Raw genomic sequence first — 144,179 nt, 5'->3', positions numbered from 1 at the left:
TAGCTGGTTTAGAAAAAAAGGACCAAAAAATCAACAAAAAAAAAAGAAAAGACTTGGGTTGCAAAACACCCAAAAATACTAGGTGAGCAGCCTTCACGGGCACTCACTGACACTTCTAGGGGATCCAAGTCATATGAACCTACGCTCTGGACAAGTGTTAGAGCACGAGCATATTGGTAGTGCCTCCATTTACGCGGGCACCCATTATTCCTCCACCCTAGGTTCTGGACCTTCGGCCGGGACTCAAGGTAGCGCGACCCAAGATCCTCATATCGCGTCTAGTGATTCTTCCTCTGACTACGAAGTCATGGAGGGGTATCCTACACCAAACCCTGATAGTTCAAGTCAAGATCCTCATATCGCGTCTAGTGATTCTTCCTCTGACTACGAAGTCATGGAGGGGTATCCTACACCAAACCCTGATAGTTCAAGTCAAGACATGCATGCCATGGGCCCACGGCTCGGGTCCAGCGTGTTTAGCCGCTTAAAAGAGACCCTTAGTAGAGCTACTCGCTCCGAACATGCGGTTAATGAAATAAATGAAGGGAGTGGGGAAGTAAATTCGTCATTCATGCCTAAAATAGACCCTATGCTTCTTGAGAGTGTGCATGTGAATGTTCCATCCACTGCACCTCCTGATCCTTTAGGACTATCTCCCTCTGAGGTTTTACTACCCGATGGTAGGAGTCTTGCCGAAGTACAAGAGATCGAACGCTATATGCAAGCAACAAGGGAGAGGGAAATTGAGAACCTACGAAGGCTAGAACAAAGTCGAGCCCTGAAAGCAAAGGCTCCTATGACAATAATCATGCCAGCCGAGCAACCGAGTGCTCCCAAGGTAGCAGTCACGGAGGGGCAAGCGATGGGGAGCAATAATGCTTCCACTTCGAGGGAAACCTCCAGCACGCCAGGCCTAGATGGGATATTCCTAAACAAAAATTGGGAGTATGACCTACAAGCAGAAGCTTTAATTGATCGGTACACAGGACACACCTATCATGTGGGTTGGTTAGATGTTCTACAATCCACATCGGGTGCTACTAGCATAGATGAGCAACAACAGAAAGTCTGTGATGTCCTCCATAGGATTGTCGAGTTAGAAAGACGGAACACAGGGATCAACATGCCTTCAATAGGCCTAATGAGATTCTTGGATACGGGAAAGGCCAACCAACCAACCCTATCACAAATGGAGACTCCCTCAGTGAGCCCCATTGATCCTCCATATGTTGTTTCGCCAGGAGCCTCAGTACAATCTGAGCCCACAAGTGGCAGCTTTACCTTCCCAGATCTAGCTCATCTTTTTCTTAATGACACTACGGCTACCATGCATATCCCAGCGGTGAGCATGACAAGAAGTACACCATGGAGTTCATTTGTTAACACTGCGCCGATGCCTAGTTGCACAGTGCCCCCAACTATACCTACATGTATGTATCAATCGTGTGCACGTGTCGTACCTCAGCCTCATGTAGCTCCTACACCTCCGATTATTCCAAGAGCTTACAATCCACAATGGCATTATCCAAGTCTTATACAAGTGGAGCCATGCCATTTAATAATAACATGCCATATCAGGCACCCCCTATGCCTAGGGCCACGCCTGTAAACTTTGGACCACCGTTTGGTACACCACCATACGAAATATGGGACCCAAGAGCCGCGCGTATGCCAAGGCCAAGGCCAACTCCCATCTCACATGTGGTTCCAGGAGCACATACACCCATTATACCTGCTCAAATAGGAGATTTGGCAGCATTTGCTCAAACTATCGGTCGCTCTATTGCAGAAAACATGCGTAGTGCACCTGATAGAGATCCTAGGAGCAAGGCAGTTCAAGTAGCTATGCTCACACAGAAATTCAGTGGAGACGGAGATGCTAGAAAGCATATGGAAGTCTTTGAACATGTGTGCGATTCCTTGGAAGAGCACAATGAGCTACATAAGTGTAAGGCTTTGAGTTTGACCCTAAGCGGAAAGGCTGGAGATCTACTCTTAGGAGACTGTTCTTAAAAGAATACATACGAAAGGGATTACTTTGGGGTGTAGCCTCTCAGCTCCAGAAAGCCCAACGAGAAGAAGGAGAATCCATGAGAGACTTCATTAGTCGCCTAAAGAATTTGAATTCTCGATGCAATCCAAACAAGCGATTCAGCAACAACCAATTGCTCGATAGATTCATTAGGGGACTACGACATGAAAGTATCTATAATGGCCTAGTCATCAGAGGTATCACTACTTGGGAAGCAGTCACCATGAATGCAATCCAATTGGAGGATAATTTAATGATTGCAGGAGAAAGAGTGTCCGCCGAGCTGAAGTCTAGTAGCTCGCAAGCGTCAGGGCATGAGCCAATGAAGATAAAGCCAATCGTGAAAGAGCAAACGATATCTGAGATGACTTTGGCAGATCTCACCAAGGCCATCCAAGAAAGCCTTAGGGGTAATCGTGCTCCACAAAACACTCATATGTATCCAAGAAGGGAGCAACAATGGTGCTCAATTTGCTTGGGCCCACATACTACGAGTGAATGCCCTACTTTCAGAGTAAAGTTTAACGGGACTTGTAACGCGTGTGGTAGGTATGGCCATCAAGCGAAGGATTGCCTAATGCTTAAACGCATCATGGAAAATAGACCGCCTATAGCTTGGGCAGACTCACCTCGAGTTCCTGCATTGATGCCTACCCCACCCATGGAGCAACAGTTGCCATTACAGCACATGGTCCCTAGAACCCAAAATGTGGTCCAAACCACACCGTTGCCACCTCCAGTGCTAGGACCGCAACCCCCTCATCCAAGAGTTACACCTATGAACCAAATAGGTTGCGAGTCATCTAGTACTTATGTAGATTGCGAAGAGGACATAGACTCTAGTATCACCTATGGAGTCGACATGCTTGAGGAGTGTCCCATGTACTATATGGAAGACCATTGGGGACAAATCAAACCGGTATATCAAGCTACTGCGCTAGCAGCAAGAGGCCAAAACATTAATAGTTTTGCCAGGAGACCACCTCTTCAGTGCTACGAATGTGGTGGACCACATCGAGTAGCTGAGTGCCCCATTAGAATGCAAAAGAATGCTGCACTAATGCAAACAAGTCAAGGGAGTGCATTGGCAATGCCAATACTCACTTGTAATCGTTGTGGCATAGATCATTTGATCGCACAGTGTCCTAACAATCTAAACGCACCGAAAATCACACCATTGAACTTAATAGAGATTGTTGATGGGACACCACCAACTATAAACATAGCACCAGTGAATGCACTCACACGGTTGATGCTCCAAAAGCAAAATTACATCCTCGAAGAGAGAGATGCTACATCCATAATTGGCCGAGCGAGAAAGAAGAAAACACGAAGAAAGAAATCCCTTAATGCTTCTAGCTCAAAACCTAGTTCAAAGACTAACATAGGGACAGGAGAGGATCCCGTGTATATGAATGACCCTGAGGATGACTTAGATTCGATAGAGACCACGGAGACCAAAACTGTTACTACAAAGGAAAAAGCCAGTGAGGAGGATCACGAGAGGGAATTACGACGAACACCAAAAGATTATTCAAAGTTAAACCACCCAGTTGCGAGCCCCCAAGATAAGCCACGAGAGACAAAAAATAGGATTGCAAGAGAAAGATTGGAACCTATCCAAACCCAACAGTGGAAATTGAATGAGTCCAACAACTGAGGGGTTTGGTGGAAGAAACTCAACGAACATTAGAACCTGAACCCAAACATATCCAGATGTCGGACACAATGTTTCCCACACAAGTTCAACCTCACAAGAACTACAGGCCGTTAGCTATACCCAGTATCATTCGGGAAGAGAGTGAGGGTAGGACATCTGAAAGTGGACACACACCTTTCCTACTAGAGAGAATGTTTGGTGAGGGAATGCCCGACCCCCTTGAGGAAGTGGAGATTCCATCTTCACCATTCTCTTGTCAGGGTCCTACGTCCCACAAGATGCCATTAAATGTTGCCAAATTGATGGATTTCATGTCTTCAGAAGTTAGAACCACCATCATGTCCAAACTATATAAAGACCCCGAGCTAGTCTCAGCTCTTCAAGCCTTCCTCAATGGAGAATTACAGGCCGGATTACCACAGTTTGCACATATGAACAAACCTGACTCGGTAATGAATGATGAGGAACATTTAGCACCACCATCTGACCTAGCGGGACATGAATCTGTAATTGAAATACCCGTTAACAAGTTGGGGCAATACTTTGAAGGTGATGAATCTAATGCTACTCTACCAATCACTACTAAAGGATTAACTGTAAAGGGGGTCCTTGACGGTGGTGCGAGAGTCAGCATGGTGACAAAGAGTTGTTGGGAGTCTATGGGGAGACCTCACCTTGAAGCCACAAGCGTAGTGGTAAAAATGGCTAATGGATCTATTGTTACGCCTATTGGAATGCTAAAGGATCTCAGGATCAAGGTCTTGGGACACAAGGTAAGGTAGACTTTCATTGTTATGGATTTTTCCAAGCATCCTATGTCATTTGAGATGATCTTAGGGCGTCCATTCATGAGGGAAGCAAAAATGGTGCATGACTGGTCCAAAAACCACGTCTACTTACAGTTCCAAGACTCTGTCATTCGAGTTGATCTTTTAAGTGGTCGAACACATCCTCTAGGAAATAAATTCATCATTGATAATCGATCAGACACAACAATTCACTCAGCTCTATTACAGTATTGTTACACGTGTAACAAAGACACGGATATTGGGGAGAACTCTCCTTATATGGATATCCTACCCGGAATGGCTGAGTCAGACAATGTCGATTGGGTGCACCTAGCGGAAACTATAGATACATGGGGAGCTAGAGGAACAACTTGGGTAACACCAGATGGGGAAGAGATACCACACATTGCACCAGTAAACATGTTAGGTGTAGCGCATGTAACATCCGATGATAAGAAAGAGGCACACCTACCTGAGAGTGAAACCGATGATTCCTCAAAGGCTTCAGGCCAATACACATCAGAAACGGAATCTCAAGGAGAAATGGATTCAGAACCTGAGGAAACATCGAGTGAACCAAGTATAGAAACTGAACACTCAAGGCCTAGTACGACCATCTATAGTAATTTATATGAGAGTGAAGAAGATACAAGCGAAGACCTATCAGGCAAGTCGAGTTCAAACATTTACCAAAATCAAAACCTTAACAAGAAACAAAGGTCATATAAGAGACGATGATATCGAGAAAATGTGAGAGCTAGGATAAAGAAGGAAAGATCTACTACAAAATGGCTTAGCTATCTAGGGGCATGTGATGCTCATCGAAAGCTAGTAGACAATTGGGGTGAACATCTCCAGAGTGTCATGTGGTGCAGCCCGCGACCCATTGACCTCGCTCAATTGGAGGTTACAGAGCCGAAATTGAGTCGAACTATAAGAAGACGTCAAAACCGAGAGTTAGCACAACAACAAAAGGAGGCAGAACTAAAAGAAAGGTCTTCGTCAGGACAAGAGCCTGCTGACTTACATACGGCTCCTGAACATTTTAAATCTTATACCACGGGGGAGCGAAAGGTTGTGTATGCCAAAGCCCAACGAATACCTACCAATGGAAGCAGTGGAGTCTATGATGGTCCAGCGGTAGTTAAAGAGATAGAATTAGTAGAACCAGGTGAGGAGTCTAAACCAGTCTTTATTCCTCAAGACCTTACCGAAACTGAAGAGGCTGTACTTAAGGAGCTCCTCAAGGAATACAAGGATATCTTTGCTTGGACATATCATGACATGAAGGGCGTTCCACCTTCTGTGGTGCAACATACAATTCCCATGATCAACATTGCTAAACCTGTCCAGCAACGACCCTATCCAATGAATCCTAAGTACGCCAAAATTGTACAAGAGGAGATTGAAAAACTTATCCAATGTGGATTCATATACCCTATTGAGCACTCAGAATGGGTTTCTCCAATAGTCATTGTGCCAAAAAAGAATGGGAAACTAAAAGTGTGCGTGGACCTCAAGAAAGTTAATGCAGCTACTAGGAGAGATCATTATCCCTTGCCATATTCAGAACATGTGCTTGAAAGAGTTGCGGGCAAGGAAGCTTATAGCTTTTTAGATGGGTACTCTGGTTACAATCAAATCACAATTGCATTAGAGGACCAAGCTAAAACTGCTTTTATCACAGAGTTTGGAGTGTTTGCATTTCGTGTTATGGCTTTTGGCTTAACAAATGCCCCTGCTACATTCCAACGATTAATAAACACTGCATTTAAAGAATTTCTAAGGGAGTTTTGTGAAGCTTTCCTAGACGACCTTTGTGTTTATTCTTCTTGGGAGAAGCATTTGTTATATCTATGAAAAATATTTGAAAGGTGCAGATTTTATCGCATCTCATTGAACCCTTTCAAATGCCAATTTTGGGTTAAGCATGGAGTCATTCTAGGGCATATAGTGTCCAAGAACAGGATATCCACAGATGAGAGTAAGATTAAAGCCATTGCCGATTTGCCACCACCTACTAACTATAAAGGAGTTCAAAGATTTATGGGCCATGTTAGTTATTATCGAAGGTTTATTTTAAACTTTGCCGAGATAGCGCGTCCATTGTACAAGCTTCTTATCGAGTTTCACTGGACGGAAGAATGTCATCAATCTTATGAGTTATTAAAGAAGGCCCTAACAAGTGCTCCAATCCTGCGAACACCTGATTGGAATGTACCTTTTCATGTGCATATTGATGCATCAAACTTTGCTATTGGGTGTGTTCTAACTCAACCAGGAGAACATAAATTGGACTACCCTATTAGCTTTGCAAGTCGCCAATTAAATGATGCCGAGATGAACTACACTACTACAGAGCGCGAAGGTCTAGCTATGATTTACGCAGTAAAGAAATTTTGCTATTACCTTCTTGCTACCAAGTTTGTGTTTTATGTGGATCATCAAGCATTGCTATATCTGGTAAACAAGCCGTGTTCCACAGGTCGAATTACACGATGGTTGTTAATTCTTCTTGAGTTTGACTTCACCGTTGTTGTGAGGCCTGGGAGAAAACATGTCATGGCGGATCATTTATCTCATATCCCTAATGGCGAAGCTCCTACGGGGGTTGATGATGAATTGCCTGATACTCCTTTGTTCATTGTTGAGACAATGCCTCAATGGAGTGAAAAGATTGTTAACTTCTTAGTTAATGGTTTTCCACCCAAAGAGCTACGAAAAGATATAGCTCGAAAATTAATCAAGGAATGCGAACCCTATTGCTTACTGGCGGGAACTCTCTATAAGACAGGAAAAGATGATGTTCTTAGACGCTGTGCCCGCGAGGATGAGTATTTATATATTCTACAAGAGGCACACATGGGCGTAGCTAGTGGTCACTTTTCAGGAAAGTTGAATGCCCGAAAGATCTTACAGTCGAGCTATTGGTGGCCCACTCTGTTTAAGGATGCATCACTTTTTGCAAAGGGATGTGATGAATGCCAACGCTTCAAGAAGCCACAAAGAAGTGATAGGATGCCTCTACATCTCATCAAGGTAACCCAACCATTTGAAAAGTGGGGCTTAGACTTTGTAGGACCGATTAGTCCGGCTGCACGTAACACGCAATCACGATATATCATTGTGGCTACCGACTATGTAACCAAATGGGCTGAAGCAAAAGCAACACGAAAGGCGGATGCAAAAACAACAGCTAAGTTCCTCTTTGAGAACATTATCACACGTTTTGGATGCCCCTTTGAACTTGTGAGTGACAATGGAACTCATTTTATAAATGAAGTAATAAAAGAACTCACATCAAACTTCATGATATCTCACCACAAGTCTACACCCTATTATCCCCAAGCAAATGGCCAAGCTGAGAGTACCAACAAAACTCTCATCTCCATTTTGACAAAGACAGTTGAGGCTCATCGCACTGATTGGGACCTAAAGCCTACATCAGCTTTATGGGCTTATCGTATCGCATATAAAGTTGCTATTAATTGTACACCGTTTAAGATGGTGTATGGCCAAGAAGCAGTTATGCCATGGGAGTTTGTCATTCCTAGTCCTCGAGTAGCTTCTCAAGAAGGTTGGGATGGTAACCCCTTAGTGGAGCGATTATATATCCTGGAAAGGCTAGATGAAGAGAGGCAATTAGCTGTGCGAAATGCTCTAGTGGAGAAGGATAGGAGAAAGAAGTGGTTTGATAGCCATTTAAAGGATAAAGACATCAAGGTTGGTGATAAAGTTCTTATGTACGGGGTACGTAATGAAAAGAAGAAATTGAAATACGCTGGTAAGGGACCATATCGAGTGTGTGAAATTACCCCGCAAGGTACCATTCGTGTGGAGACTCTAGATGGAGTTGAAACCATTGGATTCCTTAATGGGAGTAAATTCAAAAGATATTATGATCCTCTAAGCCAAGAAGAGTTGCAAGCCATCCATCAAAAGAAGGCTGCCAAGGAACAAGCAAAGCTTTAAAAAATCTAAGCAAGAGTTGAGGCTCGAGAACGACAACAACGTCTTAGACGCCAACGAGAGGCTAATCTGGGAATCACGCAAGCATTTTTCGAGGACACAGATGACGACTCATTAGAATCTGAGCCACCCCTACGATACCCAATTGAGCTAAATAGCCCCTATGGGAAAGTACTATACAATGCCTTATTAGATACGGGAGCTAAACACAATTTGTTATCCTATGGAGTTTGGTGTCAATTAGGGAAACCGACCCTATCCCCGAGTACGATGCAAGTCAAGGGCATTAATAAAAAGAAAACTGCTATTCTTGGAGTCCTTCAGACCCCTGTTGTCTATGACAATGGAAGCATAGTGTAGAGGTTTCTAGTCATGCCCGCGGGAGCTATGGAAGGCAATGTAAACCTGGGACGCACGTGGATGTTGGCAACCAAATGCACTATTGATTGGGATACTGGTAGTGTCACGACGCGACCACCGACTCTTACCCCTATCATTCAAGCAAAGTCACCTATGTTGCAAACTCTAGCAAAGTTGAAGGATAGCCAACATTCACAAGCCAAGGTGGTTAACTCGTCTTTGCCAGCTACCCATGAACCTAGCACTTCAACACTTGTAGTTGCAGCAAGCAGTAATATTGCAAGTACTCAACCTGCACGACCTAAGAGTACATATCAATGGGTCCCCAAGGCCTTACTTCCAACTACCTCAACCCTCCCATCCATTCCAAGAAAAAATTTCCCCGGAAAACCAAGAGCACGCCCTAGGAGAGTCAAGACCAAATCACGATGGATTCCAAAACAACTATTAGAAGCCCAAGGCTACTATGATGGAAATGAGCAAATTTGGGTACCTAAACGTAAAATGTGTCTTTCTCTATCGACAACAAACCCATATGAGTCAAACAGTGTAACGCTAAAGCCAATGGCAGACCGTGCGAAGGGAAAGATCACAGAATGCTACACACCTAGTCTAGAGCTAGTTTGGGCTCCAAGGCAAAACCAATTTATTCCACCTAGCTCAGGAAGGGGGGAGTTCCATGAAGCTTCTAGCTCCTCATGTAATACATCCATAGAGGTAAAAGCTTCTACACAGCCTCCACCTACAATAGTGGACCTCCATGAAGCTACAAAGGAATCCACACCTTCCAGTGTTCAAGAATCACCTAATAAACCACTTCAAGTTCGATCCTGGGAGAGTACCTTACCACCCTTGCAACTCGATGAGGCACCTAAGGTAATAGAAAACTACTGGCAAAAATCTTCACCTATAACAACTTGGAACAACTGGTTTCAAAGGGTGACGACATCATTTCAAACGATATGATCTACCCAAGGAAGGGGGGAGTGTTCGTGGACATCCATTATTCACTTGCTTCCCTCTCAACCTTTCTCCCTGACCTCTTAATCTCCAATCTTAGGGAATGTATATATAAAGCCTTATACTCACAAAAACAAGATAAAAAAGTAAAAGAGCAAGAGCCATAACACAAATCATAAAAACAAATTATGCACAAGAACACGACCCTTGTAATATTTGCACTCTAACCATTATCTATTTGCGTGTACAGATATGGCTAGTACACTAGAGTCATCCACTCCTACCTTGGGTGAGAGGTACCCTCGTTACTTTCCACAAATATTTCACATGGTCTTTCCAGTGCTTGCATGTGAATGGGATTTAATAGGTACGCTAGCATGTGAGAGGAATTTTGAGGAGTTAGAGTGGCTGATACGTCTCTTGACCACGTCTGATCCATACTTAGTAGAGAGCATTTCTCCCATTGCACAAGCCTACCCTTTTGACCAAGATGACTATAGGCATCTAGTGACCTTCTTAGTAAACATGGGCACCTATGATGAAGAAGAAAATTTACAGGACTACACAGATGGCACATATGGTCTCATGGATGATGACTTTGTTTATCTCGACGACGAGGATAGGGGTTTAGCCTTAGGGTTTCCCCCCAACCTCTACAATATCCTATTCCCTTGACTCTCTAGGGGAGTGCAAATAATTAGGTTAGGGTTCCTTATGTTTTTTGTTGTGTTCAATAAGTGTTGGTACCTTTTCCCACTAATGTGCCTCCTGGAGGTATTCCTTTTGTTTCCTAGTGTGTACAGGAGTGTGTTGCTATTGATAGGATTTGGAGCTTCATGAAATCTTTATCTCGACTCACTCTTCAAATCAAGCGCGACCATCGACACAAACAGGTGTTTCTTGTCCATTAGCATTGCCCCTTATCTTTTTTGCATCTATGATTGTCTGCTTTGATTGTGATTGGTAGGATAATATCCAGCACATTTGCTTAGTAACAAACATTTAATTCAATGTAATTTTTTGTCATAATCACTTGTCTAGGTTTAAAAATCAACCAGTCCGACTAAGCTAGTTTGACCAAGTTAGGTGTTAGAGATCTTCTCTTAATACCATGGGGAATGCCTTCCTAATAATCAATGGTTACTTAGGTTCTTAATCCGATTTAGGCAGCATTGTGTGAAATGTACTAGGGATTTCTAGTGGACTTGACCCTATTGACCTTTCACTTAAGTATTATAAAGGAAGTTTACTAGTGTGATGAGCCTGGGGAGGTGTATCACTGTTATATGACCCCCCAAATTTACAAAATTAAAATGCTGAAAATGAACAAACAAAAAATCAAAGTGCCACAATGTAAAATCTTAAGCTGGAAGAGAAATCTCAGCTTGATTTGGTACTTCACTCACATGTATTGCCTATGGTACTAGAGCCCTAGAGGTTCCCAGTGTGGGCGCTTTTCCTTGAAAAGCAAAAAACCCAAGGCATACAAAATAAGCACACACATCAAATTGAATCACTTGGAAAACACTTTGGGGGGTCAAAGAAAAGGTAATCAGTCAGGCGATGATTTCATGAGAAATTCCTTTTATCGTAGCTTAACTACAAGGTCCTCTAGGTATAGCCTCTAGTCAGCCCTCGAACATGAAATACTTGGCTCTCGCGATTAAACAACTTAATTAACCAGAGAAAATTAAGAAGCTTACCCATGGTATTAATAGTCGATCTCTAGTGCCTTTCGACCGTTAAATTAGCGACCCCAGACTTGTTTAATTTTTTACCTTTATATCTGTTTATGCATTTGATTACATTGCACTTTAATGCTTATTGCTGACAAATTGTTTAAAATTCTGTTACCAATCAATTGTCTGCCTAAAATTGCATATGCTTTTTAATCGCTTATGAAAATGCAATTACTGTGCAATGTTGTTTGATTTTGCAATGACTAATGAAGGCTAAGGACATTCATCTCAAATGCTCTTCCACCTCGACCAACGAGCTTCAACTCAATAGCTTCCGAGGACGGAATCTACATCAGGAAGGGGGGCATGTTAACCCTCACGGATCACGGACACCCTATCACCTACGAGACGGACGTTGTAACCTACGGTGGACATTGTATTATTTATTTGATAGAGTCAGGTACCGGGCTTGTCGGTCCAATAGGAAAAGGGTAAGAGTGATCGCTGATGAGAGGCGCACTCTAACTGGGACATTCAAGGGATTAGTTGGCTAAGCATGGGCGCCCAAGTGTGAATGGGGTGAGCTCATATAAAAGCCAACTAAACCTAAAATTCACTCATTCTCTCATTTGTGCAATAGAAGAGTGCTCTTGCTCCATCTCCATCTCCATCTTCTTCTTCTTCACCTCTTTGTGTATGTGTGTGTGTGTGTGTGTGTGTGTGTGTGTGTGTGTGTGTGTGTGTGTGTGTGAGAGAGAGAGAGAGAGAGAGAGAGAGAGAGAGAGAGAGAGAGAGCGATCGAGCATTGCGGCGGCACGATGGCGGTGAAGCGGTTGAGCGCGACGTAGCGGCGTCTCCTTCTTCTTCGTGGCGAGGAATCCTCCACGGCAGGAGCATAGAGCGGTGAGTGACACACCATTGCCCTCTTTTGAGCTTACTAGTTAAGCTAGTTGTGTGCTTGGAGCCGTCTATGGCTCGCACACAGTGTTAGGCAAGGCCCTTGCTTCGACAGTGCGGCAAGGAGCGCACAACAACATTGGATGGGTTACCTTCTATTGGCACTGGAAACACATTACTTGTAAGGAAATGCTGATCAATTCAATGAAGCTTCTACTTATCTAATGGAATGATTGAGGGATTATTTATGTGCCTCGATTCCGCATAGCTTATTAATGGCTATAACCCCTTCAATATGAACAACTTATTTGTGTGGGCATGGATGTTTATTTTTTGGCATCTCGTGTGGGCTATTAAGTTTATGTTTTTTATTTTATAGTGCAATTACTGGCAAGAACTCATTGAAACTCTAGTTTGGGCTCACAAAAGAACGCCTCTTGTAAACATGATATGATGGAAGGATAAACCGGTCGCCCTTTCTATTGTTTAAGCATGACTGGTTGAATTAGCACACTTCTTCATGGGTTATATATGTACCTAGGCAGCTTTCTTAATAGCAACTACGTTAGGTGAATTCGGCTAGTCCTCTTCGTTCAACTACCAAATTCCTCTTCGTTGAATTAGCACACTTCTTCATGGGTTATATATGTATCTAGGCAGCTTTCTCAATAGCAACTACATTAGGTGAATTCGGCTAGTCCTCTTCGTTCAACTACCAAATTGCTTGATGTAGTCAAATTTACCTACTTGTTTCAAAGTAATAATACAACTCTGCTCACGTAGCTATTGATTATGGAAAAACAAAGTCTTATTGAAAAGGAGAATAGTAAGAAAATTTTGGTGAAAAGATATAATCTTCTTCATGAGTTTTTGAAACGAGAGATTAATATAGTTTGTGGATCCAGCATAAACTAACTATTTTCAAAATTTTACAATCTCTAACATGCAATAGTGCACGTGTTCATCTCCGTAATTGATGCTCCCTAACAACCAAATGACCCAAATCCAATCTCTACCACGCAATAGTGCACGTGTTTGTCTCTGTAATGGATGCTCCCTAGTCGAATGACCTAGATCCAATTATTGAGATTTTGGTTTTTCCAAACACGTACACCTACGTCTTGCCTAAAGTGTTGAAATCGAGTTGGTAGAAAACCTACTTACCCCTCATCTTATCTACCACTTGATTTGGGAATTGAAATATTATCTATATATCTATAGTGTCATGCCAAGGGTAGGACTGGGCAGGGCCAAGGGCCAGGACAGACATGCAATCAAGGGGGTCCTTATGTTTAGAGGGCCAAGGGCCTATATAGGGCATGGTTGGGTGCTAATGAGCATGCTCCAGTCCCATGTGTCTTACACTAGTATTAGAGCCTCAAGCTATTTTGGGAAAGGAGGAGGGCGTGGTCTTCCTTGGCATGCTCATGCTATTCATGCACGATCGTGGAGAGGAAGAGAGCCATGCAGTCATATGAGGAAGGTCCCTTGGCTATGGAGATGAAGCATGGCGGCGTGAGAATGTCCCCTTGGTCGTGGAGGGGAAGCACGGTGACTTGCACAGAAATTGGAGGAGTTTCTCTCTACGCACTTGTGCAAGTCTCAACGACATTTCTTGTTTCTGCAACGGACTCTCCCGAGCCCTATGGTGGTAGCCATCTTCCTTCCTTGCTTTGGCACTGCTTGCCTTCGCCATGGACAACCTCAAGAAAAGGTTATTTTTTTGTTTTGTTTCACATACAGTGCCTGTTAGGGTTGGTACCCCTCCCCAAATTGTTTTAGGAGAGCATGCCCACCCCGAGCAAATACCCTCTCGTGTCATGCGGGTGGAGAGGGCCGGTGGTGTAAGTGTAGTTGACCCCGTCGGTACCATCGGGCTATGGAAACTACAAGAATTTTTTGTGGCACAAAAAAAATTTGCCATCATGTTTTTCCTCCGCATCCATACTAATCGCACAAGCATGCAGACCACACAACGGGTATCCACGAATGTCGAACCGTGAAGACAAGTTGTCTAATCGACGGCATGGTCAAAGTTAAGGTAAACCTATCTTAAGCAATGCATGGTGTCAAGGCTAGGAGCCATCTCATGAACTACAAGTCTCTACGAATCCATCTGATATACGAAAGTCGGATGAGAGTTCTGGCAACATAAGTCGTTACTTGTACTTATGACCATACGCAATAGTTTTTAATTTTGTTTGACATTATTCATGAATTTGTTGAGTACCTATGGTATCCACTAGGTATATGTGATACCATGCATTTTTTACATCCTTGTGCAATTTATGCCATCATGGTACAAGCACGGCTTGTGACAGTTATTGTAAACAACAAATTTACGATAAAAAAGCATTGTCTGCAAAGAGCATAGACATGGTTAAAGATCGCAATCATGCAAGTACTCGCAAGGCTTGTGACTTGGAAAACCAAGGTAATCGGCAAGGGTGATCATTAATTCAAGTCTAAGAGTTTTGGGGCATGGCTCCCAAGCAGGTTTATAGTACCTGAGGTAGTACAAAATAGTCATACTCAACTAGTTGTCGGCAAGACAAATCTGACAAGATTTCAAGGATAAAGGCCCATAGTATTGAGCAATCCAGGTATGCTTTGTTTTTTGTCATTATTGTAGATGCTTTTAGATCGGATATATTGGTCGACATGGTTGACAATCGATGAGGTTAATCTATTTTTAACCACGATACATCAGCTTAAACTAGGGAGCAAGGCTTCGTACCAAGCTTCTTAACAACCTGCTTCTGTATTACGTCGGTTATTATATTTTTTATATCTCCTCCTTGTGCTCCCTAGAGGAGAGGGAAATCAAGGCTTTTAGGAGCACGGCTCCATGCATTGGATGCATAATCACTTCAAAGGTGTTGTAGCTTGCCAGGGAGAAGGTGACATAAGTACACAAAGTAGAGTAGAAAACACGTAAGACGCACAATGGCTATGAGCCGCAATCGAGATGGGAAAGTCCTTGGACCACTTGTTACAACTTGAGAAACTGACAAGGGTTTCTCTATGTCCTATTTCGGATTTTTAATTTTGCTAGGGCATGGCTTCTTGGAAAACTACTTTTACACATCCATCAATCTATATGGTCAAGGAAAACAATAATCAAGCCAAGCAGGCACGAGGTCAAATTTCTTTTGCTATGAAATTGTAAATTGGCAAGAGTATCTGTTAGCTAGAAGCACCAGAACTCCATGAGTACTAAGGTGAAGCAAGGTTTCCCTCTCTGCATTTGGCATCACGATTTTCAAATTTGGAAATATGCTATTAGCATACGAACTTAGAGAAACTTGCCAAGATGTCTGTAGGTTTTGAAATCACACGAGGGCATAGCAACCTCAATCGAGCAGCAAATATGGTTATGAGCCACATTTAAGCGAGTTTTTATTCTGAAAACTCAAGACAACTCGCCACAGCATGGCACCCAAGTTAGACAATTTTAAGTTTTCTTGTTTTTCTAGATTTTAACTTTTAAGTTGGCAAAGATTGCTTATTGTACAAAGCAAAGTTCTTTGATAGCATTTATGTGAGAATCAAGGCTTATAACCCGTGCCAAGATCCTGTCGTTGACTTCAAATCAACGACATTGGCACGCAGTTCTGGGCATTCGACAACGTGCGGATATAAGCTCACAATTTACGTAAGACAATGGCAAATTGTGATGTATCCATGCCCGATTGTGCAAGGCACTTTTGGTATCGGCTCAATCTGTAAGACCATCAATGTCACCAAGGGCTTACACCTTTGCGTGCATGGTATGCCAGTGACATTGACATAATTCCATCTCATTACTATTTACACTTCCGCTATAGCACTAGCTACTCTGTCAAGGACGAGCTCAATTATGGATGTTTTAAAAAAAAAATTTAATGTTCATTCACAGGCAAAGTTCCATACTTAAGTCACTCTCGTACAATCATGACCACATATATGCTAGGTGGGTCCATATATGAATTATGGTACCTCTCTCTACGAGAGTGTGGTACAAGTACAATGTTGTACACTTATAGGATAAGCTACCACACAACCATTGTTTGCATAGAGGCATACGCAAGGGGCATTCAATATAGTAGAATATGGGACTTTCCTCACTCCAACATTCTCTCTCTCTCTCCTTCCTAATTTTCTACGGGAAAGGTGAATTTAGGCATGATTTTACTAAAATTGTTCTATGTTGATATGGTAACACGAAGGGTTAAGAGCCATCCATTTTTGAAGGGCTAAGAGTCCCCTATCTTGGAATGGCTAAGAGCCATCTGTTTGTAATACATTGGTGATTGCTTTCAAGATCGATCAATTCTATCCAGTTGAGTATCCATCGATTTTAATGGACAAGCAAGAGTCTTGCCGTTACTAATTTTTGGGGTGTTATTTTAGCACTACACACTTTGAGTGTGAAGATCAAGTTGAGTTTTTGAACGTCTTTAACTCGTAAGGGCTTATCTCTACCAAGGTGTATAGATGAAGCCAACATTTCAAACAACAAGGCTGTTCACAAAAACCCAAGATTATGGATTTTTGGGTAAAGAAAATATCGAATTGTGAATACGATTCCAACTTAAGTAATACGTTCCAACTTCAGTGGATCTCCTGTCTCATCTACAACACTAAGAGTGTCTATACGAGTATAATTTTGGAGTAAAACCCAGCTCATGATTACTAAATCACTTATTAAGAGGTGATGGTCAATTCTTGGAACCTTCACACTTGCATTTTCAAGGAAAGAAGTCCACAAGCTGCCAAGGGGTAGTGGACAATTTCAACTTCCAAAGTTGACTTCAATTACTATTAGCTGCTAGTTGAGCAGTTTCCTTGCAAATTCTAACCAAGGGGTTTGATAATGTAGATATTAACCAAGGGGTTTGGATTGCAAAGACAACACCCACGGTTACATGTGTAATACTACTTGAATTTCATTGATTTTCAATTAGTGTTCCTAGGCCTTTGCAAACGAGAAATTTGGACAGGTGCCTTTGGCTACAGGTAAGTGAACACTATATTCAACCTCCACGTATGCATATGATTTGGTTTATTTCCATTTTTGCATATGCTTTGCTTGACTTTTTCAAGTTGGATGAATAAACTTCTATGTTTTCATCCATTTTTGCTCTTCAATTAGATGACAAGGTCATGTAAGAGCCAAGAAATTTGGGGTATAGTGTCCAAAATAAATTTTTGTATTACGCAGTATGGACCCACTTGTAGGGTTTGATTTGGCACTTGTTGTCACATGGTATACAACATGGTCTAGGAACTCAGGGAGTTCAGTTTAGCCAGTGTGGAGCATGGATAATGAGGGTCTCTCTCACGCACGTCGCATGCGTGTTTATAGTTACCTCCACACCCAAGTACGTCTTGTACTTGAAGGATGTTCTTTTTTCAGACATCCTTACCTGAGACATATTCTACTAGTGGAGAATATGAGTCTCTGGGACTGACACTAGCGTCGCTACTGCAATTATGTGTCGTGACCATGTTCCTAGGTGTAGGTCAAATCCGTTTTCTAGACCATTTTCAGCACGTCGTATTAAGAACAATTTCAATGGCCAAAAATTGTCGGATACGCAGAACGACTTGTTAAGGTTACAAGTGCAGGTAAATAACATTAATGAATGTTGTTTATGCATATACCATAGCTATGAGTTGTTAATGAAACCTAGAAGTGATTAATGTTTCACCTTCTATTATGGTTCAAACGTTTCAGCAAGTCTTGCAAATGATTGTAGCAGAAAGTATTTAGTTTCGTTTCACAACTATTTACACTATTCTTTAATTTGTGCTAGGAGCATCACATTCGCCATAAGTATTGGCAAGTATGGTCATGGATATGCAGGTTCGGATTTGTTTTTGCTAAATACATTCACTCTAGGTGTTATGGGTCCTAGTATTTAGCAAGGCTCATTTGGAGGGGCATGCATGTTCATAACAGTAGCTGCTTATGAAGAATTTTGCACTCTATGTGCAGTATCTCTATGAGATTCCTTTTGGATCTACCAATCACCAATAGAGGTCATGGCTCGGTTTGGATGCTTGTGGATCTTTCAAGTTCACCAAGATAGTTATTCATAACATTGTTGATTTCTCAGCAACGTTGCAAGGAACCATGGTCTCTATTGTTGGGATTTAGGCCAACTAGCTGGACATCCCACTTACTACCAACCCATCTTACTAGCTTAACCTACCTACACTTATTCTTTAATACAACAGAATAAGGAGCTGCAAAAGGATAACGTTGATGTGTGCTCCACCTTCAATTGGTATCAGAGCAGGGTTTGTGGTTGCCGTTTTTCGCGTCTGTGCGCGCACGTACTTTCAAAAGTGCAAATAGGTTTTCGATTTTGTCATCGGCAAATTCAGCGTTTCGAGAGCGTTTCCACCAGGTGTTCTACCGTTTTTACCCCCTTTCAAACTTGTTCGTGCAGTCGAAAGCTTCATCCGAGCTACGCTTCAGGAGTTGTATTTCTCAACTCCACTTTTGCTACAGATACAGATACAGGTACGGGACACAGGTGCAAGTTGTTCATAGACTATTTTGGGATTGTATATAGCCGTTTTATGGCTATTATGTGCTATTGAGACGGTGTTTATGAGCTGATTAGGAGCACTTTTCGGCATCGACATTGTCTCGAGTTTTTCAAGCATCCATCTCCTCACAAGTTCTTGCATACATACAGGACATCCAGGTTTCTTACAGGTTGTAGTGTTTAGCATCAACACAGATTTCAGTGGGAATATACTGTACCTTGCAGTATTGTTGACAGTGGATGTACGTTGAGTTGTGGAAACTGCCATATGTACCTTTTGTGGAGCTGTTTTGGCTTGTTTCTGGCAGTCCCGACCATTTCTGAGACTCGGTTCGCAGGTCCTTTCTGAGACTGGGCTGGTTTCTTGTCTGCATAACCTTTTGTGAGGGTGGATAGCGTGAGGTTTTCTTGAGCTGGGGGATTCTCAAATGTTGAGACCTTTTCGGTGATACAGGTTGCTAGAGTACCCCTTTTTTAGTGGCCTCGCCATAGGACATGCATAGAGAGAGCTAGGTGCATTTCATGCCGTGTTGGCAGTCTTGGGTCAGCTTTTGGCTTTTTTATGCACATTTAGTGGTTGATGTGCCTGTCTTATGCTTTGAGAGCATTACCTTTGATGTGTTACTGATCTCTTGTGACAGTTTTGGATTGAGATTCTGTTAGTTTTTCTGGGGACTCTGCCAAATTTTTTCTAGAATTACCAGTGTTTATCGCCATATTATCTTTAGCTGTAGCCATGTCATGTAGCGGTGAAAAGGATATTTACAATATCCAAAAATTTGATGGGACGAATTTTGCTATCTGGAAAGGGCAGATTCAAGATGTTCTTATACAAAAGGGCCAGTTGGATCCTATCATGTAGCACCCAAAGGGCGAGTATACAGATGTTGAGTGGGAGAAACTTGGTGCTAAGGCCAAATCTACCCTCCGTTTGCATTTGGCCGAATCTATGTACTTTACTATATTTGGAGAAAGGACTGCTAGAGATGTATGGGATAAGTTCTGTTCCAGTTATGAGAACAAAAGTGCCACTAATAAGGTTTTCTTGATGAAGAAGCTGTTTGACCTTTGTATGAAGGAAGAGGGCACTATTTCTACTCACAATAATGAGTTCAATATCATTTTCACTCAGTTGACCACTCAGGGTTTGGTCTTCGATGAGCAAATCAAATGTAGCTTTTTGCTATGCCGTTTACCCTTGTCTTGGGATACGTTCTATAGTGCGATTATCAACTCAGCACCTAGTACCGGTCTAGTGTACTATGACGTCCTTGGGAGTTTGTTTACTGAGGAGATTCGCAAGAAATCTCTCGAAGGCAAGAAGGATGGTGATGCATATGTTGCTAGTGATAGACAGAGGGGTCGCCAAAAGCAAGGAACGTGGGGGCTCACATAGCAAGTCTCGGGGTTCTATGTGTAACGTCGAGTGCTATCACTGCCATAAAAAAGGGCATGTGAAGAAGGATAATGGAAGCAAAGCAAGAAGGATAAACAATCCGGTAAAACTTCTAAGTCTGATGATTCAAACAAGAGCAAAGCAAAGTTAGAGGAGATCAATGTGCTAGAGTCTTCGAATGCTCCTATTTTAGAGACTCTTCCAATGGTTGTTATGCCACTTACCTCTGACATATTGGTCTTCACAGCAGATCTACTGTTGAGGCTCTTGTTACAGAAGATGCACAGTATGCACAGAATTGGATAGTAGATTATGGTGCGAGTTTCCATGTGACACCACATAGAGAGTGGTTCTATACTTATTCTCACTCTTGTGGCAAAGTGAGACTTGGTGATGCTTATGAACTAGACATCGAGGGTGTCAAAAATGTCAAATTGCATCTAAGGAATGGCATGCACTTTACTTTATGTAATGTTAGACATGTGCCCAAGTTGACTAAAAGCTTGATTTTCTGTTGGCCAGCTTGATGATTTGGGCTAGAACACCACATTTGGCAATGGTTCGTGGATAGTACGCAAAGGTAATCTTGTTGTACTCAGAGGTCAGAAGCATGGTACCTTGTATTCCATGCATGTGTCAGATGTTGGTCATGCCGTCTACTGAGTTGTGGCATTGCCAGCTAGGTCATATTAGACAAAAAGGAATGAGAACTCTGACTCGTTTTGGCTACTTACCTGTCTTGTCTTATGTTGACTTTCCTGTTTGTGAGCACTGTATCTATGGCCAACATACTAGGTCTGTTCACTTACCATTGGGTCAAAAGCGAGTTGAACCTCTAGATTTAGTACATAGTGATGTTTGTGGTCCTATGTCAACCAAATCTCTAGGGGGGGCCAGCTATTTTGTGACATTCATAGATGACTATACTCGAAAGGTGTGGGCATATCCTTTGAAACATAAGGATCAAGTTCTTCCTTGTGTTCCAAAAATTCTTAGCACTTGTTGAGAATCAGTGTGGCAAGAAAATCAAGAGGTTGCAGACTGACAACGGTGGAGAGTATGTCTCCAAGGAGTTTGACAATTTCTGTGCTAAAAGGGGGATTAGAAGGCAGTTTACTGCACCATAGACACCAGCTCAGAATTGAGTTGCTGAGTGCATGAATCGTACGATTCAGGAAAGAGTCACATCCATGCTTTCTAGGGAAAATCTCACACAAGGCTTTTGGGCAAAAGCCGTCTTGACCGCAGTGCATATTATAATCGTTTGCCTAGTACGCCATTGAATTATGAGATTCCAAAAGAGTTATGGTCCAAACGTAAGCCCCACTATGACCATCTACGTGTGTTTGGTTGTGAAACTTATGCTCACGTGCCTAAACAACTTTGACAAAAGTTAGAGCCAAAGTCACACAAATGTATTTTCATTGGATATGGTGCAGATGGAGAGATGGGATATCATCTCTGGCACCCGAAATCTCGTCGAGTCATCCGTAGTTCAGATGTGATCTTCAATGAGTCAAAGATGCATAAACAACCTATCAAGGAAATAGAGATTCGGAGAGTCACTTTTGAGGATGTTGCCTCAGAGACCGTGAAATCAACTCAACGGGCTAGTGATGTACCTTCCACTAGCAATGCTCCAGAGGGAGCGGATAGCAATGGTCAAGTAGTGAGACGGTCTACTAGAGTCTCTCGTCCACTTGCACGTTTTGAGCCAAGTCTTGATTACATCATGTTGACCCGATTGCGGTGAGCCAAGCTGCTACCAAGAAGCCATGATGACGGATGATGTGCTGAAGTGGGAGCAGGCTATGGAATCTGAGTATAACTCGATACTGGCTAATGACCCTTGGGACTTGGTAGAACTGCCAAATGATGCAAAAGCTTTACCTTGAAAATGGGTTTACAAGAAGAAATTTACCTCAGGTAATCCAAATCCAAAGTACAAGGCTAGACTTGTAGCCAAAGGGTTCAAACAGCAAAAGGGAATCGATTTTGATGAAATCTTCTTGCATGTGGTCAAGATGATAACGCTTAGAACCGTACTTGGTCTTGTAGCGATTGAGGACATGGAACTTGTCCAAATGGATGTGAAGATATCATTTCTTCACGGGAATCTCAATGAGAATGTTTATATGCAGCAGCCTGAAGGGTTTGTTCAGGAGAACGCATCTTGTGTGGAGCTAGTATGTAAGCTCAAAAGGGCACTTTCTGGCTTAAAGCAAGGTTCAAGGTAGTGGTATCATAAATTTGATGCATGTATGAGGTCTCAAGGATATAAAGGAGTGAAGAGGATCATTGCTTGTACACAAGAAAGCTAGATGATGGCTCGATGATCATTCTAGTTTTGTATGTTGATGACATGCTTATAGCTGGGAAATCCGTTGCGAAAATTGCCAACTTGAAGAAAACACTTAACAATAATTTTGCAATGAAAGATTTGGGGGATGCTACACACTCTCTTGGCATGCAAATCAAAAGAGATCGCAAACGTTGTATTCTTGAGTTATCTCAGGAAACATACATTGAAAAAGTTTTGTAGCATTTCAATATGCAGGGGGGGAAAGCATTGAGTACCCCAATGCAGGCATTCTTGAAACTCAGCAAGGAAGATGCACCCAATTTTGATGCTGAGCGAGCTGAAATGGCTAAGGTACCATATTCTTCGGCAGTGGGCAGTCTCATGTATGCTATGGTGGCCACAAGACCAGACATTGCTTTTGCAGTGGGAGTGGTGAGCCGATATATGGAAAATCCTGGCAGCAAGCATTGGAGAGCTGTAAAGCACATTCTTAGGTACCTCAAAGGTACAGTCGACAGGTGTTTACGGTTCGAGAACAATGATGCATCCATCGTGGGTTATGCGGATGCAAACTATCGGGGTTGTGTTGACAATTGGAGATCGACATCTGGGTGTGTTTTCATATTTGCTGGAGAGTAGTATCTTGGAGGTCATGTCTTCAAGATTGTACGTCGTCTTCCACTACGGAAGCAGAGTACGTTGCATTGTCAGATGCAAGTAAAGAGGCTGTATGGTTATCTCGCTTGGTCAAAAATCTTGGCATTGATGAGACTCCAATGATATATTGTGATAGTCAGAGTGCTCTTGCATTGGCAAGGAATCCCGTGTTTCACTACATATCCAAACACATTGAAATCAGGTATCATCTCGTGAGAGATTTCTTGGCCAAAAAGCTCATTGATTTGGCCAAGGTACATATTGATGACAACCCAACAGATGCTTTGAAGAAAGGCTTAGCTTTGGAGCAGTTTAGACATTGCAGTGAGTTGATGGGTATAGGTCGAAGCCACTAGATTGCTTCACGGTTGTACATACCAGGTCACTTGGGCTGCGTTGGCCTTCAAGTGGGAGTTTGTTGGGATTTAGGAAAACTGGCCGGATATCCCACTTACTACTAACCCATCCTACTAACTTAACCTACATACACTTATTCTTTAATACAATAGAATAAGGAGTTGCAACAGGATAACGTTGTTGTGCGCTCCACCTTCATCTATTTACCAGTCATTTTGGAAGACTATCTATAAACAGTGGGGAAACACACCTCAGTATTGTCGGCATCCAAGGGGATAGACAGATCAGGCAGATTACAAAGTGTAATCTTGTGCTAAAGGATATGCGAAGTGCATATGTTAGCACCAAGCATTCAAATTTGTAAGCATTTATTGCTCTAGTTGGAGCTTCATGTATAATTTAGGTTCTCAACCTTGAACACTACTTATGGTGGGGTTGTTTACTGATATGAGAAGATAAAAAGTCAAGGACTTAAACTTGGCTGATGAGTTATGTCAGCAAGTTACTTTCATGGAAAGTGAAAAGAGGTACTCTTTCGGGTACATCTTTGTTGTGATAACTTATTTAGCATGCTTGCGTGCGTTGTAAATGGAGTCTACACACTATGTTGGATAGGAGCCAAAACACAAGACGGTTGCAAATGGACAACAATGTGGAAAATCAAGATGTTACTCTTGGTTTCATTGAACCTCCTATTGAATCGTGTTCTGGTCAAGCGAACAGCTAGATCCATGAAGGATGCCACTGTGGAAAACATTAGTGTATCACCACTCTTGTTTTCGAGGACGAAAACGCTTCTCCAAGGGGGGAGTAATGTCATGCCAAGGGTAGGACCGGGCAGGGCTAAAGGCTAGAACAGACATGCAGTCAAGGGGGTCCCTATGTTTAGAGGGCCAAGGGCCTATATAGGGCATGGTTGGGTGGTGATGATTACCCTATGTGGGTTTATATGATGCAACATGTCCTTGTGTCAAAGGGTGTCTACAATATTGTGCAAGGCATTGATGTACGTCCTGGTTCTGAGGATGTATGTGATATTGAGGATGTTGTAGGTTTTGGTGGTAGGGTTGCTGCTGCCAGAGCTATTTTGCCTACGGCTGAGCAAGCTCGTTCGGATGTAAAAGATGCATAGGCTCATGCATTGATCACATTCCCTACGAAGTGCACTATTACTCCTCACATTTGTTCAACAAAACCTGCAAAACAAGCTTGGGATATTCTGGCTGGTCTTTATGCATGTCGCAATGAGGTAAAAATTGCATTTCTGTGTAAAGAGTTGGAGTCAAAGATTATGCATGAGGAAGATGATATGGACACTCTTCTTGCTGGTGTCAAGGATATCAATGAGCAACTTACTTCTGCAGGAGAAGTCATTTCTGATAGTTCCCTTGTGCATACTTTTCTTGATGCTTTGTCAGATTCTTACCAGACTTTTGCTAGTACTTGGAGACTTATGACCCAAGGAAATCCATAAGTTGTCAAGTTTGATGCATTATGCACATTGTTGTTGCAAGAGTCACTTTCCAAAAAAAATAGGACTAGACAGTGTGCAATTGAACAGGCCTTTATTGTTGCTCAAAGAAAGGGTGGTAAACAGCAATGTAGCCACTTCTCATGGTTCTTCTACGAGTAATAAATCACCTATTCCTAATGTTTCCGTTGTGGCAACAAATCGTCTGGAAATTTTGGTGAAAAGGGCAAAAATAAGATGCGTTGCCATTATTGTAAAGCTAACGATCACTTGATCAAGCAGTGTCCTAAGTGGAAGGCCAAAGATGCTAAGAAGAAAAAGGCTAGTTCCACTACAAATGCATCTATTGTAGAGTCTTCTGTGAAAGGAGATTGTGATGATGATGTAGATGCAGAGTGGGCTTTTAGTGCAAAGTGTACTTATGATCCTGCTGTCCATGATGCATGCATGTCAGTTGCTGCAGATTCACATGTATGGTATTTTGACAGTGGTGTTACAAAGCACATTACCTCACATTGTGACTTGTTTACCTCTCTCAAGGATCCTCATGGAAATTCAATCACTTGTGCCAACAATGCCGCTTATTCGATCAAAAAACTCGGAAAGATTGTGCTTATTGCTACAAATGGTAGTTCTTTCATACTTGTGGATGCATTGTATGTACCTGGGATCAAGAAGAATCTTTTGTATGTATCTGCACTTGCTAGACTTGGTCTTGTAGTCAAATTTGTGGATGAGAGATGTACAGTACACGATCTCAGTTATGGTGATGAAATTGTTGCATCTGACGTTTTATGATGTGGACTCTATAAGCTCACTTTGTATGACAAGTGTGGGTAGAATTTTGCAAATGTAGTTGTAGATTCTAAGGCTATTTCAGATGCAAAACTTTGGCATGCACATTTTGGTGGGCACCTGAATTTTTCCAGTTTGCTGCGTTTGCAGAAATCTGATATGGTTGCTTCTTTCCCGCCTCTTGAAGCACCTGTCAAACATGTCTGTGAAGGCTATATATTGGGTAAGATGCAGTGTTTGAAGTTTCCAAAGGATGGTTTAGTTAGGGCCATAGGCAGATTGCAATTTGTGCACAGTGATGTTTGTGGGGCCATGCAAACTCCATCCTTGGGCAATTACCTTTACTTCGTGACTTTCATTGATGATTACTCTAGATCCAAACAATCTTTAATAAGCTTTCCAAAATGATCAGGTTGTGGATATGCATCCATATCCATCAGCCAATTTATGGTTCCATATTTGACAGATAGTGGATCTAAAATGTTTTTTTTCTTGTTAGAATCTTGTGTATCGGACAATCCATGAATCTAGCATGGCAAGGATCATTAAGAAGTATCTAAAATAAGCATTGATAGGCCTAAAGTGGACGAGTGGTTGACCTTGGATGGAAAATTGGTGGATCTAGAATGGCATAAAATCTAACATTAGAAGAAGATCGCATGGAAGCAATGTTGGATATCTCAACATGAACCAACTGTTGGGATTAAAGCCCAAGTGGCCTCTTATACGGATATGGTTGGCTGCCCGCCTAACTCGCTTATCACTAACTCTTTGTATATACTCATTTATACTTGTGTGAATAATTAGATTTGGGTGATAACTCTTCAACGAATTCTCTGCGTACTGTGTAAGCTTTCTGTCTTTGTATCTCTGTGTGTATGTGTGAGTTGATCTAAGCTCCGCTCCGCGACTTCAATTGGTATCAGAGCAAGGTTTAGTGCGTTTTCGCGTAATCGCACTTTTCAGGCAGATTCTAGATCCGGAGCTTGGAAATTCACACTCAGTGTTTCAGGAGTATTTCCAATAGGTGACCTGGGGTTTTACCCCCCTTTCAAAGTTGTTTATGCCCTCAGAATTTCATTCTGAGCACTACATCAAAAGATAGGTTTCAACCGCAAAGAAACCCGTCTTGTGTAGATTGGCAAGCAGGAGGTGGTCGGCATCAATATCAGCATCGACATACATCACTCATTAGTCTTCAAAGTATCATCTATAGACCAGGTACACATATATATCATCAGATATATATATTGCAGTCTGCATTGCTACTTCTTGTGCTTGCCAGGTTCTAGGGGAGGTGTGGCCATACGACGGCTTGACACCACTGGCATGTATTGCAGATTGATGTACTCTGATTGTGGGTCTGCTAGTTGTGAGTCACGTTAGCAGATAGACCGCCGCATCGGTCATAGGATAGTGATTGGTCTATTGTAGGATGTATGCTAGTTCTAGGCAGTTTACTAAGCCATCTGAGAGGGTCGTGTGTGAGGTTTCTGAAGCCAAGCACTGGGGGCTGGGTTACCCAGTGTGAGGTGGATCAGGTTGCTGGAGTTCCCCTCTACACGCATCCTCTTCAGTGACTTTTATCCCATAGGATGTATGACTTTTTGTAGACACTGGATTGCATCTTATACATCAGGCCGTTGAGGCATTGTTCAGGGTTCAGTCTTGAGACAGATACAGGTTCTGTGATCGCCCAGATAAGAGACAGTGTATACTTATAGGATAACATATTACAGAGATTTTTAGATTTGTCACTGGTCAGCTATTTATGGTTGTTTTTGAGCTATCTTTTGGTTTCCAGAGCTCAGTTTACAGGGGAGACTCTGTCAAATTTTGTCAAAATACTGACAGTTCTTGAGGAGAGGTGTTCAGCTTGTTGTTTACAACTTGTTTATTGTGTACAGAAGCCAGTTTATAGGGGGAAATCTGCCGGATTTTTCCCAGGAGTAAACAGTTTGGTAGACATGGATCTTCTCAAAGTGAGACTCTTTACAACATAAAGAAGCTCGATGGCACAAAATTTCCATTCTGGAAGAAGCAGATTTGACAGGTTTTGGTGCAGAAAAAACAAGTGAAGCCACTGAAGCTCAAAGGGAAGAGACCGAAGTTATGGCTGAAGATGAGTGGGAAGAGCTTGACGAGTTAGCTTGTTTCACAATCATGTTGACACTCGTAGAAAATGTTTACTTCAACGTAGCAGAAGAGACTACAACGTATGGCATATGGCAAAAGCTATGTGGTATGTACGAGAAACAAAGTGATGCTTCTCAAATTTATTGGCTCAAGAAATTGGTGGATTTGAAGATGAAGGAAGGGACAACCATGTCAAATCATCTCAATGAATTTCACACAATTTTCAACCAGTTGACAGCACAGGAGATAGTCTTTCCAGATTCAGTGAAGGCTATGTTTCTCTTAATCACTTTGCCAGAAAGTTGGGATACTTTTCGCACGGCATTAAGTAATTTTGTCGCGCCAGAAGTTCTTACAAGTGCCAATGTAGAAGGCAGCTTGCTTACAGAGGAAGTGAACAGGAAGAACATTGACAAAGGCAAAGGCAATAGTGCTTTGCTTGTTCGAGGGAGACATCAGTTCAAAGAGAAGAAGGGTAAGAAGGCACAAAACAGAAGTAAGTCTCGTGACTCTAAGTCAAATGATGACATAGAGTGCTATCATTGTGGCAAGAAGGGTCACATGAGAAAAGACTGTACAAAATGGAAACAAGAAAAAGGCAAAACAAAGAGTTTTGAGCAAGATGAAAAGAAGAGTTCAGTGAAGATTGAAGAGGTGAATGTCACAGGATCTGGTTCAGACAGTGATTCTGGTATAGCAGCTGGTGACATCTTCCTCACAAGCAATTTTGATTCTGTTTTCTTGACTGCAGAGGATCATGACATGCTATGAGTGATTGGATTATCGACTCAGGGGCATCTTTACATGTTTCTCCACACAAAGAGTGGTTTACATCATATGTGACTACTAAAGATTATGTCAGACTTGGCAATGAGCAGGTTTGCGACATACTTGGAGTGGGAGATGTGCAATTAAAACTTCAGAATGGTTCTTCTTTATTGCTCAAGAATGTCAGACATGTTCCAACAATTCGAAAGAGCTTGATCAGTACAGGGACGTTGGATGATGCGGGTTATGTGATAGTCTTTGGAAATAGTGCTTGGTAGATCTCCAAAGGTTCAACGATTGTAGCACATGGCAGCAAGTCAGGAACTCTGTACACTTTACATGTTTCAGAGGTCAAAAACCATGTGATTAATGTGATTGAGCAGCCAAGTGTATCACTCTGGCATCGTAGGCTAGGACATATGTCAAAGAAGGGAATGGACATATTGTCTCATTCCGGTTATTTGCCTGGTTTCTCATTTCATAATTTTGATTTTTGTGAGCATTGTGTTCATGGTAAGCAAATACAGGAATCGCATAGATCAAAGGGAAATCGTAAGGATGAATGGTTAGCTCTTGTACACGGTGATCTATGCGGACCAATGACTAGTTTGCCGCTAGGGAGAGCAACGTAGTTTTGTACCTTTATAGAGGACTATTCTCGCAGAGTATGGGTTTACTTCTTGAAGCACAAGGATGAGGTGCTCAAGGTCTTTCAGACATTCTTGCAACTTGTGGAGAATCAGAGTGGTCAGAAGCTAGATGCTTAAGGACATACAATGGTGGAGAGTACGTTTCCAAGGCTTTCCAAGACTTTTGTGAAGCAAAAGGGATAAAGTGGGAACTTACTACACCATACAATCCTTCACAAAAATGGCCTTGGAGAATGTATGAATAGAACCATACAAGAGAAGGTCAGAAGCATGTTGTCAAATGCTGAGTTGCCTGATGGATTTTGGGCGGAAGTAGTGGCTACAGTAGTCCATTTGATCAAAAGGTCTCCTAGTAGGGTTCTGGATAAGAGTGAAGTGGCCGAGATGCTATGGACAGGCAAGGCACCTTAGTATAAGCATCTTAGAGTCTTTGGTTGTGAAGCTTATAACCATATTTCTAAGGATTTGAGGAATAAGTTAGAACCAAAGAGCAGGAAGTGTATATTTCTTGGCTACGGAGAATCGGGCGAGATGGGTTACCGGCTTTGGGATCCTAAGTCCAGAAAAGTTAATCGTAGCAATGATGTGCATTCCAATGAAGCCAAGTTTCACGCTAAGCCAGAGAAGACAAAGGAGATCAGAAGAGTTGTCTTCAGGGAAGATGGACCTAGTGCTAGCACATCAAGACAACATGGTCAGGCTCATGAACAACTTATAGTGGCTATAGAGACAGAATCAGTTGTGGTGAGATGTTCTGAGCGTGTCTCCAAACCACCTGATCATTATGTGCCACCTCTAAATTATGTCATGCTCACGGATTGCGGAGAACCATCTTGTTACAAGGAAGCATTACAAGTGGTTGACTTGAAAAAATGGCAGTTGGCCATGCAATCAGAGATGACGGCTTTGCATAAGAATCAAACGTGGAATTTGGTTCAATTGCCAGAGGGCAAGAAAGCTCTACCTTGTAAGTGGGTTTACAGGTATAAGCTTACTCCTCATGATGGACAACCAAAATACAAAGCACGGTTGGTTGCTAAGGGTTTTAAGCAAGAACACGGAATAGATTTTGATGAAGTCTTTTCACCAGTTGTCAAGATGACAACATTGAGAAGTGTACTTGCTTTGGTTGCCAAACATGATTTGCATTTACATCAGATGGATGTGAAAACGGCATTTCTTCATGGAGATTTTCATGAGGAGGTTTATATGCAGCAGCCAGAAGGGTATGTTGAGAAAGGCAAAGAGAAATTGGTATGTCGTTTGAGAAAGAGTCTCTATGGCTTGAAACAGGCACCAAGAGAATGGTACAAGAAGTTTCACCAATTTATGCTTTCTCACGGATACAAGAGAAGTGAGACAGATCACTGCCTGTATACCCGACAAACTAAGGATGGTAGCTTGATAATCCTCATCTTGTATGTGGATGACATGTTACTTGCTGGTAGAAAAATGGCAGAATTTCAGCTCTTAAGTAAAAAATGGCAAAGGTTTTTGACATGAAAGACATGGGTGAGGCAAGTCATATACTCGGTATGCGTATCCAGCGAGATAGGTCAAAGAAGATGCTTTACTTATCTCAGGAAGAGTATATTGACAAGGTGTTGCAATGTGTCCATATGGATAGGGGAAAGGCATTGATAACACCATTTCCGTCATATGTGAAACTAAGCAACCAAGATTGCCCACAATCTGAGGTGGAAAAGGTTGAAATGGATACGGTGTCGTATGCATCTACATGTGGGAGTTTGATGTATGCAATGATTGCTACACGTCCGGATATTGCATTTGCAGTGGGAGTGGTTAGTAGATATATGTCAAATCCCGGCAAGAAACATTGGGAGGCAGTGAAAGGTATCATGAGATACTTAAAACATACAAAGAGTATGCGCATATGCTATGGTAGTCAGGATTTGAGTGTCAGAGGATACACTGACTCAGATTATGCAGGAGACTTGGATAAGAGGAGATCTACATCAGGCTATGTCTTTACATTGGCTGGAGGTGCCATATCATGGCGATCTCGATTACAAGATTGTATTACGCAGTCTACTACAAAAGCTGAGTATGTTGCAGCAAATGAGGCATGAAAAGAAGCTATTTGGCTTGGTAGATTGGTAGCAGACTTGGGAATCAAAGTAGATATGCCAGAGTTATATTATGATAGTCAAAGTGCTATACAATTGGCAAAAAATCCAGTGTTCCATTCGAATACTAAGCATATTGATGTGAAATATCACTTCATTAGGGAAGTACTTGAAGACAAGCAAATACAACTGATGAAGATCCACACCAAGGACAATCCTACTGATCTACTCACAAAGGGACTTCCAGGAGAGGGTTTTGTGCATTGTCGTGAGTTATTGGGCATTGGATAGATGGCAGCCATGTAAATCTTTGTACATTTATGTTCATAGATTTACAGTTACTTAAAGTGCCACATTGGACTTTAAGTGGGAGGTTGTTGGGATTAAAGCCCAAGTGGCCTCTTATACGGATATGGCCGCCCGCCTAAGTGGCTTATCACTAACTCTTTGTATATACTCACTTATACTTGTGTGAATAATTAGATTTGGGTGATAACCCTTCAACAAATTCTCTGCGTATTGTGTAAGCTCTCTGTCTCTGTGTATCTGTGTGTGTGTGTGTGTGTGTGTGTGTGTGTGTGTGTGTGTGTGTGTGTGTGTGTGTGTGTGAGAGTCGATCTAAGATCCACTCAGCGACTTCACCAACTATTGGCAACCAAGAAGAGGAGAGGACCCTAAACCCTGTAACATTCAACCACCATAGGATGGCAACGACGGTGATATGATTAAACTTGCTAGTGTTACACTCTATAATGGCTCGAAAATATTTATATTGCAAGCATCCCTAACGATGTTGAGCATACGATTTATATTTTGTTGGCATGTTGCAAGAAATCTTGCTTTAGTGGTTTTGGAGTGAGTAGTTTGCTAGGATTTGCTGCTCTTGTCTAGTTGAATAATAACGTTGACATGGTTTTAAAGCAATAGAATTTGCTAGAGGGAAATGAGATGTGCTCAAGTTGATCATCTAGAAAGAAGTTTTTGAGCACCATGGAGGATCACCATAAAATACAAGCATGTGCCAATGATTGTATTCTCTTTTGCACGAGCAAGTATGATCACTTGGATGCATGTCCTAATTAAGGTGTAGAAGAAAGTAGAGAGGATTTAATTGGAGAATTTTCTCATTAACTTCCTTATCAGTCCAAGAACAAAGAGCATGCATCCATCGAAGGCTTGATGACGTGCATTCACTAGATTTATAGATGGTGCACGAGAGGTCTTGGCACCTTGAGAACTTACCTGGAGACCCATATGAGGGAAGCGTTACTTTTTGAGGAAGAGCCACGTTGTCTTTGACTTGGCCTAGTGTAAACTTTGGTCTTTTGACATCTTCATGGAGCACATGCCTCACTTGTTGTTTGTGGACTACAAACTTCTACTATGGTTAGGGACAAACAAGGGTCATTTTCTATTCTTGATATATCCAAAAAAATACAAGGCAAAGAAAATGGGTGCAAATTTGGCACCACTTGTGGACTAGCTTTGCACCCTATGGGAAGGGATAGACGTGGTTGACATGCCACACCTTATTTAACCAAGGGAGTTATGTGCAAGATACTCATACATAACAATGCACAACTAGCTTGGCTATAGTGAATGCTTGGATAGTTTTTTTGTTTGGCACATCTATCTCCATAACCCCTTGTCCATTGTTGATTATAGCTTTTGCTTGTTTGACACCAATATCTTCATCTTTTGGTATCTTGAAGGTTTGTTTGTACCAGGTTGTACAATGAATTGGGCTGTTTGTCACCATTATGTTCATCCTTTTGGTATCTAAATGTTTTTCTGTATCTGAAACTTTAAATTGTGTCCAAAACCATGTAAATGTTTGTCTATATCTCGAAATTTAAGTTGTTCCAAAACTATGGCCGCTAACTTACGGTCAGGTGCTCCAATGCGCTAAACAAAACTATATATGTGACATGGTTAGTTTTTAGAAAGCACTTCATGAAGGTAATATATTAAGGCAACGTTTAAGTACATGAAAGGCTGATTGGAAGATGAATTGGGAAGAATGAGGCAACTCAGAATGTTAAGCATAGAGAGGATCTCAATCCTTCACAAACTCCCACATTAGAGTGATGTTATTTTCATGCTCATAAGGTGACCTCCTTTAGAAGACTATAACTAGAAAATTCTAGTGCAAGGGTAAAAGACGTGAGATGCAAGATTGACATTGAATTGCAAAGATGTATATATGCACTAAAACCAAGGAAGGTAGAAATTATAAGGATGATCTAAGTAACTCTAATCTCATTTGCTATTTATTGTAATAAATTGGTGTCCCATCAACTACATAAGGGCTTCTATGTATAAATTTGGATCTTCAATGTGAAAGATTCTCAAAAGAGTTCAAGAGAGACATCATAGAGGCAACACACTTAATCACCAAACACATAGCTTTCTTGATGGATTGGGGGTTTTTTTTGCCAAACAAGTGTATCTAATTATTCCTATAGCAAGATGATAAGGTTGCAGTTGTTGGAATTGTCTACAATAGCCACATGTTCTTTTGTGAGAGAACATATTCTTTTGTCATAGATTCATGATTAATTTCATAAAGAGCTTGATCAGAGAGAAATATGCCTTCGTGTGTCTCATACAAGAGTAACTTGTTTTCATCGATGAGTTTCTTGGGCAAGCCCCAACCTAGAGATCTTGTGATGTGGTCTCAAGTGGCCAACACATGAGTCGTTGGGAAAAATCCTAGTGGCAGTTGTCATTTAGAACATGAGTGCAAGGATGTGAGACTAGACTATGAAAATACTCATCCTAAGCCCAAAGGCAATGCAAAAAAAAAATGAGATACATGAAGAGGAAAAGAAAAAACAATCATAACATTATACGTATTTTCCGATGGACACTTTTGATCACACTCTGATAGTTTGTTTCATCTAAGAAAGCCACAGAAGTGCTAAAGAGTAAATCACACAAATGGATAGTTTTACTAATTTGAAACAATGCAAGACATCATAAGGATTTTTTTTGGGAAGCTTAAACATGTTCATCTTTTGTTGAAATTAGGGTTGCAGGAAAACACACACAGCTTGGAGAAGATGGAGGAAGCTCAAGGCACACAACAGAGAGTATATTACTTAGTGTGCAACAGAAAGATAAGATGGCCCTAGAGTGATGGGAGCATATATAATGCACGGGGGAAAAAACCTCCTAGTGAGGGAAAAAATACCCAGGCGGTCCTAAGTGTGTTTACACACATCACTACCACATGTATATGGTAACAAATCCCCCCTGGGAGTGATGCGGTGAACGAGAGCTGGCACATAGAGTATAGGGAAGTGCCATGCCCTGAGGACATGATCAATCCAAAAAGGGGAGTAAGCCCAAAGCTTTGCGAAAAGCTTCAAAATTCTCATGAGAAAATGCCTTTGTGAAAAGATCTGCAAGGTTTCCTGTGTTAGCACATAAGCCAAACTGATCTCTCATGCTGAGAGCCTCTCCCTGACATAATGGTAATGCACCTCAATGTGCTTTGTGCGAGCATGAAAAACTGGGTTTCTCACAACTGCCAATGCGCTCTGACTGTGAGTGTAGATAGTGTTGGCAGTGTCATGTCCAACACCCAAATCAGCCATAAGACGTCTGAGCCATACACACTCAATTGTAGATGTGAAGACCGCCCTGTACTCAGCCTCACAACTGGAAGTGGCCACATTAGTTTTCTTCTTGCTCAACAATGATATGCATGAACTGCCGAGTATGAAACAAAAACCACTTGTGGACACTTGCATGTCAAAACAACCAGCCCAATATGAGTCCAAAAAAGCATGTAAATCTGGCGGCAATGGTCCCCCCTTGGGATAAAACAAGCCAAGATGTAAAGTGCCACTTAAGTAGCAAAAAATCCTCTTGACAGCCTGCCAATGCTTAGACCCTTGGCTATGCATAAATCTAATGATCCTATGAGACTGCAAATTGAATATCGGGCCTCGTGTTGCATACATAAATAAGGCATCCAACAATATTTTGGTAAAGAGTGAGATCGATAGGATCACCAGCATCATGAAGACTCAATTTCAAACTTGTTTCCATGGGAGTGGCAATAGGTTTGCAATCCTCAAGTCCAAGCTTACATAGCAATGTCTTTATGTAACTTGTCTGACACAAGACAATACCATCATCACATTGTTTAAACTGTATACCCAAGTAATGATGCAACATCCCCAAAGATTGCATCTTGAAAGTAGCATTCAACTCAACCTTAAATTCAGCAATATGTCTCTCATTTGGTCTAGTGATCAACAAATCATCCACAAAGAGAACCACAATGAGAAGTACATCACCCTCACGCTTTACCTACAATGTGCTTTCTGTTGGACTGTTACGAAAGCCTCGTTTGACCAAATGAGTGTCAGTCTTCTCATACCAAGCACGAGAAGATTGCTTCAACCCATACAAAGCTTTCTTACATTTTCACATTTTATCTCCCTGCCCTTTAATGACAAAACCGTGAGGCTGTGCTACATAAACTTCCTATGTCACCATTTAAGAAAGCAGTTAATAACGTCTGACTGATGTACATCCCAACCAAAATGAGCTGCCAATGCACATAGAAAACGCACAGTAGTCATATGACAATTGGGAGCAAAAGTCTCTTCATAATCTATGCCTTTTTAATGTGCATAACCCTTTGCAACAAGTCGAGCCTTATAGCGATCAATCTCACCATCCGGCTTGCGATTCAACTTGTAAACCCACTTTGTACCAATGGCATTTTTTCCAAGAGGCAAATCACATAAAGTCCATGTGTCATTTTCTATAAGTGCATCATATTGTAATTGCATGGCAGTCATCCAATTTTTTGAAAGTTTTGCTTCATCAAAAGATAGAGGTTCCTCAACATCACATAAGCTAGACACAACCAAAGCATAACAATCTAATGCATAAGATGCATGGCGAGAAGCTGAACAAGTACAACTAGACAAAGGTGCATCCAATTTATTATCACACAAAGTATACACCATCCATACCTCTAGCATGTTCATTCTTAGCCCTTTCCTCATCAAGTACATCATGTACATCTGCATCAATAATAGGATGATCTGTAACATTTTCAAAAACCCCCATAGGTTGAACATTTGCCTCATTGGAATTTACATTTGAACTTCCACCACTGAAAAGAGGCAACAAAGTGTCATAAATGCTATACATTATTGTCTCTTGTACATGACAGCAAGGGCTGAACAGAATCTTCCATAAACACAACATCCCGTGAGACCAAGAGACGCTTTGTTGTTGCGGATGATACAACTGTTGGGGTATAAAGCCCAATGTGGTCACCCAGGTAAGTGGGCGGGCTGCCAGGTATGTACACATATTCTATTGTAAAAACCTAATAAGAACTCACTATGCTCTACACATTACACTAGAGCGAGTTCACCATATCGTCGTGCTCTTCTTCTCGCACTCTCTCACATCACACTTCCACTCGTACTCCTTCAACTGGTATCAGAGCTCAGATCGAGGCTCGGGGCAGCATTTGCAGGTAGCCAGAGTCACCTGCTCAGATTGGAGTGAGATTCGACAGGCAAAGACACGGCCCCAAATCTTGTGGGAGAATTCGAAGGGCTTGGTGTTCTCAGAATTTGATTCTGAGGTCATCTCGGCCACCGTTCAGCTTCGACAAAGTTCTGCGCAGGCCATTTTCGACTACGTGGTCTTGGCGGGTGCAGATCTGACTCTGCAAATTTGGGGTTTTAGCCTACGACTGCAGGTGCTGAGGATATTGGCACTCCCAGAGTGTTGATTTGTGGTTGTCTACACATTGAAGGACGACTCACAGTTCTTGGAGGCGTGTCACATACGACACGGGCACATCTACACACAGACTGTAGGCGACATCCACTAGTTCATCAGGTAGCTTGTGTTTGCTGCTTGATATTCCAGATTTCATCCTGACATTGCACGTACTTCGACATGGGATGTATTGTCAGAGATGATGTATGTCTCTTGAGGGTTTGCTGGCTGTGAGTCACGCAGCAAACAACCACCGCAGCGGTTACACCATATAGTGGGAAATTTGTGGATGTATGAATTTGTGGGAAGTCTATGTACTGTCAGATTTACTGCAGCCTTTGTTGAGGGTCGAGTGAGGTTTTATTGAGCTGGGGGATTCTCGAATGTTGAGATCCTTTCAGTGATACAGGTCTTGGAGCGATCCCTCGAGCACCCTTAGATAGGCAGCTAGGATGTATTGATTGTGAGTTAGACAGTTGGGATTGCATCTTTGCTTTACTGCCATTGAGGCATTGTCGCAGTCTATGCTTACAGGACAGTGACAGGACAGTGAGAGATAGTACAGGTGCAGGACAGGTTTACCTGCAGCTTACAGTGTCAGAGAGACAGTGTTTTTTGAGCTGTTTTTGGTCTGTTTTAGAGTACACCAGAACCATTTTACAAAGGAGACTCTACCGAAATTTCTGCAGAATCTGAAGCTTTCTTGGTTCATTTGACAGGTTGATATTGGTTCAGAGGTCAGTTTACAGGGGAAACTCTGCCGAATTTTTCCCAGGAAAGTAAACTACTGTGAAGCGTAGCTATGGCTAGATCACAGGACACTGCTCTTTACAATATCAAGAAGCTGGATGGAACCAATTTCCCATTGTGGAAGAAGTAGATTTGGCACGTGTTGGTACAAAAGAAGCAGATAAAACCTATAAAGCTCAAGGGGATAAAACCACAAGATATGGACGAAGATGAATGGAGCGAAATGGATGAATTGGCACTTTCTACCATTATGCTGACTTTGGCAGAAAGCGTTTACTTCAATGTAGCAGACGAGATGTCGGCTTATCAAGCATGGACAAAGCTGAGTGATCTTTATGAGAAGCAGAGTGCAGCTTCACAGGTATACTGGCTTAAGAAGCTTGTTGACTTGAAGATGAAAGAAGGGACACCTATGTCCAATCATCTGAATGAATTCAACACCATCTACAATTGTCAGCTCAAGGTGTCAAGTTTGATGAACCTGTTAGAGCTATGTTCCTGTTGATCACATTGCCGGAAAGTTGGGACACTTTTCGCACAGCTTTGAGTAATTCTGCACCTCCAGATGGTTTGAACATAGCAGGTGTAGAAGGAAGTCTACTTACTGAAGAAACCAATAGAAAGACAATGGACAAAGGCAAAGGAACAATCTTAGTTGTCAGGGGAAGGACCAAAGAAAAGTACAAAGGTGGAAAGAGGAATCAGTCTCGTAGCAAGTCCCGCAGTGCTAAAGGCAAGAGTGACATAGAATGCTACCATTGTGGCAAGAAGGGTCACATCAAAAGAGACTGTAGAGAATGGAAAGCAGAAAAAGGCAAAGAGAAAGTAGAAGACCATGGTGAGAAGAACAAGTCCTCAGTGAAGATTCAAGAAATAAATGTGACAAACACTGTTGCAGAGGATGACAGTCTAGTGTCAGGAGACATCTAATTCTTGAAGAATACAATGGACTCAGCTCTTCTTACAACATCTGATGGAAATGCACTAAGTGACTGGATTATAGACTCAGGGGCATCACTTCATGTGTCTCCAAACAAGGAGTGGTTTACCTCTTATGTGACCACTAAAGATCATGTTCGGCTAGGCAATGGGCAGACATGTGAGATCTTAGGTGTTGGAGATGTTCAATTGAAGTTTCAGAATGGCTCTTCTTTCACGCTGAAGAATGTGAGACATGTTCCCGCAATTACAAAGAGCTTGATCAGCACATGTTTACTTGATGATGCTGGCTACGTCAACACTTTTGGACAGAACATGTGGAAGATATCCAAGGGTTCTATGACAGTAGCACATGGAGTAAAGTCTGGAGGACTTTACATGATTTATGTATCAAATGTCTCTAAAAATGTAATCAATGTAACGAGCAGCCGAATGTTTCTTTGTGGCATAGACGATTAGGACATATGTCCAAGAAGGGAATGGAAATCTTGTCTTGTTCTGGTTATTTGCCTGGCTTTTCATTTAATGATTATGAATTCTGTGAACATTGCCTGTATGGTAAGCAAACACAGCAGCCACATAAGCATAGAAGCAGTAGAAGAGATACACAGTTGGCACTTGTTCATAGTGATTTGTGTGGACCTATGCGTAACCTATCTCTAGGGGGAGCTTCTTACTTTATGACATTTATAGATGATTACTCGAGGAAAGTATGGGTTTACTTTCTCAAGCACAAGGATGAAGCGTTTAGTGTTTTCAAAACGTTTGTGACACTTGTGGAGAATCAGAGTGGCAAGAAGCTTAAATGCTTACGCACTAACAATGGTGGAGAGTATGTTTCAAAGGCATTTTAGGACTTTTGTGAGTCAAAAGGTATAAAACGTGAACTTACTGCTCCTTACAATCCTCCTCAAAATGGTGTTGTTGAGAGGGTGAATAGGACCATACAAGAGAAGGTCAGAAGTATGTTGTCTAATGCACAGCTGCCAAATGGGTTTTGGGCTGAAGCTGTATCAACAGCTGTTCATCTTATAAATAGATCTCCTAGCAAGGTTTTGCAGAAGGATTCGGTGCCAGAGATGGTATGGTCAGGCAAAATGCCCTCATACAAGCATCTCAGAGTCTTTGGTTGTAAGGCATATACTCATGTTCCAAAGGAATTTAGGAACAAACTTGAGCCAAAGAGTAGAAAGTGCATCTTTCTAGGCTATGGTAATTCTGGTGAGATGGGGTACAGACTTTGGGATCCCGAATCCAGAAAGGTTATCCGCAGCAATGATGTTCACTTTAATGAAGCCAAATATCATTCTAAACCAGAGAGGGTTGAGGAGATTAGAAGAGTTGTCTTCCAAGAAGATGGACCTACACGTGCAAGACAAAATGTCAGGGCTCAAGAGGAGCAAGGACAGGATAGAGTGGAACCACAGGTTGTGGCTGAGCCTGAGCCACCTATTGTGCATAGATCTAGACGTATCACGCGACCTCCTGATAGGTTTGTTCCATCTATGAACTATGTCATGTTGACTGATTGCAATGAGCCTTCATGTTACAAGGAAGAAGTGCAAATGAAGGACTCCGGGAATTGGCAATTGGCCATGCAGTCAGAGATGACAGCTCTGCATAAAAACCAGACATGGAAGCTAGTTAAATTACCACAGGGCAAAAAGGCTCTACCTTGTAAATGGAATTACAGGTATAAGATCACCGCTCATGATGGTCAGCCAAAGTACAGAGCAAGGCTTTTTGCCAAGGGCTTTAAGCAAGAACAAGGCATTGACTTTGATGAAGTCTTCTCTCCGATGGTCAAGATGACTACATTGGTATGCTTTCTTGCATTGGTTGCCATATTAGATTTGGTGTTGCACCAAATGGATGTCAAGACAGCGTTCTTACATAGTGATTTAGATGTGGAAATTTACATGCAGCAGCCAGAAGGGTTTGTTGAGAAAGGCAAGGAAGATTTGGTATGCCATTTGTTAAAGAGTCTTTATGGCTTAAAACAATCACCGAGGGCATGGTACCATAAATTCCACAAGTTTATGCTTTCTCAAGGCTACAAACGTAGTGAGTTCGATCACTATCTATATACAAAGAAGGCTAAGGATGGTAGTTGGCTGATCCTTAGTTTGTATGTGGATGACATGTTGATTGTTGGCAAGCACTTGGAAGAAATTTCAGCTTTGAAGTCAAAGATGGAAAAATCGTTTGACATGAAAGACATGGGTAAGGCAAGTCATATACTTGGTATGCGCATTGAGAGAGACAGATCAAAGAATTTGATTTGGTTATCTCAAACAGAGTATATTGACAAGGTTTTGCAACGTTTCAATATGGAGAAGGGAAAGGCATTGAGTGTTCCATTGCCACCATATGTGAAACTTAGCAAACAAGATTGTCCTGTGTCTGAGGAAGAACAGGCTGAAATGGATAAGATTCCATATGCTTCTGCAGTGGGTAGTTTGATGTATGCAATGATTGCTACTCGCCCAGACATTGCATTTGCAGTGGGAGTAGTAAGTTGGTACATGTCAAACCCAGGCAAGAAACATTGGGAGGCAGTGAAAGGAATATTGAGATACCTGAAAGCTACAAAGAGTATGCGTATATGCTATGGGAGTCAGGAGCTAAGTGTAAAGAGTTTTACAGACTCAAATTATGCAAGTGACTTAGACAACCGAAGGTCTACGTCAGGGTATGTCTTTACACTGGCTGGTGGAGCAGTATCATGGCGTTCTAGATTACAAGATTGTGTTACTCAGTCTACTACAGAGGCTGAATATGTTGCAGCATCAGAGGCATGCAAAGAATCAATTTGGCTTAATCGACTAGTAACAGATTTGGGAATCAAAGAAGAGATGCCTGTGTTATATTGTGATAGTCAAAGTGCCATACAATTGGCTCGCAATCCAGTTTATCACTCAAAGACAAAGCATGTGGATGTGAAGTATCATTTCATCAGGGAAATGCTCGAGGATAAGCAACTTCAGCTTGTCAAAGTTCACACCACAGAAAATCCAGTTGATCTACTTACAAAAGAACTTCCCTCAGAGAGCTTTGCGCATTTTCGCAAGTAGTTAGGTGTAGGGTAGTACATCACTTCTCTACATCTCTTGTATAATTAGCTTGTATAGTAGCTTCTCTCACACTTAAAGGACCACATTGGACTTTAAGTGGGAGGTTGTTGGGGTATAAAGCCCAATGTGGTCGCCAAGGTAAGTGGGCGGGCCGCCAGGTATGTACACATATTCTTTTGTAAAAACCTAATAAGAACTCACTATGCTCTACACATTACAGTAGAGCGAGTTCACCATATCGTCGTGCTCTTCTTCTCGCACTCTCTCTCGCGTCGCACTTCCGCTCGTACTCCTTCATGAATATGTTGCAGCATCACAGGCATGCAAAGAATCAATTTAGCTTAATCGACTAGTAACAGATTTGGGAATCAAAGAAGAGATGCCTGTGTTATATTGTGATAGTCAAAGTGCCATACAATTGGCTCGTAATCCAGTTTATTACTCAAAGACAAAGCATGTGGATGTGAAGTATCATTTCATCAGGGAAATGCTCGAGGATAAGCAACTTCAGCTTGTCAAAGTTCACACCACAGAAAATCCTACTGATCTACTTACAAAAGGACTTCCCTCAGAGAGCTTTGCGCATTTTCGCAAGCAGTTAGGTGTAGGGTAGTACATCACTTCTCTACATCTCTTGTATATTAGCTTCTCTCACACTTAAAGTACCACATTGGACTTTAAGTGGGAGGTTGTTGGGGTATAAAGCCCAATGTGGTCACCCAGGTAAGTGGGCGGGCCGCCAAGTATGTACACATATTCTATTGTAAAAACCTAATAAGAACTCACTATGCTCTACACATTACAGTAGAGCGAGTTCACCATATCATCGTGCTCTACTTCTCGCACTCTCTCTCGCGTCACACTTCCGCTCATACTCCTTCAACAACATGTAACCTTTGCTTTCAACACTATAACCAACAAAAATGCACTTGACAACCTTATCATCTAATTTTTTGCGTTGCGCTTGTGGCACCAAAGCATATGCCAAACATCCAAGAGAAACCAGCATGTGCTCAATAAAAGGCTTTCTATCATGCCATGCTTCATACGGATTCATAGACTGCAAAGCTTTCTTTGGACACCTGTGAAGTACATAAGTAGCACACATAATAGCCTCAAGCCAAAACAAACGTGGTAAAACTTGACTTTTGACCATACATCGTGCCATTTCCATAAGAGACCTGTTTTTTCTCTCATCAACACCATTTTTCTGAGGTGTATACCTCACTATACATTGGTGTTTTATCCCACAACTAGCCAAAAATGCATTAAATTCATGAGACATATATTCGCTCCCTCGATCTAAATGGAGGGTGCCCATAGTACATTTCAAGACATTTTCAACCATAGCCAAAAATTGTTTCAAGCAGATAAACACTTCAGACTTCGCTTTAAGCAGATACACACATGCATGCCTTAGATCCACCATGTGTCAATTTTAGACTGATCATCCATCAAATTTAGACAAGGGAACATGGAAGAACACACCCTAATTCCACTCGTAAGCCATTGTAGATCTTGCACTTGTATAGTTTTGGCAAGTTTTATAGGGTGGGGCGTCCTAGTTTTGGCAATTTTTATAGGGTGGGGCTTACAATGTGGCTCTAAGACAATGGGTATCCCAAAGATTAGGGATATCTATCTTAATCTCCTCTTTCTAAAACATAATCAGCAAGAGATACTTTGCCTTTTCCTATGCAATATTTTCTTTTTTCAAGTCCACCTTCATGGCATATGTGACCTATCAATCTAGACAATATTCCCCATGTTTGTTTGAGAGAGTCAAAATGGGCCAAAATTTTGTGTCTAGCTACTTGGTAAGTTTAAACACCAACCTTGGCAAAGATCACTCATTCAATTTAAAAGCTTACAAAATGTGATGATTCATGCTGAAAATTCATTTTTAACTCTAGGCCTACTTATCTTATAGTCCTAATGCTTTAAAAATGGCAATTTTACACGATAATTTGTAAACAAATGATTTAAAAAGGTGATGTCAATATCATATGTAGGTTGCAAGACTATACTCAACTTATGAACACACCTAAAATTTTTAACGTGGTTATTTTGCGGGGTCCATTTTGATCCTTTATTTCCCCTAATGATCTAGTTACCACTTGAAGAGGCATAAGCAATAGGGCACCCTATCTAGTGGAGGAATGACAAGAGTGTTAGACAATAAAAGGAGAGACAAGAGAAGCTACTATGTCAAAAAAAACCACACATAGATAGCATTACTAAGTTTCAAATGTGCATAAATCCTTACATATGAGGGTTGGAGCATGCACACCTGCATGAATTCTCGGTACACAATCCTTGCATTGGGCTAGGAATGACATCCTCTCCCTTCTAGGTCAACCTTTAACATGCGCCATCCTGATGGTCCTAGTCACCTCCGAGTACAGCCCTCTGAGTCCTACATAATCTCCTACCTATTGTAAATGACTTGTAAACTACTACTCTTCTAAAGTGTGTTGATGCATGAATGTTTAATTGTACAATTAGACTTGTAAAGTGTTCCCTCTATATGCTCAACCTGTGCATTAGCCTTGTATGTTTGTGTGCACATGTGTGTCCCCTATACCATGAGGAATAACTATGCTTGAGGCTTGTGTTCTTGATACACATGTCACATACACACACAAAAATAAGAGTGCACGCCAACACGAAAAGTAAAAGATTGGGAGGTAGTTTCATGGAACACTTGGGAGTTCAATTGTCATGTAACAAAGGTTAGTGACCACTGACATGTATTCTGAGAGAGAGAGAGAGAGAGAGATGCTTGGGCTACAACAGAAGGCAAATAGAACCTTTGAGCTTGACACTTCAACTATCAACTCAGACAAGACTTTTCTTTTTGGCCTACATAACGCCGAAGCAAAGCACGAAACTCTTGGGAGCAATTGTGAGGCATTGGATAAAGGTTATCGATTAGTGCCACATGGCAAGTGATGCAGAACTTTCTTTGTTTCTATTTCTTGTTAAGGGGCCTTAACTAGGCATCATCTTGTGTGATACTCGACATTTGTTCAGAGAAATTTTTGGATTCTATCCGTATTTTAAAAAGATGTTCGCAATAACATGTCCGAGCATTTTCTTAATGCAAGCACATATTCATATTTACATATATTTACATGCACTCATGTAGGTGCATAGGATTGTACACACACACACATACTTACAATGGGATTGCCAATGGAGCTAACAGCTCCTTACATACGTAGCTCACGCCCATAGCTGAGAACTAGACCATGACCATTATGGTGATAAAGACTGTAGTAAGAGTGGATTAGTTTGTAACTTGATCAATGGAGGACTTGCAAGGAATTTTTTGAACCATAAGGCCGAATCCTTGGGGTAACGTTTTGTATTATCATTGTAGTCAACAAATACTATCCCAAACCGCTTTGTGTATCCCACTGACCATTCAAAATTGTCCAACAAGGACCAGACAAAATAGCCACGAATGTCGGCGCCCGCCCTACCAGCCCCAAACATACCACGCAACATATACACATTTGGTTAGCAAAAAGGGTAAAAACAGAATTTGCAAGACTTTTACATTCACACCTCACCTTATTGCTTGAGATACAAAGAAGAGGAACTCTTGAAGAATTCTCACTCTTCTAGTGTCATGCAAGCTCTCTGTTAAGGATTTTGATGGGTCATTTTCCTCATCAGTACCTACCAATATTGAGCCAAAAGATAGTCAGCCTTCCGACGCCACATACAGGTGAAGATGTTTAAGACAGAAATCTGACATAGATGCATGCATTTGAAGTCGTTTTTGGAGCAAGCTCTCGTTTCTTGACTTCTATGGCTTTGACAAGAATTATTGATTGCAATTGAGAGCTTTCACAAGCTGGTGGTAGCCCATTTCCACTAGATCCTAAATGTTCTGTGCATTTAGGATTGGTATCTTCCTCCAGTTCAAAGTCCACCACTACAACCGTGCGTTCGTGGGTGAGCAGGTGGGTGCATGTGCGTGGGGAGAGGGGGAGAGGGAGAGGGAGAGAGGGGTTGAGGTTTGTTAATCTGTTATATCCCAGGGGGGTTTTTCACTATCAGCTCATCTGTAATGCCTATGGGCTTTTTAATGCCTTCGAGCTTTGGTGCATTTTGATTATCTAATATAACAAGCCCTCCTTTTTTGCCAGAGAGAGAGAGAGAGAGAGAGAGAGAGAGAGAGAGAGATGGTACCATTCTCTGTTATGAACATTACTGGCCGATTGTATCTATCAGTCAACCATTTCAAAAGCTTTCCAAATCCCCATGGAACGTTGTACATCCAGAACGAAGCACCCTGTAAACAACATGCAACAACAATTGTCAATCACACGTGACTAGCTAGTAATGAATGGTAGAAGGCTCCCTCTATCTGTTTTTCTTCTCTCTCTAAAAACATCAACAGGCTCACTTAGTAGAATTGAACGTGATTATGGATAGCCTTCCTAGCAGACATTTTTACTTTGTGGGATGTAGTAGCAATGCCATCGCAGCCTCATCCCATACCGCTGATGCTTTGCTCAGAATCATGGCCCTTCGACACAATGATAGGTCTTGCACCCTCGTTTGCACTCTATTTTGACTAGGAAAGCACTCGCACACACATACACACTGAGCTAGTCGCTCGCTCTCCTCTTGCAAATGGGGACATATTGACTTTTTTGCACCCGTGGTATAAAGATTTTACTTTGGCTGCTTTTGAGAGATGTGAGGTCCCCAAGTTAGAGGTAGATAACTTTGACAATGCGGAAGAATACAATGAGGGAGAGAATGCAGGTTACCACATCAGGATCGAGAGGAGGTTTCAAAGCAGCTGGACAAATGCTCAGCCATCTGAGGCACTTCAAGATCACCCTGAGGCACGCCAAAATATGCCACTTCAGCAGCCTTTTAGACTCTTTGGAGATTCAAACACAGGTGCCTCTTACAGCAGGCACTTTTGGAGGAGAGTCAGATTTTCATGGTCCAGGGAGATCACCTATAATCAGCTTCAGAGCGCAGACTCTACATGATATCTCTTGGATGAGGGACCCTACAGGATCAGACGATTGTGGAGGTCAACTATTACATGGATATTAGACAGTTTGCAGATTTGTATGAGAGATAGATTAATGATGCCTTGGGGATGTTGGTTTGGTCAAAGAAATGTTCATCTTGGTACCTTCCCTTGGCTTTTGTGATGGAGGAAAAATGGGTTCCTCCTTCCTCTCTTACAGTTTGGTTGTGCTGAAGATTTGCATCTTACTTTGGGGTACCACTTCCAAAGATGATGGAATGGATGCGGATGATTTTGCAGACAAGGTTTTCCAGTCCCTTGGCTTCATGAGCTGCTACAGGAGGTTTTTTACAGCGGATTCTTTATATCATTTTGGTAGCTAGCGATGGTCTTTACAGTTTTGCTACACCGACAGAGGCGGAGAGAGCTTTTGGCAGATTTGTGTACAGCTAAATAGAGATTCTTCACTATTTCATGATTTGAGTATCATATCCTTTGATGTATCCTGTGGTCGTTTGGGTGTTTTTCCCCATGATCTCATTGTATATCTTTCAGGCGTTTCCCCATTTCTTGTATATGGACCTTTGGTCGATTTCAATGCGAAGGGGCCACAAGCCCCACTTTTTGCTCAAAAAACAGAAACAGAGAGAGAGAGAGAGAGAGAGAGAGAGAGAGAGAGAGAGAGAGAGAGAGAGAGAGAGAGAGAGAGAGAGAGAGAGAGAGATGCTACCTTCTCTCCAATGGGCTCTCCATTCCTTTCAACTGCAGCAAACAAAGATTCCACAAAACATCAACAAATGGAACAAATGCATAATCTCAAGTTTAGATTGAGAAGAAAACCCATTTCTCAATAGGAAATTTCATTCTGACTGCCACTTCTTTGCTAGAGGGAGCAGGAGGTTAAGCCTATGGCTGTCATGGTGCCAACTTGATCCCAAATTACCTCAACTAGCCTAGAGCCAGATGTGATCAGAGTTCTCCATGGTCCTATAAGTACCAGCTTCAACTAGAAATTATTAGGTTTTCTAGTTTCTTTACATGTAGAAAAAATTACAGCTCCCATGGGTATGGCCCCCAATCAGCCCACCCACGTTTTCACTAAAAGTTGGCTGGGGTTGGCAAATGCGTTTCACCTCAGCCAAGCCCTCACTCCCGCGTGCTCCTCTATTTTGAAAAGAAAAAATGCAAAACTATGTGAGATGAAGATACCTACATTGTAAGAAAGTGTTGACATCCTCATACCATCCTGCACTCCAAGGACTATTTTTCTTGACTGCATGTCGAGTAGTTACATATGCTGAGAAGTAATGATTAATTCCAATGAAATCAACTGATCCATGGATAAATGCCATTTGTTCGGCTGTGAAACGTGGAAGGCGCTCCCCAAGGCTCTCAGACATTGATGTTGGATACTTGCCAAAATAAATGGGGTCCAAAAACCTGCATAGAAATAATATGGGAGGCTATTCAGGCTCATTACTCTTTTTTCCCTTGCCAATTACAAACCCAAGATCATTGAATCTCCTCAAACTTACCAGCCTAACATAAACTCCAAATGCCTTTGTGAAGCCTGTCTGTCTTCCAAAGAGCTAGTCAGTGGTTCGGGCCATTCTGAGTCTACTGCTAAGCCAATGAGGCCACCTTGTTTCTCCTGTATTTATGTTTCTCAACAACATTAGAATTGATCATGTCTGTTCATAATATCCCTATGAGATGCAATTATCCACAGCGAGAGAACTCTACTATTATGAATATCTCGACAAAATATATGCATGCTGTGTAGACTTGGCCACATCTGTCTATGTGCTACACAAAAATGTTGCACCCATGACTGACTATTATTTCTACAAATTTCTTTGGTATACCTTGTACTTTTCCCTGTAGACCTTTACAGCTGCAGCATGGGCCAGCAAAGCATGATGGCCCACAACATATGGCTCAACAGAGGAGTCACCATAAAGGCTTCTGCTTCTATTTGAAGATCTTCCAGGTGCATGAATTCCAAGGCAATGTCCTAGGATTGCAAATCGGGCTGGTTCATTCAGTGTAATCCAATGTTTCACACGATCCCCAAAAGCTTTGAAACATGCCTCCGCATAAGCTACAAAATATTTCCTGTAAAGAGAAGGTCTCTTTCATGACAAATTAAAGAAAAAGCAGGAAAGAGACCTGAGAATATAAGATACTTACGGTATCTCTGGACTCAGCCAGCCTCCCAACTTGTCCTCAAGAGGTTGGGGTAGGTCCCAATGATATAAAGTTACGAAGGGTTTGATACCTGAGAACCATAAAAGAACCTCTCATAAAGAGTGCTACACGAACTGCCAAGTCACATCACTATTGCAAACATTCAATGCTGTTTTTCAAGAATCATGTGCTCATTCCCGTTGTTTGAACTGGAACCATGTTCTTTGATGACCTTAAGAGTCCTCTTCCTTTAACCATGAAAACTTTGAGTTGTGACACATGGCTAAAAACTACAGGAAACAGAGCCTGTGACCCAATAAAGTCCTAGGTACAGGGATCTTGCCTCAAGCAAGCCTACCGGGTGGCCACATACATGGCCCATACCGCCAAAAAAGGTGCACCTACCTCACATTCGGCTAGACACAGCCATAAAACAGCCCTCACTCATTAATCTTCTCATTGATGATATATGAGCAAGGTGGAAAGATACTTAGTGCTCAGTACGTGTTTGGTATGTAAGGTACATAATATTGAATGATTTGAGTTATTAGGTACGTAAAATTTGTAGTTTCTTTAAAAAGCCTACAATCTACAGCTACTCAACCCAATGCTTTGAGATCTAGCTCTACATCATTCACTTAACAACTTCCTCCATATAAACCAAATTCAAGATCGAGATACCTAATATGTTAGGAGATTTGTGGTAGATTCATAAGCATTCTCCACAAATGTTAAGACTCCAAACCAAGACTGCCATACAATATAAACTTTATAGTACAACAAGTACCACTTAGACATCCAACTAAACAATTAGAATTGTACAACAGATACAAAGACCCTAAACTATTCTATACAACAACAACAAACACCAAAAACTTTAGACTACACAATGGATGTTAAACAAGATTCTATACCTCATTATGAAACTTCGGAAAACAGTGAACACTAAATCAATCATGCACTGTGAAAGCATCTCATATGATATGAGACATAAATCATAGTCTCATCAAAATGACAAAACCCATAAAAAGATGATACATCCAATGATCACAAATAACACCTTAACAGATCACAAATAACAAAACAATCCTTAATGTGAAGTCGTTACTCAAGAGTCAAATGATTGTCTATTCTATAGCACAAGTCACTCATACATACAAGTCTATTAGGTCTCTTCTAAAAGCCCTTCCTTGATTGGTCATTTTCTAAGCTTTCGAGAGTGACTAGTGATCAAATTCATATATGATCAGTTAACATAAGTTTTTCAACGTACCCACGTAGTACGATCCATACGTACGGATCCATGTCCCGTACGTACTGTATGATATGAATGATCCATACGTTGTACATATACTACCTTGTATTAGAGCCACCACCGAACAAGAGGCGAAAACAATGTAGTGAACATTTGCAATTTGCAGAAATTGCTTCGTCGTTGCATACCCTAACTTAGAAAGGGGTACCACTCACTTGGGGACCTTTACAGAATACGGCTTTTGAGAGATTCAAACAGAAGTTAACTACAAGGCCAGTGTTGAAGTTACAGATTTGCAGAAGTCTTTTGATGCTTGTGGAAGCATGTCACAAATTAGTGACATGGCATTCACTGAAGTTAGGACTTTAAAATCCTAACCCTGACGGACTTTAAAGATTATGGCCAATGGGGCCTAAAACCTCAACTTGCATGGTCGAGGGGCCTAAAATCTAAAGCAAAGTAACCCTGAAAATTGCGTAACATGTCACAAGACGGGCACCACGTGCCAATAGAAAAGAGCCGAATGAACAGACTTTTAGCACTTCAATAAATACAGAACTGAGAGAGAGAGAGAGAGAGAGAGAGAGAGAGACGACATGCGACACGGAGTGGCGGAATTCCACCCTAGAGAGTATTGGCCCCAAACCTTGGCGCCCCTTTCGGTATTTCTTCATATTGCATCAACACAGTACAAGCCGGTACTCGAGACTATGCACCTTCGCCAGGAAGCATGCCAGAGAATGAGCCCTAACCTCCTATTTAAAGGCCCTAGGCCCCAAAAGCAGTTTACAGTAAAAAGCCTTCAAACTCAAAAGCATCTGGTCCAAAAGCAAAGCCAAAAAGCTGCCAACGTAATTTACGAAAATCTGTACAGCTTGCCAAGTCATCAGCCAGCACAAAACGCGGAATTCCGTACAGCTAGCCATGTCATCATGCCAGCGCAATTTTCGAAAATCTGCCACAAGTCTCTTTTGTGTGTGTGTGAGAGTCCTGCTTTATTTTAATCCTTTATGTCACTTGGGGCCCCATCGAACGGGGTCCCCATAAGTTGGTAGGACTTCTTCTTCTGTTACATGTTCTTCTTAGGGTTTAGGCCCCTCGGCCGGCATCTGCAAGTTGGCTCCCTTCTTCAGGGCTTTGACACGTCAGCAGTTAGTGACATCTCCCCTTCTTGAAAGAGAGTAATCGTCCGCAAATACAGCATATCTGCAAAACAACTCAAGTTAGCTCAAAAATTTCCGAGGGTCGTTCCGAGGGACAATCAATTTGCTCTTTTTGTTAAGGAGTTAGCTTCTCCTTTCAGCTCTTTTGATCAAGGTGTTAGCTTCTCCTTTCGTCGAGATCGGAACTCTCGATATTCCGGAGTAGTAAAATTAGCCATCACACCCAGACCGTACTGATCTTCCACGGGTGTCTTGATGCACTAAAATTACATACCCAGGCAATCTCATCCAATTAGGAATATTCACTAGTTGGCACATCACAATGCAACACAAATGATCACATATGCATGTTACAAGACATAGAAACATAAAGCCGCCGATGAACACTCTTCCCGCATAACCTAACAAGGTCCGCGCCGGGAGATATTCAACGACTCCCTCATCAGTTTGTAGCCGACCGCGGCATGGTCCATAAGTTCTTGCATGGTGGAGACCTGCTTAGATAGACAATATTCCTGCAATGGTGATGGTAGTCCAATGGTGTATCGCTCGCGTTGGGCCTCCAAGGGAACAAATCTAAAGAAGGACACCGGAAGGTACACGTCGAGAAACCTTTGGTTATATTCGTCGAAGGACACCGGAAGGTACACGTCGAGAAACCTTTGGTTATATTCGTCCATGGTTTCAGTGGCAAGCATTTTCAAGTTGCCCCATTCTGCCAAAATCCAGACTTCAAACATAGAAGTCATGTAACTACGTGCAAAAACTGTCTTGAAAGCTTGCCAGGTCCTTGGAGCATGCGGTTGTGTCGTGATTGAACTCCACCATTGCATAGCATTATCTTTAAGAAATCCCGCTATCTTGGATTCTTTTGTATAGTTCCCTAAAGCATAGATGTTGTCAAATTGCTGTAGGAACTACAATGCTTTCTTGCGATCTTTCACCCCAGAAAAAGTGAAAAATTTAATTGTCGTGCCGCCATCTTTGAAATCTTTGGGTTGGTTAGGCCATATCCCGGGTATGGATAATAAGGGTATCCATATGGGCTCCAACCATTGTAGGCTGGTGGCGGTGGTGGAGGTGGGGGCAATGGGGGTGGCAAAGGCACTTGCACTAGATCAGGGTCAGATGGCTGCACCATATTCCTAAAAACTCCCCCGATCGGAAAAGACGGCTGAGAAGGCTGCCAATTGGAGCTCTCGTACTTTCTGATGCCGGAGGAGGAGGTACCACCTGGGGCATCAGAGGGGGTAACATGTAGTTCAAAAATTGTTAAAAACTTTGCAGCATCGAAAGATTCTTTTGAGGATGCCGCGAAAGAATGTAGTGGAGTTCGTTGAGCAAAAATTGCAAATATTCTGTTGAATCCATGAATTCCAAGTGTTGGGTTCTTTATGGCTTATGCCCTGTAAGACACAGAGATGAAGACGGGAGCGCGCCCGATGCGCAATGAAGTAAGGGTGGGAGTGGCTAATAAGTCCGGGGTCAGAGGCCGAAGATACCTTGAATAAAATTCCAATAGCTCTATTTGCTCTTTTGTAGGACCAATATGCTTTCAGAAAAGCACACGCCTGATGCTCTGATACCACTATCACAAGACGGGCACCACGTGCCAATAGAAAAGAACAGACTGAACAGACTTTTAGCACTTCAATAAATACAGAACTGAGAGAGAGAGAGAGAGAGAGAGAGAGACGACATGCGACACAGAGTGGCGGAATTCCACCCCAGAGAGTATTGGCCCCAAACCTTGGCGCCCCTTTCGGTATTTCTTTATATTGCATCAACACAGTACAAGCCGGTACTCGAGACTCTGCACCTTCGTCAAGAAGCATGCCAGAGAATAAGCCCTAACCTCATATTAAAGGCCCTAGGCCCCAAAAGCAGTTTACAGTAAAAAGCCTTCAAACTCAAAAGCATCTGGTCCAAAAGCAAAGCCAAAAAGCTACCAACGTAATTTACGGAAATCCGTACAGCTTGCCACGTCATCAGCCAACGCAAAATGCGGAATTCTATACATCTTGCCACGTCATCATGCCAGTGCAATTTTCGAAAATCTGTTGCAAGTCTCTTTTGTGTGTGTGTGTGTGTGTGTGTGTGTGTGTGTGTGTGTGTGTGTGTGTGTGAGTCCTGCTTTATTTTAATCCTTTGTCACTTGGGGCCCCATCGGACGGGGTCCCCATAAGTGGGCCTAGGCCGGTATCTGCAAGTTGGCTCCCTTCTTCAGGGCTTTGACAAGTCATCAATTTGTGACATAACATGATAACATGGCACTGCTGCACGAAAATCCCATAAAACGCGGAAGGGTGATGACATGACAGGACTGTAAGGATAGGCCCGCAAATTGCGGAACAGTCTTTTGGGCGTGTGCTTTTGGACCATGTGCTTTTAGGAGCCATAGCTTTTCATGTGAGATGCTTTGGGCCTAGGGCTTTTAAATATGTACCGCAAGAGGGGGGCACTCTCTGGCATTCCAGGTTGAGGAAGTAGGGCAAAGTCCCCCGACTTGTACCTTGTTCAAGCAATCTAAAAGAAATATCGAAAGGAGTGCCAAGGTTTAGGGGCCATTGCATCTGGGAGTGGAACTTCGCCATGGAGTCTCTCTCGTGTGGATTCTCTCTCTCTCCAAGTTGTTTGAAGTGCAAAAAGTCTGTTCCAGTCTATCCTTTTCAATTGGCGCGTGGTGCCCTCCCGTTACGGTGGTATCAAAGCTTTAAGCGTCTAACTTTTTGAAAGCACACCGATCCTTCTCGAACAAGGACAAGATCAATTCTACAGAGTATCTGAGTACCTCCTTGACAAACTCCGTAACATACTCTGGAGGAACCCTCCGCAAAATTTCCCAATACTGCAAAGCTTTCAACAATTTTTGAACCACATGTTGCCTCAGGTTTTTCCTCGTCCAGCACCAGAAAGCACAAGGGCCTCCTCTCGACAACCTACACATTCTTTTATTCTCATTGGGCGAGTTTTCAAGAACATCGTGCAACCATCTTACCTTCTACCCAGTACAGCCGCCTTTGCCACCACCTCCCCCACCGCCATTTCGGTAAAACGGTTGAAGCCCGTATGCCTAGCCCTATTATCCACATTCTGGATTTGCATCGCATCAACCCAAAGACTTCAAGGATGGTGCATCTATTGTTAGATAGAAAGAAAGCTTAAAAGTTCCTATAGCAAACAATATCTATACCCTAGGGAAGTGCACTGAAGAGGAGTTCTCCAGCTACCAAGCCGCATGCTCCAAGGACCGGGCAAGCTTTCAAGAATATTTTTGTCCAAAGTTACATGACATCCCTATTTAAAGAGCACCTTCTGGCATAATGGGGTAACTTGAAAATGCTTGCCACAAAAACCATGGAAAACTACCACCAGAAGTTCCTAGATATATATATTCCGTGGACCGTTATCTTTCTTCAAGCTGATAATCTTGAAGAATCAATGTGAACACTATACCATTGCACTGCCATCACCTCTACTGTTTGGCCAAGCAAGTTTCTACTATCCAAGAGCCTATGGACCATGATGCGGTCGGCTACACGCTTATGAAAAGATTGGAATTTGTGTCGGAAGATCAACCGACAAACACCCAAAATTCCTCAACAACAATGTACAAATTCTCGCAATAACTCAACTCGACCCGCAAGACCTCAATTGACACTTCGCCAACGAGAAACTCAACAGCACGAAGGCCACTGCTTCAAATGTTTCCAGATAGGAAACACCTCCTATGTAGTCCTAATAAGGGGAAAAGACTCCGAGAAACCTCCTCCTAAGAAAGCCAAAACTACAGTAGGACTTATTCCAAATATTTACGGCGGCTCTATACCAGAAGCTTCCAAAGAATTGTGCAAAGCATACAGAGAGATCAGTGGCTTCAAGGCACTTCTCTTCTTCGACCCAAGAACCATCGAGAATTTCATCCATCCAGAGTTCCTCACGCAGATGGACTTTGAATATGATCACTTTGCTTGAGAGCTAGAGGACAAGTTAGCCACAAGCCAACGAGTCAAGTTGTACCCCTTATTGGTGCTCTTCCGATCACCATCCAAGGGTACCATGGCAAGGCAGACTTCCACATCATGAAGTTAGGGCATTGCGACGCTCTTTTGGGCATGTCTTGGCACAACAAGAACGATGCTACCGTTCACATCCAGAACCGAACCATCACTTTGTCGCATAAATGGATAAGCCAGTTGTCCTTCAAGTTCAACTAACTCAGACTAAGTCAGAATAATTTTAATATTAATTTGTATTTAGATACTTTTGAACTTTGTTCAAGAATATTGTTTGTAATTTGTTTGAAATAGAATTTATCTATTTTGAACTTGTCTTGGTGCCGATTGAGTTTGCTTGATTCTGATCTTTATGCCAATGCAGTTTGGAAACCTTTGGATGACACAGACTGTGGTATGAGGAGCATCTAGTAGTATATGGCCTCTAAACGACGCAAGTTGTGGTCTGGGGAGCGTTCAGTTGTAATGGAAACTTCCGAGCGACACAGACTGCGATCTAGGGAGCGTTTGGTTGTATTTATGGCCTTTGAATATAACATGGCTCGGACTTCGGTTCTAGGGGGGAGTATTTGTCACAAAGTGATTACGTGGATGACAGCAGAAACCCTAATTTCTGCCAGAAACCCTAAAATTCTTGCAAACCCTAATTTCTACCAAAAACCCTAATTTCCGGAAATCGCGGAGGCTTAAAAAAATAATTTTTATTTTTATTTTTTGAAATGATGAGCGACGCGAATTTTGCTTTTTTTAATTTAAAAAAAAAAAGAGAGAAGATTCTCTAAGAGAGAGAGAGAACTAATGCTTTTTATTTTAAAAGCTTTTGGGGCTCTACTTTTGGGCATCCCTTGTATCTTTAAATAAGTGGTGAGGGCTTCACTTCTCAGAGCATCTGGACGCAGATTCTGAAAGTGAAACCCTAGCCACTCTCTTGTACTTTGAACTGATTAATATAAAAATACCGAAAGGGGCGCCAGTCTTTGGGGCCAATGTCTCTAGGCACGGAACTCCGCCGGGCCAGTGCAAATCTATTGTGATCTGTGAATTGTTTTGAAGTGGTTATTTGGTGTTGTCGCGATTGATTTTTGACTTGGAGTGTCCAAGTCTGTTACAGTGGTATCAGAGCACGGCCGATTTCTCTTCTACGGGAAATCCGATCCCCGAAATTTTTTTCCGCGGCACCTATGGCTTTAGGCAATGATCAGTCGACTCCCTCTGCATCTAGAGATGCGGGCAGGGATCACAACGAAGATTCCGGCAGAGAGTATGGCCCGCCTTGGCCTACTTAGGCGGAGTGGCGAGAGATGGAGCGTCGCCAGTTGATCGGCGATGCAACAAAGATGATGCTCAATTTTGCCAAGGACCCGAAGATGGCAAAACATATGAACCAGACCTCTTTGGAAGAGGTACAGATGGAGTGGCAGAGAACCACAACACCACTCCCGAAACCCGCTTTCAAGAAACCTTCTGGCTCCAAGAAAATATACGGAGAAGGAACTGGAGAACGTGGTTGATACACAGATTGCTCAGCTTTTTGACGCGCAAAAGAAAGCCAAAAAGCACGGCAAAAAGCAGAAGAAAAGCACTGACTTTCCAGGTTATTTGGGTCGTCAGTCGACTTTTGACAAGGCAAAGAAACAGAAGAAGCGTTATCCATTTGAAGGAGTACCCAGTTCTTCTTCTTCTTCTTCTTCTGATAGTTCTTCTAGCTCCTCGGATTCGAGCAAAGAAGACAGAAAAGGTAAAAAGCGAAGCAAGAAACAAAGCTTCGGAAAGGGCAAGAAAAAGGCAAAGAAGGCTACATCTCGCCCAGAGACTGACAGTCCTACTGAGGACTCGTCTACAGACAGCTCAGATTCTGATGACGGAAAGTTTTATGCGAACAAGAAGAATTTTTACAAAGCCAACCATTATGACTTTCTCGAAGATAAAAGCAAGAAAGTCCGAGAGTTTAAGGAAGGTGGCCACTCGATCAAGTTTGATACTTTTTCAGGATACTCAGATGCTTCCAATTCTTTGTCTTTTATACAGCAGTTTGACATCGCTTTCGCGGGAGGACGCTATTCAAAGCACTCCAAGATTCGGAGAGCTACCTCTTACCTTAAGGGGAATGCTCGTACTTGGTGGTCCACGCTTCTTTTAACAAGAGTGCGCCAGTTAAATGGCTGAAGTTTAAGAAGCTTTTTATTTCTTCTTGGTTGACGCAAGAATATGAACGAGATGTACGAGCTGCTTGGAACCATCTTCGGATGACCAAGAAAGATACAATCAATGCTTATTGTGAAAGATTCTGGAGCTCTTTTCTACCCGCCTCTTCATTCAAGAAGATCTCGTTCAGAGAACAGATTGAGCAGTTTACCTTGGGTCTACCTACAGAGATCCGAGATCACAGCTTGGAACAGAAGTCAACTTCTATTCAGGAGTTGATGAGTCATGCAAAGCGGGGCTTTGCCATTCACTCTGGCAGTCTAACCTACCCCACAAATGAGGCCATGACACAACGAGCTGAACACACTTCTGGAAATGAAAGTAGAAAGAAAAAAGAGCAACCCAGAGAAAAATGATGCACGACCCAAGCTTACTCCTGAGGAGAGAGCTCGCTTCATCAGAGAGGGGAAGTGCTTTGGATGCGGGGAACAGGGACATATCTCCGCGAAGTGCCCTAACAAGGCACAAAAAGAACAGAATGATAAAGACGACGATAGACTTGAGAGTTCGAGAGCAGCTGAGGAATGTAGCAAAAAAGGCAGATAGAAAAGCAGAACTGGTACCACATGGCGTGGGACATGCACCGAATCTAATGAATGAAAGTACAAACTTTGCCGCTTTTGGGGCAAAGTGAAGGATTAGGAAGCTCTTTTGAAGGAGCCAAGGCCAACTTCTTTTCACTTGGAATTGGCGGCTCGATTTGGAATTACGCCCGACAGACTGACGCCACAGGCGGAGGTAGTTCGACTGGCACCCGGATAGGATGTTTCCATTACACCGAGCATTGGCAAACTTTGTTTGCAATGACAAGGGTGTTCAGGGCACGCGAGTGACGTTCTACTCAGGATCCCTTGGTACCACAAGAACTACGCCATGGTTGACTACCGGGCCGGGAAAGCGACTTTGATAAATGAAGGGCTTAGAGATTGTACTTGATGAACTTCAGTTTCTTACTCATTCTTTTGGGAGAGAACTGAACGATAGATAAAGGTTGAATATGTTTTGACCTGATCAAAAGAACGCCAAGATTTTTCTCCACACTCATGCCGATTGCTTTTCAGAGGGCCTGAAGATCAAACCATTCATCTAATACCTGGAAGCACGCCACTGAATCGGCCACCTTACCGTGAGAGCCGAGTACAGAATGAAAAGATTATGAACCAGTGAAAGACCTCTTGGAAAAGGGTCTTGTCCAGCCTAGTACTTCACCGTATTGCTCTCCAGTGTTGTTGGTTTTGAAGAAAGAGGGATCTTGGAGAATGTGCATTGATTATAGAGCTCTCAACAAAATCACCATCAAGAACAGATTTCCGATCCTAGGATCGATGATATACTCGACATGTTACAGGGATCCTCGTGCTTTAGCAGGATTGACTTGAAGAGTGGATATCATCAGATCCGAATCGCGCCGAAGGATGTCTACAAGACGGCTTTTCGGACGACTTTTGGGTTATTTGAGTTTTTGGTGATGCCTTTTGGCTTAACCAACGCTCCTGCGACATTTAACCGGATGATGGTGGACAGGATTTTTCGAGAGTACATGCTATTTGTTGGCACTTTCTAAGGCAGAACACAGAGATCATCTGCTTCAAGTCTTTCAAGCATTACGAGAACACACTTAGTGATTAATGCAAAGAAAAGTGAATTTTTCCTACTAGAGATACACTTTTTGGGACACATTGTGTCAGCAGCAGCAGGAGTGCAAATGGACCCGGCCAAGATAGAGACTATCCGTGATTGGCCCGATTTGAGGAATGTCCATGAAGTTAGAAGCTTCTTGGGACTGTGTTCGTACTACAGGCGGTTCATACGAAAGTTTGCAGAGGTTGCTTCCCCTTTGCATACCTTGACACAGAAAGGAGTACCTTTTTCGTGGGGACCCAAAGAGGTGACTGCCTTTGAGACATTGAAAGAGAAATTGACTACGGGACCTATTTTGACTTTGCCGGACTTGCAAAAGTCATTTGAAGTATATTGTGATGCTTGTGGTCGTAGTCTGGGTACGGTCTTGATGCAAGAAGGCCATGTCATAGCTTACGAGAGCCATTTGTTCTCTAGGCCGGAGAAGACAGCACAGATTTATCAGAAAGAGCTTTTGGCGGTTATCCATGCTCTTACTCAGTGGCGGTATTACCTAGTTGGAGCGGATTTTACTGTCTTTACAAACCATCAGAGTTTGCGCTACTTCTTGTCACAGAAGCAGCTTTCAGAAAAGCAGATGCGGTGGGCGAACATCTTGTCACAGTTCCACTTCCAGATTGTCCATGTGCAGGGACAAAAGAATGTGGTGGCAGATGCTTTGTCTCGGAAACCGTTGGTTCTGGCTGTTTCCGCGATACATCATAGGAGCTTCGAGGATATGGTCAATCAGTATGCCAGAGATACAGATTTTGCAGATATTTTCGCACGGATACGGGATGGGGAGACGGTAGCGGGATACTCCCTTCGGGGAGGCTACTTGATGAGAAAGACTATGTTGTGCGTTACACAGCCGTTGAGGGATAAGGTTATGACTGAAGGCCACTGTCCACCTTTTACGGGTCACCGCGGCATTGCTAAACCATGAAGGGGGTAGAGAGATACTTCTTTGGGCCGAGACTCAAAAAGGATGTGGAAGAGTTTGTGCGCAGTTGCTTGGTATGCCAGAAGGTCAAGTTTGACGGGCATAAGGCACAGGGATTGTTATAGCCTTTACCCATACCCACCCACCACTGGGAAAGTATTGCAATGGATTTCATTTTTGATCTCCCAAGAACACAGAATGATCACGATGATTTTCAGAGTACATGGCATGCCTGAGACGATTGTCTCCGACAGAGACCCCAGATTTATGAGTTTGTTTTGGAAGGCAATTTGGGAGAACATTGGCACGCAGTTGCAGTTCTCGTCATCGTTCCACTTGCAGACTGACGGGCAATTTGAGATTGCCAATTCAGTGATTTTAGATTTATTGAAGTCTTGTATCTCGGATCACAAGACTCAATGGGAAAAGAACTTACCTTTGGTGGAATTTGCCTACAATAACCCGATACACTCTTCGACGGGGAAGACGCCATGTGAGATTATTGAAAGTGCTACGAAGGTTCCATCCTTCCTGAGCACGAAAGATTAGATATTTGAAGCGGATGAATATTCGCGAGATTTGGATACGGCTTTTGCCAAGGTTCGCGAGACTTTGCAGGAGTCTCAAGAACGACAGAAAAAGGCAGCGGATCGCCATCGTTGCGACTTAAAATTGAAGGAGGATGATTGGGTGCTCTTACGTTTTGAGAAGGCATGCCTACGAAAGAAAAAGGGAGAGGAGAGGCTTCTTCCAAAGCTTAGTATGCGATACTACGGACCTTTCCAGATCACTGAGAAGATAAATGATGTCTCCTTCCGATTGAAACTGCCAGATACTTGGAGGATTCATAATGCATTGCATGTGAGTCTCTTGAACCCTGTTAAGGGTGATGTGCCTGATGATGGGGAGCTTGATGAGCAACCCAAAGTGGAAGAAAACGAGGAGATCCTTGTTCCTGAATAGATTTTGGCACATAATGATACGAAGAAAGGTAAAGTCCGAAGGCGGTTCTTGGTTAAGTTCAAGAACTTTCCTGCATTTGATGCGAAGTGGATGGAGGAGGAGGACCTAGCAAATACTCCTCGGATTGTGAAACTTTACCTCGATGTTTTGGTTTAGCATAGTCTACTCCAAACGGAACCCAGAATTCAGCTTGGCCGGAGATCTGGTGCAGTGGGATGCACAAGAGGGGAGTCACTCCACTCCTTTGTCAACAGATGGCTTGATTTTGATACTAAAGTCACTGATGTCTCTTTGAGCTTCAGAGATACTGAGAGCTGACAGTATTCTGCTGGATGACTTTATGAAATGGAATTCCTGATAATGATACTGATTTGTTCTTGACTTCTTGTGAGTGCAAGAACTGATAGCCGAAATGACTGCAGCATTTTGGTCTGATTGATCTCGAATGGACATGGTTGCAATAGGGGTTAGTCAATCGGACATCGATGAGGTCCCGATTGGACCTAGATGTGATTGCTAGCTACATTCGTGGGGACCCCAGACATATTAGCGACTCCCACCCTTACTTCATCGCGCATCGTGTGCGCTCTCGTCTTCATTGCTCTCTCTTACAGGGCATAAGCCATAAAGAATTCCAGATTACTCATAGGTTCTCTCAGAGAATCTGAGAGAGATAACACCTCTAGGTGGGCAGGCAAAAGAAAAGTTGAAATCCGGTTCGGGAACTGAAGAAAAGAATGAAGATGTGTGCAAATAACAAGTGAAATCGATGATAAAGGATGATGAATTGGGAGCAATGACCGTTCCAGAATTAACCCGATAAGTATCATGAATTTTGAATGAAACTAATGGAAGAACATACTATTTGTGAACAGATAACAGGATTGAGAATGAGATGATGATAATTTTGGAGCAATGACAACTCTCGAATGTACCTGATATCGAATCATGAATTTTGAATCACGATCGATTCAATGGAATTGTTGTGAGCGCATCAAGAGTTCCTGCAGGATGAGATGGCCACACAGTTAGAATTGAATGATTGGACCACTCTGTTCAGTATGAACTTAAGGATGGATAGGGATCCCCGGAAATGATTACTCGCACACAACAGTGCTTGAGTACAGATGGAATGATCACTCGCACATGACAGTGCTTGAGTGCAAAAATCTATTGACATGATCGATATATGGGATTAGACAATCCGACATCAATGAGGTCTGGGATAGATCTAGATGCGATCGCTGAATACGTTGCGAGGAATCATGGTCCTAGATCAAAACCGAATTCATGGACGTGATCGCGATATGGGATTAGTTAATCGGCATCAGTGAGGCCCGGTGAGGATCTAGATGCAATACGTCGCCAGGAATCACGGTCCTAGGTTCTATGTGATTGTGAGAGTGCGCGTGTGCGAGAGAGAGAGAGAGAGAGAGAGAGAGAGAGAGAGAGAGAGAGAGAGATCACGGTCCTAGGTTCTATGTGATTGTGAGAGTGCGCGTGTGCGAGAGAGAGAGAGAGAGAGAGAGAGAGAGAGAGAGAGAGAGAGAGAGAGAGAGAGAGAGAGAGAGAGAGCACAAACGCTGGATGTGGTGGAAGAGGGGGCGATCAGCCTCCCATGACTACCAGAACAAGAAACCAATACAATGATCAGATGATAATAAAATGGGTACCCCCTTAACTCCATATATAGGAGTGCCCGAGTCTATACTGGGGAGCGGCCGGCCCAAACCTAGGTGGCCGGACAAAAGTGCAGCCTATATGCATATGCTATGGGTGGCCAGCCCGGAGGCACACTAGCCGTACATGCATGCCCTAGACCTGTGAAGCAACAGAGTGATGTAACTCTAACACCCCCTTCTCAACACCCGATGCTGAACAAACCGCGTGAAGTTGAAGATGTGAGGCAAATGATGAAGATGTCTGCTGCAATGTCCACTGAAGGGCAATATTGAGGCAAACTCCGTGAGTGTAGCAGCAATCTGGGGGGTCCTAACCTCCGAGAGATCTCCATAGTAAAGTGCGCTCTCAACAAGCAATGTAGCAAACTGCAGTACTACAGGGTGAAGATACTACATGAAGGTCCCAAACTGAGTGTGAAAACAACTCCTTGTCGTGAAAGAAGTGCCAATAAACCTGCAAGTGTCCTGTCCAATAGGATTTGCGGTGTCTGTAGTCAAGCCGTCCGGAGAAAATGGGGAAGCCCAGGAACCATCATGAGAATGACCGGAAGGCAGCCAATGCATGAACCGGCAACCCAGTATGCTAGGTGGCAAAGCTGTGTAAAACTCCAGGAAGGCCAGATGTAGCAATCTGCGCCATAAACGTCCTCCGAAACAAGGAAAACCAGACTAAACAATCTGCACTATAGAAGCTACCGTAAGCTGCAGCAGTCAAAGAGAGACCGCATGGACCACCACTGAATGGTGTCCTGTCAGTAGGTAAGGTAATCAAGATGACGGGCAAGCTAGACTCAACAGTCTGCGTTATGCAGGGCCTCTAGAAGAGGTGTGGTCACACCAAGCTGTCTGCACCGTAATCATCTTGTATGAAGAAGAAAAGGCAGACTGAGCAGTCTCCACTGTGAATAATCTCTGGGAAGAGGAAAGGCCAGACCAATCTGTCTGCACCGTCTTGCCTGTATCTCCTGCATCCAATCCTCCAGAGTCAACCAAACAGAATCCACACCAACGCCACCAAACCGCACCTCGCTGTGACTCTCAATGTGAATGAACTGGGAGTGGCCTACTGCCCAGATCGGGGATAAGTCTGTTGTAAGGTTACCGAGGGTGAGTGTAAGCAAATCTAAAGGTAGCAATCCAAATGATCAGGAGTGTAGAAGAGCAACTGCACTACCATCCAAGCCAAGCTCCGGGTGACTCCAAATGTAGTCGCTTAATGATGCTTGATCTCCCGCATCTCGCGGGTAAACTCTCCAAGAGAGTCCAAAGCACTGAAGTCCCACTCCAATTTGTAGATCCAAGCAATGAACTTGTCCAAGAAGAGATCCAGGATCCTCTCCCCAAGTCCATATAAATGCTCCAGTGTAAGCAAGTGATCTGATGTGTGGAGGTCAAGTGGTAAGTGTCTGTCCACCCAAGATGGTGGTGTCTTCTCTGGGAATGTCAGAATCCCATACGCCATGGGCCATATCTCGTGTGAACTCCTCTGATAAGTGCATAGGTGTGTCCAAAACAAACCACAAGTCACCACCCTCTCTGGAGTGTGCAACCGCCGAATGATGGCTGGAATGAATGGATCTCCCAAGGATCGTACGCCCGTAGATGATCAAGCCGATGTCGAAGATACCGTGTACTGTAGCAGTCACTGAGAGACCGCATGGACTACCATCGGATTGTGTCCTGTCAAGAGGTAACTTCATCCTCTGTGAAAAACACAAACCATGTGGCTGTTGTCCACCCAAAAACGCAACTATGAGGTGATGAAAACGCTGCTGTCCAGCGATTTTCAGTGTGCTCATACGCTCCCGGCATGGTCCGGAGCGGTGCAAAGGGTGTAGGAAGGGCGGGGAATCAACGTCACAACCCCTGTTGGGCTGAAAACAGAGAAAACAGCAAGTGTTTATGGCTGAAATCTGAAGCAGATAGATGTAGAGGAATCTAAGCCGGTCCAGGCACTGGACCGGCATTGATGCCGGAATTGGATGCCTAACTGGGTAGATAGGGTAATATCCGGTAAGATCTGGGGTTGGAAAGCTGAGCGCTGTCCTCCTGCTGCAAATACGCAGCAGCTGTCCAAAAGCGCAGATTTGGATCAAAAATGCAAACAGGGAAGGGGCATTTCACGTGAGGAAAAGGGGTCCAAGCCCTAGCGCTAGCAGAAGAAACAGCAAATCTGAAGGTTTCCTACAAAAACGCAAATGGCAAAGCATTCCGTCGCGATGCAGGTCACGTCCTCTCGGGCTTAGTCGCCAGCGTCGCCAGAACACCCTTGCTCGTTTTCTCAGATTTCAACGAGCTTTGGCGAGCGTCAGTAGGTCGACAAAAGAATTGGAATACATCGTAGAGCTTGGTGTTCTTAGAATTTCATTTCGGGCTCATTTCAACCTCCGCTTCCACTACAGCCAGGTCTGCACGGGCAGTTTTGTCATTTTGTGCAGAATTTTTGTCAGTGTCAATTACTGCATAACAGGTCTACTGCGGCTTGTGTTATATAGCACGTGTTGGTCTCACTCAGTTTCTCCTCATTTCGGGCAGTTTTCACATTAGGTGCAAGCATTTTCCATGGCTGACAACAACACAGATGTGTTCAAGATGTTTGTTGTTGAGGACAGATTGGATGGGAACAATTACCCTATGTGGCCTTACATGATGCAGCATGTTCTTGTGTCAAAGGGCATCTGGAATATTGTGCAGGGCATTGATGTACGTCCTGGTTCTGAGGATGTAGGGGATGTTGAGGATGTTGTAGGTCTTGCTGCAAGGATTGTTGTTGTTAGAGTTGTTTTGCCTACGGCAGAACAAGCTCGTTGGGATGTAAGAGATGCGCTGGCTCATGCATTGATTGCATTGTCTGTGAAGTGCACTATCACTCCTCACATCCGTTCATCAAAATCTGCAAAATAGGCTTGGGATATTTTGGTTGGTCTTTATGCAAGCCGCAATGAGGCTAAAATTGCTTTGTTGCGTAAAGAGCTGGAATCGAAGATTATGCATGAGGAAGATGAAATGGACACTTTCCTTGCTAGTGTCAAGGATGTTAATGAGCAACTAATTTCTGCAGGAGAAGTCATTTCTGACAATTCACTTGTGCAAACTGTTCTTGATGAAATGAGGCAAATGTGCAGTCTATGGGGGTTTCTAAAAATGTTAAAGATCAGCCTATTACTGATGCAGATGTACATGACGTACTTGATAAGGAAAGGGCTGAAAAGGAGCAAGCTAGAGATATGCCAAAATGGCTGGTGCACACTTTGCGTGACAGTAAATTGAATGCACCTTTGTCTAGTCGTACTCGTTCAAGCTCTCACCATGCATCTTATGCATCAGATTGTTATGCTTTGATGTGTCTAGCTTACATGACGTTGAGGAACCTCTGTCTTTTGATGAAGCACAAAATTCAGAAAATTGGATGGCTGCCATGCAACCAGAATATGATGCACTTATAGAAAATGACACATGGACTTTATGTGATTTGCCTCCTGGCAGAAAGGCCATTGGTACAAAGTGGGTTTACAAGTTGAAACACAAGCCGGATGGTGAGGTTGATCGCCATAAGGCTCAACTTGTTTGCAAAAGGCTATGCGCAGCAGAAAGGCATAGATTATGAAGAAACTTTTGCTCCCACTTGTCATATGACTACTGTTCGTCTTCTATATGCATTGGCAGCTCATTTTGGTTGGGATGTACATCAATCACACATTGTTTATATATACATATATCTTCATACATAGACATTGTTACTGCTTTCTTGAATGGTGACATATTTGAGGAAGTTTATGTAATGCAGCCTCGCGGTTTTGTTAACGAAGGACAAGAGGATAAGGTGTGCAAATGTAACAAAGCTTTGTATGGGTTGAAGCAATCTCCTCGTGCCTGGTATGAGAAGGCTGACACTCATTTGGTCAAACGAGGCTTTGGTAACAGTCCAACAAAAAGCACATTGTATGTCAAGCGTGAGGGCCATGTACTTCTCATTGTTGTTCTTTATGTGGATGATTTGTTGATCACTAATCCCAAGGAGGCACATATTGCTGAATTTAAGGCTGACTAGAATGCTACTTTCAAGATGAAAGATTTGGGGCTGTTGCATCATTACTTGGGCATACACTTTAAGCAGAGTGATGGTGGTATTGCCTTGTGTCATGAAAGTTACATAGAGACATTGCTATGTAAGTTTGGACTTGAGGATTGCAACCCTATTGCCACTCCCATGGAAACAGGTTTGAAGTTGAGTCTACATGATGCTGGTGATCCTACTGATGTCACTCTTTACCAAACTGTTGTTGGCTGCCTCATTTATGTATGCAACACGAGGTCGGATATTCAGTTTGCAGTCTCACAAGTCAGCAGATTTATGCATAGCCTAGGATCTAAGCATTGGAAGGCGGTCAAGAGGATTTTTCGCTACTTGAGTGGCACTTTGCATCTTGGCTTGTTTTATCCCAAGGAGGATCATTGTCGCCAAATTTACATGCTTTTTCGGACTCAGATTGGGCTGGTTGTTATGACACGCGAGTGTCCACAAGCGGTTTTACCGTTTCTGTTTCATGCTTGGCAGTTCATGTATGAGCAAGAAGAAACCTACTGTGGCCACTTCCAATTGTGAGGTTGAGTACAAGGCAGTCTTCACAACTACAATTGAGTGTGTATGGCTCAGACGCCTTATGGCTGATTTAAGTGTTGGACAAGACATTGCCAACATCATCTACACTGACAGTCAAAGCGCGGAAACCCAGTTTTTCATGCCTTTGTTCACCGCATCACTCCCACGGGAAATTTGTTACAATATACATGTGGTAGTGATGTGTGTCAACACACTAGGACCGTCAGGACCGTCGGGGCATTTTTCCCTCTTTAGGAGGTTTTTTCCCCCGTGCATTGTATATACGCCCATCACTCTAGGGCTATCTATCTTTCCATTGCACACTAAGTAATATACTCTCTGTTGTGTGCCTTGAGCTCATAGTTACAAGGAATGGCCATTTTCAAGTCGCCGTTCCACGTTTCCAATCTAGCTTCCCCTTCCGAATCCCCGTTTCGTGTTTCAGACGTGAGTGTCCGAAACAAGAAATGGCATTTCATACCGGTTGCCATTCCCCGTTTCAATTTCCCGTTCCGGGTAACTATGCTTGAGCTTCCTTCGTCTTCTCCAAGCTGTGCGCGTTTCCCAGCAACCCTAATTCCAGCAATTCCCTCCAATTTTACTACCGCCCCCGTCGATCCTTGCTTATGGCGTTCAAAAACGTTAGGTTGTCAAGAAGGGCGGGGGGGGGGGGGGGGGGGGGGGATCCATTGGGGTCTGGAGTGGGCGTTCTAACACGTTGGCTGGCTGAGGAGGTATGGTATTACTATCGAGGGCTGCAAGAGCAAAGCGTCACAAGATGCTACCACGCGTTTCAAAACGCACGGAGCGCGAGGCACTTTGGCATGGGGTGGTAAACGCCTGGGGCATCTCAAAACGTGAACGAGAGGGGGCGCTGCCAGAGGAACTTGGGAAAGCTCACTGCCTCTGCTACCAACGTTTTAAAATGCTGCGACAGCAAGCAATGCCGGGAAAACACCCGAAACGTCAAACGTTGGTGAAGGAGCCAAAAACGCCCAGCGTTTTACAAAGCTAAACGCTCTAGGTTTTAAAAGGATGTCGACGACCAACACGTGATGCAGTTCTCTTCTCAAGCTCTGCACGGCGGCTCCTCCACTCCAAGGGCTTCAAGCACTAAGCTCTAATACCATGTCAAAGTCGACGATGCGGAAGCGTAGAGACCAAGGGGAGTGAGCGCGCACGCACGCGCGCGCGCGAGAGAGAGAGAGAGAGTCTCCTGAACCAATCAACCTTGGCAATGAATAACTGAATGTATACAATGGAGGCAAGGGGTGTCACTAGGAGGTGTATTTTTCCTATTGCCTTTCGTAAATAAGTACTAGATATTTTCATTTATTTTATTTTTACTTGTTTTCCCCGAAACCCTTGAAAAGGTGCAAGTGGACATTGCATGGCCAATGTGAAACAGTTGCGGCCGAATAGGTTTCTCACAACGGGAGTCTGGGTCGGTCAGGTCTGGGACTGGTCGGGCCAGTTAGCACTGAATTCTGATGAGTATGGAAGCCTGTGTGCGCCAAATGAAATCTGGGCCACTCGGAAAGTCACTTACAACTTTATAAGTCAGTGGGAACTAGAGAATTAACTCAAAAGGGGCAAACTGGACACATGGCGGCTCCTGGTGCAGTTTTCCACTTCCATCAGCAAGAGGGGGCGCCCAATTTGAGAGAGGAGGCTGATTTGACTCATAAGTGAGCTACAGTGTGTGTGTGAGTAGTGGGTGCAGGTCTACAGCTTTAATGGAAAGCTTGCCTTCTCCTCTGTCTCATGTAGCGCGATGATTTGCTCTCGTGCATCTCTCTCTCCCCTTTGGCACATATGGTAATGCCCCACTAGTTGGGCTACTCAGTTGAACATGTACAGTTCTGGGGGTTTTATGCGCGTTTGCCAAGGCAAGAGCCTTCTGAACAGGACCCGGATTAGCTAATTGCTAATCCCCCACAGGTACGCACAGTTCCATCGCGAGAAATTGCGAGTTCGGAGAGTTTTCTCGTGTGAAAACTCGTCCAATTCATAGGGGAACTGTCCCATTGCGTGCGGGAGCCCTTGGGACACGCGTAGGCGTGTTCGCTCCGCTAAAAACGATCCAAAACAGCGAATTACAGCCTGCTGTGTTTTTCTGCAGGTTTAGGGTTTCGCACCTAAACTGCAAGGGAACACCGGGGGAGCCTCGTGAGAGCCTTGGGATGAGTGTACAGGCTTTTGGGCACCCGGCAGTGATAAACAGGGAATTACAGCCCGCTGAATTTCTGTGACAGCTCACCAGAAAGCTTCCAGATAGCGAGGGAATCCGTCCTAGACAGGTGTTTTTGACCTACAGGGGTTTTTGCGCCATTATGCTACCAAAATCAGGTCGAAAACCTACGTTTTCAGCCCTCGCCAGGTTTGGACAGCTTTGTGAAAGCTTGTGCGAAGTGGTCGGATCGTCTACCTTAATTTGAATAAAGAAATACCGAAAGGGGCGCCAATCTTTGGGGCCTACAGGGTGTCGGTCTCGTGTGCGCAGTGACATTCTAGTCGCTGGACGCAACTGTGTTCTCTTCCCTTCGCAGTGCTCTGTGTAAAGTTAACAGGTAATTGAAATAGTACCGCCCTCTACGTTGTACAGGCCGGTTATATGGTTCCATCGACGGGATAGTCACTTTTTCTTCAAAAAGTGCAGCGTGGATTGTTGTGGGTGAAAGCAACACAGAGCTTGTCGTTACGGCAGAGAAGAGAGACCAAGTACCTGAAGAGGGATCTTCCTCACATGGCACGGAGAAAGTTCCTTCAACTCTTCAAGAAGAGGACAGGTTGTTTAGAACTCAACTGCGTTGCTGCATGGACATGTTTCAAGAGTTGGCTAACAACCCAAGGATGCAGGAGTTCTTACAGGCTCCGACACATGGTTTTCAGCCTCCTACACAGGGCATGACTGAGCCGTTGCAGGAAAAGGAGATTTCCAATGCGCAGAAGACTCATGATGCTCGAGGGAAAGCCCATGTGGTTGAGCAACTAGCGGTGTCCAATGCTTTAGCTGGACAAGAACCGTTTGTGAATGGTCAAGGGAGTAATGAACATGCTATGCGTCAGACACTTCCATTACCTAATACTTATCCTGGTTATTCTGGAGGTGGTTCAGTGTTTCAAGCTATGGCTGGACCTTCCACAGGTTATATGTTGGGAATGTGTTCGGGACAATGCAAACAGGCATGGGTAACCCTATGTACGCGAACATGGGTGTCCAACCAGGTTTTCAGGGTGCCTATGGCCAGTTTCGAGTGCCTGGAACACAATTTGGTATGGCTGGTTTTTCGCAGCCATACGTACAAAATGCAGATATGACAGGGAAAACAGTTGATGCGAGTGCTGGAATGAACACTCATGGAGCACCATTGTTACAGGCACCTGTTTATGATAATGTGGCTCCTTTGAGTCAGCTTAAGGATTACAAGGAAGGTGGGCAGGGAGTGAAGTTTGAAACTTTCAGAGGAACTGAGGATCAATTGAAGGCTTTGACCTTCATACAGCAGTTCGATGCAGCTTATGCTGGAGGAAACTTCACGGAATCTTCAAAGATACGCAAGGCTGCCACTTTCTTGAAAGGGAATGCGCTTCAATGGTGGACCGCATTGTTGAACCAGGGTCAAGCCCCAACAACGTGGGTCCAATTCAAACAGCTTTTTGCGCCTGCATGGTTGACGAACACTTTTGAAGTGGATGTGATGACAGAATGGCACGAGTTGAATGCTAAACAGTGTGCGAACTTGGAAGAGTACAATAAAAAGTTTTGGGCCGCGCTGTTGCCAATCACCTCTTACAGGTTTGTGCCATTGTCAAAACAAATTGAGAAGTATTGTTGCGGATTGCCCAAGAAAATCAGGGACTATTGCACAAAGACTACTGTCATGAATATGTTTCAGTTGATAGAGAATGCAAGAGTGGCCAGCAATCTGTCAAAGGGAGATTCCGATGGATTTAATAGCCACAAGAAAGGGTCCCAGGGCAAACAGTTTTCAGTCAAGGGCAATGTTGCAACAAAGCCTTCTGAGCCTCCCACAAAGAAGCCCTCCACTGAAGAAGGTGATATGTCCAAGAAGCAGTCTAAGTCTTCTTCGGGACGAGGACAAGGACAAAAGAGACATTTTTCTGGCAAAACTTTTGAAGAACGGAAAGCTCTTAGGGAGGCCAAGAAATGCTACATTTGTGAACAGGAAGGACATTTTGCAAATGAATGCCCACAGAAGAAGTCACAGGATAAGGATGACAAGTCAGACCATAAAGGGAAGAAGCCAAAGCCAAGTGCAGGACTTGTTCCAGATTTGGTTGGAGACCAGCCAAACACAGATGCCACGGAGCTGTGCAGAGCTTGGGGCAAAGTTAGAGACCAGACAGTGCTGGTTTTCTTTGATCCAGGAGCCCGTGCAAATTTCATATCACCAGAATTGGCATCAAAATTGGGCATTCGTGCAGAGGAGATGGGTATGACAGGCGAAGCAGGTTTGGCATGCCCAGGTCATTCAGAGCCCGTTACTTCCATTTTGGGGAAGCTTCGTCTGCACATTCAGAGTTATGTGGATGCGGAAGAGTTTCATATTATGCCACTTGAGGGCTGTGATGTGTTACTGGGTATCCCATGGTGTTACAGGTTGCATGCTATGGTGGATACTTACAACAAAAAGATTACCCTTGTACATAGAGGAAACACTCATGTCCTTGATGTAAAGCTTAAAGGCGAGTCTGTTCCAGTTGTTTCTGCTTCTGCTATTTCATCTGTAATAAAGAATCATCTTTCTGCGTACTTGATCTTTGTAAAAGAAGTACCTCAAGTTGTATCTAATTTGTCTACCTTAGATAAAGACAAGTCAATTTTTTTGAGTGGTTTCAATGATTGTTTTTCGGACTCTTTGCCAGGGGAGTTACCTCCTGAGAGACCTGAGGATCATACCATAGATCTTGTGTCAGGTTCTAGTCCACCGAATAGACCACCATACAGGGTTAGTGCAGCCCAACAGAAAGAGATTATGAGTCAGGTCAACGAGCTTTTAGAGAAGGGGCTGATTCAGCCAAGTTCATCCCCTTTTTGTTCGCATGTACTCTTAATGCAGAAGAAGGATGGTTCATGGCGCATGTGCATTGACTATCGCGCCTTGAATAAGAATACTATCAAGAACAGGTTCCCCATACCGAGGATAGATGACATTCTTGATCGGCTTGAGGGAGCGTCATTGTTTACAAGAATAGACCTAAAGAGTGGGTACCATCAGATACGCATTAGGCCAGAAGATGTTCATAAGACTGCATTCAGGACAACATTTGGTCTCTATGAGTTTCTTGTTATGCCATTTGGACTCACAAATGCTCGGCCACGTTTAATAGAATGATGGACAGAATTCTTAGACCACATAGAAACTTCGTGGGTACCTTCTTTGACGACATGATTGTCTATTCGAAGTCTGAAGAGGAGCATAGGGATCACTTGACTGCAGTTTTCAATGAGTTACGTAAGAACAAGCTACTCATTAATGCGAAGAAGAGTGAATTCTTTTTGCAAGAGATTCACTTCCCTGGGCACATTGTTTCAAAGGATGGGGTACGCATGGATCCTGCTAAAGTGGAAGCAATTAGGTCATGGCCAGACTTGAAGTCCATACATGACATTCGAAGCTTTCTAGGCTTATGTTCCTACTCTAGGAGGTTCATCCTAAATTTTGCTGAGATTGCTTCTCCACTCCATGCACTACAAGGAAAAGGAGTTACTTTCAAGTGGACAGCCAAGGAAATTTTAGCGTTCAAACACTTGAAAGAGAAGTTGTCTACAGATCCGGTAATCATTTTGCCAGATCTTTCAAAACCTTTTGTGGTTCAGTGTGATGTGTGTGGCCATAGTCTTGGTGCAGTTCTAATGCAGAATGGCCGAGTAGTCACATATGAGAGCAAAATTCTTTTGAAGACTGAAAGAAACTTGCAAGTCTATGAGAAAGAATTGCTGGCAGTAATTCATGCTCTCACTAGTTGGAAACACTATCTGCTAGGGGCTGATTTTGTTGTCCAAACGGATCATCAAACCTTGCGATATTTTCTCACACAGACGAAGTTGTCTGAGAAGCACATGCAATGGGCAAACATCTTGTCAATGTTCCATTTTCAGATTGTGCATGTGCAAGGGAAAAAGAACGTGGTGGCTGATGCGTTGTCACGAAAGCCCCAAATTTCAGCAGTGTCAATTCCGTACCATTGTGAACTAGACGAATGAAGACACAATATGCTGAAGATTCAGATTTTGCAAGGATCTATGACCAGCTTGTTGATGGGCAACATCATGAGCACTATATGCTTAAGAATGACTTTCTCATGATGCATGGAAAGTTATGCGTTACTAAACAGTTACGGCCAAAGATTTTGATGGAAAGTCATGCTCCACCTTATGCTGGGCATCGTGGAATTGATGCGACAGTGAAAGGGGTTGAGGCATTCTTCTATTGGCCAGCTTTGCGTCAAGATGTTGACACATTTGTAAGATCATGCTTAGTATGCCAAAAAGTCAAATTTGACAGAAAAAAGCAACCGGGATTGTTGCAGCCATTTCCGATCCCAGATAGGCCATGGGAAAGCATAGCAATGGACTTTATCTTTGATCTTCCAAGGACGCAAACAGGCAATGATGGGATTTGGACTATTATTTGTAGGTTCAGTAAGCAGGCCCATTTCATTCCTGTGAGGAAGAAGATAAAGCCAGAACACATGGTCAAGATATTTATGAGCAATATCTTTAAATATCACGGGATGCCTCAGTCAATTGTCACTGACAGGGATCCACGTATGACGAGTCTTTTCTGGAAGGCATTGTTTGAGAACATGGGCACTACGCTAAAGTTCTCTTCTTCCTTTCATCCGCAAACTGATGGACAGTCAGAAGAGGCAAATTCTACTGTCATGGACCTGCTCAAATGTTATGTGTCAGAGCACAAGGCAACTTGGGAACACCATCTTCCATTGGTTGAATATGCTTACAATAACACTGTGCATACATCAACAGGTAAGGCACCATTTGAGATAGTGGAAGGAGGGAAGAAAGTCCCGCCCATTTTGCAAACTAAGGACAAGATTTTTGAGGCAGACAAGTATGTGCAAGATATGGATGAAACATACAGGAAGATAAAGATTGCTCTTGAGAAGACTCGGGCTAAGCAAAAGAAAGCTGCTGATCGTCACCGTCGTGAACTTCTATTTTCACTTTTGCGCTTTGAAAAGGCCAAGTTAAGGAAAAGGAAAGGCAAGGAACGCTTGTTTCCTAAGCTCAGTATGCGATATTATGGTCCTTTTCAGATTTCAGAAAAGATCAGCGATGTAGCTTACAGGTTAAAGCTACCAGAAGGCTGGAAAATACATAATGCTTTTCATGTCAGCCTTCTAAGACCCTTTGTTGGTGATGTGCCAGAGAATATGCTTGATGAGGAACAACCCGAAGTGGAAGAATTGGATGAAATCCTTGTTCCTGAACAGATATTGGCACATAAAGAAAGAAAGCTTAGAGGAAAGGTTGCAAGACGCTATTTGGTGAAGTTCAAGAACTATCCATCGTTGGATGCCAAATGGATGGAAGAGTTTGAATTGGTTGATTCACCTCAGCTATTGCAATTGTATCTTGAAGCCTTTCAGATGGAACCCACAGTGACTTGATGTAGCCTTTTTTGGAGCAAGGCAAGAGCATGGTTCATGATGCTCAAGAGAGTAGTTAAGCAATTGTATCTACTCTTTCCATACAGAATTTAGCTAGAGAAGTTTGTGCTTCAGAGTACACTAGAAGGCTTCTATGCTTGATATATGTGTCGTAGCCAGGTTGGTGGGATTGTTTAATCGTCCAACGCTACATTTCCGGAAGCATGTATATCTTGGATTCCCATCATAGAATATATGTGATATCAGGAGATACTGCATGTATTATTGGCATGCAAGCGAGGTCGCTTGCAGTATTTCAAGGGTGGGGTGTGTCACCAGGAGGTGTATTTTTCCTGTTGCCTTTCGTAAATAAGTACTAGATATTTTTATTTATTTTATTTTTACTTGTTTTCCCCGAAACCCTTGAAAAGGTGCATGTGGACATTGCATGGCCAGTGTGAAACGGTTGCGGCCGAATAGGTTTCTCACAATGGGAGTCTAGGTCGGTCAGGTCTGGGACTGGTCGGGCCAGTTAGCGCTGAATTCTGATGAGTATGGAAGCCTGTGTGCGCCAAATGAAATCTGGGCCACTCGGAAAGTCACTTACAACTTTATAAGTCAGTGGGAACTAGAGAATTAACTCAAAAGGGGCAAACTGGACACATGGCGGCTCCTGGTGCAGTTTTCCACTTCCATCAGCAAGAGGGGGCGCCCAATTTGAGAGAGGAGGCTGATTTGACTCATAAGTGAGCTACAGTGTGTGTGTGAGTAGTGGGTGCAGGTCTACAGCTTTAATGGAAAGCTTGCCTTCTCCTCTGTCTCATGTAGCGTGATGATTTGCTCTCGTGCATCTCTCTCTCCCCTTTGGCACATATGGTAATGCCCCACTAGTTGGGCTACTCAGTTGAACATGTACAGTTCTGGGGGTTTTATGCGCGTTTGCCAAGGCAAGAGCCTTCTGAACAGGAACCGGATTAGCTAATTGCTAATCCCCCACAGATACGCACAGTTCCATCGCGAGAAATTGCAAGTTCGGAGAGTTTTCTCGTGTGAAAATTCGTCCAATTCATAGGGGAACTGTCCCATTGCATGCGGGAGCCCTTGGGACACGCGTAGGCGTGTTCGCTCCGCTAAAAACGATCCAAAACAGCAAATTACAGCCTGCTGTGTTTTCCTGCAGGTTTAGGGTTTCGCACCTAAACTGCAAGGGAACACCGAGGGAGCCTCGTGAGAGCCTTGGGATGCGTGTACAGGCTTTTGGGCACCCGACAGTGATAAACAGGGAATTACAGCCCGCTGAATTTCTGTGACAGCTCACTAGAAAGCTTCCAGATAGCGAGGGAATCCGTCCTAGACAGGTGTTTTTGACCTACAGGGGTTTTTGCGCCGTTATGCTACCAAAATCAGGTCGAAAACCTACGTTTTCAGCCCTCGCCAGGTCTGGACAGCTTTGTGAAAGCTTGTGCGAAGTGGTCGGATCGTCTACCTTAATTTGAATAAAGAAATACCGAAAGGGGCGCCAGTCTCTGGGGCCTACAGGGTGTCGGTCTCGTGTGCGCAATGACATTCTAGTCGCTGGACGCAACTGTGTTCTCTTCCCTTCTCAGTGCTCTGTGTAAAGTTAACATGTAATTGAAATAGTACCGCCCTTTACGTTGTACAGGCCGGTTATAAGGGGTTGCTTATATAGCAAGCCTAGTAAATTGCCCTACCCAAGGCTTTGACAAATAAGTAAAATAAATACCTAAAAGCCAAACTAAATAATGGGATCACATTGGGAAGTTCACTTGAGATGCCTCAACTTTTAACAGTTCGGTGGTGTGCTTCCAGGTATTAGATCAATGGTATGATCCTCAAGACGAGATGGAGGCAACTCGCCTGACAGGCCCTTAGAGAAGCAATCGGCATGAGTGTGGAGAAAATCTTGGCGTTCTTTATCAAGTTCGGACATGTTCGTTCTATGTTCATCATTTAACTCTTTCAAGTAGATCGAGTAAACAAAGAGACTGGATTTCATTAATTTGGAAATGGCCGAAGCCGATACAATAGGAACAGCCTCGCCCTTCAGTTTTACATCAAGTACAATTTTTTTGGCCCTTTTCATTCGTCAACATTGCTTTCTTTGCCCGATAATTGACCACGGGTTGTTCTTATGGTACCAAGGGACTCCTAGGAGGACGTCAACCTTCCAAGGGCATTATGTAAAAGTCCTCGTGCCGCAAATACACCTGACAATGCAACCGAAGTTTGCCAATGACAGGTGTAATGGCTATGTCCCGTCCAGGTGCCGCTAGAACTGCCTCTGTTGGTGGTCCCATCCTATCGGGTGTAATCTCGAGCCGCGCCGCCAATTCGCGGGTGAAATGAAGTTGGCCTTAGCTCCTCCATCGAAGAAAATCAGGGCTTCTTGATCTTTAACTTTGCCCCAAGCTCGGCAAAGTTCTGTACTTTCATCAATCAGGCTTGGGTCAGTACCCATGCAATCTCGTACCAATCCTACTTTCATTTTCCCTTTTCTGCCACGTTCCTCTGCTGTTCTCGAACTCTCTGGCCTGTCTTTAGGTTGTTCTTGTTGTGCCTTTTTGGGGCACTTTGCGGAGACGTGTGTAACAGACTTGGACACTCCAAGTCAAGAATCAACCGCGACAGCACCAAATAACTACTTCAAAACAATTCACAGATCACAATAGATTTGCACCGGCCCGGCGGAGTTCCGTGCCTAGAGATATTGGCCCCAAAGACTGGCGCCCCTTTCGGTATTTCTTTTTGTATTAATCAATTCAAAGTACAAGAGAGTGGGTCGGGATTCACTCTCAGACTCTGTGTCCAGATGCTCTGAGAAGTGAAGCCCTCACCACGTATTTAAAGGTACAAGGGATGCCCAAAAGCAGAGCCCCAAAAGCTTTTAAAATAAAATGCATCAGTTCTCTCTCTCTCTTAGAGAGTCTTTTCTCTTTTTTTAATAAAAAAAGCAAAATTCGCGTCGCTTATCATTTTCAAAAAAAAAATAAAAATTTATAGCCCCCGCGATTTCCGGAAATTAGGGTTTCTATTGTCCGCCACGTCATCACTTTGTGACATACCCCCCTCTTGAAAGCATTGTAATCGACCGCGATTACGCCTGCAAAATCGACAAAAGCCATAAACCGTCTTAGCAGACACTGACTGTTAGTACCTACGTACTAGGAACACACATCTAGCACATGTACAAAATCGAGTCACATCACACGACATCACACGACATCACATGACATTCAACATTCATTCGGATCGTAGACCATGATTTATCGGCAGTGTAGCTAGCAATCACATCTAGGTCCAATCGGGACCTCATCGATGTCTGATTGACTAACCCCTATTGCAACCATGTCTATTTGAGATCAATCAGACCAAAATGCTGCAGTCATTTCGGCTATCAGTTCCTGCACTCACAAGAAGTCAAGAACAAATCAGTATCATTATCAGGAATTCCATGTCATAAAGTCATCCAGCAGAATACTGTCAACTCTCAGTATCCCTAAGCTCAAAGAGACATCAGTGACTTTAGTATCAAAATTGAGGCATCTGTTGACAAGGGAGCGGAGTGACTCCCATCTTGGGCATCCCACTGCACAAGATCTCCAGCCAAGCTGAATTCTGGGTTCCGTTTGGAATAGACTATGCTAAACCAAAACATCGAGGTAAAGTTTCACAATCCGAGGAGTATCTGCTAGGTCCTCCTCCTCCATCCACTTCGCATCAAATGCAGGACAGTTCTTGAACTTAACCAAGAACCGCCTTCGGACTTTACCTATCTTCGTATCATTATGTGCCAAAATCTGTTCACGAACAAGGATCTCCTCGTTTTCTTCCACTTTGGGTTGCTCATCAGGCTCCCCATCATCAGGCACATCACCCTTAACAGGGTTCAAGAGACTCACATGCAATGCATTATGAATCCTCCAAGTATCTGGCAGTTTCAATCGGAAGGAGACATCATTTATCTTCTCAGTGATCTGGAAAGGTCCGTAGTATCGCATACTAAGCTTTGGAAAAAGCCTCTCCTTTCCCTTTTTCTTTCGTAGGCGTGCCTTCACAAAAGTAAGAGCACCCAATCATCCTCCTTCAATTTCAAGTCGCGACGATGGCGATCCGCTGCCTTTTTCTGTCGTTCGTGAGACTCTTGCAAAGTCTCGCGAACCTTGGCAAAAGCCGTATCCAAATCTCGCGAATATTCAACCGCTTCAAATATCTAATCTTTCGTGCTCAGGAAGGATGGAACCTTCGCAGCACTTTCAACAATCGCACATGGCGTCTTCCCCGTCGAAGAGTGTATCGTGTTATTGTAGGCAAATTCCACCAAAGGTAAGTTCCTTTCCCATTGAGTCTTCTGATCCGAGATACAAGACTTCAATAAATCTAAAACCACTGAATTGGCAATCTCAAATTGCCCGTCAGTCTACAAGTGGAACGATGACGAGAACTGCAACCGCGTGCCAATGCTCTCCCAAATTGCCTTCCAAAACAAACTCATAAATCTGGGGACTATGTCGGAGACAATCGTCTCAGACGTGCCATGTAATCGGAAAATCATCGTGATCATTCGTGTTCTCGGGAGTTCAAAAAAATGAAATCCATTTCAATATTTTCCCAGGGGCGGGTGGGTATGGGTAAAAGGGTGTAATAATCCTTGTGCCTTATGCCTGTCAAACTTGACCTTCTGGCATACCAAGCAACTGCGCACAAACTCTTCCACATCCTTTTTGAGTCTCGGCCCAAAGAAGTATCTCTCTACCCCCTTCATGGTGATAGCAATGCCGCGGTGACCGGTAAAAGGTGGATAGTGGCATTCAGGCATAACCTTATCCCTCAACGGCTGTGTAACGCACAACATAGTCTTTTTCATCAAGTAGCCTTCCCGAAGGGAGTATCCAGCTACTATCTCCCCATCCCATATCCGTGTGAAAATATCTGCAAAATCTGTATCTGTGGCATACTGATCGACCATATCCTCGAAGCTCCTATGATGTATCGCGGAAATAGCCAGAACCAACGGTGTCCGAGACAAAGCATTTGCCACCACATTCTTCTGTCCTTGCACATGGACAATCTGGAAGTGAAACTGTGACAAGATGTTCGCCCACCGCATCTGCTTTTCCGAAAGCTGCTTCTGTGACAAGAAGTAGCGCACACTCTGATGGTCTATAAAGACAGTAAAATCCGCTCCAAGTAGGTAATGTCGCCACTGAGTAAGAGCATGGATAACCGCCAAAAGCTCTTTCTCATAGATCTGTGTTGTCATCTCCGGCTTAGAGAACAAACGGCTCTCGTAAGCTATGACATGGCCTTCTTGCATCAAGACCGCACCCAAACTACGACCACAAGCATCACAATATACTTCAAATGACTTCTGCAAGTCCGACAAAGTCAAAATAGGTCCCGTAGTCAATTTCTCTTTCAATGTCCCAAAGGCAGTCACCTCTGTGGGTCCCCACGAAAAAGGTACTCCTTTCTGTGTCAAGGTATGAAAAGGGGAAGCAACCTCTGCAAACTTTCGTATGAACCGCCTGTAATACAAACACAGTCCCAAGAAGCTTCTAACTTCATGGACATTCCTCAAATCGGGGCAATCACGGATAGTCTCTATCTTGGCCGGGTCCATTTGCACTAATGCTGCTGCTGACACAATGTGTCCCAAAAAAGTGTATCTCTCGTAGGAAAATTCACTTTTCTTTGCATTAATCACTAACGTGTGATCTCGTAATGCCTGAAAGACTTGAAGCAGATGATCTCTGTGTTCTGCCTCATTCTTGGAGAAAACAATGATGTCGTCAAAGAAAGTGCCAACAAATAGCCTGTACTCTCGAAAAATCCTGTCTATCATCCGGTTAAATGTCGCAGGAGCATTGGTTAAGACAAAAGGCATCACCAAAAACTCAAATAACCCAAAAGTCGTCCGAAAGGCTGTCTTGTAGACATCTCCTGGCGCTATCCTGATCTGATGATATCCACTCTTCAAGTCAATCCTGCTAAAGCAAGAGGATCCCTGTAACTTGTCGAGTATATCATCGATACTAGGAATCGGAAATCTGTTCTTGATGGTGATTTCGTTGAGAGTGCTATAATCGTGCACATTCTCCAAGATCCGTCTTTCTTCAAAAACCAACAACACTGGAGAGCAATACGGTGAAGTACTAGGCTGGACAAGACCCTTTTCCAAGAGGTCTTTCACTTGGTTCATAATCTCTTCATTCTGTTCTCGGCTCACACGATAAGGTGGCCGGTTCGGTGACGTGCTTCCAGGTATCAGATCAATGGTTTGATCTTCTCGCCCTTTAAAAAGCAATCGGCATGAGTGGAGAAAAATCTTGGCGTTCTTTTGATCAGGTCAAAACATATTCAACCTTTATCCATCGTTCAGTTCTCTCCCAAAAGAATGAGTAAGAAACTGAAGTTCATCAAGTACAATCTCTAAGCCCTTCATTTATCAAAGTCGCTTTCTCGGCCCGGTAGTCAACCACGGCGTAGTTCTTGTGGTACCAAGGGATCCTGAGTAGAACGTCACTCGCGTGCCCTGAACACCCCTGTCATTGCAAACAAAGTTTGCCAATGCTCGGTGTAATGGCAACATCCCATCCGGGTGCCAGTCGAACTACCTCCGCCTGTGGCGTCAGTCTGTCGGGCGTAATTCCAAATCGAGCCGCCAATTCCAAGTGAAAAGAAGTTGGCCTTGGCTCCTTCAAAAGAGCTTCCTGATCCTTCACTTTGCCCCAAAAGCGGCAAAGTTTATACTTTCATTCATTAGATTCGGTGCAGGTCCCACGCCATGTGGTACCGGTTCTGCTTTTCTATCTGCCTTTTCTGCCACATTCCTCAGCTGCTCTCGAACTCTCACGCCTGTCGTCGTCTTTATCATTCTGTTCTTTCTGTGCCTTGTAAGGGCACTTCGCGGAGATATGTCCCTGTTCCCCGCATCCCCTCTCTGATGAAGCAAGCTCTCTCCTGAGGAGTAAGCTTGGGTTGTGCATCATTTTTCTCTGGGTTGCTCTTTTTTCTTTCTACTTTCATTCCCAGAAGTCTGTTCGGCTCGTTGTGTCATGGCCTCATCTGTGGGGTAGGTCAGACTGCCAAAGTGAATGGCAAAGCCCCGCTTCGCATGACTCATCAACTCCTGAATAGAAGCTGACTTTTGTTCCAAGCAGTGATCTCGGATCTCAGAGGCGGGTAGAAAAGAGCTCCATAATCTTTCACAATAAGCATTGATTGTATCCTTCTTGGTCAGCCGAAGATGGTTCCAAGCAGCTCGTACATCTCGTTCATATTCTTGCGTCAACCAAGAAGAAATAAAAAGCTTCTTAGATTTCAACCATTTAACTGGCGCACTCTTGTTAAAAGAAGCGTGGACCACCAAGTACGAGCATTCCCCTTAAGGTAAGAGGTAGCTCTCCGAATCTTGGAGTGCTCTGAATAGCATCCTCCCGCGAAAGCGATGTCAAACTGCTGTATAAAAGACAAAGCCTTCGAAGCATCTGAGTATCCTGAAAAGTATCAAACTTGATCGAGTGGCCACCTTCCTTAAACTCTCGGACTTTCTTGCTTTTATCTTCGAGAAAGTCATACTGGTTGGCCTTGTAAAAATTCTTCTTGTTCGCATAAAACTTTCCGTCATCGGAATCTGAGCTGTCTGTACACGAGTCCTCAGTAGAACTATCAGTCTCTGGGCGAGATGTAGCCTTCTTTGCCTTTTTTCTTGCCCTTTCCGAAGCTTTGTTTCTTGCTTCGCTTTTTACCTTTTCTGTCTTCTTCGCTCGAATCCGAGGAGCTAGAAGAACTATCAGAAGAAGAAGAACTGGGTACTCTTTCAAATCGAACACGCTTCTTCTGTTTCTTTGCCTTGTCAAAAGTCGACTGACGACCCAAATAACTTGGAAAGTCAGTGCTTTTCCTCTGCTTTTTGCCGTGCTTTTTGGCTTTCTTTTGTGCGTCAAAAAGCTGAGCAATCCGTGTATCAACCACGTTCTCCAATTCCTTCTCCGTATATTTTCTTGGAGCCAGAAGGTTTCTTGAGAGCGGGTTTCGGGAGTGGTGTTGTGGTTCTCTGCCACTCTGTCTGTACCTCTTCCAAAGAGGTCTGGTTCATATATTTTGCCATCTTCGGGTCCTTGGCAAAATTGAGCATCATCTTTATTGCATCGCCAATCAATTGACAACGCTCCATCTCTCTTTGCTCCGCCTGAGTAGGCCGAGGCGGGCCATACTCTGTCTGAATCTTCATTGTGATCCCAGCCCGCATCTCCAGATGCAAAGGGAGTCGACTGATCATTGCCTGAAGCCATAGGCGCCGCGGAAAAAAAATTCGGGGATCGGATTTCCCGTAGAAGAGAAATCGGCCGTGCTCTGATACCACTGTAACAGACTTGGACACTCCAAGTCAAGAATCAACCGCGACAGCACCAAATAACTACTTCAAAACAATTCACAGATCACAATAGATTTGCACTGGCCCGGCGGAGTTCCGTGCCTAGAGATATTGGCCCCAAAGACTGGCGCCCCTTTCGGTATTTCTTTTTGTATTAATCAATTCAAAGTACAAGAGAGTGGGTCGGGATTCACTCTCAGACTCTGCGTCCAGATGCTCTGAGAAGTGAAGCCCTCACCACGTATTTAAAGGTACAAGGGATGCCCAAAAGCAGAGCCCCAAAAGCTTTTAAAATAAAAAGCATCAGTTCTCTCTCTCTCTCTTAGAGAGTCTTTTCTCTTTTTTTAATAAAAAAAAGCAAAATTCGCGTCGCTCATCATTTTCAAAATAAAATAAAATAAAATAATTATAGCCTCCGTGGTTTCCGGAAATTAGGTTACTGGCAGAAATTAGGGTTTGCAGGAATTTTAGGGTTTCTGGCAGAAATTAGGGTTTCTGTTGTCCGCTACGTCATCACTTTGTGACAACATGTCCATGTTCCCGGCAACCAACACTTCCCTTCTTTGATGTAATTGGCCCTCTGTCGAAGAGTGAGCCGGGGTCGTGTATCCTTATCTTTCTTTTCTTGGGAACTCTTTCTCTTTCTACTTTCATTGTTAGAGGTTTGTTGGGTCAAGATCTCATCAATGGGGTATGTCAAATTTCCCGAATGTATCGTGAAACCCCGTTTCGCATGACCCATCAATTCTTGAATAGAATTTGACTTTTGTTCCAGGCAGTAGTCTTGAATCTTTGTAGGGAGTCCGTAGCAAAACTGCTCAATTTGTTCCTTAAAAGAGACCTTCTTAAATGAAGATGCTCGTAGAAAAGAGTTCCAAAATCTCTCGCAATAAGCGTCCAAAGAATCTCCCTTGGTCATCCGAAGATGATTCCAAGCAGTTCGTATATCTCGTTCGTACTCCCGAGTCAGCCAAGAAGAAATAAAGAGCCTTTTTATTTTCAACCATTTAACTGGAGCTTCCTTTCTCAAAATAAGAGTCGATCACCGTGTTCGAGCATTTCCTTTGAAGAAAGATGTAGCCCTCCTAACCTTGGAGTGCTCTGAGTAGTGCCCTCCAGAGAAAGGCTATGTCAAACTGCTGAATGAAGGCCAATGCCCTCGAAGCATCTCGGAACCCAAAAAAGGATTCAAATTTAATCGACTGTCCACCTTCTTTGAATTCTTTTACTTGCTTTTGTCTTCAAGGAAGTCATATCGGTTGGCTCTGTAAAAATGCTTCTTCTTTGCATAAAACATATGGTCATCGAAGTCCGAACTATCAGAGGATGACTCCTCTGTAGGACTGTCAAAAACTAGGCGAAATCTGGGTTTCTTTGCCTTTTTCTTGCCCTTTCCAAAGCTTTGCTTTTTGCTTCGCTTTTTGCCTTTTTTTGTCCTCCTTGCTCGAGTCAGAAGAGCTAGAAGAACTATCGAAAGAAGAAGAAGAAGAAGAAGAACTGGGTGGTCTTCAAATCGTACACGCTTCTTTTGCTTTCTTGCAGATGCAAAAGAAGATTGACGGCCTAAATAACCAGGTTAGTTAGTCCCCTTCTTGTGCTTTTTCACTTGCTCTGAACCACCTCCTAAAATTCTTGCTCTGTAAACATCCTCGGAGAAGGAGGTTTCTTGATTGCCGGTTTGATGGGTGGTTCTGTGTCTTCCTGCCATTGGGTGTACACTTCTGCGATGGATTGTTGAGACAAAAATTTAGCAAACTCAAGATCATTCGTGAATTTTATCATCTGCTTCGTGCACTTGTCAACCTGCTGTCAACGTTCCATCTCTTGAAGTTTGTACTGAGTAGGCCGAGGTGGCCCGTACTCTTCCTCTGTTAAATCATCAAAATCTTCTTCATGATCTCCTCCCGCATTAGCAGATGTAGCAAAAGTCGACTGCTTCTTGTTGGAATCTATAAGTGTCGCGAGAAAAGAATCGCATTTCCCGGTAGAAGAGAAATCGGTCGCGCTCTGATACCACTGTAACAAACTTGGACACCCAAGTCTAGATTCTACTGCGACACAACAGAGATTCACTTTAAAACAGTTCCCAAAAGACGACACGGCCCGACATAGTTCCGTGCCCAGAGGTATTGGCCCCAAAGACCCCAGAAGCTCAAACTCAAAAACAAATTGTCCCAAAAGCATCTGGTCCAAAAAGCTGCCCACAAAAAGCATTAGCGCAATTTGCGGAATTCTATACAATCTGTCACAAACTGGTGACGTGGCAGGCCCTCGGACACGCATAGAAATGCGCCGACAGGCTGACGTGTCAGCAGCCCAGCGAAAAACCCGTCGAAAATCACGCTGACAGGCTGACACATGATAGGCCGTACGGATTTCCGTCTTTTGCGTTGGTGTGAGGATTCTAGGTGCTAATCCTTAATTAAGTAATTAAACTCATGATTAAGACTTAAGAAACTTGAACTATACTCGGAACAAGACTTATAAGACTCTGTGTTTGATTGATTGAATGTGTGATACAAGGGCTCCTTATATAAGAGACGAAGAGACACAAAAGAAAGAGATGTCTCTTGGTGAAGAGACACGACTTTAGACGTAACACATCCTTTCGGCGAAGAGCTGCAACCATTGGGCGAAGAGTCGCACCCATAGAGCGAAGGGGTGTGACCAATCGTCGAAGGAGTGTGGCTTTTGGCGAAGAGACACGTCCTTTGGGTGAAGGGGTGTGACCATCCAAGCGCAGGGGTCCTTCTTGGCATGGCACTTCGCGTATCTGCAACTGGCAGTAGATGTATTGCTGTTAACATAGTCACAATCGTGACATTCCCTCCCATTTAAAATGAGAGCCTGTGTCAAAGAAATGACTTCTGATGTTGATACAACTCTGGAAACGCATTGAATCTTCGAAAATCTTCAGTCTTTGAGTTATCGGAAACCTTTGTCTTGAACCTTTGCTTCTTGCGAAACCTTTTTGCTTTGACTGCTAATTCCCATGTCATTGCATTATTCAAAGACTTTTTAGAGGAATCTGGCTTAATCAGGTTGACTGCAACAAGAGATTGATCTTCAAAATTCTTCATGCGACGTAAGATTTTTGGTTCAAAAACTTCCAATAATTGTGAAATATTTGGGGAAGAGGAAATCTTCTCAAGGTACTCTTCAGATGGGGTGACTTCAATTTTAGTAATCACTGGAGAGGACTTTGGCTTGAGATTGTAATCATCTTCCAATAATGAATCCAAAAATTCTTCAAAATCATCTTCTGGAATTGTAACTTCATGACTTGTAATTGGCATATCATCATCCAGTAAAGAATCAAAGAAAGCATAGTCGTCTTCAGACTCGGAATCTGCAACTATATCTTTATCTTTGTCTTCATCAATTGATTCGGGAGAAGTTAATGAATTCAAAAATTCATCAATAATAATATCTGCATCTGCATTGGAAATCATATTTTCTTCATAATCCATTGTATCATGCTGTTTGCAATTGACTAGTACACGTGAGGCTTGAATCACTCTTTCCGCATGAGAAAGCCCGTGTAAAGTCAATTCACGTCCATCTTTGAACAAATTGATAGTATGTCCTCGAAAGCTAATTGCTAGATCATATTGGAATAACCAATGCTGACCAAGAATCATGTCGTAATAAGATAAAGGCATGACTTCAAAATCCAGTTGATCTGCATAAGTTTGAATCTTGAACTGCAACTGTCAAACTGTCTGACCACAAGTCAAAATTGATCCATCTGCTAATTCCACATCATATAAGTGAGATGTCTTCTGAGTTGGTAAGCCAAGCTGTTGAACTATCTGGGTGCTGACGAAATTATTCGAGCATCCGCTGTCCACCAAAATATTGATGGAGCGACCATTGAGTGTTCCAAGAAGGCTCAAAACTTGCTTTGAGAGAGGCTCCAAAACTGAAGAATTGCACTGAGCATGCTTCATAAGAATACTCTTATCCTCTGAGACACGAATCGTATTGACCACTGATTTTCCTTTATCCTTAGTAGAATCTGGTTGTTCAGAGTTCGATGATGTTTCCGCGTTGGATTTCTTTTCAAATTAAACGAATTTGGTCTCTTTGGACATTGATACCATCTATGGTCACCACTGCAAATTGTACACAATCCTTCCTTCTTTGAAGTCGAAGATCTATTTGACGAAGAGCCTTGCTGAGACGAAGAGCCTTGCTGAGGATTAGAATACCCATCTTGAGAAAAATCACGTCCTTTACCACGATCAAGTGGAGGAACATGTGAAGAAGATCTGCTTTCAGATTGTCGATCTTGAGAATAGAACCTTGAAGTTGAATAAGATTGCGTTGCTTGCTGTCTGAATTGAGACCGATGTTGCTGACTTTGGCTATAGTTGTCTCTGCGATCGTGCTGTGAAAAGCGAGCGCTATTTGAAGATCTGTTACCAGGGAGAAAATTCTGTGTAGGGCGCCGATTATCGCCAAGACGCTCCACATAGGCAATTGCAGCATCCAAAGTGGTAGGGTTGTATTTGTGCACATCGTCCTTCAGGTTGGGTTCGAGTCCGTCGATAAAGCTGTGAAGTTTATCAGAGGGACTGAGGGTCTCTATCTCTAGAGTTAATCTTTGAAACTCTGTGATGTACGCGGCCAAGGAACCTGTCTGGCTCAGGCGGCGAAGAGAGGACCGGGCATGAAAATCCGCATTGGCAGGTTCTAACGCCTTGCGAATAGCACGCCGGAATTTATCCCAAGAAGATGTGTGTTTACCATCAGCAACCCGTCGTTGCCACCAAAGAAATACTGTGTCCTTGAGCAGAGAACTAGCAAGTGCAACTTTTTTACTCTCGACCAAGTCCGTGTTCGATAAGTAGATCTCCATTTTGAACAGCCATTGGTCTAGCACGCGCTTGTCGCGGCGACCAGTGTATGGTTCCGGCAGTTTAACATCAAGCTTCTTCTTTTGTGCAGCATTAAAAATTTTATAAAGTAATTGAAGTTCGCGATTGTCTACCTCTTCAGTTGGATCTGGTTCGTTTGGTTCGTCCACTGAAGCTTCGGAAGAAGGTGTTGAAGATGCTGCATTTGTAGTTCGAGAAACAGCAGGTTGACTTCGAGAAGTGTTTTCCGTGTGCATCTCATCCAAGCGAGTGTGAAGTGATGCGAGGCTTATGGAAAGTGTGGCCATCTGCTCCTTAATAAGAGTAAGGGCATCGTCAGATTGACCACCTCCGTCCTGAGAATTCGGCATGGTTACGCCTCAAAAGGAATTCTCGAACAGGTGTAAGTTCTAGGTCGGGAACACGTTCTTGGAATTGGAGTTGAGAGAATCCGGAATAATAATAACCTTTGGTTCGGGTGCTGCCAATTGTTCGGGTTCTGGAGTATCGGGAATAAGTATTACTTCCGGCTCTGAGTACGGAAATTTACCCGCAAAATTTCATCGGGAAAAACCTGCGTAGTGGTTCGCGTCGGCCATGTGTGCGAAATATCTTGCGCAGTAGGTGCACACAGAGCAGAGCAAGGGAGACGCAGCGTATTTTTATAAAGGTAAGTTTACATGAAGAGGCTTTCACATGGAGTTTTTTTTTTTTTAAATATGGGTGTTTTCACATGGAGTTAAAAATTTGGGTTAATTTGGGGGAGGCCGGTCAAGTGTGGCCGGCCACTTGAGGTTTCAATAAATTTGGGGCATCTTTGTAAAGGTCACGTTGCCTGATTTTTGTTTTACGTAGAGAAATTTCAGCAGCGCAGCGCAGCGATTTGTGTGAAAACCCACTCGTAAGGTTATTCCAGCGTTGCACACAGCCCAGCGTTTCAATAATTTCAGCCCATCGCTGACATTTTCAGCAGCCAGCGATTTCAGCAAATTGAAGCGCTATGCAAATGGATGCAACTCTTCACAAGGGAGTATCTGTTCGAGGTGAAAAGGCACCAGGGATCAGGCTCTGAATTTAGCGTTCCAGCAACCAAGGGTGTATGTACGTGTGTCCCTTGTAGGCAAAGGGGTGCGATCATTGGGGAAAGGGTGGCCACATGCCGGCTTGGTGCCCTTTTGCATGAAGGGGTGCGATCACACACACGAAGGGGTACAATCTGGTGAAGAGGCACATGAAGAGGCCTCCTGTAGGGACTTTCCAAACCGTCACCGGGTACACCACACACATCTGTGTTCTGTCCTGTATCCTTTATGTATATTATTGGAACATTATAAATTTAAGTTACCTCATACGCGTAGTAGAAGTACACCATCTTTCCTCTGCAGCCATACAACACACGAGGTGAGTGTCGCGGGTAGGGTCAGCAACGGCGAGGCTAGGTAGACGCCAAGTCCAAAGGCCCGGGAAAAAAATTTGCTCTGATACCACTGTGAGGATTCTAGGTGCTAATCCTTAATTAAGTACTTAAACTCATGATTAAGACTTAAGAAACTTGAACTGTACTCGGAACAAGACTTATAAGACTCTGTGTTTGATTGATTGAATGTGTGATACAAGGGCTCCTTATATAGGAGACGAAGAGACATAAATGAAAAGACACGTCTCTTGGTGAAGAGACACGACTTTAGACGTAAAGACACATCCTTTCGGCGAAGAGCTGCAACCATTGGGCGAAGAGTCGCACCCATAGAGCGAAGGGGTGTGACCAGTCGTCGAAGGAGTGTGGCTTTTGGCGAAGAGACACGTCCTTTGGGTGAAGGGGTGTGACCATCCAAGCGCAGGGGGTCCTTCTTGGCATGGCACTTCGCGTATCTGCAACTAGGAGTAGATGTATTGCTGTTAACATAGTCACAATCGTGACAGTTGGTCATGCTGACGTGGCAGTGTACAGACGTCCGTAAAGTACGCTAGCTGACTTTTGGCAGCTTTTGGGCATAATTCTTTTGAGTTGAAGCTTTTGAGTTTGAGATTTTGGGGCTCTGCTTTTGGCATCCCTTGTAAGAATAAAAGGACCCTTAGGGGCCTCACTCTTCAAGGCATCTAGACGCACATTTTGAGAGCAGAGGACCCCTTCTGGAGTTGTACTTTGCTCAAGCATTAATATAATAAAGAAATACCGAAAGGGACGCCAGATTTTGGGGACAATCTCTATGAGCACGGAACTATGCCAGGCCGTGTCGACTCAAATTTGAAGTGTGATAAAGTTGTGAAATATTTTCACTGATTCTCTCGTGTGTCGTGTCAGATTTCCGACTTGGGGTGCCCAAGCCTGTGACAAATTCCGCGAGTTGCGCTGGCTGGGTGCTAACGTGGCAGGGCAGATCTGTGTCATGCTTTTGGGTGCAAGAGCTTTTGAATCAAGTGCTTTTGGGGCTCTGCTATTGGGCATCCCGTCACGAGAGACGAGCACCACGTGCCAATGGAAAGAAACAGACTGAACAACTTTAAGCACTTCAAATAACAACTAAACTGAAAGAGATGCAAGACACACGAGATGGGTGGCGAAGTTCCAACCCAAAGAGCACTGACCCCAAACCTTGGCGCCCCTTTCGGTATTTCTTTATATTGCTTGAACTCAGTACATCGCCGGTACTCCATCCTCTGCACCTCACGCGGAGCATGCCACAGAATGATCCCTTGGCTCATATTTAAAGGCCCTTGGCCTATGAAAAGCAGTTTACATAAAAAGCTATAAACTCAAAAGCATCTAGTCCAAAAGCGGGTGGCCAAAAGCTGTCAGCGCGTTTTGCCGAAAACCGTACAGCTGCCACGTGGCACTATCAGCGTGAATTGCAGGATTGTCCGTACAATCTGCCACATCAGCATCTTCTACGCTTTGTGTGTGTTGGCCCCGCTTTACTTTTAGTGCCTTTAGGTCCCTTGGGCCCCATCGAACAGGGTCCCATAAGTTGGTAGGACTTCTTCTGCTTCGTCTTAGGGTTTAGGCCCCTCGGCCGGAATCTGCAGGTTGGCTCCGTTCTTCAGTGGCTTGACACGTCAACAATTTGTGACATCCCCCCTTCTTGATGGAAAGTAATTGTCCGCGATTACAGTCAGGATAGTTCATGTCTGATGGACGTGACGTCTCGTCCGGTCCCGTCCATCTCGTCCAGTGGTTCTAACGGCCATTATAGAAAATCCTCAAGCTCTTCATTGCATAAACCTCTCAAGCTCAAGTTTCAACCCTCAAGAGTCAAGCTCTACATCTCTCAAGTGTTCTATGAATTGTCTAATTGTCTCAAGTGTAAAATTTAGTCTTCAGAATTGCGTGTTTTTATTTTCGAACGTACGTAACGATGTCGTACGACATAAAATTTTCTAGTTCGATGAGTACCGCACGTCTTCGTACGTGGACAAAACGTGCGTGATCGTACGAGGTCACCCTGAAATTTACAGGATATCTACAAAACAACTCAATTAACTCAACAATTTATGAGAGACAATCGGAGAGACAATCGGAGGGACAATCAGTTTTCTCATTCCAAACCGGAACTCTTGATATCTTGGGTCATTGGTTTCCCAGAAGTATCTCATCCAATAAGGAGTCTCATTCCAGATCATAACTTTTGATATTTTGGGTCGTTGGTTTCCCAAAAGTATCTCATCCAATAAGGAGTCTCATTCTAGATCGGAACTCTTGATATCCTGGGTCGTAGACTTCCCAAGAGTATCTCATCCAATAAGGAATATTCAGTGGTTGACACAGCACAATGCCACACAAATGCTCACATATGCATGTTACAAGACATAGAAACATAAAACCGTCGATGAGCACTCCCCCCGCAAATAACCCTTGGTATGGGCCATGAGCTGTTCAACGACTCCATCATCACTCCTCCCGCAAATAACCTAAAAAGGTCCGAGCCATGAGATATAGAGGCCTTTTACAACCAAACGCCACCCAGAAAGGAGGCTATGTTGTTTGGAGGTGTTGAGAGTAACCACTGCTCAGACTTCTTAATACCCCCCCAAATAACCATCCAGGTCTGGGCCATTAGTAACAACAACAATATTCCCCCCATAAATATAACCACAAGGGTCCGGGCCATGAGTAAAAACAACACTTTTCAAACATTCAATACTCCTCCCGCAAATAACCACAAGGGTTCGGGCCATGAGTATGAGCAAGCATTCTCAAACTTAATTTCTCAGTATTCCACCCAAGAGTAAAATCACCCATGATTGAAACCAGTATTAAAACCACAGTCAGACAATTCAAATCGGCACCAAGACAAGTTTAAAACAAATACAATACATTTCAAACAAATTTTCAAACATACTTTCTCAAACAGAGTTCAAAAGTATCTAACTGTAAAAAAACTAGAGAGTTCATTCAGGGTTTTGTTCGGACAACCGAACTTTGAGGACGACTGGCTCATGTCACAAGACGGGCACCACGTGCCAATAGAAAAGAACGAACTGAACAGACTTTTAGCACTTCAATAACAATTGAACTGAAAGAGAGAGATGACACGCAACACGGAGTGGCGGAATTCCACCCCAGAGAGTATTGGCCCCAAACCTTGGCGCCCCTTTCAGTATTTCTTTATATTGCATCAACATAGTATAAGCGGGTACTCCAGACTCTGCACCTTCTCTAGGAAGCATGCCAGAGAATGAGCCCATGGCCTCATATTTGAAGGCCCTAGGCCCCAAATGCAGTTTACATGAAAAGCCTTCAAACTCAAAAGCTTTTGGTCCAAAAGCGATGCCCACAAGCTGCCAACGTAAATCACGGAAATCCGTACAACTGCCACGTCAACAATCAACGCAAAACGCAAAAATCCGTACAATCAGCCACATCATCAGTCAACGCAATTTTCGGGTTTTCGTACAGCTGCCACATCATCAGCTTTTGCGTAATTCTTGGGTGTGTGTGTGGGTCCTGCTTTTTCATTCCTTTATGTCACTTAAGCCTCATCAGACAGGGTCCCATAGGTTGGTAGGACTTCTTCTTCTATTACTTGTTCTTCTTAGGGTTTAGGCCCCTCGGCCGTGATCTGAAGGTTGGCTCTGCTCTTCACTAACTTGACACGTCAGCAGTTTGTGAATCTCCCCTTCTTGAAAGAGAGTAATCGTCCGCGATTACAGCATATCTGCAAAACAACTCAAGTTAGCTTAAAAATTTCCGAGGGTCATTCCGAGGGACAATCAATTTGCTCTTTTTTTTGTTAAGGAGTTTGTCACGTGACACATCCCAACCCTATGTGTCCGTGGACAAGCTACACCACAGCAGGGTTTCCGTCAAGTCAAGTCTAGCAGTGATCTGGCACTTTTGTGAGTCTATTCGTAGACCGTGCATGCCCAGTCACTTAGCATAGATGCATATCCTCCGGTTGCACACAGCATGATCATCGGAATTCCCATCAGAATCCATTAGCATCAGTTAGGGGAATTTTCCAGTGCATTTAGCCTATTTTCCTATTTATTGGGATTTTCACTTATTATTTTTAAGTGACTTTCCAACAAAAGTAGGTAGGGCAATTTTGCTAAGTTAATATATAAGCAAACCAAAGTTCACAATTTCTGGCAAAAGAGGCAGCAGGAGCTTCCCGCTCAACAGGCAACTTCTCAGCAGTACCCCCCCTCAGCACCCCCAGCATTTGGAGTTCATCCTCGCCGGGCCAGATCTCCATCCACTAGCGTTTCCAGACCAGCCATCGCCATCCCGAGTTCCCCACTTGCCCTGGCGTTTGATCCTCTCGCAGACATCGCCATCATTACCTCTAAGCTGGCGTTTTTTCCCCTTCAGCGTTTTTGTGTCAGCAAACACTAACGCTAGGCTGCTGCCCTTGCAGAGTTTTTCAGCCTCGGACAAGCCTGCTGTCCCAGCGTTTCCAGCAGGTACAATAGCCCTAAAAATGCAGCCTGCTAGTCCAAGTCTGCAGCGTTTTTACCATCAGCAAAGGCCCCGACCAAGCCCTCATTTTCAGCCATGAAAACAGCGGCAAAACAGTAGTTTTCAGCCTCGAAACAGTCCAAAGAATCCAGCATCAAGAAGATCCCAGATTTCAGCCTAAGTCACCGCCGTCATCATCGTCGTCGTCATCGGCATAGTCCAACTTGCATATGTCCATTGCATCTGCATTGTACGCATTTGTGCAATCAAGTAGACCACTCTCACCGACGAGAGTGGGGCCTTCGGAGGAGGGTTTTACAAACCTCTCGGTGTCGTATCTCTTCTCTCTCCTTCTGGCTAATTGGACAATTTTCTTATTTTTAATGATTAAATCTCTTTTTTTAGGATATTTTATTATGTGCACTAAGAACTGTTAAAAGATTGTAGCTACAGGAACTGCCATCAGGAACGGACAACTCTGATGTGTCATTTGATGGGTGACGGTAAACATCGCAAAGGAGTTTCCGTAAGTTCGGTGGAAAGGGCCGGGATACGAGTGCCCTTGATGCGTCACATGATGGGTGACGGGTGCATCAGTAAGGGGGCATTCCGTAGGCTAAGGAGGAAATCCGAACTGAGTAAGAAAATACGCGTAAGAACGCAAGCACAAGAATAAAGATGGGTTCAATGAAGCTTTTTACGAAAAGCAGGAACAGTCGCGGGAGGACGGATGTTTTCCCGCGAGGAGTCTGTGTCTGCATTGCATCTGTGTCGTGTCTTGCACCCGGGGATGCCTGGAATGTGTTCGTGTAGCATTGCTTTCACTAACTAAGTGAATTTTTAAATTTTGAACAGGTTCACACTTTATTTTATTAAGTGGCCGGTCACTTTTAAGTGACCAGGCCTTTATTAATAAAATAAAGCAAGCCACTCAAAAAAAAGGCCAGCGTTAAAAAGCTACGCCGGGGGGGGGGGGCTGATTTTTGCGATCTCTCTCTCTCTCCTCTCTCTAGGAAGCGCCCAGCCCTGCTTTTTGGCTGCTATTCCCGCCGGGTGCCAGACCCTATAAAAGGGTAGCCAGCGTTTCAGTTTTGATACGCCAGAAGCAGCAGAAAAGCACCAGCGCTAGGATTCTAGAGCAGAGACTGGCGACAGAAACTGCAAGTGTTCGCGTGACGACTGAGTACGGAGGTTGATTCTCCGAGCAAGAAGCGACAGGTATAAGGTGTTGATACGCATTGAGAATTGTTGCTCTGTGTGGTTTGTTTTGCAAGAATCTCCCGTCTCACGGGAAGGCCCTTCACGGGAAGTACGGCTTCACGCCTAAGTCCCTTACGGGAAAGTACGGCTTCGCGCCTAAGTCCCTTACGGGAAGAAACGGCCTTGTGCCCAAGCCCTTTACGGGAAAGCACGACCTTCGGGTCTAAGATTACAGAACGGAGGGGTTTCCTCGGGTTTTCGTGCGTGTATAAGAATTCTCCCTGAATAAAAGAATACTCTTAACGGGGGGGGGGGACCAGCCCATCTTCTGGTCCCCAATACTGCGTCGATCTTCTCCCTTCTCTCATGTTTCAAAGAATTATAATTTTCAGATTTTCTAAGTGCTCGTGTACGCTCCCGTTTTGTGACAATGGTATCAGAGCTCGGACTCCTCTCTTTCTCTGCAAAGAAGGACGATTCCGGGAAGAACGGGAAGAACCATGTCGAGCCAAGGGAGAAGCGTTGAAGAGGAGCTTCAACAAGTGCAAGCTCACCTTGCGGAGTTGCAACAAATCTTACTGTTGCCAGACGTCCAAAAGCTTTTGGGCGGAATGAAGAAAACGAATGGAACTGATGCAGCCAAGCATCCAGACAACACTGTTGGCGTGAGACCACATGAGGCAAGAGAAGAAGAACGTGCCGAGGTGCACAAAGGATCTTCGGATCGGAATGAACGGCCTACTTCAAGGAAAGGCCAGGAAAAAGCGCTCTCTCTGCTAGACGAGAGCAAGGACATCTCTATCTCATCTCCATCTTACTCTCCAGATTATACTTCTACTTCTCGATCATCTCGTCAGAAGAAGGAAGCCGCTACTACTGCTACTACCCTACATCAACCTAAAGATAAGCCTCAATTCAAGAAGCATGGCCGCAAGTCTCAACATCGCATGAGAGTCTTCAAATCGGGCGACAAGGACATCAAGTTCGAAACCTACAACGGACGGAGAGACATCTCCAAAGCACTGTCCTTCATCAGACAGTTTGAAGTTGCCTTTACTAATGGGCACTTCACAGAAAGATCCAAATTACGCCATGTGGGGATGCACCTCAAGGAAACCGCAAGTAATTGGTGGTTAGCCAAGATTCTGGAAGGTTCTCAGGCCAGAACTTGGGAGAGCTTCAAATCTGAATTTAATGAACAATTTCTTTCGCCTGACTTTGAGCAGGACATACGGAAGGAATGGGACTGGCTTGCCCAGAAGGAACATGAAAGAGTAACGACTTATGTGGACAAGTATTGGTCGTTTCTTCTGAAGGTCACTCCCTTCATGAAGATTGCCGACGAGGAAAAGAAAAGAAAATTCGAAGCGGGTCTCCAACCGCAGCTTCGAAAGAGTATGAAGGTGTATCCGCATGATACTCTTCAAAGGATGATGGAGTCAGCAATCATAGCTGAGGATTTGCACTCAACTAGGACGCCTAGAAAGATGGAGCATAGCACTTACCGTGCAAGGCAAAGAGGGGTCTACGATGACCATGGGGGCCAAGGAAGAAAACGTCCTCCATGTAGAGACGATGATCATTCTAAGAAGCCAGAGGGCACTGGCAAGCGAACTAAGTACCTTTCTCCTACTCAACGTCAAACTTTCAGAGAGGAAGGAAGATGCTTCTACTGTGGCGAGAAAAGGACATATGAAACCGGATTGCCCGCTAAAGCAACAACAGCAAGAACAAGCCTCTACGAGGCAAGAGAAAGCAAGGAAGGAACCCGCTCCACCAAGCTCGAAGAAACACAGAAACGGAGAAAGGGAAGCGTCAACTTCTAAAGGGTTGGGGGTCTTTGAACAACCAACGAGTAATGATTCTTTATGATCCAAGATCCACGGATAACTTCATCTCCCTGGATACTGCAGAACATTTGTGCCTTACATCGGCTCAGCTTGGCACACCAGTTACATCCGGATCGGCATTTGAGGGGTTGACAACCAATGCAACTCCCGTGCAAGGACAGCTCAATCTTCGGATTGGTGAGTACAAGGACCGCGAATCATTTTTGATGGCACCCATCGAGGGATGTGATATCATCTTGGGTATGCCATGGCAATTTCACATGATACCTAATACCGATTATGTGGAAAAGACCCTCACTTTTGATCATGGAGGTAAGAAAATAAAGATTCAAGCTGATGCAGGAGATTGGCAGTTCCCAATTGTAAGCCATATCTCCATTAAGAAAGAAATGAAGAAGTGTGTTTCTGCTTACTTGATTTTTGCACAGGATAAAACTAGTAGGGACTCTCTCTCTAGTCTGGAAATTATGCGTCTTCAATTTATTGAAAAGTACAAGGATTGTTTCACGGAAATACTTCCTGACGAACTCCCTCCGGTACGCCCGGAAGATCACCGCATAGACCTCATACCGCGTAGCTCGCCTTCCAATCAACACCCTTATCGGGTGAGTCTTGCTCAGCAAGAGGAAATTTTGAAGCAAGTCCACGAGCTTCTAGAGAAAGGGTTAGTACGGCCCAGTGCCTCACCCTACTGCTCTCCAGTTCTACTGGTGCAGAAGAAAGATGGCACGTTTCGAATGCGCATAGACTATCGGTCTTTAAACAAGATCACAATCAAGAATCGTTTTCCGATCCCTCGGATTGATGATATACTTGATAAGTTGCAGGGTGCAAGTGTCTTTAGTCGCATAGACTTAAAGAGTGGGTATCATCAGATACGGATCGCCCCTGAGGATGTCCATAAGACTGCTTTCCACACAACCTTTGGACTATATGAATTTTTGGTAATGCCTTTCGGCTTGACCAATGCTCCTGCGACGTTCAATCGCCTGATGGACCGCATTTTCAGCCCGTATCGAGCTTTTACGGGAGTATTCTTTGACGACATACTCATCTTCTCTAAGTCAGAAGAGGAATATCGGAAGCACTTAGACTTAGTGTTTCAAGAATTGCGAAAGCATGAGTTGCATGTGAATGCAAAGAAGAGCGAATTCTTTCTCTCAGAGATACACTATCTCGGCCATATAGTCTCTCACAATCAAGTGAGTATGGATCCTGCCAAGATCCGAGTGGTAGAAGATTGGCCTATTCCCACTACGGTACATGATGTACGTAGCTTTCTGGGATTATGTTCATATTATCGAAGGTTTGTCCGAGGATTTGCTCATGTAGCAGGACCACTTCATGATTTGACAAAGAAGAAGATTCCTTTCAGATGGGGATCAAGACAACAAGGAGCTTTTGATCGGCTCAAGTACTTGCTAAGCCATGGACCTATTTTGATAGTGCCTGACTTAGGAAACCATTTGAGGTTCACTGCGATGCTTCAGGCGATTGCATCGGAGCAGTGTTAAACCAAGAAGGCCATGCAGTGGCCTACGAAAGCAGACGGCTTAAGGATGCAGAGTTGCATGCATCAATCTACGAAAAGGAACTCTCGGCTGTGATTCACGCCTTATCCAACTGGAAGCACTATCTTCTAGGAGCGGATTTTGTGATCAAGACTGATCACCAGAGTTTGCGGTATTTTCTCACGCAAAGGAAACTATCTGAAAAGCAGATGAGATGGGCAAACTTTTTGTCTATGTTTCACTTCCAGATCCTTCACACGGCTGGGAGTAAGAATGTAGTCGCAGACGCATTGTCTAGGCGGCCAAGGGTGAACGCTATCACTTCGGTGTATCACCAAGAATTAGAAGCACTACCGGATTTATATCCGAATGATCCAGACTTATCCACCATTTGGGGAAAGCTACATCGTGGAGAGAATGAGTTTCCCTATTCCATTCGGGACGGTTATCTCTACCACCATCACGCCATATGTGTGACGGAACCACTAAGAAAGAAGATCATGGATGAAGCCCACGCTTCGCCTTATGCGGGTCATCGGGGTATTCTCCCTATGACCTTAGCAATGGAAAGATATTTCTTTTGGCCTAGCCTTAAAGCTGACATTGATAGGTATGTCAGGGAATGCTTGGTTTGCCAAAAAGTGAAGTATGATCGGCATAAGACGCCTAGGTTGCTAAAACCTTTGCCTGTGCCTAACGAACCTTGGGAAAGTATTGCCATGGACTTCATCATGGACCTCCCTAGAACTCAGACTGGAAATGACGCGATCTGGACCATTGTGGACAGGTTTAGCAAGCAAGCACACTTCATACCAGTCAAGAAAACGATCAAAGCAGATCATATGGCTAGGGTCTTTCTAGCGCAGATCTTTAAGCATCATGGAATGCCTAAGTCTATTGTGAGTGATCGAGATCCTCGCATGACAGGAAATCTTTGGCGTGCCTTGATGGATAATCTTGGTACAAAGCTGAATTTCTCATCTGCCTACCATCCTCAAACGGACGGGCAGAGTGAGATAGCCAACTCCACAGTATTGGATATGTTAAAAGCTTATGTGTCAGACCGGCAATCTGACTGGGAGAAATATTTGCCTCTTGTCAAGTATGCGTATAACAATACCATACACTCATCGACGGAGAAAGCACCTTTTGAGATTCTCTATGGTAAGCCTTTGCTTCCACCCATCCTTTTAACTAAGGATAAGATCTTTGCAGCAGATGAATTTGTCCGGGATTTGGACGCAGCCTACGGGCAAGTTAGGAGAGCTATTCTACGCTCTCAGGAAAAGCATAAGAAAGCTGCAGACAAGCACAGAAGGAATCTAGACTTAACAGTCGGACAGTTAGTCTTACTCAAGTTTGAGAAGGCAAGACTTACGAAACAAGCGTCTCATAAGGGAAAAGTGGTAAAACTTTCTACCCGTTATTATGGGCCGTTTAAGATCACTGAGCGAGTGAATGATGTCACTTTCCGATTAGAGCTACCGCCTAATTGGAAGATCCATAATGCTTTCCATGTCAGTTTACTCCGGCCGTATGTGGGACCGCCTCCAAGCCAGCCTAGTGCTGAGGAACCTCCTGAGGTTGAGGAAACAAAAGAAATACTCCAACCGGAGCAGATAGTAAGTCATCAGGAGCGGCCTCTCAAATCCGGAAAGATAACACGGAAGTATTTGGTTAAGTTTAAGAACTACTCGAATCTAGGTGCTCAGTGGATGACGCAGGAGGAATTAGCAGCTTATCCCGAGATACTGGAGGTATATGTCCAAGCACTACAGTTGAGGTCAACTGTTTAGAAGCCAGAGGGATGTTGCTAATCGGACTATTTTCTTATTTTTAATGATTAAATCTCTTTTTTTAGGATATTTTATTATGTGCACTAAGAACTGTTAAAAGATTGTAGCTACAGGAACTGCCATCAGGAACAGACAACTCTGATGTGTCATTTGATGGGTGACGGTAAACATCGCAAAGGAGTTTCCGTAAGTTCGGTGGAAAGGGCCGGGTTACGAGTGCCCCTGATGCGTCACATGATGGGTGACGGGTGCATCAATAAGGGGGCATTCCGTAGGCTAAGGAGGAAATCCGAACTGAGTAAGAAAATACGCGTAAGAACGCAAGCACAAGAATAAAGATGGGTTCAATGAAGCTTTTTACGAAAAGCAGGAATAGTCGCGGGAGGACAGATGTTTTCCCGCGAGGAGTCGGTGTCTACATTGCATTTGTGTCGTGTCTTGCACCCGGGGACGCCTGGAATGTGTTCGTGTAGCATTGCTTTCACTAACTAAGTGAGTTTTTAAAGTTTGAACAGGTTCACACTTTATTTATTAAGTGGCCAGTCACTTTTAAGTGACCAGGCCTTTATTAATAAAATAAAGCAAGCCACTCAAAAAAAAGCCAACGTTAAAAAGCTACGCAGGGGGGGGGGGGCTGATTTTTGCGATCTCTCTCTCTCCTCTCTCTAGGAAGCGCCCAGCTCTGCTTTTTGGCTGCTATTCTCGCCGGGTGCCAGACCCTATAAAAGGGGAGCCAACGTTTCAGTTTTGATACGCCAGAAGCAGCAGAAAAGCACCAGCGCTAGGATTCTGGAGCAGAGACTGGCGACGGAAACTGCAAGTGTTCGCGTGACGACTGAGTACGGAGGTTGATTCTCCGAGCAAGAAGCGAAAGGTATAAGGTGTTGATACGCATTGAGAATTGTTGCTCTGTGTGGTTTGTTTTGCAGGAATCTCCCGTCTCACGGGAAGGCACTTCACGGGAAGTACGGCTTCACGCCTAAGTCCCTTACGGGAAAGTACGCCTTCGCGCCTAAGTCCCTTACGGGAAGGAACGGCCTTGTGCCCAAGCCCTTTACGGGAAAGCACGACCTTCGGGTCTAAGATTACAGAACGGAGGGGTTTCCTCGGGTTCTCGTGCTTGTATAAGAATTCTCCCTGAATAAAAGAATACTCTTAACGGGGGGGGGGACCAGCCCATCTTCTGGTCCCCAATACTGTGTCGATCTTCTCCCTTCTCTCATGTTTTCAAAGAATTATAATTTTCAGATTTTCCAAGTGCTCGTGTACGCTCCCGTTTTGTGACACCTTCTCTCAGTCTCATTCATTTGCACGCACAACATCCACTCACTTTGTTCGTGACCACAACACTCTACAAGACGGAAATCTCTCTTCATAGTTACCCGGAACGCGGAACGGGAACGGTGATGGGATCCGTGCGGAACGGGGGAACGGCTAGGGGTCCCGAACGGGAACGGCGTGGAACGGGAGGTATAAAAAACACCCAAATAGTGCATTTTTAGCTCCTTGTGTTTAAATACAAGGAGTATTAGAGTGCTTTGACTCTAATACTCACAAAAAACTCGTTTTGAAGACCATTCAACCTTGCTATGACTAGATGATGATGTGAGAGAGAGAGAGAGGGAGAGACTTGAGAGAGGGAGAGGGAGGGAGAGATTTGAGAGAGTGGGAGGGAGAGGAAGAGAGCTTGAAGGCGTGAAGCCTTGAGCCTTGAGAGAGTGAGTCTTGAGAGAGAGAGATCTTGAGAGTGTGAGAGGGAGAGAGCTTGAGCCTTGAGGATTAGCTTGTGGAGAGAAAGGGGGAGGGGGGTGCATTTTATGAGTCCTTGAGGCCTTGCACACTTCAAAACAAAGCCCAAACATTTACTTCAATTTTTCCAATTTTTGCCAAATTTGTTTGTAGCCGTTGGCCGTTCCAGGGGCATTCCGGAACGTTCCGGGGGCGTTCCGGAACGGCCGTTCCGGTTTGCACTGGCCACCCGGAATGTCAAACGTTCCGGGACGTCTCGGAACGTTCGGGAAGAGAACTGCCCCCCGGAACGGGGGCTAGGGGGCGTTCCCCGGTAACTCTGTCTCTCTTTCCCTAAAGAACTAAAAGTAACCTTGAGCAATAAAGATCACTAATCTTGAGAAAATACAACATTCATTCCGTTGCACTTTACATTGGTATCAGAGCTTTGGAAGTGTTCTACATTACTCAAGGAAAGAACCACAAGAATTTTTTTTGCTTGTTGTGATCGCACGAACCTAGGTTTACTTAGGCGTGGCGATTCCTAATCGTGTTTTGTTGAAGAGTGACAGGAATCCCAAGAAAGAAGGGCTTGTCCAGCCTCCCCTTGTGTCTCTTTTCACTCATTGAGAGCGGACCGTGCACTTAGCGGCCGGCCAATCGACGTGAGGTGGGAAAAAGCAACCTTGGTGTGAGCACAAGGCCGCCAAGGGGTGCGCCCGCAAAAAGGAGTAGAACTCGAGTGAAGAGAAGATCCTTCTCCAACGCGGTTTGCAAGCGAAAGAAAACCTCAAGAACCCAAGACCCTCAAGGCTCAATGAAACCGGCCTGTTCAATCCAAAAAGGGCGGTAGACTTTAAACTTAAACCTTATTTGCTTTCACCCATTTAATTTGTCGCCCACTTTACCTGTACTTTCAAGTCACAACAAAGGGGAAAGTGTCACAAAAATACGGAAGCGTAAACTGACTTTTAATTGTACTTCAAATACTCAAGAGAATTGGAGAGAGAGAGAGGAAAAGCTTGACACTTCATTGGGGACCAGAAGATGGGCTGGTCCCCCCCCATAAAGAGAATATCTTTATTACTAAGGGAGAATCTTTACAAGCACAAGAACGGGGCAATAGCCCGTCCTCTATTCTTTCTTTCTGCTTCTGACTGAGAGAGTGCGAACACTACTCTCTGAATACTGAGAGGATCTTCCCTCTGCTATGAGATTTTGGGAAGCTCTCAAAAACAAGAGTCTATCTTCCACAAAACTCAACGGAAGCTCTCGAAAATGAGAGTCTACCTTCCGCTAACTGAGTCCCTTTATGCATAATTATTCCTGCAACAAAAACAAGGGAGACACGCAAAATGCACGCACACATGCTTGCTGTAATTTTCTGCACATAACCTAAAAATGTTACCTGAGCACCTTCCAGAGCCGAAAAAGAGACCTTTTCCGCGATGGAATTGCACGAAACTTGGTGTACACGAGAATTTACAGCCACCACACTCTACAAAGAGAGTGCCTGCTGCAACTTCTCGCGATGAAACCTCACCAAACGCTGGCTATGGCTATGAGAGCCCTTGTTCTAGACAATGGGAGCACGAAGCCACCACATATGTCACAAGGGGCTGCTCTCAAGCTTCCATGGAGGGCTCCAATACGTAGGGCATACTCACAATAGGGGGGGTAGGAGCACTGCCAACACTGAAAATGGGGGAGTAGGGCCTCCTAAATAGCCATCAGGGAGAGGGGGCGCTAGGAAGAGAGAGAAGGTGAGAGTGAGAGTGAGAGAGAGTTAGTTTGCATTGGTAAGTGTGCCACTTGGCACACTTACTTAATAACTTTAAAAACCCTTCAACTTTCACTTTTAAAAATCCCTAGGCTATTAATGAAATGTGCAAATTAACTCACAACTACACACACAGATGCTACTAATGAAATTGTTAGCTACTCCCCAGCGCAATGCCGTACCGACACTGCTCTGGCATTACCTGTTCGCACTTGTCCGGTCATTTGGTCCGGCATAGACAATTTAAAAATACCTTAACTGACTTATCCTAAGGCCGTAAAATGATTCAGGCCTTAGGGTTATTATTCTTAGGACCCAATCTCATTCCTATGCTTGCACTAGCGCGCGTAATTTTCTGAGCCTGAAATCTGAGGCTACTATCTACCCCTTCATTGAAGACCCGATTTCCCAATCGCTAGGGCTTCAGGGTATTTTCTGCTAGGGTCTCCCTGAGGTGCACTGGCCCAAACTTGGGCGCACCTGAGGCCCCAGAACTGCTAAATCTATTCTGATGTGCACACAACTAATTAGATAATTCTTTTCTCGTAAATAAATTAATTATTTACAAAGTCTGACTTAGTTACAGAAAGGGATACAGGCTGCTAGAATGCACCTGTATGAGAAGACCGACACCAGATTGGCCCCTAACTTAGGCGCCCCTTTCGGTATTTCTTTATTGTTTAAAAGAGGGAATAAACGCTGTGGTTCCCTACAGGCTGACCCGCACAAGCTTGGCTGAATTTCAACTGTTCCGGCCCGATTTTGGCAACATAACTGTACTAGGACCCTTCACAGTCAGTATTCCCACGCATTGAATGACCTTCCCGACGCATACGGGCACTTTGCAAAACCTGGCGAGAATCTGCAGCACGCTGAATTCTCTGTTCTCAGCCCCGAAAATGCGCAAGATCACCTGTACAGCGGTCCCCTCGAGTCCCCGAACCTCCTGGGGGTATTAGGGTCCGTTTAGGGCCAAAACCCTAAACCTGCAAAAATACACAGCAGGCTGTAATTTACTGTTTCAGGCTCCGTTTCGCGTGCCGGTCGCATCCGTAGCAAGTCCTCGAGCTCCCGCACCTGTAGGGCAACTTGCCCTTTGAATCTGACGAGATTTCTAGCGTGAAACCTCTCCGAATTCACCTGTACCTGCGGGGGATTAGCCGCTAGCTAATCCAGTACCTGTGCAAGAGGCTCTTGCCTCGGCAAACGCGCATGAACCCACACAACTGTACATTGGTCAATTTAAAAGCCCACTAGAGGGGCATAACATACTGTCATAGAGGAGAGAGAGGGCAGTGCGTAGCGTGTAGGGCATCACTCCTGGCACCGCACTGTACATAGGAGGGAAAGCAAGCACTCCATAGCTCTTAACCTGTGACAAAATCTACAAATGAGCCTCTTTCCCCTTCAAATTCAGCGCCACCTTCTCTTGCATGAGGGAAGTGCACCAGAATGTGCCACTTGGCGCATTTACAAGCATTTTCCCGTTTCGGGGTTGCCGCCTAAAAATCTCCCAACTGGTTGCCCAGTTGACTTCACGGCAAAGTAAGAAAATGCTCTCCTTGTCATTCCAGAGGTAATGACGCAAACACATTTTCAGATCCCAAAATAGCAATTCCCTAAATTTTAGGAGATGCTGCCATTGTATCTTTCTAGGTCATCTGACCCCCTTTGTACACTGCCGCCACACCCAGAACTAAAATGTAACCTCTGTAGCAAAGGATTCTACTTTGGCTAGTCAATGACCCCACTTTGGCTAACCATAGTCCTTGTCCAACCTTAGTGCTCTCTTGCCCTCAGGCCTGGACTCCCTCTGGACAGTTCCACACTAGCTATGCAATGCAGGGCAGTTAGATTTCCCGAGGGGTGTTTCTAAAAAGTGAAAGTAAATAAATAATAAGAAAGAAATCAACAAAAAGGATAGATAGTAGTCACACGCTGGTGACATACCCCCCCCTTGAAATCTCAAATGTCCTCGTTTGCATCTATGTCGTACATGCTCACAGTCAACACTGATGTATTCAACACCTGTCGACATGTGTACGACACATACATGCTCATTGTCAACCCTGGTGTATTCAACACCTCGTCGACACATGTATTGCCTGCGTGTGAACCCTGTCCCAATGACATAGTGGTAGCTTCGCACTCTGCCATTGCTTTGAGTCACTAACTTTCCAATGACAAAATGGTAGCTACACATTTTGCCACTGTCTTATAGTACACGTCGGGCCCAGTAACACTTTCGAGCATACCCAAACCGACAGTTTAAGAATGCAGTTACACATGTGCCCTTTAATAGAAGCAATTACTGTATCCTTGACAAACTGACAAGAAATACTCACTTCTATAGCACTAACCAAACTTTTGGACATTCCATAAGAGCAATTGCCAAACTGACAATCTGTATAGCTCTAACATTCATGTACAGGTATTTCATTTGAGCTCACTTTAAATACCATGTACATCATTTGTTTCAGAAGCCATTGTCACACTGACAATCCATGTAGCTTTGAAACTCAAGGGGTCAAGGTAGGTTGCAAATCGAAGGCTTCAAGGTAAAGTGATAACACAGTTGGTGACTCTGCAAGTTCACCTTCTTCCATCCACTTAGCATCCATTGGTGGATAGTTTCTGAACTTTACCAAGTAACGCCTAGCAACCTTGCCTTTCACTTTTCTTTCCTTATGTGCCAAAATCTGTTCCGGAACCAAGATCTCGTCAAGTTCCTCAACTTCCGGTTGATCTTCAACTGGCATATCTTCTGGCACATCACCCACATAGGGTCTGAGAAGACTCACATGAAACGCATTGTGAATCTTCCAACTGTCAGGCAATTTCAACCTATATGCAACATCACTGATTATGTCGCACACTTGAAAAGGCCCATAGTAACGCATGTTGAGCTTTGGAAACAGTCTTTCCTTGCCCTTCATCTTCTTTAACCTTGCCTTTTCAAAGCGTAAAAGCACCCAAATCACCAAGTGAAAATACCACTTCACGATGGTGACGATCAGCTGCTTTCTTTTGCTTTGCCTGAGTCTTTTCTAAGGCCACTTTGACCTTCTTGTACATTTCATCCATGTCCTGAACATACTTGTCTGCTTCAAATATCTTGTCGTTTGTATGCAGTATGGGAGGAACTTTCTTGCCACCTTCAACTATCTCAAAAGGTGCCTTGCCAGTTGATGAATGCACTGTATTATTGTATGCATACTCCACCAATGGCAAATACTGCTCCCACTTTCCTTTATGTTCTGACACATAGCACTTCAGCAGATCTAGGACAGTAGAATTTGCCTCTTCTGACTGCCCATCTGTTTGAGGATGAAATGACGAAGAGAATTTGAGCGTGGTGCCCATATTCTCAAACAAGCCTCTCCAGAACAAACTTGTCATGCGTGGATCACAGTCGCTAACAATCGACTGTGGCATGCCATGATACTTGAAAATATTGCTCATAAACAAGCGTGCCATCTGATCTGGCTTTATCTTCTTCCTGACAGGAATAAAATGAGCCTGCTTGCTCAATCTGCAAATGATGGTCCAAATACCATCGTTTCCTGTCTGCGTTCTCGGAAGATCAAAGATAAAATCCATAGCAATACTTTCCCATGGTTTATCTGGAATAGGTAGTGGTTGCAATAACCCTGGTGCCTTTTGCCTGTCAAACTTGACCTTCTGGCAAATTAGGCATTCTCGCACAAAGGCATCCACATCTCTTCTCAATGTAGGCCAGTAGAAGAATGTCTCAACCGCTTTAACTGTAGCATCTATACCACGATGCCCTGCATACAGTGGGACATGACTCTCTTCCATAACTTTGCGTCGCAATGGCTTTGTGACACACAATCTGCCATGCATCATCATGAACCCATCTTTGAGAAGATAGTGTTCATGACGTTGTCCATCCATTAGCTGCTCGAAGACCCTTGCAAAATCTTCATCATTTGCATACTGTTCCCTCATATCATCAAGTTCATGATGATAAGGAATTGACACAGCTGAAATTTGTGGCTTCCTTGACAAGGCATCAGCCACAACGTTTTTCTTGCCTTCCACATGCACAATCTGAAAATGGAACATGGACAAGATATTTGCCCATCGCATATGCTTCTCAGATAACTTTGTCTGTGTCAAGAAGTATCGCAAGGTCTGATGGTCCGTTTGGACAACGAAATCTGCACCTAGCAGGTAGTGTTTCCAAGCGCATGAATCATAGCCAGTAACTCTTTCTCATAGACCTGCATAGCATCTCGTTTTCTAACAGCTCGTCGAGAAGAAACTACAAATATTATGTTGAATCCATGAACGCCATGTCTTGGGTTCTTTATGGCTTATGCCCTGTAAGACAGAGCGGTGAAGACGAAAGCACGCCTGATGCGCGATGAAGTAAGGGTGGGAGTGGCTAATAAGTCCATGGTCGAGACACGAAGATACTTCAAATAAAATGCCAGTAGGACTTTGGAAGCGCTGGTTTGCTCTGTCTGCCCTTTGGTAGGACCGGTATGCTTTCAGAAAAGCACACGTCTGAAGCTCTGATACCACTGAACTGAAAGAGATGGACGACTTTAAGCACTTCAAATAACGGCTGAACTGAAAGAGATGGACGACACACAAGACGGGGAGTGGCCCCAAACCTTGGCGCCCCTTTCGGTATTTCTTTATATTGCTTGAACTTAGTACATCGCCAGTACTCCATCCTCTACACTTCACGTGGAGCATGCCAAAGAATGAGCCCCTGGCTCATAATTGAAGGCCCTTGGCCTATGAAAAGCAGTTTGAAAAGCTATAAACTCAAAAGCATCTTGTCTAAAAGCAGGTGGCCAAAAGCTGTCAATGTGTTTTGCGGAAATCCAAACAACTGCCACGTGGCACTGTCAGCGCGAACTGCAGGAGTGTTTGTACAGTCTGCCACATCAGCATCTTCTACGCTTTGTGTGTGTTGGCCCCGCTTTAATTTTAGTGTCTTTGGGTCCCCTGAACCCATCAAACGGGGTCCCATAAGTTGGTAGGACTTCTACTTCTTCTTCGTCGTCTTAGGGTTTAGACCCCTCGATCGGGATCTGCACGTTGGCTCCGTTCTTCAGTGGCTTGACACGTCAGCAATTTGTGACACATCCCTTGTACTATTTATAATTGCCCAAAGGCCCTCACTCTAGAGAGCATCTCGACGCAGAGTCTCGGAGAAGAGGACCCTCGAGTTCTACCTTTGCGAAGCAATAATAAAGAAATACCGAAAGGGGCACCAATCTTTGGAGTCAATGCATCTTGGCTCCGAACTCCGTCATGCCGTGTCGACTCTCCTCTTCTCTCTCTCTCTCTATTCAAGTTCAGTTATTTGCAGATTTTGTTGGTGTGTTGATATCCATTTCTCACTTCGAGTGTCCAAGCTTGTAATAGTGGTATCAGAGCTCAAAACAGTTCTTCTACGGAGGATCAGATCCTTTCTGCAACACACATGGGTTCTCGTGCGTCGGATCCTTGCATCACACATGGGTTCTCATAGAGAATCTGAAATGGACGACACTCCTCGAACTGTTGGTCTACACAGGGAGATGAAGAAAGATAGTTCAAGCGTGGGAACAAAACTTAGAAGAAACCAACGGAGATTTTGGCAAATTTCCGGTGGGGAAAGTACAAATGTCAACTGCGGGTTGTCATGAAACCGGCCCGTAGGGCGGTAGGCGTTGGCTTTCACCCGAAATTCTTTACTTAAACACACACACAGAGCACTTTGCAAAGGAGACCTGTAACGAGAATTAACACTTCATCACACACACGGCTCGGAAGCTAGAATGCTCCGAGCAGACGCCGACAACCTGTAGGCCCCAAAATTGGCGCCCCTTTCGGTATTTCTTTATTCTTTAGGAGGGTAAATTACAAGGTAAGGTCCTGGGAATCCTTCACGTGTATCCACCTAGATACCATTTGATTTGGCCAAATTTCGACGGCATAACAGCCCCAAAACTTGCGCGAAACCAATTCCCCTGCTGGAACTCGCTTGCACTGTCGTATACCCTCTGATTCCTGTCCAAAAACAGTAAATTCAGCACGCTGTATTTACTGGTTTTTGCCCTGTTTTCAGCCCCAAACAGTCCCCTAACTGTCCTTTGCCAGTGGGGCACGATTCCCAATGATGCTGGCGTCCGTATGGCTGAAAAACAGTCAAATTACAGCGCATACACAGCGCTGATTTTGCACCTGTACGGTGAGGTTATGACCCTCACCAGTGCCTGCTTTGGAGCAGCAGTTAGCTACCCATGTTCCTGCTCAAGGAGGCTCTTGCCTCAGCACAAAAGCATGAACCCACACAACTATACATCAGTCAAATGAGTAGCCCTCTTGTGGGGCATCACATAACTGCACGTAGGGGAGAAAGAGAGCAGTATGTAGCGTGCGGGGCATCACTCCCGTCACCATACTGTGCATAGAGGGCAAGGTAAGCATTCCATAGCTTCTTTTCCTGTTGCAATCCGCCTGTGGCTGAAAATGGCGCCCCCTTTGATGATATGCAGCTCGTTTTTGCCTCCCAGAGTGGCAGAATCGCTCACAAGCTGACACGTCGCCCAGTTTCCGAGTTTGGGCTTTCCTTGCTAAAAATATCTCAACTGGTGCGTCGATTGACTTCGCGGCAGAGTTGTAAAGTGTTCCCCTAGTCATACCGAAGGTAATGACGCGAACACATTTCGTGGCCCAAAATAGCAGTTCCCTAAATTTTAGGAGATGCTTCCGTTGGGCTCCCACTGGTCTTCTGACCATCTATCCTCATTGGGACCGCATCCAAAAATGCAATGTGGCCCAACTGTCGGATACTTTTTGTTGGTAGTCCCACCTTGACTTTACGCCTTAATTGAGTTCACTTCCTAGTATCCACCAACTTGCTAAGTGCGACGGGGGGACCTATATGATCTTGCTCTGAGCCTAGACATCCTCTTACCATACGAATTCCAGTGCCGACCACTTCCCGTCTGCGGGTGAATCTACCGTTCACATTGGCCATACAATGTCCGACCGTTTGCTACTTCAAAAAGAGGGTCTCAAAACAAATAAAATAAACCCCATTGGAAAGAAACCAACAACCAAGGTTAGCAGTTGCCACATCTCTGTGACATGGTTAATAACTGCCACGTCCTCGTGACATACCCCCCTCTTGAAATCGCAAACGTCCTCGATTGCATACCATAAATACACGCCACTGATGATCTTGTGCTATTAACACTCTTTTATCATCGCATGTATCCGCAAGAAAGGTCGTAACATACATAGATACAAATGACTTAATGAGGCCTTCATACTTTTGCCATTTCCATCTATGGCACTGAATTCATATGTACATTTGATGTACTAGCTCTATCATTACCCCTCCTTTGCACACGTTGGGTTGGGGCATAAGTAGGATGTAACCCAAAGGCTTCAAGGTAAAGCTGCAATACATTTGGTGACTCTGACAGTTCATGCTCTTCCATCCACTTTGCATCCATAGGCGGATAGTTCTTGAACTTCACCAAATAGCGTCTTGCAACTTGTCCTTTAACTTTTCTGTCCTTATGTGCCAAAACTTGCTCAGGTACCAGGATCTCATCAAGTTCCTCAACTTCTGGCTGATCCTCAACTGGCATATCTTCTGGCACATCACCCACGAAGGGTCTTAGAAGACTCACGTGAAACGCATTATGAATCTTCCACGCATCAGGCAATTTCAACCTGTAAGCCACATCGCTGATCTTGTCAAGCACTTGAAAAGGCCCATAGTAACGCATGCTGAGCTTAGGAAACAGCCGTTCCTTGCCCTTCATCTTCTTTAATCTTGCCTTTTCGAGCCTTAAGAGAACCCAATCACCAGGTGATAATAGCAATTCACGACGGTGACGATCAGCAGCCTTTTTCTGTTTTGCCTGAGTCTTCTCCAAGGCAACTTTAATCTTCTTATACATCTCATCCATGTTCTCAACATATAGATCTGCCTCAAAGATCTTGTCCTTTGTATGCAAAATGGGAGGAACCTTTTTGCCGCCTTCAACAATTTCAAAAGGTGCTTTGCCAGTAGACGAATGCACCGTATTATTGTACGCATACTCAAGCATAGGCAAATATTGTTCCCACTTGCCCTTATTATCTGACACATAGCATTTCAGCAGATCTAAGACAGTAGAATTGGCCTCTTCTGACTGTCCATCAGTTTGTGGATGAAACGAAGACGAGAACTTGAGCGTAGTACCCATGTTCTCAAACAATCCTCTCCAGAACAAACTGGTCATGCGAGGATCACGATCACTGATAATCGATTGTGGCATACCATGGTACTTAAACACATTGTACATGAACAAGCGTGCCATCTGATCAGATTTTATCTTCTTCCTGACAGGGATCAAATGGGCCCGCTTGCTGAACCTGCAGATAATGGTCCATATACCATCATTCCCTGTTGGCGTCCTTGGAAGATCAAAGATAAAGTCCATAGCAATGCTTTCCCATGGCTTATCCGGAATCGGCAGTGGTTGTAACAACCCTGGTGCCTTTTGCCTGTCAAACTTGACCTTTTGGCAAACTATGCATGCTCGCACAAAGGCATCCACATCTCTCCTCAAGGTAGGCCAATAGAAGAATGTCTCTACCGCTTTAACTGTTGCATCAATGCCACGATGCCCTGCATACGGTGGGACATGACTCTCTTCCATGACCTTATGTCGCAGTGGCCTAGTGACACAAAGTCTGCCATGCATCATCATAAAACCGTCTCTGAGGAGGTAGTGCTCGTGATGTTGCCCCTCTTGTAACTGTTCAAAGATCCTTGCAAAATCTTCATCAGCAGTATACTGTTCCTTCATGTCATCTAACTCATGATGATAAGGAATTGACACAGCTGAAATTTGTGGCTTTCTTGATAACGCATCAGCCACAACATTCTTCTTGCCTTCCACATGCATAATCTGGAAGTGGAACATGGAAAGAATGTTTGCCCATCGCATATGCTTTTCGGATAACTTTGACTGTGTCAAGAAGTATCGCAAGGTCTGATGATCTGTTTGGACAACAAAATCAGCACCTAAGAGGTAGTGCTTCCAGCTAGAAAGCGCATGAATCACGGCCAAGAGTTCTTTCTCATAGACTTGCATAGTCCTCTCTGGCCCTTGCAAAATTCGGCTTTCATAGGCTACTACCCGTCCATCTTGCATTAGCACTGCTCCGATGCTACTGCCACACGCGTCACATTGGACCACAAATGACTTCCTAGTATCCACCAACTTGCTAAGTGCGACGGGGGGGACCTGTATGATCTTGCTATGAGCCTAGACATCCTCTTACTGTACGAATTCCAGTGCCCACCAACTTCCCGTCTGCGGGTGAAACTACCGTTCACATTGGCCATACGATGTCCGACCATTTGCAACTTCAAAAAGAGGGTCTCAAAAATAAAACAAAAATCATTGGAAGAAACCAACAACTAAGGTTAGCAATTGCCACGTCCTCGTGACATACCCCCCTCTTGAAATCGCAAACGAAACGGAACCATGAAACCGGCCCGTAGGGCGGTAGGCGTTGGCTTTCACCCGAAATTCTTTACTTAAACACACACACAGAGCACTTTGCAAAGGAGACCTGTAACGAGAATTAACACTTCATCACACACACGGCTCGGAAGCTAGAATGCTCCGAGCAGACGCCGACAACCTGTAGGCCCCAAAATTGGCGCCCCTTTCGGTATTTCTTTATTCTTTAGGAGGGTAAATTACAAGGTAAGGTCCTGGGAATCCTTCACGTGTATCCACCTAGATACCATTTGATTTGGCCAAATTTCGGCAGCATAACAGCCCCAAAACTTGCGCGAAACCAATTCCCCTGCTGGAACTCGCTTGCACTGTCGTATACCCTCTGATTCCTGTCCAAAAACAGTAAATTCAGCACGCTGTATTTACTGGTTTTTGCCCTGTTTTCAGCCCCAAACAGTCCCCTAACTGTCCTTTGCCAGTGGGGCACGATTCCCAATGATCCTGGCGTCCGTATGGCTGAAAAACAGTCAAATTACAGCGCATACACAGCGCTGATTTTGCACCTGTACGGTGAGGTTATGACCCTCACCAGTGCCTGCTTTGGAGCAGCAGTTAGCTACCCCTGTTCCTGCTCAAGGAGGCTCTTGCCTCAGCACAAAAGCATGAACCCACACAACTATACATCAGTCAAATGAGTAGCCCTCTTGTGGGGCATCACATAACTGCACGTAGGGGAGAAAGAGAGCAGTATGTAGCGTGCGGGGCATCACTCCCGTCACCATACTGTGAATAGAGGGCAAGGTAAGCATTCCATAGCTTCTTTTCCTGTTGCAATCCGCCTGTGGCTGAAAATGGCGCCCCCTTTGATGATATGCAGCTCGTTTTTGCCTCCCAGAGTGGCAGAATCGCTCACAAGCTGACACGTCGCCCAGTTTCCGAGTTTGGGCTTTCCTTGCTAAAAATATCTCAACTGGTGCGTCAGTTGACTTCGCGGCAGAGTTGTAAAGTGTTCCCCTAGTCATACCGAAGGTAATGACGCGAACACATTTCGTGGCCCAAAATAGCAGTTCCCTAAATTTTAGGAGATGCTTCCGTTGGGCTCCCACTGGTCTTCTGACCATCTATCCTCATTGGGACCGCATCCAAAAATGCAATGTGGCCCAACTGTCGGATACTTTTTGTTGGTAGTCCCACCTTGACTTTACGCCTTAATTGAGTTCACTTCCTAGTATCCACCAACTTGCTAAGTGCGACGGGGGGACCTATATGATCTTGCTCTGAGCCTAGACATCCTCTTACCATACAAATTCCAGTGCCGACCACTTCCCGTCTGCGGGTGAATCTACCGTTCACATTGGCCATACAATGTCCGATCGTTTGCTACTTCAAAAAGAGGGTCTCAAAACAAATAAAATAAACCCCATTGGAAAGAAACCAACAACCAAGGTTAGCAGTTGCCACATCTCTGTGACATGGTTAATAACTGCCACGTCCTCGTGACATGTCACGTGTGTGAAAAGATTAATCAAGTACTCCAAAGACCCGAAATATATGAATCACCTAAAGAATTACCAGCTTGATGAGATTCACTAAAGATGGTGAGAGACCGTCGATTCTCCAATTCTCCTCTCAAGACGATAATGAAGCAGAAAGCAAAGCCGAGGGCAAAAAAGCAAAAATTGTACTCACAGAAAAAGTATGACAATTCTATAGAAAAGAAGACAAACCGGTTGATCAAAAGCTTAAAGCACTCTCGGAAGAAGAGGAAATAGGCGGATTTCCCCGGTTATTTGGGCCAAAAGCCAACTTTCGAGGCGGTAAGCAGATCCAAGAAGCGTGTTCGTTTCGAGGATGACCCAAATTTATCTTCGTCTTTAGGAAGTTTCGATAGTTCGTCGTCCTAGTTCCAATGAAGATGAGAAAAAGAGGAAGAAGCCAAGAAAAAGAAAGAAAAGTAAGGAAAACAGGTTTTTCAAAAAGTCTAGAAGGCGTAGGGATCCATCTAGCAGTTTAGAGGAGGAGACATCATCCTCTATATTGATAATTCCGACAATGAGAGAGAGAACAAGAAGCCCAAGGAGTTCAAGGATGGGGTTCAAGTAGTCAGGTTTGACACGTTTTCAAGCTAACAAGACACCCATCGAGCCCTTGAATTCGTACAACAATTTGATGTCACCTTCTCAGGAGTCGTTTCTCGGAACGCTCCAAGAGATGTCTTTTTTTTTTAAGGGTCTTGAGCATAATTTTTTTTTAGATATTCTTGAGCATGATCATTCACATTATGGACTACCATTTTGATTATGGACCCTATCTTATGTTTGTAGTGATTTTAGTGATATGTATTAGACATATTAGGACTCTCACCTTTGATCGTGTTTTATGACATTGATGTTTTGGATCATGGATACTATGAGTGATGCTCTTGACATTCTGACGTATCACATGTTACAAACTTACATGTAGCATGTGTGATTATATCTTGGTTTGACTCGTCACACCATGAAGTACTAGGTTCTGGTTTGAAAACAATCTATGAAGTGGTAAGTTGTAAACTTGTAATAGTAGGTTTACCGTTTTTGTGTTTGAGCATTAAGTTTGAAACCTTTGAATTAAGTCTTCTCATTTTTCAATTCTAAATACACCTATGCCTCTCCTAGGCTACTTGTTTTATGAAATACATTGTTTACAAATTGGAAAAAAAAAGAGTGTTGTTTCTCAACCGTTTCTACCTCAGGCGAAACTCCAAAACATCGGTTTTTTCTTTCCATTTCCGTTTCGGGTGGTAACTATGTTTGGGATACCTATTTGCCAATGTCCTCATTCCGGAGGATCACTTTGAAGGACCAAATTAAGCGGCCCTGCTTTGGATTGCCAAAAGAGATTCAACAGTATTGTTTGCAAAAGAAGTCACTCCCTTCAAAGCCATTGAATTGAAGACATGTGCTTGTCATGTGTGTATTCTAGAGACATGTAGAGAAAGATGAAACGTCTGCAGCATTTTACATGATAAATGATTTGAACTCAGTGCATCTAGACATCTACTAGAGATCATTGAGATCATGATGTGATGGCTAAGTGACTGTGAAATGAATGAGATTCTAGTGCATAAAGATTTCTGTTTGGATGAGATGACTGGATACTTTTGTGAGTGCATCAAGAGTTCCGGAAGGAGGAGATAGCTGCACCCGGATCTAGGTGCATCAAGAGTTCCGGAAAGGGATGAGATGGCTAGATTGAATGATTGAAACATAGTGTTCAGCGTGAACTAAGTGCGTGATTTGTGAATTGCATGCTTTGTGAATGTACTATCTTGTGGGAATAGTCATAGGCATGGTTTGCTTGAATTCTGACAGTAACAAGATTCAATAGATCAAGACATCCATAAAAAAATCAACGCGGTCTAGTCGTGATTGCTAAATGTTTACAATGATCATGATTTGTATCTGAGACCCTCAACAAAAATGTGATTTGATCAGTGATTGATGTCTTTGAAGAAGTGTTGGATTTGTGGAGTCTAGTGCATGGGTACATAGAGTCAGTGTCTACTGAAGAAAGGTTTTGTCCTTTGGCTGTTTTGCAGGCGTAAACGAGGGCGATTACAATTCTTTTAGGAGGGGAAAATGTCACAAGTTGGTGACGTGACGTGATGTGCCCAACAGTGTGCCTAGCCATGTCAAATTGTTAGCACTTTGCACTCGGTTGAGTTAGCAGATCTCATTTATGCCTAGTTTATACTCTTTCACGCATTCAGGATGTTTATGGTTGTCATGTGAGCTGATAAATGAATGCATACCTAGATGAATCTAGGTTAGGTATAAAGCCACCTTTAGACAGAAGTGTAAGTTCCATACTAACGAGAACATCCCTGCTAACTTCAGTAGAGCATGTACAAACACAAACATCAATAAAATCAACCCTTGAAAGAAACATCATCTGATTGGCAATCCATGAACATGTTAACTGCAGGCATGGATATCAAAAGTCCATGAACGCACAAATATCAGCACAAATCTACACAAGCAATGACTATGCTGAAGAAACCATTGCAAAACCTTTCCATAAATTAGAGAACCATTTTCACCTTTTTCTATGAGAGAATCAATAAGATTGTTGTAAAATTGGATTCCTTCTTGACTAACCACGTTGCCAAACCCATCTGCGAAAAAACAAGTACTATGTTAATGCATAAAAATTCGAAGGAGTTACTATAAATTTCTTGAAACGTAATTACGTTTCTAAAGTTACCAGGAAATATACGCGCCCATGAGATTGAAAATCGGTATGCTGTAAACCCTAGAGATGACATTAGATTCACATCCTCCTGCAAAAGCCAGCATGATTAAGAAGCAAAAACAAAATCCGTCTCCCCTAAGGAGACTCTATGACTCCTCGTCTGCTATTGAAATCCAATGCACAAGTAGGAGCTACAGAAAAAATCTAAACAAGCCTTGTATAGATTGTAGTGATCACACGCAACATCACCCGAGCTTCCATCTTCAATCTTCCCTGCATCACCAGGTCAGTATAAGGACTGTGAAGACAACAATCCTAGTCTCTTCAAGATAGCATTCGTTAAAATCAAAGTTATGTTCTCTTTGATATAGCAATGCAGAACTATGATATACCAAAACAATATTGCTTTTCCTGGACATGATGTAAGATCTTGAGAGCTATGTGTTTACAAAAATCCATTAACTAAGGTACAAAGAAAAAAAGGAAGATGTACTAGCGAAAAATCCTAAGAGATTACCGTCGACAGATATATTTCCATATAGCCTCAACTCTGAATGAGCCCATGCTTTGTAATCTCTAAGAAATGATCTCTATAGAACTTTATTTTGTGGGCAATCGAGTTGGTGGGCCTACACATGTGTGCCTCACATAATCCTGCAGCAGATCACATCTAATAACCTGACTCCTCCCCGAATTAGACAGCTCTATATGCGGCACTGTAGATTATATTGAAATGGTGGTAGTCTCTCCATATCCAGGCCATTTATGGCAAACCACATTGTGTCTCTTCCCGTGTGCAGCCAATGCCTGAGAAGCCTCCCAAGCCGCTGCTCATTGCTCTGACTCTATGAAGCTGTCTAAAAAAGTGCTTCAATCACCATGGGATGAGCGTCGAACTCAGCTCGTACTGTGTCATGTGGTTCAGCAAGTTTGCTGCGAAGCATCCTTGACAGCGTAACAACTTGAGGCCTCTCTATCTGTCTCCAGTCCTCCTGCGGCACTCTTGGGCCCTTACTGGAACTGCATACATAAGAGAAAGATTGACCAAAGTATCAAACAACCACCCCTTGGTGATAGGCTCCTGGAATGGGACAGATAGCACTGTCCCTCTACTGTGGCTAATGCTACATAACCCCGTGTCAATCTGGCCTGTGCTGCCTGCCTCACGGAAAAACTGTCACTTATTGCAGTGAAAGTCACCCCTAGATACACATATGAAGTCACTACCTCTACCTCCTGCCCCCCATATACGACATGTGGCTTGTCTCCTATCTGCTGATGCATGGAAAACCATAACCTTGGTTTTTTCAAGGTTAACAGTAAGCCCCAGAGAGAGAGAGAGAGAGAGAGAGAGAGAGAGAAGAAGAAGAAGAAGAGAGTCTTAACGTCGTAGGAAACTATCCCAAGAGACCTTAAAGATCTAGCCCCAGAGAGAGAGAGAGAGAGAGAGAGCGCTTATATACTTGTCAGTTGCCTCTCATCTTCCCACCACATGTTCTTCTCCCTATTTTCTAACGTTCAGAACAATTAATTTATAATTTCTATCAAAATCTGAATTTTCCAAAATTGTAGGAACCTAGCTGGAAGCATTTGTATGCATGGACATCTCTCCACGGTTTCGTGTCAAAGAAGTTGAGAAACCAAGTATTGAGTGAAAAATCTATGATATAAAAGAGTTTTTCCATAGCAGCTTATATGACTGCCATGCTCAAAATACAAAACTGTAAACAGTGATCCACAACTCGATTTGCTGAATTTCTAAGCTTGCAAACTCTTCTTATTCTAACTTTCAAGATATGTAAATAAACAGCAAAGTTTTGTGCCAGTATTAACTGATTGTACACCACCTTCTGACACATAATGTAATCATAAGCAGCAATAATCATTACTGACCTGGTGTTCCAGCAAAACTGTCCCAAATGGAGATGCCCTTACTTCCTTCTCGGGAGGCACCCTCAATCTGTAAACCGAAGACTGTTAACATTTCAATTTGACTTTACAAAGGACAACTGAATTCAAAGAACAAAATCTAGGCAATTTTTGGACACAAAATGCAGTCACACATCTGGCAAGTATACACCTATGAGCTGTTTTGTTTCTGCGTGCTTCAAAAATTCATCAGGATGTAGGGCATTAGAAGGATGCATAGAAGCTCCACTCTTACTCTGAAGATCTAATTATACCATTCAACAGCTTAAGGCCTGTGAGCATTCTTTGGAAAACCTTAACAATGTAAGACCCCTTACAACAACCGATATTTCAGCTTCCGTGCTCTTTGCAACCCATCAAGATGTAGTTCCCAGGCTCTACTTGAATCCAAATGAAAAATTCACTGAGAAAATAGGAGCGCAATTCAAGCTTTATTGTGAATTGCATGCATTTAAATTTGTACCCAGACACGCATACTTGCAAAATGAGGGCATAAGTCACCATTATTGCAGCTAATTGATGCAACCCAAGCTTACATTCCCAAGTACCCATGAGAGTTAGCACTAGAACGAGAGCATTTACCAATCCGTATGCTTGACACAGAGCGAAAAACGAGAAAGAGGAAAAGAACCTGATAAGCTGAGGTTGCGGAGCCAAAGAGGAAGTCATGAGGGAAGTCTTCCCTGCGCAGCTCCTGCCCATTTTTTTTGAGAGCTTGATCGACTGGAGGGCACATTCTCTTTCTCACAAGGAATGCAACGAGTAATGTGATCGAGACCTCTGTGTTACCAGAAACAAGAACAACAGGCTTTCGGGGTACTCTCGTGATGCCTTGATGTTTGTTTTTTAACATGCATAAAAATGTCCTCTTTGATGTGGATGTCAGAGCAAGTAGGTAGATACCCTGTCGTTGGTTGGCTGATCCCTTCCTAACACAAACAACTTCTCATTAAAACAAATGGTTTCTAACAAACAAAATTAATTAAACTTTCGCATGGCCTTTATTTACGTTACTTATTTAATATTGATTAAAATTTCCAGTTCATTTAATATGTCAACAAAGCACTAAAATGTAATATTTGTAATATATTAAATCTAAGTGCAAAGCTAAAAATCTTCTCCCCCTCCCCCTCGAGACAGAGACACACATGCACACAACAAGAGAGGCCTCGAGATAAACGAGAGAGCGTACGATACTATAGTCAAGAATTGAGTTAAATTTCACATCACATTAATCAATCAAACAAAGTACGTAAATATGTGGCTACGATTCTGAAAGGGTGCATGGTATGGAAGAAGCCAAGTTCATAATATCTTCACAAACAAAGTCAAAGAGAAAACTTCTCCATCATGAAGAGAAAGTAGAGACAAGTATGTAGGCACGATCCTAAAAAAGGGGGTTCATAAGGCGAATCTCCCTCTGATTGAAAACGAAAAAGAAACGGCTGTCAGTTGTCGTTAATGTGGTGGGGAGCCAATGACGAGCAACGAAAGGACTACGAGCAAGTGTCGGGTACAAGCTAGGAGCATTGCTCACGTTCATCGGCATCGACAAAGGGCTCTTAGGGGGAGCCACGGCTGGACGAAGGGGTAGAGGTTGAGGGAGGATTTATTTTATTAATGGAGCTCTGCTCTTGATGACAAGATCAGCTAGTCGGTTTGGTTATTAGTGGTGGAGATGGCTAAAAGCAAAAGCAAGCACCAAAGTTCAAAATTTGTTAAGCGATTGGTACTTTTGCTCGCTCTGTGTCCTACTAGGAGAAGAAGGAGCGAATGAATTTATAGAGATTCCGTGTAATATAAATGAAGTAGAACGAGCATGTATGTCTGATTAGAATATTGGCTCTACTTCATACATATATCTATGTATGATTAGCTCTACTTCATACATACCGACTCTAGTTCATTTTATATTACACGGAGTCTCTCACCAAACTAATCATTGTATTCCCAATCCCCATCAAAAAAGTCGTCATCATTTTGAACTTAACTGAAAGAAGGTGAAAAGTCACGATGGCCTACTAAAGATAAGACCCATCATAAGGGGGGATGAGAGTTATCGGGAGCGTTTGAATTAGTGCTTACAATCACATGTCATTTTTTTGTATTTTAAGATAAAATTTTATTGTCCATAATACACAATACTCACAAATGGCTTATATGTTATGGAGGGCCCCACTTAAACAACAAGCTGAAAGGCTCACATTGGCATTCTAAAACAAAATAGAATGAAAAGGAAGTAAAATAAATAAAGAGACCCATTGTCAAATTAAAAGAAAAAAAATCAATGTTTTTATAGAAAAAGGTAAATCTAATGGCATAGGATATAATAAAATTTTGAGAATTTGATAATTCTCACATTTTATGAAAAGTGTGTATGTAATAAAAACATTAAAATAAAAAGAGATGTTAAAAATTTAAACAAAACAAGTGAAAGGGTCACGATGGCTTTCTAAAAAAATTAAGAAAGTGATAAAGTCATTAGTTTGAGTTTAACTGGAATGAGTGTTTGGGAAAGGATTGCCTCAGCTTAGCCTTAAGCTGGTTGAAAATCAAGACTAGCCGGTTGCAAACCATGGTAAAGGAAAGAAAAACAGTGGAATATGTGAGGAAATAGTTCAAAAATCTTACAAATTTACGCTAGTTTTCCGGTTCGCTTCTTTGTGAAGAGGAAATTCGACCGACGATCGCTTAATAAAAGAGACTTTCTTGAATATTGACTAGAATTAATTTATTAGGACAAATTCTAATCTATATAGGCAGTTGGAAAAGAACATCTTGCTTGGCAGAGCTTTGGTTGTCGTGTCTTCCAAGTGTTGTGTACCCTTGAAGTGCAACGAGTTCTCAATGACAATCTTGATTGACCTTGACATTGCTTTGGTTGAGATTTATGTCAGGTGTGGGACACATGAAACAAGTTGTAGATCATTGTCACTAATCCATAGGGATAGACTCTCTTCAAATGCAATTGCATGTTTGTGTTGAGTGTCATGTCTGGGATGTCAGCACTTCGACTACTCTTATTCCATGGTCCACCAACATAGACAGGCCAAGAATGTAACATTTCATGGTCTAAAAACTTATGTGTAGCGGAAATTAGCATGAACATAGTGGGCATTTCATTAGAATAGATTCCTAATGAGAATTACAAGAGTGCTTGGGTGGAGAGAGCAACAAAAAGAATAACACCTAGTTAGATAGCATCAACTATACTTTCAAAAGAGAGAGAAATTAAGCTATTGACAACAGTTGAGGACCGGATTTGTATGGAGCCGGTCCCCCCTCCAAAAGGCTTTGTATTATGGTTTCTCCCATCAAGAGAGACATTGTACAATACAATTCTTTGTGTTCCTTCAAAACTAGCTAGTGCAATGAAGATGAAAGCTTCATGCACTAAGCAAAACACTTAGCAAACACAACTTGAATTATCCCCGTTCTCATACCCAAGACCTCACACACCTTCGAAGATGGTGAGAGCTAGCAGGGTATGAGAGTAGATTGAGAGGAAGAAGGAGTATCTTACGAGAAAGATGTACATCTCCTCACATAATCACTCATATTAGCATAGCTTTAGCTTAGTAATTAGCTTGGTAGAGGAGATAAGCATGCATTGAAGCTTGGCTCTTGGTTGGATTTGCATCCACAAGCCAAGAGTATGTTGATGTAGGCTTCTATCTCACAAGCTTGGAGTAGGTGATGAGCTCTCCATTAAAGCTTGGGAAGAGATAGTCTTCTCTTTCTTCACACATGAGATTGTGTGAGTGTGTGTGTGATAATGCCTTGCAAAAATCAGCCCCCTCTCTCTCTTGGGCGAGCCCCCTTGCTATTTGCTCTTGCAGGCTCCTTATTGGACAATGCCAAGCTCAGCCAATGGCTAATAAGCAGCATAAGTGATAGCCTTCTGACATGTGTTCCCCTTTCCCCTGTTGTGAGAGCTTAATCAATTAAACTTAATTGATTTAAATGAATTAAATCCCCATTGGACCTTTCCCCATTCTAACCAATAGGAATTAAGTAGCCCATTGGGCTGCTCAATTCCTATTGGACCCCTTCTCAGGCTGTCCAATAATCATCCAGGAGACTTAATTTTCATTGGTTCTTTTTATTAAGTGTTTTAAAATTAATTAGGCTAAATTTACTCTAGCCTAATTCTCATTGGTCCACTTCAAGGGTCATCCAATAGGAATTGGGCACACCTTGTGGGCATCTGGGCTAGGGAGCTGACATGTGTCCCTAATTCCCTTTGTGTAAAGGGAGCCTGTGTGTGTGTGTGTGTGTGTGTGTGACTTTCTCTCTCATCCCCTAGAAGAAGGGCTCGCCCCCTCCCATGTAGGGATATGCATTGACTTTGGAGAGCACACAAAGCATCCAATTCCCCCTAAGCTTTAACCCTTTTGACACAACCTTTGAATTTTGGAACCTTAGCATTTTGGAAGTCTTAATGGGCTGAACCTTAAGGTCTTTTTAGCCCATTGTTGCACATGGCTCTTTTGCAGATGGCCCCCCCTTTGGATCCCTATTTTCCCTCCTTTGGATCCCTACTGTGGCCGGTCTGCTAGCTTAACCAATATTCTAGCTTTTTCTCCCCTGGTACTTCCCCACATTAAATGATCAGTTTAATATGAGAAAATCATTTAGGAGAATTAGATATTGATTATTATGACATTACCTCTCTGTTGAAATCATAGTCGTCCTCGACTATGGTGTAGAGAAGATAAAGCATATTCATGAGTCCTTTTCTTAGCGGGTAGAGGATCCCTATGTTACCCTACGACATCATTCCACAATGGATGACTAGTCCATTTGGCGCTTGAGAGCCTGAGGCTGCCGCAATCATGTCTGCACATTAGTCCTATCAGTCTTCCATGGTAGAGTGACAAGCTCTACTTGGTGTTTGGGAGACGTCGTCTCCGCAAACTTGATCTAAGCATGCATATTACTTCATTTTTGTGCACAATAAAGAAAAAGAGAGTCTTATAAGACAAAAAAAACTTTGTTCCTTTTTAACATTTTGTACATTTGCTTACTCTTGGGAAGCATTGTAAGCATTGACAAGGTTTAGGTTATCCTTTAATTTTATGCCTTGCATCCATCTAGCATCTTCAAAAGGATAATTCTTAAACTTAATAAGATATCGTCGGATAGTCTTACCGCCTCTTAGTACCTTGTCTTCATGTCAGAGAATGGACTCGGGCTGCAGCACCTCCTCTTGGTCCTCGATCTCCGGTGGGTCTTCAATAGTTGGTTCTTGAGGTGGCTCTCCTTTGTAAGGCTTTAATAGGCTCACATGGAAAGCATTGTGTATGAGCCAATGATTGGGCAATGTGAGTTGATAGGCCATCTCATTGATTGGCCTAAGAATCTGAAAGGGGCCTTAGTACCTTTTTGATAGTTTAGCATAGTACTTTTGGTGGCCCGTAGGATTCTTGCCTGTCGTGTGCCTTAATCGAGCCTTGGGAAACTTTAACAAGACCCAATCGTTTTCTTTAAAGACTTGGGATCTTATGTGCTTGCCAGCAACAGCCTTTTGCCTTTGCTGTGAGATAGAGATAGCATCCTTAATCTTTTGAAAAGATTCTTGTAGGTCTCGGCTATACTCATCTGCAGCGAAGATCTTCCCATGTACCTTAAGTAGCAAGGGCCTTTTTGATCTTCCCTCAATTACCTCGAAAGGTGCTTTTCCCGTGGAAGTATGTACAGTGTTATTGTAAGCATACTCCACTAAAGGTAAGTACTTCTCCCATTGGTATCAGAGCACAAGGTTTCTCTTTTCTTGCTCAAGAAGGGAGGTCCTCAAGCTAGCTACAAATGGTTGGTATTATTAATTGCCTGTGAGTAAGTAGAATAGGGATTTTTCAGCCTTGCAGTGCGCCTGCCTTTGTGCAGTTAACGGGGCATCACCGTTGAGAGCTATGGTCTTAATAGTGGAGTCCTACGGGGCTTGCCTATGGCTTAACCACTATTGAGCTATTAGAAGCTTGACAGGAGCTGGTGCTGTTTTGGTGTTGAAAGACCCTCTCTTCTATTCCTTGCAATTAATGGTATTCGAGTCACGGGTACAGTAGCTTGAGTGCTTTTTTTTAAGGGGTAAAGAGGAGTAGCAACTAGGGATTGAAGTGCCAAAGTACACCTAAAAGTTGTTAGAATGGCTGACAATAGTAAAGAGAGTGAAATTAATGTTGATAACTTTGATTTTGCTCATGAGCAAGCTACTAATGATGCTTCAATGCTTGTTAACTATCTTGTTTCTAGGCTTCAACAAGCCATGGGCAATCCATCTCTCCAAAGTGAAGTGCAACGGCAGCTCCGTGCTCACGGGATTCTCCAAGCTCATCACCATGACGAGAGAACACCTAGGAAGCCTCCTTGTGAGACTACCAAAAGAGGTCTCTCTCCGATTCGGGAAGAAGAAGAGAATCCATACGAAGGGCTCAAGAATTTACTTCTTGACGATGCATCTCCTTCCCAAAGGAGAACTCAAGAGCCTCCACCGAAGGAACGAGAAAGAAGCGAGTCTCCCGCCACCTCGGCGAAATTGGCTCCACGAAGACGGCGGGCTAAATGCTCTCCATCACCACCAAAGCGGAGAAGACCATCATACTCTTCTCCACGTCATAATTCAAAGAGGGATGATAAAAGGCAAGAGAAGAAAAAGGCGAGAAAGAGGACACCCTCTTCTCCATCTTCTTCATCCTTTTCCTCTTATGAAAGCTATGGTGGAGACGACGAAGATCAAGACAAGAAAAAGGCAAGAAAGAGGTCACCCTCTTCTCCACCTTCTTCAAATTCTTCACCTTCTGAAGAAAGTGATGGTGCTACCTTTGAACCATCAAAAAGAAGAGGCCATAGGAAATCCTATGCCGCATGGAAGAGGTCGTCCAAGCTGAAGAAATTCAAAGAGGGAGGGAAGAGCATCTCTTTCCTTACCTATGATGGCACCTTTGGTGCTACGGACAAAGTCTTGGCCTTTATCTAGCAATTCGATGCGGCGTTTGGAGATGAGGGCTTCACGGAGTCCTCTAACGTACGCCATGTAGCTATGCACTTTCAAAAGTCCGCCAGACAATGGTGGTCTAGCCTACGAGCCAACGGTGAAGCTCCAAGAACATGGAAAGCTTTAAGAGCTTCCTTTACGAATACATTGTCATGCCTTTTGGCTTGACCAATGCACTAGCCACATTCAACCGCTTGATGGAGAAGCTGCTTAGGCCTCATCGAACCTTCACTGGAGTGTTCTTTGATGATATTATCATCTACTCTAAGTCATTGGAGGAACACAAGAAACACCTCCAGGTAATATTTCAAGTTTTAAGAGAGAATAAACTTTATGTTAATCAAAAGAAAAGTGAATTTTTCTTGCAAGAGATTCAGTATTTAGGTCATATTATCTCTCAAGATGGCATCCAAATGGATCCATCTAAGTTAGAGGTAATAAAAGGATGGCCTAAACCAAGGAATCTTCATGAACTAAGAAGCTTTATAGGTATGTGTGCATACTATAGATGCTTCATAGAAAAGTTCTCAAAAATTGCGGGACCATTACATGACCTAACAAAGAAAAGCGTTCGGTATACATAGTCTGCTAAGGAGAACAATGCTTTCGAAAAGCTTAAAGAAAATCTTATCTCTCAACCTGTGCTTACACTACCGGATCTCGCCTTTTGCCTTTGCTGTGAGATAGAGATAGCATCCTTAATCTTTTGAAAAGATTCTTGTAGGTGCTTTTCCCGTGTGCGAAGATCTTCCCATGTACCTTAAGTAGCAAGGGACTTTTTGATCTTCCCTCAATTACCTCGAAAGGTGCTTTTCCCGTGGAAGTATGTACAGTGTTATTGTAAGCATACTCCACTAAGGGTAAGTACTTCTCTCATTGGGATCTTTGATCTACTTCCGTTACATAGGCTTTTAGTAGATCGAGAATGGTTAGGTTAGCTATTTCACTTTGGCCATCCGTTTGTGGATGATAGGCCGAAGAGAAGTTTAGCCTTGTCCCTAAATTCTCAAAGAGACCCTTCCAGAAATTACTGGTCATTCTAGGATCTCTATCCGACACTATGGACATTGGCAAGCCATGGTACTTGAAAATTTGTGAAATGAAGAGGGTTGCCATTTGATGGGCTTTGATAGTCTTTTTAACAGGTATAAAATGAGCTTGTTTACTGAACCTATCTACTATCGTCCATATTCCCGTATTCCCATGGATAGACTTAGGAAATCCAAAGATAAAATCCATGGATATGCTCTCCCGTGGTGAATTAGGGATTGGCAAGGGTTGAAGCAATCCAAGTTGCTTCCCTCTATCAAACTTTGTCTTTTGGCATACCACACATTTAGAAACATACTCTTGTATGTTCACTTTCATGGTAGGCTAATAGAAATATGTTTCAATTCCCTTTAAGGTAGACTGAATCCCTCTATGCCCCGCATAAGGTGGAGCATGAGATTCATACATTACTTTCTCACGTAGTGAGTTAGTAACGCATAGTCTATTGCCATAGAGAAGATAACCATCTTGTAAGGTAAATGGTTCTTCTTTCTTCCCTAATGCAAGGGCTGAAATCACATCTCTAAAATCAGGATCAATAGCGTACTCATCTAACAAATGTCATAATAATCACAATCTAATTCTCCTAAATGATTTTCTCATATTAAACTGATCATTTAATGTGGGGAAGTGCCAGGGGAGAAAAAGCTAGAATATTGGTTAAGCTAGCAGACCGGCCTCAGTAGGGATCCAAAGGAGGGAAAATAGGGATCCAAAGGGGGGGCCATCTGCAAAAGAGCCATGTGCAACAATGGGCTAAAAAGACCCTAAGGTTCAGCCCATTAAGACTTCCAAAATGCTAAGGTTCCAAAATTCAAAGGTTGTGTCCAAAGGTCAACCCTAGGGGAAATTGGATGCTTTGTGTGTACCAAAAAAGTCTTTGCAATCCCTACATGGGAGGGGGCGAGCCCTTCTTCTAGGGGATGAGAGAGAAAGTCACACACACACACACACAGGCTCCCTTTACACAAAGGGAATTAGGGACACATGTCAGCTCCCTAGCCGAGATGCTCACAAGGTGTGCCCAATTCCTATTGGATGGCCTTGGAGGTGGACCAATGAAATTGAAACTAGAGTAAATCTAGTTTAATTAATTTAAAAAACACTTAATAAAATAACCAATGAGAATTAAGTCTCCTAGATGACTATTGGGCAGTCTCCCAAGGGGTCCAATGAGCCTTCAGGAGCCCAATGGCTTGCCTGATTCCTATTGGCCAGGAGGCAAAGGGGTCCAATGAGAGTTTAATTGAATTGTTAATTAACCTAAAGCTCTCACAAAAGGGGAAAGGGGGACACATGTCAAAAGGCTATCACTTATGCTGCTTAATGGTGATAGGCTAGCCCTGGGGAGGTCCAATGGAAGGAGAGGAAGAGCATTTAGCAAGAGGGCTCGCCCAAGAGAGAGAGGGGGCTGATTTTTGCAAGGCATTATCACACACACACTCACACAATCTCATGTGTGAAGAAAGAGAAGACTATCTCTTCCCAAGCTTTAATGGAGAGCTCATCACCTACTCCAAGCTTGTGAGATAGAAGCCTACATCAACACACTCTTGGCATGTGGATGCAAATCCAACCAAGAGCCAAGCTTCAATGCATGCTCATCTCCTCTACCAAGCTAATTACTAAGCTAAGCTATGCTAATATGAGTGATTATGTGAGGAGATGTACATCTTTCTCGTAAGATACTCCTTCTTCCTCTCAATCTACTCTCATACCCTGCTAGCTCTCACCATCTTCGAAGGTGTGTGAGGTCTTGGGTCTGAGAATGGGGATAATTCAAGTTGTGTTTGCTAAGTGCATGAAGCTTTCATCTTCATTGCACTAGCTAGTCTTGAAGGAACACAAAGAATTGTATTGTACAATGTCTATCTTGATGGGAGAAACCATAATACAAAGCCTTTTGGAGGGGGGACCGGCTCCATGCAAATCCGGTCCTCAATTGTTGTCATTAGCTTAATTTCACTCTCTTTTGAAAGTATTGTCGATGCTATCTAACTAGGTGTTATGCTTTTTGTTGCTCTCTCCACCCAAGCACTCTTGTAATTCTCATTAGGAATCTATTCTAATGAAATGCCCACTATGTTCATGCTCATTTCCGCTACACACAAGTTATTAGGCCATTAAATGTTACACCCTTCCCACTTCACTTTGGAGAGATGGATTGCCCATGGCTTGTTGAAGCCTAGAAACAAGATAGTTAACAAGCATTGAAGCATCATTAGTAGCTTGCTCATGAGCAAAATCAAAGTTATCAACATTAATTTCACTCTCTTTACTATTGTCAGCCATTCTAACAACTTTAAAGTGTAAACTTTTTAGGTGTACTTTGGAACTTCAAGCCCTAGTAGCTACTCCTCTTTACCCCTTTAGAAAAAGCACTCAAGCTATTGTACCCGCGGCTCGAATACAATTACATGGTAGGCCAATAGAAATATGTTTCAATTCCCTTTAAGGTAGACTGAATCCCTCTATGCCCCGCATAAGGTGGAGCATGAGATTCATACATTACTTTCTCACGTAGTGAGTTAGTAACGATAGTCTATTGCCATAGAGAAGATAACCATCTTGTAAGGTAAATGGTTCTTCTTTCTTCCCTAATGCAAGGGCTGAAATCACATCTCTAAAATCGGGATCAATAGCGTACTCATCTATCATTGAAGATAGATCATTGTGAGTTGCTATGGAAACTGCATTCACTCTCGGTCGTCTTGAGAGTGCATCAGCTACTTGATTATGCTTGCCAGCAATGTGAGCAATATCAAAATGAAATTGTGAAAGGAAATTTTCCCACCTCATTTGTTTGTCGGAGAGCTTGGTCTGCGTCATGAATTACTTAGGACTTTGGTGATCCGTTCGCAGAATGAAAGGAGTCCCCAATAAATAGTGCTTCCATGAGTCTAAGGCATGTAGAACTGCAAGGAGTTCCTTTTCGTATATGCCTAGAGCTTGCTCAACAGGGTCGAGCCTTCGACTCTCATAGCCTATGGCGTGCCCTTCTTGGAGCAAAACAGCTCCAAGGCAATCACCACAAGCATCACATTGGACCTCAAATGGTTTTGAGAGATCCGGTAGTGTCAGCACAGGTTGAAAGATAAGCTTTTGTTTAAGCTTTTCGAAAGCATTGTTCTCCTTAGCAGACCATGTATACCTAACGCTTTTCTTTGTTAGAATGGCTCACAATAGTAAAGAGAGTGAAATTAATGTTGATAACTTTGATTTTGCTCATGAGCAAGCTACTAATGATGCTTCAATGCTTGTTAACTATCTTGTTTCTAGGCTTCAACAAGCCATGGGCAATCCATCTCTCCAAAGTGAAGTGCAACGGCAGCTCCGTTCTCACGGGATTCTCCAAGCTCATCACCATGACGAGAGAACACCTAGGAAGCTCCTTGTGAGACTACCAAAAGATGTCTCTCTCCGATTCTGGAAGAAGAAGAGAATCCATACGAAGGGCTCAAGAATTTACTACTTGACGATGGATCTCCTTCCCAAAGGAGAACTCAAGAGCCTCCACCGAAGGAACGAGAAAGAAGCGAGTCTCCCGCCACCTCGGCGGAGCTGGCTCCACGAAGACGGCGGGCTAAACACTCTTCATCACCACCAAAGCGGAGAAGACCATCATACTCTTCTCCATGTCATAATTCAAAGAGGGATGATAAAAAGCAAGAGAAGAAAAAGGCGAGAAAGAGGACACCCTCTTCTCCATCTTCTTAATCCTCTTCCTCTTATGAAAGCTATGGTGGAGACGCCAAAGATCAAGACAAGAAAAAGGCGAGAAAGAGGTCACCCTCTTCTCCACCTTCTTCAAATTCTTCACCTTCTGAAGTAAGTGATGGTGCAACCTTTGAACCATAAAAAAGAACAATTTTTGGGACCTACAACTCAAAGCCACTGTCTTTAAGAAGTTGGATTTTGGAGAGCAAAAGCAACAATTTTGTGCGGGCTTAACCGAAGAAATGGCGGAGCATGTCAACTCCCAAAGGCCACGTACTATATCGGCGGTAATACACCACACTATGGTGGCCTCTCGAATCAATTTCCAAACGGGGGCTAAAAGAAATAATAAGCCCCCGGAAAACAAGGGTTCAAATGAGCCTAAGGGGAAGGACAATGTCCAAAAGTCTCCTAAGGGCAACTCCAACAAAGCTAAGGTGAAGGGAGTTTACAAAGGTAAGATAAACTCTCTCCTGAAGAGCTTGAGCGTTATCGTAAGGATAACCGATGTTTCAAGTGTGGCGAACAAGGGCATGCGTACCGCACTTGTCCACAAAAGAACAACCACCAAGATCCTCCTAGAGCTTCCTTGGTTGAAATCCAAGAGGAGGAGACTCACCAAACTCACCACAAAGGATCTCCTCTATGCCATGCTTGGGGAAAGGTAAGAGAACATGATGCTTTTATTCTCTTTGACCCTGGTTCTACTCACAATTTTATATCTATGGAGTTAGCCACCAAGCTAGGCATACAATCCTACGAGATAGGAGATGTTCTACCCGGAGACAGTGCCTTCAAGGGGCAAGAAGCTTCAGTCACTCCCTTTATTGGGAAATTGAGGCTTCATGTCCAAGGCTATGTGGACAAAGAGGACTTCTTTATCTCTCCTCTCATCCATGAGGGTGTAATCCTAGGGGCACCATGGTTTGACCGCCTGGCTGCCGATGTTAAATTTCCTGAAAGGAGAATCTCCTTTAAGTTCAGGGAAAAAGACATGTATATAGATGCTAAGGAAATGGGTAACACTATCCCCATTGTACATACACCAGCTTTCAACAAGTCAATAAAGAGCTCTATTTCCGTGTACATGATTTTTGTTAAAGACTCTCAAAATGAACCTAATGCTTTAGCAAAAGAAAATAAAAGCAACCAAAAGGAATTAAAGCTATCCAATTTTCTCAAGGGGTTTCAAGATGTTTTTATTGACGACATCCCTTGTGAGCTACCTCCTAAACGAGGTAATGATGACCATGCAATTGAACTTCTTCCAAGAAGTTCACCGCCTAACAAACCTCCTTATAGAGTTTCTCAAGCTCAACAAGAGGAGATTATGCGGCAAGTGCATGAGTTAGTTGAGAAGGGTATTGTTAGGCCAAGCTCATCTCCATTTTGCTCACCTGTGCTATTAGTGCAAAAGAAAGACGGCACATATCGTATGTGTGTCGACTATAGAGCACTAAATAGGATCACTATCAAGAATAGGTTTCCCGTTCCACGGGTAGAAGACCTATTTGATAAGCTACAAGGATCGACCTACTTCAGTAGGATTGACCTAAAAAGTGGCTATCACCAAATAAGGATAGTTGATCAAGACATTGTAAAGATCGCATTTCGCACCACATTTGGTCTTTACGAATACATTGTCATGCGTTTTGGCTTGACCAATGCACCAGCCACATTCAACCGCTTGATGGAGAAGCTGTTCAGGCCTCATCGAACCTTCACAAGAGTGTTCTTTGATGATATTATCATCTACTCTAATTCATTGGAGGAACACAAGCAACACCTCCAGGTAATATTTCAAGTTTTAAGAGAGAATAAACTTTATGTTAATCGAAAGAAAAGTGAATTTTTCTTGCAAGAGATTCAGTATTTAGGTTATATTATCTCTCAAGATGGCATCCAAATGGATCCATCTAAGTTAGAGGTAATAAAAGGATGGCCTAAACCAAGGAATCTTCATGAACTAAGAAGCTTTATAGGTATGTGTGCATACTATAGACGCTTCATAGAAAGGTTCTCACAAATTGCGGGACCATTACATGACCTAACAAAGAAAAGCGTTAGGTATACATGGTCTGCTAAGCAGAACAATGCTTTCGAAAAGCTTAAACAAAAGCTTATCTCTCAACCTGTGCTTACACTACCGGATCTCTCAAAACCATTTGAGGTCCAATGTGATGCTTGTGGTGATTGCCTTGGAGCTGTTTTTCTCCAAGAAGGGCACGCCATAAGCTATGAGAGTCGAAGGCTCGACCCTGTTGAGCAAGCTCTAGGCATATACGAAAAGGAACTCCTTGCAATTCTACATGCCTTAGACTCATGGAAGCACTATTTATTGGGGACTCCTTTCATTCTGCGAACGGATCACCAAAGTCTTAAGTACTTCATGACGCAGACCAAGCTCTCCGACAAACAAATGAGGTGGGCAAATTTCCTTTCGCAATTTCATTTTCATATTGCTCACATTGCTGGCAAGCGTAATCAAGTAGCTGATGCACTCTCAAGACGACCGAGAGTGAATGCGGTTTCCATAGCAACTCACAATGATCTATCTTCAATGATAGATGAGTATGCTATTGATCCCGATTTTAGAGATGTGATTTCAGCCCTTGCATTAGGGAAGAAAGAAGAACCATTTACCTTACAAGATGGTTATCTTCTCTATGGAAATAGACTATGCGTTACTAACTCACTACGTGAGAAAGTAATGTATGAATATCATGCTCCATCTTATGCGGGGCATAGAGGGATTCAATCTACCTTAAAGGGAATTGAAACAAATTTCTATTGGCCTACCATGAAAGTGAACATATAAGAGTATGTTTCTAAATGTGTGGTATGCCAAAAGACAAAATTTGATAGAGGGAAGCAACTTGGATTGCTTCAACCCTTGCCAATCCCTAATTCACCATGGGAGAGCATATCCATGGATTTTATCTTTGGATTGCCTAAGTCTATCCATGGGAATACGGGAATATGGACAATAGTCGACAGGTTCAGTAAACAAGCTCATTTTATACCTGTCAAAAAGACTATCAAAGCCCATCAAATGGCAAGCCTCTTCATTTCACAAATTTTCAAGTACCATGGCTTGCCAATGTCCATAGTGTCGGATAGAGATCCTAGAATGACCAATAATTTTTGGAAGGGTCTCTTTGAGAATTTAGGGACAAGGCTAAACTTCTCTTCGGCCTATCATCCACAAACGGATGGCCAAAGTGAAATAGCTAACCTAACCATTCTCGATCTACGAAAAGCCTATGTAACGAAAGTAGATCAAAGATCCCAATGGGAGAAATACTTACCCTTAGTGGAGTATGCTTACAATAACACTGCACATACTTCCACGGGAAAAGCACCTTTCGAGGTAATTGAGGGAAGATAAAAAAGTCCCTTGCTACTTAAGGTACATGGGAAAATCTTCGCTGCAGATGAGTATAGCCGAAACCTACAAGAATCTTTCCAAAAGATTAAGGATGCTATCTCTATCTCACAACAAAGGCAAAAGGCTGCTGCTGACAAGCATAGAAGAGCCCAAGCCTTTAAAGAAAACGATTGGGTCTTTTTAAAGTTTCCCAAGGCTCGATTAAGGCACACGACGGGCAAGAATCTTACGGGCCACCAAAAGTACTATGCTAAACTAGCAAAAAGGTACTATGGTCCCTTTCAGATTCTTAGGCCAATCAATGAGATGGCCTATCAACTCAAGTTGCCCAATCATTGGCTCATACACAATGGTTTGCATGTGAGCCTATTAAAGCCTTACAAAGGAGAGCCACCTCATGAACCACCTATTGAAGACCCACCGGAGATCGAGGACCAAGAGGAGGTGCTGCAGCCCGAGTCCATTCTCCGACATGAAGACAAGGTACTAAGAGGCGGTAAGACTATCCGACGATATCTTATTAAGTTTAAGAATTATCCTTTTGAAGATGCTAGATGGATGCAAGGCATATAATTAAAGGATAACCTAAACCTTGTCAATGCTTACAATGCTTCCCAAGAGTAAGCAAATGTAGAAAATGTTAAAAAGGAACAAAGTTTTTTTTGTCTTATAAGACTCTCTTTTTCTTTATTGTGCACAAAAATGAAGTAGTATGCATGCTTAGATCTAGTTTGCGGAGACGACGTCTCCCAAACACCAAGTAGAGCTTGTCACTCTACTATGGAAGACTGATAGGACTAATGTGCAGACATGCTTGCGGCAGCCTGAGGCTCTCAAGCGCCAAATGGACTAGTCATCCATTGTGGAATGATGTCGTAGGGTAACATAGGGATCCTCTACCCGCTAAGAAAAGGACTCATGAATATGCTTTCTCTTCTCTACACCATAGTCGAGGACGACTATGATTTCAACAGAGAGGTAATGTCATAATAATCAATATCTTATTCTCCTAAATGATTTTCTCATATTAAACTAATCATTTAATGTGGGGAAGTGCCAGGGGAGAAAAAGCTAGAATATTGGTTAAGCTAGCAGACCGGCCTCAGTAGGGATCCAAAGGAGGAAAAATAGGGATCCAAAGGGGGGGCCATCTGCAAAAGAGCCATGTTTCTCTATGGCAATAGACTATGCGTTACTAACTCACTACGTGAGAAAGTAATGTATGAATATCATGCTCCACCTTATGCGGGGCATAGAGGGATTCAATCTACCTTAAAGGGAATTGAAACATATTTCTATTGGCCTACCATGAAAGTGAACATACAAGAGTATGTTTCTAAATGTGTGGTATGCCAAAAGACAAAATTTGATAGAGGGAAGCAACTTGGATTGCTTCAACCCTTGCCAATCCCTAATTCACCATGGGAGAGCATATCCATGGATTTTATCTTTGAATTGCCTAAGTCTATCCATAGGAATACAGGAATATGGACGATAGTCTACAAGTTCAGTAAACAAGCTCATTTTATACCTGTCAAAAAGACTATCAAAGCCCATTAAATGGCAAGCCTCTTCATTTCACAAATTTTCAAGTACCATGGCTTGCCAATGTCCATAGTGTCGGATAGAGATCCTAGAATGACCAGTAATTTCTGGAAGGGTCTCTTTGCGAATTTAGGGACAAGGCTAAACTTCTCTTCAGCCTATCATCCACAAACGGATGGCCAAAGTGAAATAGCTAACCTAACCATTCTCGATCTACTAAAAGCCTATGTAACGGAAGTAGATCAAAGATCCCAATGGGAGAAGTACTTACCCTTAGTGGAGTATGCTTACAATAACACTGCACATACTTCCACGGGAAAAGCACCTTTCTAGGTAATTGAGGGAAGATCAAAAAGTCCCTTGCTACTTAAGGTACATGGGAAAATCTTCGCTGCAGATGAGTATAGCCGAGACCTACAAGAATCTTTCCAAAAGATTAAGGATGCTATATCTATCTCACAGCAAAGGAAAAAGGCTGCTGCTGACAAGCACAGAAGATCCCAAGCCTTTAAAGAAAATGATTGGGTCTTTTTAAAGTTTCCCAAGGCTCGATTAAGGCACAGGACGGGCAAGAATCCTACGGGCCACCAAAAGTACTATGCTAAACTAGCAAAAAGGTACTATGGTCCCTTCTAGATTCTTAGGCCAATCAATGAGATGGCCTATCAACTCAAGTTGCCCAATCATTGGCTCATACACAATGCTTTCCATGTGAGCCTATTAAAGCCTTACAAAGGAGAGCCACCTCAAGAACCAACTATTGAAGACCAACCGGAGACCAAGGACCAAGAGGAGGTGCTGCAGCCAGAGTCCTTCTCCGACATGAAGACAAGGTAGTAAGAGGCGGTAAGTCTATCCGATGATATCTGATTAAGTTTAAGAATTATCTTATTAAGCATCTTCAAAAGGATAATGGAGTCTTTACAATGTCTTGATCAACTATCCTTATTTGATGATAGCCACTTTTTAGGTCAATCCTACTGAAGTAGGTCGATCCTTGTACCTTATCAAATAGGTCTTCAACCCGTGGAACGGGAAACCTGTTCTTGATAGTGATCCTATTTAGTGCTCTATAGTCGACACACATACGATATGTGCCATCTTTCTTTTTCACTAATAGCACAGGTGAGCAAAATGGAGATGAGCTTGGCCTAACCATACCCTTCTCAACTAACTCATGCACTTGCCGCATAATCTCCTCTTGTTGAGCTTGAGAAACTCTATAAGGAGGTTTGTTAGGCGGTGAACTTCCTGGAAGAAGTTCAATTGCATGGTCATCATTACCTCGTTTAGGAGGTAGCTCACAAGGGATGTCGTCAATAAAAACATCTTGAAACCCCTTGAGAAAATTGGATAACTCTAATTCCTTTTGGTTGCTTTTATTTTCTTTTGTTAAAGCATTAGGTTCATTTTGAGAGTCTTTAACAAAAATCATGTACACAGAAATAGAGCTCTTTATTGACTTGTTGAAAGCTGGTGTATGTACAATGGGGATAGTGTTACCCATTTCCTTAGCATCTATATACATGTCTTTTTCCCTGAACTTAAAGGAGATTCTCCTTTTAGGAAATTTAACATCGGCAGCTAGGTGGTCAAACCATGGTGCCCCTAGGATTACACCCTCATGGATGAGAGGAGAGATAAAGAAGTCCTCTTTGTCCACATAGCCTTGGACATGAAGCCTCAATTTCCCAATTAAGGGAGTGACTGAAGCTTCTTGCCCCTTGAAGGCACTGTCTGCGGGTAGGACATCTCCCATCTCGTAGGATTGTATGCCTAGCTTGGTGGCTAACTCCATAGATATAAAATTGTGAGTAGAACCAGGGTCAAAGAGAATAAAAGCATCATGTTCTCTTACCTTTCCCCAAGCATGGCATAGAGGAGATCCTTTGTGGTGAGTTTGGCGAGTCTCCTCCTCTTGGATTTCAACCAAGGAAGCTCTAGGAGGATCTTGGCGGTTGTTCTTTTGGGGACAAGCGTGGTACGCATGCCCTTTTTCGCCGCACTTGAAACACCGGTTATCCTTACGATAAGGCTCAAGCTCTTCAGGAGAGAGTTTATTCTACCTTTGTAAACTCCCTTCTCTTTAGCTTTGTTGGAGTTGCCCTTAGGAGACTTTTGGACATTGTCCTTCCCCTTAGGCTCATTGGAACCCTTGTTTTCCGGGGGCTTATTATTTCTTTTAGCCCCCGTTTGGAAATTGATTCGAGAGGCCACCATAGTATGGTATATTACCGCCGATATGATACGTGGCCTTTGGGAGTTGACATACTCCGCCATTTCTTCGGTTAAGCCCGCACAAAATTGTTGCTTTTGCTCTCAAAAATCCAACTTTTTGAAGAAAGTGGCTTTGAGTTGTAGGTCCCAAAATTTGTCTACTTATTTGTGGATAAGATCATTGGGAGAGAGCTTTAAGCTTCGCCATTCGGTCAGTACTTTGTCTTTGGCATCGGTGGCCAAAAACTGCTTCATAATGGAAGCTCTTAAAGCTTTCCATGTTCGTGGAGCTTCACCGTTGGCTCGTAGGCTATACCACCATTGTTTGGTGGACTTTTGAAAGTGCATAGCTACATGGCATAGCTTAGAGGACTCCGTGAAGCCCTCATCTCCAAACGCCGCATCAAATTGCTGGATAAAGGCCAAGACTTTGTCCGTAGCACCAAAGGTACCATCATAGGTAAGGAAAGAGCTGCTCTTCCCTCCCTCTTTGAATTTCTTCAACTTGGATGACCTCTTCCATGCGGCATAGGATTTTCTATGGCCTCTCCTTTTTGATGGTTCAAAGGTTGCACCATCACTTTCTTCAGAAGGTGAAGAATTTGAAGAAGGTGGAGAAGAGGGTGACCTCTTTCTCGCCTTTTTCTTGTCTTGATCTTCGTTGTCTTCACCATCACTTTCATAAGAGGAAGAGGATGAAGAAGAGGGTGTCCTCTTTCTCGCCTTTTTCTTCTCTTGCTTTTTATCATCCCTCTTTGAATTATGACGTGGAGAAGAGTATGATGGTCTTCTCCGCTTAGGTGGTGATGGAGAGCGTTTAGCCCGCCGTCTTCGTGGATCCATCTCCACCGAGGTGGCGGGAGACTCACTTCTTTCTCGTTGCTTCGGTGGAGGCTCTTGAGTTCTCCTTTGGGAAGGAGATGCATCGTCAAGAAGTAAATTCTTGAGCCCTTCGTATGGATTCTCTTCTTCTTCCCGAATCGGAGAGAGACCTCTTTTGGTAGTCTCACAAGGAGGCTTCCTAGGTGTTCTCTCATCATGGTGATGAGCTTGGAGAATCCCGTGAGCACAGAGCTGCCGTTGCACTTCACTTTGGAGAGATGGATTGCCCATGGCTTGTTGAAGCCTAGAAACAAGATAGTTAACAAGTATTGAAGCATCATTAGTAGCTTGCTCATGAGCAAAATCAAAGTTATCAACATTAATTTCACTCTCTTTACTATTGTCATCCATTCTAACAACTTTTAGGTGTAAAATTTTTAGGTGTACTTTAGCACTTCAAGCCCTAGTTGCTACTCCTCTTTACCCCTTTAGAAAAAGCACTCAAGCTACTGTACCCACGGCTCGAATACCATTAATTGCAAGGAATAGAAGAGAGGGTCTTTCAACACCAAAACAGCACCGGCTCCTGTCAAGCTTCTAATAGCTCAATAGTGGTTAAGCCATAGGCTAAGCCATAGGCAAGCCCCGTAGGACTCCACTATTAAGACCATAGCTCTCGACGGTGATGCCCCGTTAACTGCACAAAGGCAGGCGCACTGCAAGGCTGAAAAATCCCTATTCTACTTACTCACAGGCACTTAATAATACCAACCATTTCAGCTAGCTTGAGGACCTCCCTTCTTGAGCAAGAAAAGAGAAACCTTGTGCTCTGATACCAATGTAACATTTAATGGTCTAAAAACTTATGTGTAGCGGAAATTAGCATGAACATAGTGGGTATTTCATTAGAATAGATTCCTAATGAGAATTACAAGAGTGCTTGGGTGGAGAGAGCAACAAAAAGCATAACACCTAGTTAGATAGCATTGACAATACTTTCAAAAGAGAGAGAAATTAAGCTAATGACAATAGTTGAGGACCGGATTTGCATGGAGCCGGTACCTCCTCCAAAAGGCTTTGTATTATGGTTTCTCCCATCAAGAGAGACATTGTACAATACAATTCTTTGTGTTCCTTCAAGACTAGCTAGTGCAATGAAGATGAAAGCTTCATGCACTAAGCAAAACACTTAGCAAACACAACTTGAATTATCCCCGTTCTCAGACCCAAGACCTCACACACCTTCGAAGATGGTGAGAGCTAGCAGGGTATGAGAGTAGATTGAGAGGAAGAAGGAGTATCTTACGAGAAAGATGTACATCTCCTCACATAATCACTCATATTAGCATAGCTTTAGCTTAGTAATTAGCTTGGTAGAGGAGATGAGCATGCATTGAAGCTTGGCTCTTGGTTGGATTTGCATCCACAAGCCAAGAGTATGTTGATGTAGGCTTCTATCTCACAAGCTTGGAGTAGGTGATGAGCTCTCCATTAAAGCTTGGGAAGAGATAGTCTTCTCTTTCTTCACACATGAGATTGTGTGAGTGTGTGTGTGATAATGCCTTGCAAAAATCAGCCCCCTCTATCTCTTGGGCGAGCCCCCTTGCTATTTGCTCTTGCAGGCTCCCTATTGGACAATGCCAAGCTCAGCCAATGGCTAATAAGCAGCATAAGTGATAGCCTTCTGACATGTGTCCACCTTTCCCCTTTTGTGAGAGCTTAATCAATTAAACTTAATTGATTTAAATGAATTAAATCCCCATTGGACCTTTCCCCATTCTGACCAATAGGAATTAAGTAGCCCATTGGGCTGCTCAATTCCTATTGGACCCCTTCTCATGTTGTCCAATAATCGTCCAGGAGACTTAATTTTCATTGGTTCTTTTGATTAAGTGTTTTAAAATTAATTAGGCTAAATTTACTCTAGCCTAATTCTCATTGGTCCACTTCAAGGGTCATCCACAATAGGAATTGGGCACACCTTGTAGGCATCTGGGCTAGGGAGCTGACATGTGTCCCTAATTCCCTTTGTGTAAAGGGAGCCTGTGTGTGTGTGTGTGTGTGTGTGTGTGTGTGTGTGTGTGTGTGACTTTCTCTCTCATCCCCTAGAAGAAGGGCTCGCCCCCTCCCATGTAGGGATATGCATTGACTTTGGAGAGCACACAAAGCATCCAATTCCCCCTAAGCTTTAACCCTTTGGACACAACCTTTGAATTTTGGAACCTTAGCATTTTGGAAGTCTTAATGGGCTGAACCTTAGGGTCTTTTTAGCCCATTGTTGCACATGGCTCTTTTGCAGATGGCCCCCCCTTTGGATCCCTATTTTCCCTCCTTTGGATCCCTACTGTGGCCGGTCTGCTAGCTTAACCAATATTCTAGCTTTTTCTCCCCTGGCACTTCCCCACATTAAATGATCAGTTTAATATGAGAAAATCATTTAGGAGAATTAGATATTGATTATTATGACAAAGAAACTCTAGGTTATGTTAATCGAATATGTAGTTCGGGCCCCTCTCTTAATGCAGTCACCTGCACTTGCATTTTTAAGGCACACGATATAATGCAAGAAGATAAAATGGGTGAGCACATTCAGGATGAGATGAGTAGTCAAGGGCTATTGGAAAGTAGCATCATCGTGCTTGGTAGAGCTTTGTTTTTCAAGTTTTTTGTATTGTTGAAAGCACAAGATTTTGACACCGCACTCCCATTTTGAAATGTTGTCTCTTGGATAGGATTGGATGTTGTAGCATATGCTCTTGGAGTGCCCTTATGCCCAATGAGGGAAACTTGAGGGAAATGGCAGACACCTTTGGGCTTTTTTAGGGGAGACAATGCCAAGGATTCTTTCTAGATGATAACCTATGAATGATGAGGAAGCTTTGGGATGCTTTCAGACGAGTTTAAAAAAGGGCTTCTTTGCAACGTTGCAACTTAATGGAATTTTCCACTCTGCAAGAAATTGACATGAGAAATAAATTTATAATGTGGTGGTAAGTGGGGCTCCTAGAAGAAAACCTCATGTTTTGACAATGCTTTGGCCAACATGTACGCCAACTATGGTGATATTTTGAAAGCCGTTGATGAGATCTTATTGCAAAATGTTGTCTCTTGGATTGCATTGTTTGTTGCAATATATGATCTTGGGTTGCCGTTAGTCCAAGCAAGGGAAAGACGAGAGAACGGTGAGGAAGCTATGGGCTCTTTTGAGGGGAGGCAAAGCTAGGGCTTCTCAATTAGCTTTGGGATACTTTCAAAGGAGGAAAAGGAAGGGCTTCTTTCTAGATCTCATTCCAAATGTTGCCTCTAGGAGTTCATTGTTTGTTGCACTATATGCTCTTGGACTGTGCTTATGCCCTATGAGGGAAACACTGCAAAAAGGTGAGGAAGCTCTTGACGATTTTTAGGGAAGGCAAAGCAAGGGCTTCTCTTAATATTCAATCAATTGTGAACGATGATGAGGAAGGTTTGGGATGCTTTCAGAGGAGGTGAAGGGAGGTATTGGCAAGACGGTTTTAAAAGTGTGGCATACTTATTGAAAGTAAAATAAGGCTTTGACTTATAGTTTGAGTATTATCTAGCATCTATTGTACTACATTGACCGCAAGATATGCCCATTACAAGGGCAAGAGTAGGAAGCTTTATCATAAGCAAATGCAAGAAGATATGCAACATCCAAATGCGTTCACCTTTGTTTGTGTTTTGAAGAATCATTCATATGTTGTACACGCTATGCAAAACTTTATAGCTTAAACACCAAGTTTACCATGGCTATACAGAATATCTATACATCCTAAAACAATTGTCATCCTAGGAGCCCCAAGTGGTATCTTATGTCCATATTGCTAGCAAACAACATTTAACAATATAAAGAGCCATGGGACAATGTAACGGCTTAAAAAATTAGCAATTATACTTCAACAATGATAGAAAAATGAGTTGTGCACATGGGTGGCTCTTCATTGGGTTGTCTTTTTTAGAGGTTCTAGATGTCACCTCCTACTTCCTACATAAGATCACTATTTATTGATAGTTGGATGGAAAATTTTATTAGAGCTTTGGATAGGATGATTTATTTTGATAATAAAGCATTCAATATATAATTGGTACTACCTTGTGGATGCATAGAGAATGTTTACGCATGTTTTCACCTTGAAGGGGGAGGGAGCCTGAGGAGGGTTACCAAAATTGGAACTTGCTTTTTCTTGGCCGCAGCAACGCACGGCGCGGGTCTCATACTAGTAACATTTCTCAATCATCACTAAAAACATTCAAAGTATGCCTAACTCATCTCTCCTCTAAGGCTTCTTTTAGAAATCCAAAAACGATCTCTCTCTCTCTCTCTCTCTCTCTCTCTCTCTCTCTCGGACCACAGGATAATAATCTCGTCTTTATTGGCTTTTGAAGTTTGATTGCGTTATTTTACTTTGTTTATCAATGTTCGTTTGCGTTTTGAAGTACACAAGTCA

At 43.3% G+C, this 144,179-nt stretch overlaps 1 protein-coding gene across 1 annotated transcript; it reads right to left on the bottom strand.

The window, feature by feature from the left end:
• Nucleotides 1-45,050: 45,050 nt before the first annotated feature.
• On the bottom strand, nucleotides 45,051-121,085 carry LOC147425112 (beta-glucosidase 42-like). The gene is made up of 13 exons (XM_086500795.1): nucleotides 120,612-121,085; nucleotides 119,945-120,011; nucleotides 118,266-118,324; nucleotides 118,064-118,139; nucleotides 117,900-117,974; nucleotides 49,219-49,306; nucleotides 48,894-49,143; nucleotides 48,564-48,679; nucleotides 48,242-48,468; nucleotides 47,759-47,790; nucleotides 46,227-46,329; nucleotides 45,602-45,710; nucleotides 45,051-45,507 (listed from the first exon to the last, which is right to left on the bottom strand). Exons 1-13 carry the CDS (start codon nucleotides 120,831-120,833, stop codon nucleotides 45,285-45,287), a joined length of 1,647 nt encoding a protein of 548 aa, XP_086356921.1. The 5' UTR covers nucleotides 120,834-121,085; the 3' UTR covers nucleotides 45,051-45,284.
• Nucleotides 121,086-144,179: the final 23,094 nt, after the last annotated feature.

Source organism: Adiantum capillus-veneris, chromosome 25 (genome assembly GCF_014529385.1).
Source record: "Adiantum capillus-veneris isolate H3 chromosome 25, ASM1452938v2, whole genome shotgun sequence".
NCBI lineage: Eukaryota > Viridiplantae > Streptophyta > Polypodiopsida > Polypodiales > Pteridaceae > Adiantum > Adiantum capillus-veneris.
The sequence above is the reverse complement of the archived record's forward strand: the minus strand, read 5'-3'. Positions and strand labels throughout refer to the sequence as shown.

Coding starts and splice junctions, on each gene's coding strand:
- LOC147425112 (XM_086500795.1), bottom strand. CDS start 120,833: ATGTTAAAAAACAAACATCAAGGCATCACGAGAGTACCCCGAAAGCCT. Junction 45,711..46,226: donor AATGTTCATAACAGAGAATG/GTACCATCTCTC, acceptor CAATATTGGTAG/GTACTGATGAGGAAAATGAC. Junction 45,508..45,601: donor TTTGTATCTCAAGCAATAAG/GTGAGGTGTGAA, acceptor TGGGGCTGGTAG/GGCGGGCGCCGACATTCGTG.